Below are 133,078 nucleotides of genomic sequence, written 5' to 3'. Positions count from 1 at the left end.
TAACATCTTCGAGAACGCCACTTGCATTACTTAATGTGGATGCAGAGCAAAAGAGTGTTGCTCAAGTTGCTGATGTGGCGGATGAAGAAGAAGAGGAGCAACTTTTTGTAGCATCTTGCTTTGCAACTAGTCATTCAAGTGCGAAGTGGTTGATTGACAGCGGTTGTACTAATCATATAACGTTTGATCGTGAGCTTTTTAAGGATTTGGACACTTCAGTGGCTTCCAAAGTGAGGATTGGGAATGGAGAATATATTACAGTCAAGGGAAAAGGCAGAGTGGCAATTGAAAGTATTTCAGATGCAAATGGCAGCAACCTGAGGATTATGTTGTGAAAGAAATAGAAGATCATGCATATTTACTTAAGAAAGCCTTATTTGGCCTCAAACAGGCCTCTAGAACATGGAATGGCATAATTGAGGAGTATTTGATGCAGCCTGTGTAAAAAAAGAAGCCTAAATGAAACATTGTGGTTAAGGAACGTGTTACTAGATTCGAACATGAAAGAAGAAGGATGCACAAAAGAATCAGCCGACAATCAAGAAGAAATTAGTATCTCTCACAATCATATTCTTCATGTTGATATATTTAAGAAGGCTCAGATAAGAAGCAAGTTTGAGTTTCTTAGCGAGAAACTTGGAGTTTACAGCAACCAAAGCAAGGAGGAGTGTTGAAATTTGCTTTAGCTGCTGCAAGAATGTGATGCTGGAATTTCAGATATTTATTTTATCTCTTAGTTATATAAATGTGTTAATAAATAAGTAATTTCATGTACCACCAAAATACTTTACTAGACCCGATGAATGTAAATATAAAGCATCATATCTACGATCAAGTAATTTCATGTACTCGCCTAGTCCATTGTAAATGACATGACGTGCTTGTCCTTTGAACAAATGGATGTGATCTGTACGGTGTTTACCTGAGTCAAAAACGACCAACAACTTCTGCTCCTTTGCTTTATTCATGGCAAGATCACGGACAAGATCGTGGACCCTGCAACTCAAAACTTGACTGTTCCATTGCAAATCAATAACCTGCATCAAATTACGATTAATTAGCTCATTCAAACAATCTTCAGCCAAATCCTCCATGATTACTCCGTCACCTTCCCCAGCTTCTTATATGAATTCCTCTGCAATCCATAGAAGCTTTAAGTCGTCTGGATCAATCAAATGGTCTTCGGGGTACCTTGCAAGGTACAGAAAACAGTCTCTCATTTGGGGAGACAAGTCATTATAACTCAAGCTCAGTATTTCTTCAATCTGGAGAGAGCCATCTTCCTTCAATTGTTTCCATATATGCTCTTTCACCTTTGACCAATAATCGTAACTCCTGTTGTGCAATGATAGGCCGCTCAGTATCACAATTGCAAGTGGTAAACCTCGACATTTACCTTCCTAATTTCTTCAAATTCGGGGTTGTTGGTTCTGCTCTCTTACAGAACAATTCCCAGCTCTCATCTTCCATTAGAAAACGGAGTTGATAGACAAAACATTTGTCATCTGCCATCTCTGCAATTTTTTTGTTTCTTGTAGTTATGATAATTCTACTACCATTCTTCTGATTCGGAAATGCAATTTTTAACTGGTCCCATGCCTAGATGTCCCATATATCATCAATCAACGCCAAATAGCGGCCTTGATCTTGAAGTAACTTTGGCAGGTACTGCAGCAAATCATGCTCATCCATGGTTGACAAATATTTTTCATGCTCAGGTCCCATAAAAGACTTTACTATCCTCTTCAGAACATCTTTCATGTCAAATTCGTTGGAGACACAAACCTTAGCATGAGTGTCAAAATTTCTCAACTCGCTAGAATTGTACAACTTTGTGGCAAGCGAAGTCTTGCCCAAGCCCCCCATTCCGTGAATTGAAATGACTTTGAGGGACATATCCTCGCTATTAAGTTCAGCCTTCAAAGTCTTAAAATCATCCTCAAAACCAACCACTTCAACCTGGTTATCAATGGCGGTTGTTCTTAATAATGTTCTTTGTTTCTTCTGCAAATTTGAAGTGGCTAAGATGTTGTCAATACCGTACTCAATTCGCCTGTTCTTGATCACAACAATCCTTTCCTTGAGTGACTCAATATCCTTTCCAATATCAGAAAGAATAACTTCTTTTTTGAACATGCAAAGACAGCCCCAACAACGATCCCAGATACTTTGTTTTGGAGCTGCGGTTACTTGTTGGAGTGTGTTGAAATTGCTTAAGATAGTTACCGCGTCATTAGCAACATCTCTGCCGTTGTTCACCCAGTTGCGGATTAGCTCCTCTTCTCTTGAACATTATAACTAGGAATATCTCGTGTGACAAGAGCCTTATCGTCCTTGATATCAACAATAGGACTACTCTCTCGTATGCTCACTTTGAGTTTATGATCATCAAAATTGTTCTCTTGAACAAGATAACTAGCAATCTCTTGCGTAACAAGAGTTGTGCTGTTCTTGATATCAACACTAGGAACACTTTCTCGGATGCTAACTTCAAGTTTATGATCATCAACAGAACTAGCATTAATGAGTGGAAGAGGGATATCAAAATTAGGTTGTGCACCAGAAGAAAGGCAATACAGACTGTTGAGCTTTCTCGACGATACGCATACATGGACAATGTGACCAGAGATAATGGTGGTGGTAGAAGACCAGAGGAAGATAAGAATCAAAAGAAGAGTGTTAATGGAACTCCAGAGAGTAACTTGGAAAGGATGAATTGACTGAAACCAAGCTCTTTTGCAGCTCTTTTCGAAGATTTAGATCTTTTCTTACACAGTAAAAGGGCAATTTTTGTTGGCTAAACAAAACTCAAGTTCCATCAAGCTAATTTGCTCGGTTTTTTGGGAAGATATTCAAGACAAGAAGAGTGTCTTCAACATGAAGGTACGTCTTAGGAGGACTAAAAGTGTCCTAAAAGTAGGCTGCACATTGGCATGTTAATGAACTAACCCAAAATGCCTTTCACGGTACTTCGCGGTCTTCAATACAAATTTAAAAGTAACATTAAGAATCCAATGCGAGTATCAGCTAGCCAATTCTCCACTGTTAATTTGAGTATTCGTCGCTAACAGTAAACCAATTAAACATCAGCAATTATCGGAATTGAGGTTTATGTAATTACTGGAATTTCAGGTTTTGCCGAAAGAGTACAAGTGAAAAACCTCTACAATGGGAGGGTGAATGTGGAATGTGACTCTACCTTCGTGGGAGTGTCAACGTCGATGTGACACCACGCCACGACAGGACAAGACTCGACTCGGGTCGGGTCGGTTCGAAGGGCGATTTAGGCGAATGTCTCGGCGTCTCGCGTACGCGAGGTGATCTGGGCGAGGAATTTTACCGCTTGTTTAATTAAAATATTTACTGACTTATTATATTATTTTAATTTGAATATTGAATCTGTATAACATGGAAATCAGTATTTGCTGATCAGGAATTTCTAACTCTGATTTGCTGAAATAAATACTGATCAGGATTTGCTTAAGCTGACAGATCCTTATTTGCTGAGACTGATAAATCCTGACGCACCTGGATCAGGATTTGCTGAGTGTAAATACTAATGGGTTGTCCTGACCATTACATTTCTGATTCTGATAATATTCAATTAAATATTGTTTAAGTCAGGATATTTATTTTATGATATGCGATCTTTTATGTGATATACGAGAAAGTTTTCCTGGTATCAAACAAAATTCATTATAAAATCAGATTTTTGATTTTGAAATAAAAAAAATCTGCCTTAACGAAGAGCGCCACTTACATTACCTAATGCAGTCTTTGCAGCAACCCTGAAAGTGATTTTGGTCTTATTAAAGAATTTTTACCCTTACCATGCTAAGAGTGAAATTTAAGGCTTATTACAAATTTATCCATTTGGAATCTGAAACTGTTGCTGCAAGTGAAAAAGTTATGTCTAAATTTCTTGCAAAGTTCGAAACTTTTTGGCACATGGGATGGTAAGCTTTTGCTTAAAAACTGCCAACTAACCATTGCAGAACTAACCTTAGTGTGTGAAACTTATGCAACTAGAGGTAAATCCAGTTTTTATCCTTATTTATACTAGTACCTTGACCGTGCTAGGCACCAGAAAATAAATTCATTCATTTTTATTAATAAAATTATAAAATTTTAAGCAAATCATTAAATAAATGTAATTTGAAGAGATACGTGAGTGTACATCTACAATAAAATGGATTGTACAGATATTAAAAAGTTATAGAATATAATAAACTTTTATGAACTTGATAATTTTTATTATCCAATAAATGTAAGCGTTAATTCTTTGCCTTCTTGAGTATGGCTAGGAACATTTTTCCGCCTGAAAAAAAATTATATGACAAGACAATTGAGTTATTTAAATTTAACACAAATATTATATATATATTATCGTATTATATGTATATTAATTCAATTACATTTTTCACATATTTAGATGTCAATTTTCTAATCTCACTATCAAAAAATATAATTTCAATGACGGTGGTAGAGTCTGCAACATAAGTTGAAGCCTTAAATCTGTTCAAAAAATGATTGTAATGAGTTTTTTTATTTAATAAATAGCTGAAGAGTTTTAAATTAATTTTTCTTGATAAAGTAATAATACATATTACCTTCTGTGAGGATTGATACAATTGGCATGTAATTTCAAGTGTAACCGAGATATTCTTAAGTTGTATAACATTACAAATATATTTTTTATTTTTTTCAAAATTAGTAGAAGAATTTTAAGATTAATAATTAAAATTACATGCGGTAATCTTTAAAATGAGTAATAAAGAACCATCATGTCGTAAAATTGTTGTACTAAGCAAATTTGGACATAATGAGTAATTTTATTAAGAAACTACAACATAGTGCAAAAATACTAAAGAAATAATCATAAAACCGAATCTAAGAAAAAAAGAAGAAAAATTGAAAGATATTGTTGGTGAACAATAGTGACATAATAATTTAAAATTCATGCAAGTTACAAAAGAACTTGACCAAATATTTGGTGCTACAATTCTATCCGTTCCTCTTCATGGGTAATTTTGTGATGATAAAGTAACATTTTGAAATAAAGCTGATCATGTATGAAAGTTGGTTATGATTTCTTTTGCTTAATATCTTCAAATGATTTTTTTTAGGATAATCTTCCGATGATGATGGAGTGAGGCTTGGACCATTCATTGATGGAGGTACATTTGTGAAAGCCGATTCTGTGGTGCTCTTCCCAAGTGCCGTTTCAAAGCAGTTTAAAATTTGCACATGTGTATTTATATAAAAATCAGGAACTTTTAGTTTGAAATTTGAATTTTGAAATTTGAAATAATGTTAAGAGATATTCATGTCTCTATCCTAAAATATTAGTAATAATATTATAAATGTATATTATAGTTACAAATTTTAAATGTTAACTTCAAAATATGATGTTGCAAAATTTTGTAATTTTTTAATTTGTCATAATATATAGTTACACATTTTAGATGTTAAGTTCAAAATATGAAATTGCAAAAATTTGTTTAGTATAAAAATCATTGAATATTAATAAAATATTTCAAATTGATTTTGTCGTAGACTCAAAGTTATTCAAAATTATTATATAATAAAAGTAATGGTTTTTGAATATTAAAATGTAAATATTATATATTAGTTGTAAATTTTATATTATCTGAAATAAAATTTGATTGCTTATCTTTAATTTTTTAATTTATGAGATTATATAATATAAGCAATGATTTTTGTATATTAAAATTTAAATATTATATATTAGCTCTAAATTTTTTATGTTATGAAATAAAACTTGATTACTTACCTTAATTTTTTAATTTAAACTGATAATTTAATAGCATAAACTCAACCTTTATATGAGAGAATTTTTTAAATATTAACTTCAAAATATGAAGTTGCAAAATATTTTTTGGTATAAAAATAGTTGAAAATAATAATAGTTTAGACTGCTTTAGTAGTATATCAGTGCTCCACATTTACTAGACTTCTTATTGGTTGGAATTCTTTGCCTTTTGATTAGTTTAAGAAACTCAAACTTGATTTTTTAAATGTTAATTTCAAAATATGAAGTTGCAAATTATTTTTTGGTATAAAAATCATTGAAAATAATAAAATAGTTTAGACCGGTTTAGTAGTAGATTATCTAATTAGATTACCTGATTACTTAAAGTTAAACGTGCTCCACATTTACTGCATTTTGATTGGCTGGAATTTTCTGTCTTCTGGTTAAAAAACTTAACTTTTATATGGAAGGATTACTTTGAAAAAGAAGTACAACTTGCATTTTAGTAACATTTTTAGTCCACATAAGAAAATTTTGCAATGGAATGATAAAAGAAGAATTTTACCAATTTATAAACAAGAAAATAATTATACGACATCCGTGGAAATTATTCCTTAATCGAAATTATAAATAGCCAAAAAGTATTTCTTAAAAAACACTAATTTATCTGGATTGTTCAGCCACTCTGAAATAATGTAAAACAGAATTATTATTCTATACATGCATAATGCATATGTATACTAGCCAGCCAAAGTTGACTGTTATAATTGATTGTGTAGAGTAAGCTAACAAATCTGGGAAAGTTAGATATAAAAAAAGTAATCCCATTTGTCTAAGAAGACAATTGTGAAGAAGATGAAGCTGCAAATCTATAGCAATCGCCTTTCTCAACCTTGTCGTGCTATTATAATCTTCTGCAAGTATGTATAAACACACTCTTAGATAGCTTTTTATGTATGTTTGTGTGTGTGCTATTATGTTTTTAATCTTTGTTTCTTGAATTTTCTTGATTAGGCTTCATGGGATTGAATTTGAGGAGATTAATGTTTCTGTTGCCCAGGGTCAGCAGTTTACTCCTGAATATAAAGGTTCTTCTTTTTAGAATTGTTATATTTTGTTTAAAATGATTGTCTTGTGTTGAAATGAATTTTGAAGAGTTTCGTCTAATTATCATGTACTATAGTAGTCTAGTACTATGTATTGAGGAGCTAATAGTTTTGAGATTGGGGAAGAAGAGTCACTTTTAGTATGTTAGCTTGAACATGGAAGAATTTTTGTTCTTGAGGAATTGTAATTAAAGAAGATTCGTTGCCCACTAAGCTACAATATCATGGACCAAGACGATTGATTAAATTTTCATTGTTTCTGGTTCCTAGTATTTGACAGAATGTGGGATTGTTTGGCAAGAGATTTTGCACGACCATTGGCCCAATAATATAAACAAGATACATGTTTTAAGGCTTAGCATCAGGTGATTGTCATTGTGCATTATTCGGTGTTGGGGTAAAAATACCCGACCTGCGGGTTGTGTTGAGAGCCAATGACAGACCCATTAATATCAACATGTCTTGATTCTTGTGTTTGTATCTTGAGAATTTGATATCCCTCAAAATTCTAATTTGGACATATTTGGACACTTAAGCTAACTATTGCCCCGACTCCTAGATATCCTCAAGTCCTAAATGAGCCCTTTGGATGAGGAAAGTTGCTAAAATCTGAGCAGGATATACATGTTAATCTCTTATCCTAAAATTATAAGGTTTTGGGAGAGTTAGCAACTTAACATGTATAATATTACATACCTGGTGTATTTAAGTGTTCACATGACTTGATATTCATTTTTTAGGTAGATCACTAGATCAGAGAACCCCTAGTATTTGGAGTGTTAGCATTATCTTACAACACAAATACTAATATAATTCACAGTCTTCAGTCTGTTTATGTTTAAAGTAATTTCTTGCAGACTCGTAGAGTGTGTTTTGGTACCTGTGTGTGCACGCGCTATATTACTCTTAAACACATAGTGTAATTAGAAAGTTGACGTTATCATCTTTCAAAATGCTGCTTTCAGTAATATATCCTATGGGAAAATTGTTGGACAAACTTAGTATTTTAGACTAAGTTGTGAATCATTTTGAGACTCTATATGAGTGAGACACATTATGTGTTAGTGGTGTGTATTTATTGGAACGTATTCTCCTCTTCGAGGGGATTCCAACGCATATTTATACGCTCAAAATGAGTAAAAGGTGAATGAGAACTGATGTTCCAAAGTTTTACCTTTTAATATGAAAAGTGGTTTTGTACCACATCGAGAGTAGCACAAACCTATTCCTTAGTTTTTCTTATAAATACCATGTACCACATCGAAAAGAAAAACAAGTCCTTTTATGCCTCTCTTTATAAATAGAGTCTTAGGGCATCAGTTTTATTAAGTCAAGGAAATAAGAGTCCTCTCTTTCATTCTTGGTCACTTTAGTCTTAAATTTTCCAATACTCCGGTGATAGTTCTCGTGCTTAGTTCAAGTTCGCTGAGAGTAGAGGTGGCCACTTGTGCGGGTTCGAACCGCCCGTCCGGGACCGGCTCGGTCTAAAACCCGAATTTATTCGGCCCGGTTTGGTCCGGTTCAAAACCGCACAAGTCGGTCGAAGTAACGAGCCGATTACGAATCGATTAACAAAAAACCAGGACCGAGCCCGCACGGACCGCATAGGAACCGCAACCCGCGAATAACCGCACGGCCCGCGAATTTCTTGCTTTGTGCAAAAATCTCATCCATAAATTCTTGGCTGATTCCATGATTGACAACATAAAAAAACCCACAATCCATGCAAGCCTAATAACCAATAACCAATCAAAAACTTATATACTCACTTTTAATTACTTTAAAGTTCACTAATTTACTAATCAATAATCAACCAGAGGGTATACATAAATCACATCAAAACCAAAAAAAGAACAAATTAGATTAATCTTGTTCTGCAAAACCATAATTTCAAGAATTACAAGATCACACTAAATCCATAAATGTATTTTTTTTTTACTTTCGTCTTACAAGTAGATATTTATTCTTGTGTGTTCTAGTAAATAAAAATGAATAGTAATAAATTAATAAAAGCAGCTCTAATACCAAGAAAGATAATAAAAGCAAAACACCTGTGAAGTTGTAATGTTTTTATATTTTATTCATTCATAACAACACTACCAAACTACCTAATTCATTTATTTATAAAGGCGCCTCTGTTTTTTAAGAATGGAGTGGACTAGGTTAGGCCCCCACTTGCGCACTAACAAATAACAATATTATAAAATATTTATAATATTTGCAGATTAGTAGTTCAATAGTAGTTCAGCCTGCAAAATGAGGGGAAACGGCGAGTAACCCGCACAGAAGCCCGCGAGTAACCCGCACAGAAACCCGCGAATAACACGCATAACCGAGTACGAGTTTAATTTCCTCGGTTCAAGCCCGGCCCGAGCCCGGTTCGTTCATTAACAGGCCGGTTCAGGGTTGATGTTTCGAGTGTTCAACCCGTGTGCGGCCCGGCCCGGCACGCACGGACCGCACAAGTGGTCAGGTCTAGCTGAGAGTATATTCGATCTATCGATTATACTGATATCTCATTTTATCCTGGGAGGCTATCGACTCGCACATACGGTGAGAGGCGAAATAGCTTTATGGAGACAGTTTCAACTGGACTCGAGGATTTCCATTTGGTTATATTCTTCCTTTCTCTGTTTGATTTCGTTTACTCACGCACACACTTATTTGATTTATATGTATTAATCGCAGATTGTATTCACAATCTTAAAGCTATTTCTTTTTATATACATCTGTGACTGATACATCTGTATCTGCTTGTTTTGTTGAGTAACAGATCGATGGAGAACCAAACTGTGAACGATCCGAGAACGATCCGATGAACATGACGGCCGATCCCAACACACAGATCACTGGATCTGATGGGGTTTACCAGCAGCCGATTAACCCTAATGCACGGATCGTACGATCTGATGGGGGTCAAACGCCTGTTGGACATGTGCCTTCGGGACATGTGCCTGTGGGACACACTGTTATTGGACAGTTTAGTGTTCCTCTTGGACAGATATCGGCAGGATTCACTCCTCCGATCATACCTGCGGTGCCTACTGGTGTGCATACACCTGTAGTACAGACGCACATACCATTTGTTCCACCTGTGGTGCCTGCTGCACCTGTTATGCCAACTGTGCCTGTTGCACATGCTGAAAAACCTGAGAAGTTCAACGGAACGAACTTCAAACGTTGGCAAAAAAAGATGCACTTTTATCTGACCACGTTGTATATGGATCGCTTCCTTAAGGAAGAACCACCGTTGCTCACTGCTGAGAGTAACATGCAGACTGTGTATGCTGCTGATGCTTGGAAGCACTCCGACTACATCTGTCGGAACTATGTGTTAAATTGTTTGTCTGACTCGTTGTATAACGTATACAGCGCGAAGCCAACAGCTAAGGTCTTATGGGAGTCACTTGACCATAAGTATAAAATCGAGGACGCTGGGGCAAAGAAGTGGATTGTTGGCCGCTTTCTTGATTATAAGATGGCAGACTCTAAGACTGTGGTCAGTCAGGTGCAGGAACTGCAGGTGATCATTCATGACATTCATGCTGAGGGAATGGTCATAAGTGAGTCTTTCCAAGTTGCTGCTGTTATTGAAAAGCTTCTACCTGGATGGAAAGATTTCAAGAACTACCTTAAGCACAAGCGAAAGGAGATGTCTATGGAGGATCTTATTGTTAGACTTCGTATTGAAGAAGACAACAGAGGGTCTGAGAAGAAAGTTAATGTTGCCACTGAGAAGGCAAACATGGTGGAGCATGCTCAAAGCTCCAACCCCAAGAAGACTAATTCTAGTAAAGGGGCAAAGCTGGCACCCAAAGGAGGGATTTCGAAGTCGAAATTTCAGGGGAAGTGCTACAACTGTGATAAAGTTGGTCATAGGTCTTCTGACTGCAAGAAGCCCAACAATAAGAAAGAAGCAAACATGGTAGAGAATATCTCCAAGGAGATAAGTGATATAGACCTCTGTGCTATGGTCTCTGAAGTAAACCTGGTCGGTTTTAATCCACGTGAATGGTGGATTGATACTGGTGCTACTAGGCATGTTTGCTCAAACAAGGCGATTTTCTCTAGCCTCAAAGCTTCCGATGCTGGTGAGAAGCTCTACATGGGGAATTCAGCAACTTCTACCATTGAGGGTGAAGGCACGGTGATCCTGAAGATGACCTCTGGGAAGAATCTGACTTTGAAGAATGTACTTTATGTGCCTGATATTCGCAAGAACCTTGTGTCTGGTTCTCTGTTGAGTAAGCATGGCTTTTGCATTGTAATAGAGTCAGATAAAGTAATTTTGTCTAAGAGTGGTATGTTTGTAGGCAAGGGTTATTTAACTGATGGGCTTTTTAAGCTCAATATAATGTCCGTTAAGGACGATAATGAAATGAAGAATTCTTCTGCTTACTTGCTTGAGTCTCCTAATTTATGGCATGCTAGATTAGGACATGTAAATTATGACACTTTACGACGTTTAAGTGCAAAAGAATACATACCTAAACGAACTATCGATTCAAAACATAAGTGTGAGACTTGTGTTGAGGCAAAATTAATGAGATCATCATTTAAACGTGTGGAAAGGAACACCAAAGTGCTAGACCTAATACATAGCGACATATGTGATTTAAAATTCGCTCCAACAAGAAGAGGAAACAAGTATTTTATTACATTCATTGATGATTGTACAAAATACTGCTATGTATATTTGTTGAAAAGCAAAGACGAAGCTATAGATAAATTTAAAATCTATAAGGAAGAAGTTGAGACACAACAGACTGAGAAAATCAAAACGATACGAAGTGATCGTGGAGGTGAATATGTTGAACCACTTGGAGAATTCTGTTCACAACATGGTATAATCCATGAGGTCACTGCACCATACTCCCCTCAGTCAAATGGTGTGGCTGAAAGGAAGAATCGCACTCTGAAAGAAATGATGAATGCGATGTTGTTAAGCTCTGGGCTTCCACAATCGATGTGGGGAGAAGCCATCTTAAGTGCAAATAATATTTTAAATATTACGATGCGCAAGAATAAGGATGTAAGTCCTTATGAAATGTGGAAGGAAAAGAAACCAAGTTACCAACACCTGAAAGTGTGGGGGTGCCTTGCAAAGGTACTGATCCCTACACCGAAGAAGGTGAAGATAGGTCCTAAGACTGTGGATTGTATTTTCATCGGATATCCTCCACATAGTACTGCATATTGGTTTCTTGTTCATGAATCCAAGATTCCTGATATTCAAAAGAATACCATTATGGAATCAAGGAATGCCTCATTCTTTGAGACGATGTTTTCCTGTAATCCAGGAAACCAACAACCTACGACGTCTAAATAATCTCATGAGTCTGTAGATGACGATAATGAGAGTGACGAAAGTGAAGACGAAAATGTGGGGGTAGTGAGAAGGAGCAAAAGACAACGAACAGAGAAATCCTATGGGTCTGATTTTATGACCTATTTGCTCGAAGAAGGTGACCTAAAAACCTATAAGGAGGCGGTTACCTCACCTGATGGACCTATGTGGAAAGAGGCCATCAAGAATGAAGTTGATTCAATTATGCAGAATCATACTTGGGAACTAGTGGACTTGCCAACTGGTTGCAAACCATTAGGTAGCAAGTGGGTTTTCAAGAAGAAGTTGAAAACTGATGGCACTATTGATAAGTATAAGGCCAGACTTGTGATTAAAGGATACAAGCAACAAAAAGGCCTTGATTATTTTGATACATATTCTCCTGTAACGAGAATAACGTCCATAAGGATGATGTTTGCTATTGCTGCAATGCGTAATCTAACTGTACATCAAATGGATGTGAAAACAGCCTTCCTAAATGGGGACATAGATGAGAAAATCTATATGAAACAACCCGAAGGGTTTGTTGTCCCAGGACAAAAAAGAAAAGTTTGTAGATTGGTGAAATCATTGTATGGTTTGAAGCAAGCGCCTATGAAATGGCATGAAAAATTTGACGAGGTCGTGCTGGCTAATGGCTTCAAAATCAATGAATGTGATAGCTGTGCATATTACAAGGATAACTAGAGTGGCTATGTCATGATGACGCTATATGTAGATGATCTACTTATTGCCGGAAGCAATGATAAAGTGATCAAATCTACCAAGGACATGTTGAAATCAAGATTCGACATGAAAGACATGGGACTAGCAAATGTAATTCTGGGAATTCAAATTTCTAGAACATCAGAGGGTCTCGCATTAAGTCAACCACATTATATTGATAAGATCCTTAAGAAGTTTCTTAAGGATGACTTTGAGAAAGCTAGGACACTTGTGGATATGACTTTGCACCTATCCAAGAACAAAGGTGTCGCTGTTTCCCAATTGGAATACTCGAGGATAATTGGTAGTCTGATGTACCTCATGAGTTGTACAAGACCAGACATTGCATACTCAATTAGCAAGTTGAGTAGGTTTACGAGTAATCCGGGAGCTGATCACTGGAAAGCGATCATAAGGGTACAAAGGTACTTGAGGGGAACTCGAGACTATAGACTGCACTATGGCAGATACCCAGCAGTATTAGAAGGATATACTGACGCCAATTGGATATCTAGCAAGAAAGCAATTAAGTCTACGAGCGGCTATGTGTTTACATTAGCTGGAGTGGCAATATCATGGAAATCCTCAAAACAAACGGTGATAAGTCATTCAACGATGGAAGCTGAGTTTGTGGCACTAGATAAATGCGCCGAAGAGGCTGAATATCTACGTCAGTTTCTGGAGGATATTCCAAGATGGCCAAAGCCTGTAACTGCAATAGGGATTCATTGTGATAGTCAATCCGCTATTGGCAGAGCGAAGGGCACGATGTATAATGGAAAGTCTCGTCATATACGATGACGACACAGTTCCATTAGATAATTGATCTCAACCGGAATTATCACTATTGACTATATACCGTCAAAAGACAATATCGCGGATCCACTAACCAAAGGGTTATCAAAAGAAGTGGTTGAGAAATCATCGAGAGGGATGGGCCTTAAGCCTATTGCTTAACGGCATCATGGTGGACACCCAACCATTGTTGACTGGAGATCCCAAGAACTTGGTTCAATGGGACAACTAAATCATGATGACCAAATCACTGTGGGAGTAACCCCTGGCCTGTTCCTATGATGAGGAAACAGTGAGACCCGTAAGGTACGAGGTTAAGCTTTGAGCTTTTAATGATCTTTGATGAATACATGGAGTTCAGGAGTGAACGCATGGAATTCAGTTGAGTAAACGTGGGTTACTCTATAAGATAAAGATCACCTATGTGGGAGAGAAGTGGGGCCGCTTCAAAGGAGAATTGCGAGGCACAATTCTTTAAAAACTCCTGCAGAATCAGGACGATGTTCCATGGCCAAAATGGACATAATCATGAGAACTGAATGAGTCAGGAAAGATATAGTGATGAGTATGTCATCGTTTACACAAACGGTCGAACAGTTCAAGGACATCGCGTCATACTGTCTACCAGTAAAGTCGATATACTTATTCGAGCGAAGGTTCAAGGAGCATTCTCTACCTATCGTATGCTATATCTGACCGCCGGAACTATAACCAAGTCAAGCTCCGCGTCTGTCTGTCTATGTGGTGCGTGCTACTGGACCATCAATCTCATTTTGGGGGATTGTTGGACAAACTTAGTATTTTAGACTAAGTTGTGAATCATTTTGAGACTCTATATGAGTGAGACACATTATGTGTTAGTGGTGTGTATTTATTGGAACGTATTCTCCTCTTCGAGGGGATTCCAACGCATATTTACACGCTCAAAATGAGTAAAAGGTGAATGAGAACTGATGTTCCAAAGTTTTACCTTTTAATATGAAAAGTGGTTTTGTACCACATGGAGAGTAGCACAAACCTATTCCTTAGTTTTTCTTATAAATACCATGTACCACATCGAAAAGAAAAACAAGTCATTTCAAGCCTCTCTTTATAAATAGAGTCTTAGGGCATCAGTTTTATTAAGTCAAGGGAATAAGAGTCCTCTCTTTCATTCTCGGTCTCTTTAGTCTTAAATTTTCCAATACTCCGGTGATAGTTCTCGGGCTTAGTTCAAGTTCGCTGAGAGTATATTCGATCTATCGATTATACTGATATCTCGTTTTATCCTGGGAGGCTATCGACTCGTACATACGGTGAGAGGCGAAATAGCTTTAAGGAGACAGTTTCAACTAGACTCGAGGATTTCCATTTGGTTATATTCTTCCTTTCTCTGTTTGATTTCGTTTACTCACGCACACACTTATTTGATTTATATGTATTAATCGTAGATTGTATTCACAAAAATTGCCAGCAATTGTTCATGGAAGTTACAAGCTCTTTGAGAGGTACTCCAAGTAACTTGCCGTTGCTAATTGACTTCTACCTTGTTTTCATATGTTTTTCATTAACTCAACTTTTCACATCTAATGTGTTTGATTGTTTAGTAGATAAGAGATTTCTAATTTCCTTGTATCAAAATTCATCTACCTAATGTGAAAAAAGCTGTTACTTTTTGGTCCTCCAACTAGTAGACAATCTTATTTTTCAGCCTGCACATGTTAAGATTTTTATTTGACCAGGTTCTAGTTAGTTGTATCTAGCAGTCATTAAACTTGCATAAAAAAATCCCGAATTTTTATGATGTGCAGCCATGCAATTCTTATCTATCTCGCTTGTTCATTTCCTGGAGTTGCAGATCACTGGTGAGTAGTGAGATTGCATCTATCTAATTGTCTGCAATTTCAGTAAGGTTGATGCACATCAGGGGCGAATGTAGTTTTTTTATTAATTGGGGGAAAATCCATGGAGATGACCTACATAATATGTTGATAAAATCCTAGGCCCTAGAAACATTTACATACATTAAGATTGCTAATACATAATTGGGGTAAGTTTCTGCTGGGAAACTTCCAACCATCAATTGCGGATCTCAGCTTAGTATGTGAAATTATGCAATTACAGGTAAATCTCATTTTAACCTTTGCTAATATTGCTTTCTCGAGAGAAGCCCGACTAAAATTTTAGGAGCATTATTAAAAATTCAGTATGCTAAAAAACTGAAGAGCAGTGTCTAACATATTGTTGTTGAATTTAGCTTGTACCTGAAAGTGATCGTAACCGAAGATTAAGTCCATACAAGATACTTCTGCAATGGATTGAGGATACCAGGAATGCAACTAATCCATATTTCGACGAATTACATTCATTTATCTTGGAACTCAAAGCGATGCTGACAGTAGACAGCTCACTAGTTGTAAACGAAGTGACTAAGCAGAGTCATGCAGTGCTATCCAAGTTGTAGGGACAAAACACCTGTAATGTGGTCTGTGAATCTCTTTGTTTAGAGCTCAGTTTTACCAATTGTTGCAAAGGAATGAAATAAACAGTCAAGTGTAGTAGTATGCAAGAACAGATGCTCCTGTTCCTAATAAAACTTGGGGTTTGATGTTTACAAATTCATTAGAATTATGGCCCTTATTCTCACAATTTGGGTAGAAAAGGCCCAAAATCTCACTGATGTTATAAAATGGCCTTCTATAACACTCACAAACGTGATATTTAGTTACGTTTATAATATATAAAGAATGTTAGAGCTCAGTGGTTAGGTGGTACATTTTGGAGCTCGTGTCCTGAGTGACAGAGGTTCGAATCCCCAATAGGAAACGCAAAAAAATATTGCGTTTTTTGAGTGATATAAAGGGCCATTTTATATAGAGCGGGCAATCGGGTCGTGTCGTGTACTTTCGTGTCGTGTAATTTCATATTTCGTGTACGTAAACATGAAACCCATATCCGACCCGAAATGATTTCGTGTACCCATATGTGAAACCCATATCCGATTTGAATCGTGTCGTGTACTTTCCGTGTACTTTTCGTGTATATTAAATAAAAAATTAATATGATATATATATACATATAATATATAAAAAATCTATTTTAATGTATAATTTAATGAAATATGGAGAGTGTATATATAAATATATATTTTTACATAGTATTCTATAAAAACTTGTAAATATTTATATTAATTTATATTATATACATAAATATGTGCATGTGTTATATATATATTAATTTATAAATATATTTATCTCTTGTAATTTCGTGTACTTTCGTGTACCTAAATTGAAACCCATATCCGACACTAAATCTATCGTGTAATTTCGTGTTCGTGTACATTCGTGTTTCGTGTATAAAAAATTAAAACCCATATCCGTATTTTTCGTGTTGTTTCGTATCGTGTTCACGTGTCCTGTATCAAATTGCCCGCTCTAATTTTATAGTGACAGAGGTTCGAATCCCCTGGATAGCAAATCAGTTTTTTGAACTAATACTAACGCAAAGTAACAATGCGTTGGCTTTGCACAAACGCATCAAAAGAATGCGTTTCATAATTAACGCAATATTAAAGTGCAATTTTTGATTTAATTCAAAAAATAATAAAGTTAATTATCACCATTGAACGCAAGAAATAGTTGCGTTTTTGTGCTGGATAGGAAACGCAAAAAAATATTCCGTTTTTGAGTGATATAAAGGGTCATTTTATAGTGACGGAAGTTTGAATCCCCTTGATAGCAAATCAGTTTTTTGAACTAATACTAACGCAAAGTAACAATGCGTTGGCTTTGCACAAACGCATCAAAAGAATGCGTTTCATAATTAACGCAATATTAAAGTGCATTTTTTGATTTAATTCAAAAAATAATAAAGTTACTTATCACCATTGAACGCAAGAAATAGTTGCGTTTTTGTGCTGGATAGGAAACGCAAAAAAATATTGCATTTTTTAGTGATATCAAGGGCCATTTAATAGCGCATGTGAGATTTTGGGCATTTTCTTCTCAAATTGTGATACTAAGGATCATTACCCAACAGAGCAATCATATATACTCTTTTATGACACCAGGTCTAGCATATTTTTTGTTCTGATCTTCTATGTTAATAAACTTCAGCATCATGAAAACCCATATTTGCAATTTGTTAAAAATTCTTAAAACATGAACCTCTCGGAAAAGCCCACATTTTCGTTTTCTTGATTCATTGGGACATTTTCGCAAACATGTTGAAGGCTGCTCCGTTTCTTGGTATAATATTTTTCATGGGTTGTTGGGTTTTGATTATTACTTGGTCAATTTATAAATTATCAATATCAATATTAGGATTCAAAGCATTGTGTGTATGTGTGTGTGAGATCAGTCTCAGGAGGTGCAAGGACTATGATTGAATGTAACGATGGTCTCTTGATATTTTGCTATAAATGTTCGATTTATTAGCAGAGAGATGTGAGGGATTGCGGGATAAAAAAAACAAAGGAGCTGAAAAAAAGAAAAAAATAGGTAGAAGTTGACGGGAACTGCCACGTTAGACAACTGAAATTTTCCTTTATATAGATATAAGATACAGATCTTTTTGATGTTTTATGCATATTTTAACGTGAATAAAAAGGATAACTCCACAAATTATTTTTAAAATTCTTTTTTCTTAATAAAAGTATATATATTAAATTTTAATTCAAGAAAAGAAAAATTAGAAAAAAAAAATGCGGAATTATGATTTTTTATACATCTTAAAATAAGCTTAGAAAGTCAAAAGAACTTGTATTTTGGAACAAAGGGAGTATTTAATTCTCGTTGCATAATTTCTATTTACTTAAATTTGATTCCTTCATTAAGTCTGGTTTATTTTGAGAAATTATCAAAAATGCTAACAAAAAATTTAGTTTCTTTATAATTTTACTTTTTGTTTAAAAATATTGATAAAAATGCAGTTGGCAGTCAAAATTAATTAATTTACTTTTACGTTTTTGTGAAAATAATTGAGGTTGTATTTGTATTTGGTTATAAGCATTACAATTAGTTGCAAACTCGTATTTTTTTTAAAAAAAAAGTAGAAATTTTTATTTTTTCCACATAAATAAAATTCATATTTTTTCATAAAAAATTCACCCAGTTTTTTATCTTTATTTGAATCAACCAACAAAATCGATAATAATAAACGGGAAATCAAACTAACGGGCAATAAGATAAGTCAAGTGGACAAATACGATTATTAAAAAAAGCAAGTGACATTAAAATTTAAGTCGAATGGGAACAACTTTTTCGTAAGAGAAATGCTCGGGATCCCAATTTTTTTTTTCAAATAATGATGTGTCATGCATAAATGGTAAATTTCTTTAATAATAATATGAGATCAAGTGTGTGTAAATATAAATCTCAAATCAAAATTTGATATATGTCATGTCATATCATTTTTTAAAAAAAAATTGGAAAAAATATTAGAGAAACCTAGCATTACTCTTTTGGTAAAGCATTTTGTTGGACTTCAAGGAACCATGCAAGTTAAGCTCGTAAGCAAAAAATATAGGAAACATTCTTACAACGCAATTTTCGTTAGGAATGTAAATGCAACGGATGAAAATCATTTGCCATGTATATATAGAAGAAATTTTATTATATCACTGTTTCTTATATCATCTACCAAATTTTGTCTCTCTCCAGATTATTGTCCAATAAATGTCATTGGACATTAACCTGCTCCATTTACATTCCTTTTCTTGATCAGGTGCTTTAATTATTCCTCATCTTAATCAGGCCTTAATTATTCTGCATTAACTGATTTGTGGTTTTGTTTGTTTGGGTTGTGATCAGATTATACGATGGCCAGTTGCCAAACCTATTCTGCTCATGATTTCGTTGTCAAGGTTCTTTCTTTTACCATGCGAGTGCATGCGCGCGTGTTTTATCTGGCTATGGATTAAATTTTCGTGTTTGTGTTTACGTACATTTCGAATTAATGTAATCTTGTGTTATTATTGTTAATATGATGTTCTTTGTTCATTTGTTGCCTATTAGCCTCTGGAGTTTAATAATTTTTCTTTAGGCTTTTTTACGAGTTTCTCTATTTTTCGTTTTTTGATTTTTCATTTATTCATTGTTTTAGTTATCAATGGGAGTTTGCAAAAAAGTTTAAATTTTATAATTCCAGTTTAGGATTTACGAACATAGGCTGATAATGTACAACGAAATGATCTCGTTTAGTTGGTCTGCAAATTTAAACAATGGATATACGATAAATTACCATCCGAAAATGTAGATATGGTGTACTGAAGGTCTCTGCATATGAACATTGTTTCAGGATGCAAAAGGAAATGATGTGGACCTTAGCCAGTACAAGGGCAAAGTTCTGCTGATCGTCAATGTTGCATCACAATGGTGAGGTTATATTTTTTATGGATAATTATTCTAGTAAGAGTTCACAATGCCACGATTAGGATATCTCGTAAGTAGTCAGTTAGTCTGCTTATGCCAAGGCCTTTTGCACAGCAAAGGAGGCTGTTAGGTTCCAGATTCTTGTCATCTGTGATTGTATGAACGTAGACGATACTTTAAGAACAGTAGATTGTATATTTGAGCAATCCATTATCGACATTGTTAACGTATGCCTTACCTTGCTTCAGTGGCCTGACAAATAAAAACTACAAGGAGTTATCAATGCTATACGAGCAGTATAGAGGACAAGGTTCATCCTAAATTTACTCCATTTAGGTTTTTGAAAATATTCATTTGCTGCAAGCGTGTATAGTTGGAGGCATCTCTGGTTCTTGATCCAGCTTATTAATGTTTAGGGTTGTGATTTTACAGGTTTGGAGATTCTGGCTTTTCCGTGTAATCAATTTGCAGGCCAGGAGCCTGGGACTACTGAACAAATTGCAAATTTTGTCTGCACTAAATTCAAAGCTGAATATCCTGTATTTGACAAGGTAAGTACTGACACGAGGTTCTTAAATCTTACTTCCTTGATTAACAAGCGATTTCCAGTTGCTTGCGTTTGTTTGAACAGGAGCTTATACCTCTGTTTCTAATCCAGATTCAAGTTAATGGTTCAAATGCATCTCCACTGTACAAGTTCTTGAAGTCTAGCAAACAAGGAACTTTCGGGGACAATATCAAGTGGAATTTTACCAAGTTCTTGGTGGATCAGGAAGGGAATGTGGTGAATCGCTTTTCTCCAACAACCGCTCCAAATAAAATTGAGGTAAATCTGATAGTGCTATACCAGTACATGCTAAGTTGAATGAAGTTTATCATTATCAGGTTATTAATAATTTTTTCTTTCTCATTGCAGAAGGACATAAAGAATCTGTTGAATCAAGCTTAAGTTCTGAAGTTTGATGCTGCTTCATCAAGTTAGCAAGTACTATTAGTCTATAATAGAGACTTCAATTATATAATAACTGATGTTTTGTAGCATTAATGTGTTTAAGTTTTTGATATTTCAGCTGCAAGTATTGTAAACTTGCGATATATGTTATCAAGAGTTTAAACAAGATTCTTGTAACAGTTCGAGATATTTATACAAAATCTGCTTTGTTCATAATATACTTATGGTTGTAGTAGAGAAGGTGTTAAGAAACACATTTGCTGTGATAACTTGATAGTTCTGACATCAGTTTACGTTCGCTTCAGAACATCAAAAGTTAACAATTTCACTGCTCGCTTGAAAGAAATGTACTCTGGGAAACCTTAATTCTGGTACATCAGATCCTGATCTCGTGGCAATGGTAACGTGTACGTGGACGTACTCGTTAGCGTGCTGCATAATTGAAATATTGGAAAAATAAGACGATATGCAAGAAAGTTTCCAGAAAATGTGATGATTATATGCAGAGATAAAGTTAGGACTTAGGGCGAGCCATCCTAGAGAAAGGAAACAACAAGTCTGACTTCATTTTTCTTGTTTCGAGTTGCTTGATTTAAATTTCCTAACCCACGGAGCATATTGTTGCAACTAGTTTTGGATTATAGGCATCTGAATCAAGTGCATCAATGAAATGACAGAAAGAAAAAACGAAAATCAGGCATCGTCAGACCAGGAGATGTTCATCCATCCCCAGTCATTAACCGGCACACCTAAAGCTCTCCAAACAGCTTCAGAAGCATCAACGATATTATCGTCACAAGGAGGCTGATAAGCATGTTCATCATCACAACCCATAGTCGAGTCACATTCATCAACCACCATTGCTTGCACACTCACTCCATTACCATGAATCGTAATGTTCTTATGACACCTACTCGTACCATTAAACCATCCAGTCGACAGAGCCACCACTGATGTCTTATTAGAATGGTAGGCCTGATCACACTCAGATGGCCCCCCACCATCCCCATTTTTCTCAAAGTTGTTTAAGGTTAAAATCGCTTTAGTAGCTCTCGAAACAGGTGGGGAGCAGTTGTAGATGTCGTAAAGCTTTCCTTCTACGCAGCATTCGGCTCCATCAGCTGTGTTGCATTCATCTTTTGGTGGTTTTGTTCCCTTGAGTTTCCCACTTGGCTTGCACTGTTGAGCTCCAACACTACTAATTGACACAAGAAAGAGTATTAAGAGGTGTGCAGCAGACAAGTAGACTTGTTTCTTCATTTTTTGATGTGTAAATTGTAATGATCAGTTGAGCAATGTTATAGATCAACTACAGGTTACAGGTTCGATTTCTCGCTCCTCTTGTTACATCCTATCATAATCTTTGTACCAAGATAGTGATATTCAGATTTGTCCTATTAACTTGTACTATTAAGATGTCTCCTGGATTGTATCAAGTGTGATTCTTAATTTCTTAGTAGATTCAAACAAAAAACAAGAATATAATGATTTTTTTTATAATGACATAGATAATGAATCATAAGGGCACAAGCATAGGCCAGCTCAATACCAGTAGAATAACATACAATGTCAGGGGAATGGAACCCAATGAAAATGAATATTGATTTAGTGTGCTAACTCAAGTATCTATGTACTAATATATCTGGCACATTAACCATCAACCAAACACCCCATTAATTTGCTACAGAGGTGGAAATGTGGAATGTCCTTGTATTATGTGAGCTTTTAAAGAGGTGGTGTACTGTGTTTATTCTTCTTTTTAGTTATTTGCTACTATTAGGATTCTCTCAGGCATTATTCAACTGAAGCAATGAAAGATATGGAAACTGTCGTGTCGACTGCATGCCCAGCTTAAAAACTATTGGCAACTCGTATATGCAGATTACTCTATTTCTATTTAGTGCAGCTACATGATGTCGCCAAAATAAGGTACATGCATGCTCAATGGCAATTCCCGGAGAATTACCACCTTTCAAGCACAGAGCATGCATCCCTGCAGGCTACAGGAGATCACAACACATGTCGGAGCTCACAATAGACTATAATTTAATTTCACAATCATGTACACAATTCTCAAACATTTGAGACTAGAACAAGACTGGCCCTCAAACAGGCTCTGTATAAAGCTAGTTATGGTTCAATGGAAGACCAAATAAAAGATTAAAGAGCACTTACGCTGATAATGTAAAAACAAGCACTAATTGAAGTCGAGTAACGTCATTGTCAAATCATAAACTTCATCCAACTACAAAATTTTCCTGAATATGCTACTATGAAAATCCCAGAATGCTGATCCTGTTACTCAGTCGAAACTTAAAGAACGCATGAATTTTTTTTGGGAAACACCAGACGCATGTATATAGATGGATAAGGGAAGAACAATACTGGGATTCAAGGTAAAGCTTGAAAGAAGCTTGCTGCAACATGGCTTACCTCAAATGCACATCCTAAAGCGTGTCCATCAGGTCTGCAGATAGATTTTATGCTTAAACCACCAGTCTAATTGTGAAGGCCACCTTCTTCTGAGAACAAGTACAAACCTGACAAACACTATGCACATGAGTAACGATCTAAGGAAGAAAACAAAAGAAAACAGCACATTAATTTGGTTCACACGTGCAAGTGAGAGGAGTGTTAGAAGTATAATATCTATTTTAGTAGCGTTTTCTGATTAGTATGAATTGATGGTTATCTTAATACTTATCCTATAATGTTACATTTGTGATATGTGGTTGTTGTTCAGGTGAATTTGCGGCTTTCTTCACTGGTGCAAATCTGATAATAGATTATGTTTTGTCAAACGCCGTGGCTGGAAGTTTAACCACAGTCCACATATAAGGCCAGCTACTGGTATGTCCTCATCAGAAACTAAATGGAGATCGACCATTTATGCTCTACCACAAGGATTCAATCAAATCAACTTCATTTCCGTTGTCATCGTCTTAATTCTATCCTTAATTATCTGTTCCAGGTCACTAAACAACCTCAATGTACTTTGAATTTTATTGATATTAATATGTGATTCATGTTATTGCAGTACGAGAGAAAGTTCATTAGTGAACAGTTGTTCACAGCCCTCCACATTGCGATTATCGGGTTTATTATAGTTATTGGATTCTTTAGGGGAGATGTCAAGAATTTTACGGTTCCGGACTTCCAACTGAGCCTCCACAGAATGGTGGCTTCTTTCCTTATTAGGTGTACCTGAGCTATATTAGGTAGTGTCACTATGTATACAAGTTTGATTAAGCCACATTAAGAAAATATCAACATTGGCAAAATTGCTTCGGCCCAATAGAAGTACATAATAACATAATATATTTCAAAGTTCCGATCACCGTAGCATAGCATAGCATAGAATTGTAAACATCTCAATAGAGCAATTAACAGGATTCAGAGGACAAATAACAAGGTTTACCTCGTACACTGGGTTCTTAAACAAGACAGATTATATAATTAATTAATAGAGAATTATCTAAAGGAAAGATTCTACATATCAGGTTCCTTCAATAACATCTAATGCCTTCATTCCCACCGCATCCATAAAGTATTAGGCTTCAACAAGACACAAGTTCATATCTGGAAGATAAAAGCAACAGAAAGATTAGATATTTACATCTTCCTGTGCTACGCTGCTGGTATTAAACAATTTAAATACTAAAACTATATGTAAGTCTGTACTTATCATATTGAGAGAAGCAGAGAATGCAATACATCAAGCAAAACAAGAACATATGTAATCACTAATATGACATGCTGCATTCTTGAATTACATGATTTGGCAAGGAAGCAATCACAAAAACTCGGTCAATAGTAGCAGTATAAGTGTACAAAAAAATGATTTATTGAAAAGCATGTTAGGACATAAAACACAGAAACCATGTAGAAAAAAATCATAAAAAGAACCTCAAAACACAAAACAGACATTTATTTATTACAGTCTTGCTGCCCTTGTGATTGCAATTAAATTATCATGATACTAAAGTATGGGAACCAAGTCTGTTACTACCAGAAAAGTGTACAAATTATAATTGACTAAAACGGTCCTATCTTTATTAAGGTACAACATTGCCATAATATTTCATTTTGTAAAATACATTACATCTAAATGACTCTAAGGCTAAAAGAACTAAATATTTTTAAATTCCTCAATTTGTCTACTCCACAATAGATTGTAAGTGTGGTGACAATGGTGGTATGCCCCCAGGGATAGGGGTCTCTAGGTCAAATTGCTTTCAAGACTTCAAGGGTGAAACTAATAAGAAGTCTATCAAGGCCCTGGTCAAAGGCAGCCGAAAAGAGTAATTGCAAAGGGGTTTAGCTGCTGGGATGTACTCAGGTCTTACTTATGGGCTAAAAGAGGCCCGTGGAGTGACATCAGATGATTCATCCCATGAGCAGATTGTGCAGTGTGCTATAACCGGTGCAGCCATCTCCACAGCTGCAAATCTTCTTACAGGAATATTCTAAGTGTTAGCTAATACTATCAGGAATGCTAGCCATCGGAGTTGGACTCTGATTAGCCATGTTATGATGTCTAGGGTAGCTGTGGCTAAAATCTTTAAAGATTTCAAGTGACATTGATGATTGAACTATGTGACCGTGTATTCCTATATTTAAGCAATTTGAATCTTATCTTTTGTTCAAAAAAAAAAACTTAACACAGTCCAGAACTTCAAAATTCTAAGAATCAAATAGATATAGTATATCAATAATCTAAAGCTAAGAGAATGACCTCTAGAGAAAAGCACATTAAACTATCAAGCACACACAAACCACAAAGTAGGTGATAAGCTTCCAGCTTATCGTATACAGTAAACCTGACTTTCAATCATAACTTATACACCAATCAACCAAATGATCTTCTAACAGAAAACAACGTGTTAGCCTGCTTTGCGATTTAGTTAGTATTAGTATGTCCGCAGAAAAAATTATGCAATTTTCTATCTCCTTGCGTTCCTGACTCAACCAACGTAGGTAACCTTGTTGGATTTAGGAAAAGAAGGTTCAGAAAAAACGACTTACATTTTAATTTATTTAGAGTAGGAAAAATATTTATTTATTAAAAAAAAGGCTTTAAAGGAGTAGCCTACCCGGGTGTGCTTTGTGAATTAATTACACAAGCAGAGTGTAAACAAGATTTTCTATCAGTTATTTACTGTTGCAGAATGCAAGATGTTATGCGGGAGCAAAGCCGAACACAACTATCTACCATAATTGTTGCTCCAGTACAGGGCATTACAGGCACTTAATCCTACACTCCTTGTATATAATCTAATATTACACTTCAGATTTCTTAATATGGCGCCACGGGGAATGTTCCACAATATGGAAATCACAAGGACAATACTGACATAGGCTAAGTACATGTACAAAAGAGGCTAAATATTAAGGTGAATTAGAGAATCAATATTTCAGTTTTCAAATTTCAAGTGCTCCAGTAATCTTTAAAGTTAAACATCCAAACTTCTTTTATATGGAGACAAGGAAAGTACCTACAAATTGAAAGCTTAAATTTAACGATATCGAGATTCAAACAATAAATATGTAACTTCTGTATAACCTTATTTGTTACTAAGCATACCACATAAAAAAGGATTCTACTAGTCACATACCTTCCAAACGACCTCGCAGTTGCTTCACTTCTTCAACTCGTGCACAATTCACTCCTACATGCATGATTCAAGTCATATAAAAGCCATAAAACATACATCTATAACAGAAAGTTGTCCAGAACTATAGTACGGCAATGTAAGGCATGCATAGAGAATACGAAATTTGTGGTGACATGTTATATCTCCAACTTTCTCTCTGTGTTACCAGATGTACAAGCCATGAAAAATGATTCAGTTTCCCCAAACTTGCAACGGAGGATCAGTAAAACCATTAACTACAAAGTGCAAACCTAATTTGCTTATATATAATTCTTTAGTAGCATTAGTAATTAAAAGTAAAAGTCTTATGTGAAGATGTACAGTGGAGATGTACAACAATAGTAAATTACTTATTATGATACCTTTCGCTTTCCTTTGCCCTTGCCCTTGCCCTTGCGACCGGCCGTCCATCCACCAACTTCATCAAGTACTTCTGGTTGATATATCTCAGCAACAGCTCTTGGTTGGTTTTTTTGTGCCTCGGTCAAATTCTCATAAAAACCATAAGAAGGATTTTGCGAAATTGCACTTTGGAGATCAATACGATCTTGTTCCGAAAGGTAACTAAAAACGTGATCGTTCCCCTCATGTCTACAAAAATCCAATCTATAGCCTATAGAAGGATCAGACCTAACCAAATATACATTGTTTTTTTCCTTTTCCCACTTAAATGAATACCTAACTTCAGTTAAAATACATATATCATGAGACTTGTTACACTGGGAAATAACTTGGTTTGGGATATGTTGATTGGGAGGGGGTACTGAAATTAGCCTTGTGTACAATGTTTCCTTGGTAAATGTATTATCCAGACTAAGTTTAGCAAACGAGTGTTCTGGTTTAATAAATGCATAGTTCTTTTTTTGGTTTATGTCACCAAAATTAGGATTACACTGATTATATAAAGTTGAAGTAAAATCTAGATATTCTTCAACCGTTAAACCTAGACTAGGTGCATGTTTTATGTACTCACTAATTAAAAACTTACATTCATCTATTAATTGCCCAGCCAAATACTCGGTACCACGATGCGGCAAACCATTGCTCCTGTGCTCCAGCCATTGACTTCTTATTCTTGCTCTTAAATCTGGAGACTTATTAAACAAAATTGCCAACTCTTTTGCTACTTTGACTTGTTGAATAAAACTATTGTCACCCTTCGGTTGGTCTCGATCAATCGTTACAAACACCCCGTGTTGAACTTTGCTAAATCCACGAGCATAAAGCTCTGCAACGAGTTTATCGGCGTTGAAATTGCGAGGAGACAAGTTCATCGACCCAAGCAGAAACACAGAATACACAATCTCAGCAGCTGCAAAGAACCCCTTTTTCTTGCCATTCCTAATCCTTGCCTCTATATCACAACCAACAGGTTCTTTATTTTTCACCCAATCACCATCATATCTATGGTTTGCTTCTGATTGTGTGTAACAATTTTGAATGAGAGGAGTGAGTGTAACTCGTCTTCCGCCACTAGTAGAGCTAGAGCTTGAATCAGAATGCCGAGGAACATTTACTACCGGAGCAGCAGACGACATAGAAGTATCCTCCCTCAACCACCTACCACTACCACTACCACTATCACCGCCTGCAAACGAATCCCTACTACCACTCCGGTGAGACGAACCACGAGCTCGATCTCTCATCCAGGGAGGAATGTACTTACCTAAGTTATCTTTACTCATTATTTAGATTTTCAAAGAAATGAGAGCTCAGAGAGAAAAGCAGCGGCGGCGAGAAGAGAAGAAGACAAGAGTGTTTTTTACAGACTATTGTTTCTAAAAGGGCTTTTCTATATCTAGGGCCCCACACCTTGTCTCATGCTCCCCAACATTACATCTTCGTGTACCCCTTGAAATTAAGAAATTTTTCTCTTCATTAAATGTTAATTAAAAATTTGTAAAAAGTGTTAAAACAAATATTAGAAAAAAATTCCAATATAGTATCCTTATTTGTCTTATAATTTTAAAAATACAATTACGTTTAAAGTAAAAAGATTTTTTGAAAATAAAATAATTGTGGCAGTTTCTCTAAAATAAAATCAATTTTAAGAAATTGAACCCAAGACTTTCTTAAATGTAATAACTTTAATTACTACACTAATCTCATCTTGATAAACTTATAAAATTCAATAATGATATATGCATGTGCAAGCAACTATAAATTTGTTCGGTACATTAATTATTGATCTCTTTTTTTAAGTATACATGCATAAGGAAAATCTCCTCTGCGAGGCACAAATTCGAATTAAATAAAGGGCCAGTAATGGAACCTTTTTATGCTAATTAAGAATGATCTCTTTTTTTAAGTATACATGCATAAAAAAAATCTCTTCAAATAATTTTTAGACTTAATTGCATGAAAATGGCATGAGTTATAATTGTTTTGCATAAAAATGGCGGACCTATAATAATAGGCACCCGTATGACTTAAATATAATTTTTTTACCACCCGATTGCATTCCGTTAATTACTTTTAACAGACGTTAGGATTTTTTTTTAATTAAAGATATAATTACATGAAAATGTTCTGAATTATAATTTTTTTGCACAAAAATGATTTATCAAAGAATTAAAAATTAAAGAGTATCTACAAATTAAATCAATTACGAAATTAAAAACTAAAGAGCAGTTATAATTCTTTCTATAGTTCTATCCCAGGCCCTGTTGAAAAGAACGGTTTTGCTGATTTCTTGTGTGAAGTCGAGTGCATGACTTTGTGTGTATTTCTTGGCTTTTTCAGTATAACCTGAAGGTCTCTCTTTAGTTTATTCTATCTGTATTGCCTTTATACTGAAATATTTTGGTGTTTCTATACATCATGCTCATTATCTTACAGTGCTTATTGAATATGTACTAATTTTGTATAAGTTGTCTCGTCCCTAAGATGTAAAACTTTGATACTCTATAATTATCATTTCTAGATGTTGTCTCGCATAAAATTTTGAATCCTATAATTCGATATGGAGTTTGGATTCATCATGATATGTTCGTACATTAGTATTCTTCATTAATATCCTTAATTATTTTTTCCATGTTATCAGACTGTACATGAAAATAAGAAATTACATAATTCTACATGTTTTTAACACTTATTTTATATGGATACTATAGTTTTGGAAGGCAGGTGATGAATGTTCCCTCGTTCCTGAAGAAAGTGTATTAGCATAAGCATATTGACTTCTCACTTACGAGTCCTTTTGCTGTTGGTTGACCTGGTAGAGTTAAGCGAAGGAACCATAAGACTGCTTCAAAAAAAACTAGCGGCGAAGATGGAGACGAGAAAGATGAAGATTAAGGCGTTAAATTTAATATACTTCTGAACTACTTTCCGTTTTGGCTCTGTCCCAGTAATATAGATTAAGGTATTGTTTTTCGTCTTGGCTATGTCTTGGAAATTTAGATTAAGGTGTGATTCTGTAGTTATATAAAAGGAAAGTCGTTTACCTTTATAAAAAAATAAGTTTTTTTTTCTGCTAATTTGTAGCTGTTATTTAATTTTTAATTCCGTGATTGATTTATTTTATAAATGCTCTTTGATTTTTAATTTCTTGATTGATCATTTTTGTGCAAAAAATATTATAATTAGGCCATCTTCGTGCAATTACATCTTTAATTTATGAAAACCCTAACGTCCGTTAAAGATACCTAACGGAATGTAATCGGGTGCTAAAAAAATTATACATGAGTCATACGGGTGCCTATTATTATATGTTAGCCATTTTTGTGCAAAAAAATTATAACTCATACCATTTTCATGCAATTAAGTCTAATTTTTATGCTAATCAAGGGTGTGGGCTTTCCATACTTAGGGCCCAATCTGGTCGGATGGTCCCCAATATTCCATCAAAAACAAATCTCGCCTGAAATTAAGAAACTTTTCTCTTTGGTAGGGCCGAGCAAAACCGAACCGAAACCGAAAAACCGAACCGTGCTAATTCGGTTCGGTTCGGTCCTAAATTTTTCAGAAATTCAGTCTATTCAGTCCGGACCGAATAGACCGAAATAAAATCCGGTTCGGTTCGGTTGTTTTCACAAATATTTCGGTTCGGACCGAATAGACCAAATCATAAATACTATAATTTTGTATTATATATATTTTACATATATCTTAAAAATAATAATCAAAATTTTTAATTTGTAATTATATTTATAGAGTATTAGAACTCTACATATCACATTACTTTACTTATATTTTAAAATTTATAATTTGTGATTTAATTTTTAATGCAATTTTATTTTTTTTAAAAAAATCGGTCTATTCGGTCCAAAACCGGACCGAACCGAATTATTTCGGTTCGGTTCGGTCCGGTCCATAATATAACTTCGGTCCGGTTCGGTCCAAGAAAAAATGACTATTAATTCGGTTCGGTCCGGTCCATAATATAACTTCGGTCCGGTTCGGTCCAAGAAAAAATGACTATTCGGTTTTTTCGGTCTATTCGGTTCGGTCCGGTTTTGGACCGAACCGACCGAATGCTCAGTCCTACTCTTTGGTATAAAATTTGTTAGTCCTAGTGTTTTTTATTATATGACATTATATGAAATTTTATTTTTGTACACGCACTTTTAAATTTCTAAGTGCTTTGACCGCATAGTTATAATAATTATTTTTAATTTTTTTCTTTTTATGAATAAAATATATAACTAAATCTTTAATTTACAAAAAAAAAAAATATTATTTTATCTATACGGTTAAATTACTTAGAATTGTGTAAAAAAAAGTCAAACAAATATAAAAAAACAGACATATTAAAATACACAGAGAAAGCACTATATAATTAATGTTAACAAAATAGTAAAATGTGTTTTAAAAAATTAGGGAAATTTCCAATATACCCTCATTTGTCCCATAATTTTAAAAATACCATTATAATTATTCATGCCCACAATATCATTCAATCAGATGTCCTCCAACAAAACTAATACTAAGCTACTGGACTCGATACATGTGCCCTGAAGGACTTAAAGCAGAAATGTGCCTCTACAGATGCATGCTTAGTATGTACAACAATTCCATTATCTTAAAATTGATGCACACATTGAAGACATGAAAGCCAGTTTACAAGAAACCAACTGAGGTTCATTTGAAGACTTGGTAAGGAATCTGCAACTAATTTCAAAAGGGGTCTGACATGTCACCCAGTGGTATCCAATACATTTCGGATAAAAGATGCATGAGACTCGATACAATTCATCTAATCCTCGTACATATTTTAAAATCAGATACTGGTGACTTGTAAACTGTGTTCACAATGTACATAGCCCCATTCACACCTTTTTCTACAGTCATTGTGAAAAGGCCATTAAATTTCTTTCAGGTACTTAAATAACCTTGGTAGCTGACAGGGTGGCACAGTGGCACTTTGAGATTAAAAAAAAAAAGCATTAATGAAGTGTACTATGCAGTACCTACCTTAACAAGGAAATATGGACTAACTGTTTTATATATAACCACATCATATGTTATACCAACTGTTTTTAACATGTTATTCTCCAGGCCATACATCAATGTCTCTGTGCATAATAGAGTATTAGAGTTGGTCTTGGAAAACATAAATTACCATGCTTAATATAGTACAAGAGACTGGAATAAGCTATAATTCTAACACTTTAACAAAACATACCAACTTAAAAGGAATATATGTTCCGCCGACCCAGTTTAACAACTTCAATCAATCTTGGAACACTTTTGGATGAAAAATGATATCCATATGATTTAGATATTTCCTAACTATCAGATAAGTCCAGTACCAAGTCGCAAATTAAAAAAGCTCTTAAGAATGTAAACAACGAAAAAAACAGCTGCTGGAAAAAACTTAAATGAAACACCTGGTGAGCTACACATGAATAGCCGGTACCAACTGAATTATCCACAACACAACCTTTACCTACTCGAATTAATATATCCCGTTAGCTTTCTTGTCATTTACTACATCTTCTATTCATAAATAATAAGATAATTCATATATTATTTTGAGCATGAATTCGACTGAGGCTCAAGCTCAATTTTGTCACTGTTTTGAAAAAGGAACTATAAGGGAAACTGAAAGAATTTGCGACGGTGAGTCTGCATCAGTATCAATATTGTTATATTCTTCAAATTTTGTTACAAACTCTTACGGGTGTTGTCAGTTTAAAAGTATTCTGTACCCCCAAAAAAAAATTTGTCTCAATTTTGAATACCCGTCTATAAGTGCATCATATGTGACTTTATCAGGACAGTGGCCTCTTTGAATCATTATTTCTAGCATATCTTTGAGTACAGTTTCATTTAACAAGAGCAGCAAATAGTTGTAGTCTTAGTACGACAGAACGCAACATACTACCTAGTCAAAATATCTACAGACAATATGTACAAATACAACACACAACCAGCAATTCGAGATTAGGTATTCAGAAAAATTATGTTAAATCAACTTCGACTGTGCTTAGGAATAATACGAAACGTATGAAAGATACTCTTCTTAAGTAGGAGTAAGTAGGAGAAGAACAAACTAATTCACAACAATGACAGTTGATAGGATACTAGTACTTGGAATCAACCAAGGAATGTCTAGAGCAAGTGTGGATATTAGAGCAATTTTAAAGTATTTTGTATCTTAACAAACTCCTTTCTTTCATGTAACTGGAGCAGGAATTTTTTATGAAAAGAGAGGAGGGGCCATCCCGCTCTTTTAACAAAAAAAAGTAGCTGTATTGTTAACTGATCGATCAACAAAATGGGAAAAAATCATTCTCTAAACTTGTAAACAGGGGAACACAATTCCTATCAATAAGGAAAGTTAAATATAAATCTTTACTATGGTGCCTCAAGGTTTGTTAAGATATATGGATAACATGTACAAGTCGGATAACAAACACAGTACTGCCAATATATAGATACCCTGTCCCTAATGAGCATTAGGACACAGTGACATTAGACGATGCACGGACAAAACAAGACCACCATTTCAAAATATGATATTCAGCAAATTAAGAATTTATAAACTCCAATCATTTGTAATTTAGTAATTTTAGTACATAACAAGAGATATACTACTCTGAGTGCAAAAACAACAGACAGAATTATAACATCAGTGACAGTTTAAAAGATACTAGTACTACGGACAGTTAATAGTACGTACAATATAACAATGCTATAATTGCCTTTGAATTTTATGGCGAACTTGTACAAAGAGTTGGAAATTTAAAACTATAATGTACCTCAAGAAACTACCTGCTTTGAGCAAGGAGAGCAGGGCCCTGCCCTTTTAATTTGAGCAAGTCCAATACCATGGAGGTGGTAGAGGCATCCGCTGCGAAACCATGAGCAACCATCTCAGCTATAAGCACACATCCTTTGTCATATTTCTTATTCCCAAAGCAGCCACAGATAAGTGTGTTGTAAGGGACATCATCTGGCATGCAGCTACTAGCTTTCATTTCCATAAATATTTTATCTGCTTCTTCCAGTAACCCTTCTTTACAAAATCCTCTGATCATAACTAGGTAGAACTTCACACTAGGACTTAAACATCAGTGCCAGTTGTAAAGATACTAGTTGCGCTACCACTCGGACCAATAACGAATACCTGTTTAGTATTTGGCTCCAAACTGTTCAAATTTAGAATTCGAAAATCTTGAATGGTTGAATTGTTCTGATTAGTTAGTCTTGCTTTTACGTTTCTGATTAGTCTCAACCACTTTCTCCTATCCACAAATTTTGGGGAACTTTTATCTTTTCTAATTCTGGCTTCCTAGTCCCCGTCATCATCTTCTCTCAGCCACTTCTTCCCTTGTTCAGCCAGTCTACGCGGCAGTGCACGCAATCAATTACCCATTCTTTAGTAGATTCATCACTTCAACTATGCAGAAGTCTCCTGCGGAACCTATCAATATGGGACATGAAATTTTCAGGCTGCAGCCCAAGTATTTTGCTTGCCGCAAATTGTCCTAGATCAATGTGTGTCCATGAAGACTGCATGCTGATAAAAGAATTTTCCATATACGGGCAACAGGGAGAATAGACATTTGACAAATTTCTGCCTCTTCAAAGAGACCGACTCGACCTAGCACGTCAACTGCACAGGCGTAGTGTTCTAAACATGGAACAACTTCATGAAGATTAAACATAGAATCAAGTGATATTTTGCTTCATTTACCAGTCCTGCATGACAACAGGAACTAGCTGAGTTAAGTTATCTCATCAGGTTGCAGCCCACGTTCAGGCATTTTGCGCTTGATAAGTTGTACACTTGACACTGCGCATATCCCATCATCATAGCAATCCAAACTGCTACATTGTGTTGATCTTTATTTCTAAAAGCCGTCTCTGCACCACCTATACTTCCACACTTGCAATAAGCATCTATAACAACACTCCTAATGAATATACTTTTTATCCATACCCGATTTCAGAACCAAAAGATGAGAAGTTTTCCCATGATGATCTATAATTGTCGAAGATGCCGAAAGCTTTGAAAAGCATAGTACAATACAAGTCACATGATCAACTGCCAAGCACAGATTCCCTCTTGCTTCAAGAATATTTAGACCATCAACATGGCATCCAGCATGGATACATGTACTTACGTAGATGTACAATATTCACAAAATCAATCTCAAAAACAGTCTTCAGTAATCCCATTGAATTTCCATATGATGACATTTAACAGGTCTGCATAGATTCATCTGAACTGAAGCCAAGTTTGATGGAATGGATTTGCATTGCCTGCTCCGCCAACAGACATTAATTTCCAAGCCTCTGACAACACACATTTCAGACAAACTAAAAGCCTCTACACCATCATCAGCAACATAAACCCTCCCGGACAACGAAACCACATCACATCGGGTCTCGGATTTTCATCAAAACACCTTAAGCACACACCTTATAACCAAACTTACTATACATATTCATAAGTGCATTATTGAACACCCACATAAAAATCCCATCTTTACCAAAAACCAGTGAATTGACTCCCCTTCAACAACATCAAACAACACACCAAGCATACCACTAAAAAAACTCATTAATGTCCAACCCTAAAAAACTCATTTTCAATAACATAACTCTAGCCTCATTAAAACACCTATTCAAAACAAACCCATTAATTATCGTAGTCCAAACAACACAATCGACCACCAAACTCTCCTCAAAACACTTCTCACCTTCTTTCACAAACACACTAGAAAAAAAACATCTTGAAACCTAAATACCTGTATGAAATTGTTCTCATAATTATATAACATAGATAGATAGCATAGGTATATATAGAAAAAAAGATAATTATAGATTTATTTTAATTAACTGAACTTAGTTGAAAGTGCTCATGAAAGGTGTAGTATGCCATTAAATTTGACAACTTTTGACAATGCTAACAGTAAGTATGTCATTAAAAATAGAAGTTGTACTAAGCCACACTAAGTAATAGTAACCAGATCACTTCTGCAATTCAGCCCAACAAAAGTACATAATATAGTTTCAAGTATCAATCACTGAAGCATAAAATTGTAAACACCATAAAATACTATCAGGATTCAGAGGCAATTAACAAGGTTTACCAGCTACATTGAGCTTTGAAACAAGACGTTAAAAAACACTAGATTAATAGAGAAGTTTCAAAAAAATAACAATCTGCATGTCATGTACTTTCTGTAACAGTTAAGTCTTCACCTCCGCAGAATCCGTCCATTTTTAGGCTTCATCAGGACACAAATTCATACCTGAAGTTGAAAAGCAACAATTAGATATTTAGATATTCACAATACAAGAAAATACCTAATTGTATAGCAATTGTAGAAAGAGATAATACCAACTTCAAATTTAAAACATCAATTAAATTACCAATACCACATATATAGCCAATTAGAGAGCGTCGAAGACATAACACTGACAGTAGAACTGATGACAACTTATATCAATATATCCCTGTGCTTTCCATCAAGTAAAACAACACATTTAGTTACTAACATGCCAATTTTTTTATTACCACAATAACTTGGTAACTCAGCAATAAAAAAACTCAGTAATTACAGTATGAACTTTTTTGACAATGTATAAAAATATTATCAATAGTCAACGGCGACTAAGAGTAAAGATAGCCCAGCAGAAGTGGCATAACTACTGTAATTGGTTCATTAAAAGAAAAACACAAGAAGAAATTGGAATCAAAGAGCTCAATATCGATTGCTTTATAAAATCTCAATCTGATTATGACTTCTATGCACAAAACAGACAATCGATTGCTAGCCATGTTAATGCCTGTATAGTTGCAAATTCATTTACTACAATATTAATTTATAGGATTCAGGTCTGTTGAACAATTTACAAATTATTAACTTACACACACTTCAAACAGTAAGTATTGGTATGGTTCTTTCTAGGGTAAAAGATTTCTATGTAATTCTCATTGTGCAGAATATAACAGATCAAGTAATTACACTAAAATACCTTGGAAATAAAAAACATACAATGCAAGAACTGCGTTCTTGATGTGTAGCATCAAGATAAGAACAAAATGACCGACGACTCTAGGTCTGAAGAAGCTAAAACAGCTACATCTACTCCATAATAAATTATAGGAAGTAAGTTTTACATCTACTTTTTTATGCAAATATACAAAAACAAAAGTTGTGCTACGCAGGTCAATCATTCTTCAAACAATAAAATCATGATAGCAAATTACCTAAACGACCCCTTTCAAATTTATCCGTTGCGAATTGTGAATTTATAAAATTCTTTGTCTACATCATCCACAAAGGGGAAGGTATCCACAAATAGCTGAGACGCGTCTTCAGAACTCGTGGTAGAGATGATTCCCTGCTTAAAATAGTGCCCAAACGGCCCAAAAGTAACTAGCGCCAAAGTAAACTTCTCTTTTGCATCTTGAGTCATTTTATCTTTAAAATAGTAAGTGAAGAGAGGAATAAAGTTCTTCTCATTAGAAACAGGAGAAAGACTACCAAGCATATACGGATGGACACTAGGTGAAGATTCATTCATTGGAACATACACTACCTCAAACTTATAAAGAGTCTCGCATTTTGTGTAAAAATAATATTTTAGTTCCGATAGAAATTCACTAAACCATGGTCCTGCTATAAAAAGTAAGACAACTGAGGCCCCCAAGAGTTTAGAGACTGTATATTTTTCCTGCAAGGGTAAGAAGACTATTAATATGAAAACAATATACAGAAAGGAAAATTATGATATTTAAGATGGTGTAAAGAACTAACCTGCCCTATTCCACACTGTTGCCTACAACCATGAATTAATTCATCACGAATTAGTTCAACATCTTGTCCCAGAATTGAGGACAATTGCTTCTCTCTTACTTCAAGTGTACATTGTCCCACCACCTTCCCCATGAAAGGATAACTTTTGAATCTAGTCTTCTCCAGGATTTGAAAGCCATCTTCCCTAAAGTATTTTCCTTGAGAGTAGATTATGATCAGCTTGGATGGACAAGAATCATTGGATGCACAAGAATCATTGTAGACTTTGGTGCGATTAAAGATGCGCCACAGCTGCCTACATTTTGGGTCATCGAACGGGAGTGCCAACCATGGCATGTTGCAGAAGACTTTCCAGAATTTCAATTCTGATCTGAATTTCCCATTAGCTCCCACCAAGTGACTAGTGTCATGCCCAAAAGTAAGGGAGAACACAACCACCACCTCGAAATCTTTGTGTGCTTCATAGACCTGCTTAAGTTCTTCTGTCCGCTTTTTGCACTCCAGATTATCTTCGTAAAATAAGAGGCAAAGAGTCTTTTGTTGTAGATCAGAAATAGGTACCTGATTCAATTCCATTAATAAAATGATGTGAGTAGAGCAGATTCAATAATGCATTCCATATAGTGAGACGGCATAAGAAGTATCATCAATATAACTCAACTAAATACATAATTGTCTACTTAAGTTTTAAAATGTGCCGAATTTAAATGGGCTGATTAAAGTACCTTAGTGCAATCATTTGAGATAACATAGTCACGATGAGGTGTCGACAAAAGGGTACTCAAGTCGTGTTTGCCACTTAGCAATGCTTTATCTTGGAGTGCTAGTTGTTTGAGCTTTTGTGGGGTAAAGGGATAAGCTTCAGCTCCATGCCAATGAAGAAAATCATTGTCAAATACACTGACAACTCTTCTGACCTTCAAAGGAGCAATGATAAGATAAGTTGTTTCCTCAGGGAGACCGATTGTCCTCGCTATTCGCTCCAAGCATATATCATCCCTCGTATCCATATGAGGAAATGGTGTGCACGACTCTATTCGGAAATTGTGATGAAGCGGATTGTAGTAATCACCATTGTGGATATTTCGCTCAGCTTTAGCATGTGTAGGCACACAAATTACCTCGAATTTACCACCGGAAGACTCAATGTCTTGGTAAACTTCCCTGAGTACCATAGCATCAAGAAAAGATGATTCTGTATGGCGAGCAGACATAGGGAGCATGAAAATACACACGTATTTATCTCCACATAGTTCTTGAAAAGCCTATAGACCACGCAGATATTAATATACATGGTACAAGCTGGCAAAAGTTCATTCTTAAAGAAAGTAATTAAAGAGGACAAACTGAATGATAAGTTAATACTACCTTGGCCACAGAAGGTCTAGGGTCATTTAAAAAAATGGATTCTAGAGAAAGCTTATCCCCGGGGGATACATTGAGATCAACTGGCTTAATAGACCAGATTCCCCGTGCTAGTATCTTGAAATCTTCTTCTTCCTTTCTTGCCACGTCTTCCACACTAGGCATCGGCATTATATTTTTTGCACTGCAAGTGTGCACCAGAAACATATAATTCATACAAAAAACTATGCAGAAACATTCTACACACAGCCAACTCGAGAATTTGACACTGAAGTAACTGCTACAAACTAATATCAATAACTGTCAACACTTAATTCACAAGGTAATAATATGAAAATGATATTATCCTACCTATCAATAACTAATAAGATAGAAATACGCATGGATTCGTCTAGGTCGTATCCAATCGGAAAATAGCATATATAAATTTCTAGGGGTAACAAATGCATCAAATCCTACCTTGTCTAACAGAATTATGGGTAAAGGCATGTATGTATGTCTTAATTAACTGATATTTTTCAACAAACAAAACTAAATTGAGATTACGAAACTTTAAAACTGAGGCAATTCAATACATAAATAAATGGAGACAACGAATCGAAATCAAATTAAAGCCAACGTACCGTACCAAAAGGATTGTATCGATGAGGGGTTTACGAAGCCCTAACTGAATTTGAATGGAATACTATTGGGATAAATAGTTCAGTACTGAGTAGCACACGTTTCTCTTGCTAGTCATACTAATTACTACTCCACCTTTTAATTTTTCATTTATCCTTTATTAAATATTTTTATTAATATAATAATTTTAAAATTGTATTCTCGTTAGTGTTCTCAAATTTCCCGATTTTTTAAAAAATCCCGGATTAATCCACGAGTAATCCTTAAAATTATTTGACTGATTTATTTTTTTTAATCCAATTAATATTTATATATTATTTTTTAATTATATATATCATACTACCTCCGTCTCTCTCATTTTTTTACAGTTTTTTTCACATGCTTGACACGCATTTTAACACAACTATAAAGTATCCTTCCATAATTTATTTAAAGAATATATTGAATATTAATAAATATTTAAATATTAAATATCTCCATTTTTTGTTCGGATTAATCCCCGATTTACCGATTAATCCATAATCGATATCTAAACCCATTACTACTTATTACCGATTTTTATAACCATGATTGTCGTGCAATGGACGGGTTTATATTAAATTATTAATAAATTATATATTTTTATTTATAGTACATATATAATTCTAATGGAAACATTCAAAAACATATTCTTTGCCTGCAAGGGTTAACTCAGCTTGGTCTCAGTTCGAATCTCACGGCAGAAGAATATGCCTCCTAAATCAGAGGCTTTAAGTTCGCTCTGTGAGACCTGACATAAAATATGCCACCTGAGTCAATATATGGCAACATACGCGCATATCTATGAACAAATAACACTAACACTTCATCAAAGTGTTTAAAAATATCTCTACAATCTTCAACTAGCAAATGAAAATAGGTAGCACCTCCCTCCCCATTTACAGCATCAACTAGTAACTTTGCATCACATTTGAAAATACACATGTGTTGCCTCCAGCTTTTCGTCCAAACTATAGCTTCTTTTAGTTCAATGGCATCAGCTTCTTTATTAGGTTGAAAACACCCTTGAATGATATTACTCATGGCTTTAACAAAACTTTCAGTCTCATCTCGAATAACACATCTCATCCCTATCTTGTTTGATCCCAGATGATAAACTGCGTCTGTGTTTATATTTACCCATCCTAAAGGTGGCTTACACCACCGTCGCCTAGTATGAATTTATTCAGACTTACTTGTCACTTGTTTCTGCTGAGCTTGTTGCCAATCAACTAGTATATTATTCACTTTAGACTTCACCCCAAACATTGACATATTCACACGCTGCCACACCTAAGAGTTTCTTCTCTTCAAAATGCTACAACATAGGAGAATCATCATCAGTATTTGATGTTTGTACCTACTTGAAAAAACTTCTGAAGGATCATTAACACCGTATCATTTGGCATTACTCTAACTAAGTCACTAAATCTAATATTTTCCCTTATTTCTTTAGCAAAGCAACACTAAAATAGCACATGTATATCAGTCTCCACATACAATTGGCACCAGGAACAACAACCATTAATATTAACTCTTTTACCTACTAAAACATCGGTCGTAGGTAAACAGCTCATACACGCACGCCACACCAAATTCAGGACTTTTCCAGGTAACTTTAAACTTCAAATTTTTTTCCAGAACACTCTATTCACACATTCATTCTCTCCTCGTAAACACCTATAACAACTCCGTACAGTGAATTTGACATATTCATCAAACAACCAGAACCATGAGTCCCTTCTCTCCGTTCTTGAAGAGAACTAAACAACCTCAATGTACTTTGAATTTTATTGATATTAATATGTGATTAATGTTATTGCAGTACGAGAGAAAGTTCATTAGTGAACAGTTGTTCACTGCTGGTGTGTATAATATGCAGGCTTGATCTTGAGTGCAAAATGGATGTCTCCAAAACAAGGTACATGCATGCACTCGGAATTTCTAACAGTCAAGGTATTGTGAAGTTGTGAAGATTTTTCAATCTCAGTGACAATATAACCGCTCCAAGAGGCACTGTAAAGGAAAGCTTAATTTGCTACAGAGGTGGAAATGTGGAATGTCCTTGTATTATGTGAGCTTTTAAAGAGGTGGTGTACTGTGTTTATACTTCTTTTTAGTTATTTGTAACTATACTATTAGGATTCTCTCAGGCATTATTCAACTGAAGCAATGAAAGATATGGAAACTGTCGTGTGACTGCATGCCCAGCTTAAAAACTATTGGCAACTCGTATATGCAGATTGCTCTATTTCTATGTAGTGCAGCTACATGATGTCGCCAAAAAAAGGTACATGCATGCTCAATGGCAATTCCCGGAGAATTACCAGCTTTCAAGCACAGAGCGTCATCCCTGCAGGCTACAGGAGATCACAACACATGTCGGAGCTCACAATAGTCTAATTTCACAATCATGTACACAATTCTCTAACGTTTGAGACTAGAACATGCATGTGCCTCGCACAGGCTCTATATAAAGCTAGTTAGAGTTCAATGGAAGACCAAATAAAAGATTAAAGAGCCCTTAAGCTGAACAAAATGTAAAAACAGGCACTAATTGAAGTCCAGTAACGTCATTGTCAAATCATAAACTTGATCCAACTAAAAGAGTTTCCTGAATATGCTACTACGAAAATCCCAGAATGCTGCTGATCCTGTTACTGTGTCGAGACTTAAAGAACGCATGAATCTTTTTGGGAAACACCACACGCATGTCTATAGATGGATAAGGGAGAACAATACTGGGATTCAAGGTAAAGCTTGAAAGAAGCTTGCTGCAACAAGGCTTACCTCAAATGCACATCCTAATCAGGACTGCAGATAGATAATATACTTAAAGCACCAGTCTGATTGTGAAGGCCACCTTCTTCTGAGAGCAAGTACGAATCTGACAAACACTATATTTGTAAACGGCCCTGTTCACATGAGTAACGATCTAAGGAAGAAAACAGGACATTAATTTGGTTCACACGTGCAAGTGAGAGGAGTGTTAGAAGTATAATATCTATTTTAGTAGCGTTTTCTGATTAGTATGAATTGATGGTTATCTTAATACTTATCCTATAATGTTACATTTGTGATATGTGGTTGTTGTTCAGGTGAATTTGCGGCTTTCTTCACTGGTGCAAATCTGATAATAGATTATGTTTTGTCAAACGCCGTGGCTGGAAGTTTAACCACAGTCCACATATAAGGCCAGCTACTGGTATGTCCTCATCAGAAACTAAATGGAGATCGACCATTTATGCTCTACCACAAGGATTCAATCAAATCAACTTCATTTCCGTTGTCATCGTCTTAATTCTATCCTTAATTATCTGTTCCAGGTCACTAAACAACCTCAATGTACTTTGAATTTTATTGATATTAATATGTGATTCATGTTATTGCAGTACGAGAGAAAGTTCATTAGTGAACAGTTGTTCACAGCCCTCCACATTGCGATTATCGGGTTTATTATAGTTATTGGATTCTTTAGGGGAGATGTCAAGAATTTTACGGTTCCGGACTTCCAACTGAGCCTCCACAGAATGGTGGCTTCTTTCCTTATTAGGTGTACCTGAGCTATATTAGGTAGTGTCACTATGTATACAAGTTTGATTAAGCCACATTAAGAAAATATCAACATTGGCAAAATTGCTTCGGCCCAATAGAAGTACATAATAACATAATATATTTCAAAGTTCCGATCACCGTAGCATAGCATAGCATAGAATTGTAAACATCTCAATAGAGCAATTAACAGGATTCAGAGGACAAATAACAAGGTTTACCTCGTACACTGGGTTCTTAAACAAGACAGATTATATAATTAATTAATAGAGAATTATCTAAAGGAAAGATTCTACATATCAGGTTCCTTCAATAACATCTAATGCCTTCATTCCCACCGCATCCATAAAGTATTAGGCTTCAACAAGACACAAGTTCATATCTGGAAGATAAAAGCAACAGAAAGATTAGATATTTACATCTTCCTGTGCTACGCTGCTGGTATTAAACAATTTAAATACTAAAACTATATGTAAGTCTGTACTTATCATATTGAGAGAAGCAGAGAATGCAATACATCAAGCAAAACAAGAACATATGTAATCACTAATATGACATGCTGCATTCTTGAATTACATGATTTGGCAAGGAAGCAATCACAAAAACTCGGTCAATAGTAGCAGTATAAGTGTACAAAAAAATGATTTATTGAAAAGCATGTTAGGACATAAAACACAGAAACCATGTAGAAAAAAATCATAAAAAGAACCTCAAAACACAAAACAGACATTTATTTATTACAGTCTTGCTGCCCTTGTGATTGCAATTAAATTATCATGATACTAAAGTATGGGAACCAAGTCTGTTACTACCAGAAAAGTGTACAAATTATAATTGACTAAAACGGTCCTATCTTTATTAAGGTACAACATTGCCATAATATTTCATTTTGTAAAATACATTACATCTAAATGACTCTAAGGCTAAAAGAACTAAATATTTTTAAATTCCTCAATTTGTCTACTCCACAATAGATTGTAAGTGTGGTGACAATGGTGGTATGCCCCCAGGGATAGGGGTCTCTAGGTCAAATTGCTTTCAAGACTTCAAGGGTGAAACTAATAAGAAGTCTATCAAGGCCCTGGTCAAAGGCAGCCGAAAAGAGTAATTGCAAAGGGGTTTAGCTGCTGGGATGTACTCAGGTCTTACTTATGGGCTAAAAGAGGCCCGTGGAGTGACATCAGATGATTCATCCCATGAGCAGATTGTGCAGTGTGCTATAACCGGTGCAGCCATCTCCACAGCTGCAAATCTTCTTACAGGAATATTCTAAGTGTTAGCTAATACTATCAGGAATGCTAGCCATCGGAGTTGGACTCTGATTAGCCATGTTATGATGTCTAGGGTAGCTGTGGCTAAAATCTTTAAAGATTTCAAGTGACATTGATGATTGAACTATGTGACCGTGTATTCCTATATTTAAGCAATTTGAATCTTATCTTTTGTTCAAAAAAAAAAACTTAACACAGTCCAGAACTTCAAAATTCTAAGAATCAAATAGATATAGTATATCAATAATCTAAAGCTAAGAGAATGACCTCTAGAGAAAAGCACATTAAACTATCAAGCACACACAAACCACAAAGTAGGTGATAAGCTTCCAGCTTATCGTATACAGTAAACCTGACTTTCAATCATAACTTATACACCAATCAACCAAATGATCTTCTAACAGAAAACAACGTGTTAGCCTGCTTTGCGATTTAGTTAGTATTAGTATGTCCGCAGAAAAAATTATGCAATTTTCTATCTCCTTGCGTTCCTGACTCAACCAACGTAGGTAACCTTGTTGGATTTAGGAAAAGAAGGTTCAGAAAAAACGACTTACATTTTAATTTATTTAGAGTAGGAAAAATATTTATTTATTAAAAAAAGGCTTTAAAGGAGTAGCCTACCCGGGTGTGCTTTGTGAATTAATTACACAAGCAGAGTGTAAACAAGATTTTCTATCAGTTATTTACTGTTGCAGAATGCAAGATGTTATGCGGGAGCAAAGCCGAACACAACTATCTACCATAATTGTTGCTCCAGTACAGGGCATTACAGGCACTTAATCCTACACTCCTTGTATATAATCTAATATTACACTTCAGATTTCTTAATATGGCGCCACGGGGAATGTTCCACAATATGGAAATCACAAGGACAATACTGACATAGGCTAAGTACATGTACAAAAGAGGCTAAATATTAAGGTGAATTAGAGAATCAATATTTCAGTTTTCAAATTTCAAGTGCTCCAGTAATCTTTAAAGTTAAACATCCAAACTTCTTTTATATGGAGACAAGGAAAGTACCTACAAATTGAAAGCTTAAATTTAACGATATCGAGATTCAAACAATAAATATGTAACTTCTGTATAACCTTATTTGTTACTAAGCATACCACATAAAAAAGGATTCTACTAGTCACATACCTTCCAAACGACCTCGCAGTTGCTTCACTTCTTCAACTCGTGCACAATTCACTCCTACATGCATGATTCAAGTCATATAAAAGCCATAAAACATACATCTATAACAGAAAGTTGTCCAGAACTATAGTACGGCAATGTAAGGCATGCATAGAGAATACGAAATTTGTGGTGACATGTTATATCTCCAACTTTCTCTCTGTGTTACCAGATGTACAAGCCATGAAAAATGATTCAGTTTCCCCAAACTTGCAACGGAGGATCAGTAAAACCATTAACTACAAAGTGCAAACCTAATTTGCTTATATATAATTCTTTAGTAGCATTAGTAATTAAAAGTAAAAGTCTTATGTGAAGATGTACAGTGGAGATGTACAACAATAGTAAATTACTTATTATGATACCTTTCGCTTTCCTTTGCCCTTGCCCTTGCCCTTGCGACCGGCCGTCCATCCACCAACTTCATCAAGTACTTCTGGTTGATATATCTCAGCAACAGCTCTTGGTTGGTTTTTTTGTGCCTCGGTCAAATTCTCATAAAAACCATAAGAAGGATTTTGCGAAATTGCACTTTGGAGATCAATACGATCTTGTTCCGAAAGGTAACTAAAAACGTGATCGTTCCCCTCATGTCTACAAAAATCCAATCTATAGCCTATAGAAGGATCAGACCTAACCAAATATACATTGTTTTTTTCCTTTTCCCACTTAAATGAATACCTAACTTCAGTTAAAATACATATATCATGAGACTTGTTACACTGGGAAATAACTTGGTTTGGGATATGTTGATTGGGAGGGGGTACTGAAATTAGCCTTGTGTACAATGTTTCCTTGGTAAATGTATTATCCAGACTAAGTTTAGCAAACGAGTGTTCTGGTTTAATAAATGCATAGTTCTTTTTTTGGTTTATGTCACCAAAATTAGGATTACACTGATTATATAAAGTTGAAGTAAAATCTAGATATTCTTCAACCGTTAAACCTAGACTAGGTGCATGTTTTATGTACTCACTAATTAAAAACTTACATTCATCTATTAATTGCCCAGCCAAATACTCGGTACCACGATGCGGCAAACCATTGCTCCTGTGCTCCAGCCATTGACTTCTTATTCTTGCTCTTAAATCTGGAGACTTATTAAACAAAATTGCCAACTCTTTTGCTACTTTGACTTGTTGAATAAAACTATTGTCACCCTTCGGTTGGTCTCGATCAATCGTTACAAACACCCCGTGTTGAACTTTGCTAAATCCACGAGCATAAAGCTCTGCAACGAGTTTATCGGCGTTGAAATTGCGAGGAGACAAGTTCATCGACCCAAGCAGAAACACAGAATACACAATCTCAGCAGCTGCAAAGAACCCCTTTTTCTTGCCATTCCTAATCCTTGCCTCTATATCACAACCAACAGGTTCTTTATTTTTCACCCAATCACCATCATATCTATGGTTTGCTTCTGATTGTGTGTAACAATTTTGAATGAGAGGAGTGAGTGTAACTCGTCTTCCGCCACTAGTAGAGCTAGAGCTTGAATCAGAATGCCGAGGAACATTTACTACCGGAGCAGCAGACGACATAGAAGTATCCTCCCTCAACCACCTACCACTACCACTACCACTATCACCGCCTGCAAACGAATCCCTACTACCACTCCGGTGAGACGAACCACGAGCTCGATCTCTCATCCAGGGAGGAATGTACTTACCTAAGTTATCTTTACTCATTATTTAGATTTTCAAAGAAATGAGAGCTCAGAGAGAAAAGCAGCGGCGGCGAGAAGAGAAGAAGACAAGAGTGTTTTTTACAGACTATTGTTTCTAAAAGGGCTTTTCTATATCTAGGGCCCCACACCTTGTCTCATGCTCCCCAACATTACATCTTCGTGTACCCCTTGAAATTAAGAAATTTTTCTCTTCATTAAATGTTAATTAAAAATTTGTAAAAAGTGTTAAAACAAATATTAGAAAAAAATTCCAATATAGTATCCTTATTTGTCTTATAATTTTAAAAATACAATTACGTTTAAAGTAAAAAGATTTTTTGAAAATAAAATAATTGTGGCAGTTTCTCTAAAATAAAATCAATTTTAAGAAATTGAACCCAAGACTTTCTTAAATGTAATAACTTTAATTACTACACTAATCTCATCTTGATAAACTTATAAAATTCAATAATGATATATGCATGTGCAAGCAACTATAAATTTGTTCGGTACATTAATTATTGATCTCTTTTTTTAAGTATACATGCATAAGGAAAATCTCCTCTGCGAGGCACAAATTCGAATTAAATAAAGGGCCAGTAATGGAACCTTTTTATGCTAATTAAGAATGATCTCTTTTTTTAAGTATACATGCATAAAAAAAATCTCTTCAAATAATTTTTAGACTTAATTGCATGAAAATGGCATGAGTTATAATTGTTTTGCATAAAAATGGCGGACCTATAATAATAGGCACCCGTATGACTTAAATATAATTTTTTTACCACCCGATTGCATTCCGTTAATTACTTTTAACAGACGTTAGGATTTTTTTTTAATTAAAGATATAATTACATGAAAATGTTCTGAATTATAATTTTTTTGCACAAAAATGATTTATCAAAGAATTAAAAATTAAAGAGTATCTACAAATTAAATCAATTACGAAATTAAAAACTAAAGAGCAGTTATAATTCTTTCTATAGTTCTATCCCAGGCCCTGTTGAAAAGAACGGTTTTGCTGATTTCTTGTGTGAAGTCGAGTGCATGACTTTGTGTGTATTTCTTGGCTTTTTCAGTATAACCTGAAGGTCTCTCTTTAGTTTATTCTATCTGTATTGCCTTTATACTGAAATATTTTGGTGTTTCTATACATCATGCTCATTATCTTACAGTGCTTATTGAATATGTACTAATTTTGTATAAGTTGTCTCGTCCCTAAGATGTAAAACTTTGATACTCTATAATTATCATTTCTAGATGTTGTCTCGCATAAAATTTTGAATCCTATAATTCGATATGGAGTTTGGATTCATCATGATATGTTCGTACATTAGTATTCTTCATTAATATCCTTAATTATTTTTTCCATGTTATCAGACTGTACATGAAAATAAGAAATTACATAATTCTACATGTTTTTAACACTTATTTTATATGGATACTATAGTTTTGGAAGGCAGGTGATGAATGTTCCCTCGTTCCTGAAGAAAGTGTATTAGCATAAGCATATTGACTTCTCACTTACGAGTCCTTTTGCTGTTGGTTGACCTGGTAGAGTTAAGCGAAGGAACCATAAGACTGCTTCAAAAAAAACTAGCGGCGAAGATGGAGACGAGAAAGATGAAGATTAAGGCGTTAAATTTAATATACTTCTGAACTACTTTCCGTTTTGGCTCTGTCCCAGTAATATAGATTAAGGTATTGTTTTTCGTCTTGGCTATGTCTTGGAAATTTAGATTAAGGTGTGATTCTGTAGTTATATAAAAGGAAAGTCGTTTACCTTTATAAAAAAATAAGTTTTTTTTTTCTGCTAATTTGTAGCTGCTATTTAATTTTTAATTCCGTGATTGATTTATTTTATAAATGCTCTTTGATTTTTAATTTCTTGATTGATCATTTTTGTGCAAAAAATATTATAATTAGGCCATCTTCGTGCAATTACATCTTTAATTTATGAAAACCCTAACGTCCGTTAAAGATACCTAACGGAATGTAATCGGGTGCTAAAAAAATTATACATGAGTCATACAGGTGCCTATTATTATATGTTAGCCATTTTTGTGCAAAAAAATTATAACTCATACCATTTTCATGCAATTAAGTCTAATTTTTATGCTAATCAAGGGTGTGGGCTTTCCATACTTAGGGCCCAATCTGGTCGGATGGTCCCCAATATTCCATCAAAAACAAATCTCGCCTGAAATTAAGAAACTTTTCTCTTTGGTAGGGCCGAGCAAAACCGAACCGAAACCGAAAAACCGAACCGTGCTAATTCGGTTCGGTTCGGTCCTAAATTTTTCAGAAATTCAGTCTATTCAGTCCGGACCGAATAGACCGAAATAAAATCCGGTTCGGTTCGGTTGTTTTCACAAATATTTCGGTTCGGACCGAATAGACCAAATCATAAATACTATAATTTTGTATTATATATATTTTACATATATCTTAAAAATAATAATCAAAATTTTTAATTTGTAATTATATTTATAGAGTATTAGAACTCTACATATCACATTACTTTACTTATATTTTAAAATTTATAATTTGTGATTTAATTTTTAATGCAATTTTATTTTTTTAAAAAAAATCGGTCTATTCGGTCCAAAACCGGACCGAACCGAATTATTTCGGTTCGGTTCGGTCCGGTCCATAATATAACTTCGGTCCGGTTCGGTCCAAGAAAAAATGACTATTAATTCGGTTCGGTCCGGTCCATAATATAACTTCGGTCCGGTTCGGTCCAAGAAAAAATGACTATTCGGTTTTTCGGTCTATTCGGTTCGGTCCGGTTTTGGACCGAACCGACCGAATGCTCAGTCCTACTCTTTGGTATAAAATTTGTTAGTCCTAGTGTTTTTTATTATATGACATTATATGAAATTTTATTTTGTACACGCACTTTTAAATTTCTAAGTGCTTTGACCGCATAGTTATAATAATTATTTTTAATTTTTTTCTTTTTATGAATAAAAATATATAACTAAATCTTTAATTTACAAAAAAAAAAAATATTATTTAATCTATACGGTTAAATTACTTAGAATTGTGTAAAAAAAAGTCAAACAAAATATAAAAAAACAGACATATTAAAATACACAGAGAAAGCACTATATAATTAATGTTAACAAAATAGTAAAATGTGTTTTAAAAAATTAGGGAAATTTCCAATATACCCTCATTTGTCCCATAATTTTAAAAATACCATTATAATTATTCATGCCCACAATATCATTCAATCAGATGTCCTCCAACAAAACTAATACTAAGCTACTGGACTCGATACATGTGCCCTGAAGGACTTAAAGCAGAAATGTGCCTCTACAGATGCATGCTTAGTATGTACAACAATTCCATTATCTTAAAATTGATGCACACATTGAAGACATGAAAGCCAGTTTACAAGAAACCAACTGAGGTTCATTTGAAGACTTGGTAAGGAATCTGCAACTAATTTCAAAAGGGGTCTGACATGTCACCCAGTGGTATCCAATACATTTCGGATAAAAGATGCATGAGACTCGATACAATTCATCTAATCCTCGTACATATTTTAAAATCAGATACTGGTGACTTGTAAACTGTGTTCACAATGTACATAGCCCCATTCACACCTTTTTCTACAGTCATTGTGAAAAGGCCATTAAATTTCTTTCAGGTACTTAAATAACCTTGGTAGCTGACAGGGTGGCACAGTGGCACTTTGAGATTAAAAAAAAAAAGCATTAATGAAGTGTACTATGCAGTACCTACCTTAACAAGGAAATATGGACTAACTGTTTTATATATAACCACATCATATGTTATACCAACTGTTTTTAACATGTTATTCTCCAGGCCATACATCAATGTCTCTGTGCATAATAGAGTATTAGAGTTGGTCTTGGAAAACATAAATTACCATGCTTAATATAGTACAAGAGACTGGAATAAGCTATAATTCTAACACTTTAACAAAACATACCAACTTAAAAGGAATATATGTTCCGCCGACCCAGTTTAACAACTTCAATCAATCTTGGAACACTTTTGGATGAAAAATGATATCCATATGATTTAGATATTTCCTAACTATCAGATAAGTCCAGTACCAAGTCGCAAATTAAAAAGCTCTTAAGAATGTAAACAACGAAAAAACAGCTGCTGGAAAAAACTTAAATGAAACACCTGGTGAGCTACACATGAATAGCCGGTACCAACTGAATTATCCACAACACAACCTTTACCTACTCGAATTAATATATCCCGTTAGCTTTCTTGTCATTTACTACATCTTCTATTCATAAATAATAAGATAATTCATATATTATTTTGAGCATGAATTCGACTGAGGCTCAAGCTCAATTTTGTCACTGTTTTGAAAAAGGAACTATAAGGGAAACTGAAAGAATTTGCGACGGTGAGTCTGCATCAGTATCAATATTGTTATATTCTTCAAATTTTGTTACAAACTCTTACGGGTGTTGTCAGTTTAAAAGTATTCTGTACCCCCAAAAAAAAATTTGTCTCAATTTTGAATACCCGTCTATAAGTGCATCATATGTGACTTTATCAGGACAGTGGCCTCTTTGAATCATTATTTCTAGCATATCTTTGAGTACAGTTTCATTTAACAAGAGCAGCAAATAGTTGTAGTCTTAGTACGACAGAACGCAACATACTACCTAGTCAAAATATCTACAGACAATATGTACAAATACAACACACAACCAGCAATTCGAGATTAGGTATTCAGAAAAATTATGTTAAATCAACTTCGACTGTGCTTAGGAATAATACGAAACGTATGAAAGATACTCTTCTTAAGTAGGAGTAAGTAGGAGAAGAACAAACTAATTCACAACAATGACAGTTGATAGGATACTAGTACTTGGAATCAACCAAGGAATGTCTAGAGCAAGTGTGGATATTAGAGCAATTTTAAAGTATTTTGTATCTTAACAAACTCCTTTCTTTCATGTAACTGGAGCAGGAATTTTTTATGAAAAGAGAGGAGGGGCCATCCCGCTCTTTTAACAAAAAAATGTAGCTGTATTGTTAACTGATCGATCAACAAAATGGGAAAAAATCATTCTCTAAACTTGTAAACAGGGGAACACAATTCCTATCAATAAGGAAAGTTAAATATAAATCTTTACTATGGTGCCTCAAGGTTTGTTAAGATATATGGATAACATGTACAAGTCGGATAACAAACACAGTACTGCCAATATATAGATACCCTGTCCCTAATGAGCATTAGGACACAGTGACATTAGACGATGCACGGACAAAACAAGACCACCATTTCAAAATATGATATTCAGCAAATTAAGAATTTATAAACTCCAATCATTTGTAATTTAGTAATTTTAGTACATAACAAGAGATATACTACTCTGAGTGCAAAAACAACAGACAGAATTATAACATCAGTGACAGTTTAAAAGATACTAGTACTACGGACAGTTAATAGTACGTACAATATAACAATGCTATAATTGCCTTTGAATTTTATGGCGAACTTGTACAAAGAGTTGGAAATTTAAAACTATAATGTACCTCAAGAAACTACCTGCTTTGAGCAAGGAGAGCAGGGCCCTGCCCTTTTAATTTGAGCAAGTCCAATACCATGGAGGTGGTAGAGGCATCCGCTGCGAAACCATGAGCAACCATCTCAGCTATAAGCACACATCCTTTGTCATATTTCTTATTCCCAAAGCAGCCACAGATAAGTGTGTTGTAAGGGACATCATCTGGCATGCAGCTACTAGCTTTCATTTCCATAAATATTTTATCTGCTTCTTCCAGTAACCCTTCTTTACAAAATCCTCTGATCATAACTAGGTAGAACTTCACACTAGGACTTAAACATCAGTGCCAGTTGTAAAGATACTAGTTGCGCTACCACTCGGACCAATAACGAATACCTGTTTAGTATTTGGCTCCAAACTGTTCAAATTTAGAATTCGAAAATCTTGAATGGTTGAATTGTTCTGATTAGTTAGTCTTGCTTTTACGTTTCTGATTAGTCTCAACCACTTTCTCCTATCCACAAATTTTGGGGAACTTTTATCTTTTCTAATTCTGGCTTCCTAGTCCCCGTCATCATCTTCTCTCAGCCACTTCTTCCCTTGTTCAGCCAGTCTACGCGGCAGTGCACGCAATCAATTACCCATTCTTTAGTAGATTCATCACTTCAACTATGCAGAAGTCTCCTGCGGAACCTATCAATATGGGACATGAAATTTTCAGGCTGCAGCCCAAGTATTTTGCTTGCCGCAAATTGTCCTAGATCAATGTGTGTCCATGAAGACTGCATGCTGATAAAAGAATTTTCCATATACGGGCAACAGGGAGAATAGACATTTGACAAATTTCTGCCTCTTCAAAGAGACCGACTCGACCTAGCACGTCAACTGCACAGGCGTAGTGTTCTAAACATGGAACAACTTCATGAAGATTAAACATAGAATCAAGTGATATTTTGCTTCATTTACCAGTCCTGCATGACAACAGGAACTAGCTGAGTTAAGTTATCTCATCAGGTTGCAGCCCACGTTCAGGCATTTTGCGCTTGATAAGTTGTACACTTGACACTGCGCATATCCCATCATCATAGCAATCCAAACTGCTACATTGTGTTGATCTTTATTTCTAAAAGCCGTCTCTGCACCACCTATACTTCCACACTTGCAATAAGCATCTATAACAACACTCCTAATGAATATACTTTTTATCCATACCCGATTTCAGAACCAAAAGATGAGAAGTTTTCCCATGATGATCTATAATTGTCGAAGATGCCGAAAGCTTTGAAAAGCATAGTACAATACAAGTCACATGATCAACTGCCAAGCACAGATTCCCTCTTGCTTCAAGAATATTTAGACCATCAACATGGCATCCAGCATGGATACATGTACTTACGTAGATGTACAATATTCACAAAATCAATCTCAAAAACAGTCTTCAGTAATCCCATTGAATTTCCATATGATGACATTTAACAGGTCTGCATAGATTCATCTGAACTGAAGCCAAGTTTGATGGAATGGATTTGCATTGCCTGCTCCGCCAACAGACATTAATTTCCAAGCCTCTGACAACACACATTTCAGACAAACTAAAAGCCTCTACACCATCATCAGCAACATAAACCCTCCCGGACAACGAAACCACATCACATCGGGTCTCGGATTTTCATCAAAACACCTTAAGCACACACCTTATAACCAAACTTACTATACATATTCATAAGTGCATTATTGAACACCCACATAAAAATCCCATCTTTACCAAAAACCAGTGAATTGACTCCCCTTCAACAACATCAAACAACACACCAAGCATACCACTAAAAAAACTCATTAATGTCCAACCCTAAAAAACTCATTTTCAATAACATAACTCTAGCCTCATTAAAACACCTATTCAAAACAAACCCATTAATTATCGTAGTCCAAACAACACAATCGACCACCAAACTCTCCTCAAAACACTTCTCACCTTCTTTCACAAACACACTAGAAAAAAAAACATCTTGAAACCTAAATACCTGTATGAAATTGTTCTCATAATTATATAACATAGATAGATAGCATAGGTATATATAGAAAAAAAGATAATTATAGATTTATTTTAATTAACTGAACTTAGTTGAAAGTGCTCATGAAAGGTGTAGTATGCCATTAAATTTGACAACTTTTGACAATGCTAACAGTAAGTATGTCATTAAAAATAGAAGTTGTACTAAGCCACACTAAGTAATAGTAACCAGATCACTTCTGCAATTCAGCCCAACAAAAGTACATAATATAGTTTCAAGTATCAATCACTGAAGCATAAAATTGTAAACACCATAAAATACTATCAGGATTCAGAGGCAATTAACAAGGTTTACCAGCTACATTGAGCTTTGAAACAAGACGTTAAAAAACACTAGATTAATAGAGAAGTTTCAAAAAAATAACAATCTGCATGTCATGTACTTTCTGTAACAGTTAAGTCTTCACCTCCGCAGAATCCGTCCATTTTTAGGCTTCATCAGGACACAAATTCATACCTGAAGTTGAAAAGCAACAATTAGATATTTAGATATTCACAATACAAGAAAATACCTAATTGTATAGCAATTGTAGAAAGAGATAATACCAACTTCAAATTTAAAACATCAATTAAATTACCAATACCACATATATAGCCAATTAGAGAGCGTCGAAGACATAACACTGACAGTAGAACTGATGACAACTTATATCAATATATCCCTGTGCTTTCCATCAAGTAAAACAACACATTTAGTTACTAACATGCCAATTTTTTTATTACCACAATAACTTGGTAACTCAGCAATAAAAAAACTCAGTAATTACAGTATGAACTTTTTTGACAATGTATAAAAATATTATCAATAGTCAACGGCGACTAAGAGTAAAGATAGCCCAGCAGAAGTGGCATAACTACTGTAATTGGTTCATTAAAAGAAAAACACAAGAAGAAATTGGAATCAAAGAGCTCAATATCGATTGCTTTATAAAAATCTCAATCTGATTATGACTTCTATGCACAAAACAGACAATCGATTGCTAGCCATGTTAATGCCTGTATAGTTGCAAATTCATTTACTACAATATTAATTTATAGGATTCAGGTCTGTTGAACAATTTACAAATTATTAACTTACACACACTTCAAACAGTAAGTATTGGTATGGTTCTTTCTAGGGTAAAAGATTTCTATGTAATTCTCATTGTGCAGAATATAACAGATCAAGTAATTACACTAAAATACCTTGGAAATAAAAAACATACAATGCAAGAACTGCGTTCTTGATGTGTAGCATCAAGATAAGAACAAAATGACCGACGACTCTAGGTCTGAAGAAGCTAAAACAGCTACATCTACTCCATAATAAATTATAGGAAGTAAGTTTTACATCTACTTTTTTATGCAAATATACAAAAACAAAAGTTGTGCTACGCAGGTCAATCATTCTTCAAACAATAAAATCATGATAGCAAATTACCTAAACGACCCCTTTCAAATTTATCCGTTGCGAATTGTGAATTTATAAAATTCTTTGTCTACATCATCCACAAAGGGGAAGGTATCCACAAATAGCTGAGACGCGTCTTCAGAACTCGTGGTAGAGATGATTCCCTGCTTAAAATAGTGCCCAAACGGCCCAAAAGTAACTAGCGCCAAAGTAAACTTCTCTTTTGCATCTTGAGTCATTTTATCTTTAAAATAGTAAGTGAAGAGAGGAATAAAGTTCTTCTCATTAGAAACAGGAGAAAGACTACCAAGCATATACGGATGGACACTAGGTGAAGATTCATTCATTGGAACATACACTACCTCAAACTTATAAAGAGTCTCGCATTTTGTGTAAAAATAATATTTTAGTTCCGATAGAAATTCACTAAACCATGGTCCTGCTATAAAAAGTAAGACAACTGAGGCCCCCAAGAGTTTAGAGACTGTATATTTTTCCTGCAAGGGTAAGAAGACTATTAATATGAAAACAATATACAGAAAGGAAAATTATGATATTTAAGATGGTGTAAAGAACTAACCTGCCCTATTCCACACTGTTGCCTACAACCATGAATTAATTCATCACGAATTAGTTCAACATCTTGTCCCAGAATTGAGGACAATTGCTTCTCTCTTACTTCAAGTGTACATTGTCCCACCACCTTCCCCATGAAAGGATAACTTTTGAATCTAGTCTTCTCCAGGATTTGAAAGCCATCTTCCCTAAAGTATTTTCCTTGAGAGTAGATTATGATCAGCTTGGATGGACAAGAATCATTGGATGCACAAGAATCATTGTAGACTTTGGTGCGATTAAAGATGCGCCACAGCTGCCTACATTTTGGGTCATCGAACGGGAGTGCCAACCATGGCATGTTGCAGAAGACTTTCCAGAATTTCAATTCTGATCTGAATTTCCCATTAGCTCCCACCAAGTGACTAGTGTCATGCCCAAAAGTAAGGGAGAACACAACCACCACCTCGAAATCTTTGTGTGCTTCATAGACCTGCTTAAGTTCTTCTGTCCGCTTTTTGCACTCCAGATTATCTTCGTAAAATAAGAGGCAAAGAGTCTTTTGTTGTAGATCAGAAATAGGTACCTGATTCAATTCCATTAATAAAATGATGTGAGTAGAGCAGATTCAATAATGCATTCCATATAGTGAGACGGCATAAGAAGTATCATCAATATAACTCAACTAAATACATAATTGTCTACTTAAGTTTTAAAATGTGCCGAATTTAAATGGGCTGATTAAAGTACCTTAGTGCAATCATTTGAGATAACATAGTCACGATGAGGTGTCGACAAAAGGGTACTCAAGTCGTGTTTGCCACTTAGCAATGCTTTATCTTGGAGTGCTAGTTGTTTGAGCTTTTGTGGGGTAAAGGGATAAGCTTCAGCTCCATGCCAATGAAGAAAATCATTGTCAAATACACTGACAACTCTTCTGACCTTCAAAGGAGCAATGATAAGATAAGTTGTTTCCTCAGGGAGACCGATTGTCCTCGCTATTCGCTCCAAGCATATATCATCCCTCGTATCCATATGAGGAAATGGTGTGCACGACTCTATTCGGAAATTGTGATGAAGCGGATTGTAGTAATCACCATTGTGGATATTTCGCTCAGCTTTAGCATGTGTAGGCACACAAATTACCTCGAATTTACCACCGGAAGACTCAATGTCTTGGTAAACTTCCCTGAGTACCATAGCATCAAGAAAAGATGATTCTGTATGGCGAGCAGACATAGGGAGCATGAAAATACACACGTATTTATCTCCACATAGTTCTTGAAAAGCCTATAGACCACGCAGATATTAATATACATGGTACAAGCTGGCAAAAGTTCATTCTTAAAGAAAGTAATTAAAGAGGACAAACTGAATGATAAGTTAATACTACCTTGGCCACAGAAGGTCTAGGGTCATTTAAAAAAATGGATTCTAGAGAAAGCTTATCCCCGGGGGATACATTGAGATCAACTGGCTTAATAGACCAGATTCCCCGTGCTAGTATCTTGAAATCTTCTTCTTCCTTTCTTGCCACGTCTTCCACACTAGGCATCGGCATTATATTTTTTGCACTGCAAGTGTGCACCAGAAACATATAATTCATACAAAAAACTATGCAGAAACATTCTACACACAGCCAACTCGAGAATTTGACACTGAAGTAACTGCTACAAACTAATATCAATAACTGTCAACACTTAATTCACAAGGTAATAATATGAAAATGATATTATCCTACCTATCAATAACTAATAAGATAGAAATACGCATGGATTCGTCTAGGTCGTATCCAATCGGAAAATAGCATATATAAATTTCTAGGGGTAACAAATGCATCAAATCCTACCTTGTCTAACAGAATTATGGGTAAAGGCATGTATGTATGTCTTAATTAACTGATATTTTTCAACAAACAAAACTAAATTGAGATTACGAAACTTTAAAACTGAGGCAATTCAATACATAAATAAATGGAGACAACGAATCGAAATCAAATTAAAGCCAACGTACCGTACCAAAAGGATTGTATCGATGAGGGGTTTACGAAGCCCTAACTGAATTTGAATGGAATACTATTGGGATAAATAGATTAGTACTGAGTAGCACACGTTTCTCTTGCTGGTCATACTAATTACTACTCCACCTTTTAATTTTTCATTTATCCTTTATTAAATATTTTTATTAATATAATAATTTTAAAATTGTATTCTCGTTAGTGTTCTCAAATTTCCCGATTTTTTAAAAAATCCCGGATTAATCCACGAGTAATCCTTAAAATTATTTGACTGATTTATTTTTTTTAATCCAATTAATATTTATATATTATTTTTTAATTATATATATCATACTACCTCCGTCTCTCTCATTTTTTTACAGTTTTTTTCACATGCTTGACACGCATTTTAACACAACTATAAAGTATCCTTCCATAATTTATTTAAAGAATATATTGAATATTAATAAATATTTAAATATTAAATATCTCCATTTTTTGTTCGGATTAATCCCCGATTTACCGATTAATCCATAATCGATATCTAAACCCATTACTACTTATTACCGATTTTTATAACCATGATTGTCGTGCAATGGACGGGTTTATATTAAATTATTAATAAATTATATATTTTTATTTATAGTACATATATAATTCTAATGGAAACATTCAAAAACATATTCTTTGCCTGCAAGGGTTAACTCAGCTTGGTCTCAGTTCGAATCTCACGGCAGAAGAATATGCCTCCTAAATCAGAGGCTTTAAGTTCGCTCTGTGAGACCTGACATAAAATATGCCACCTGAGCCAATATATGGCAACATACGCGCATATCTATGAACAAATAACACTAACACTTCATCAAAGTGTTTAAAAATATCTCTACAATCTTCAACTAGCAAATGAAAATAGGTAGCACCTCCCTCCCCATTTACAGCATCAACTAGTAACTTTGCATCACATTTGAAAATACACATGTGTTGCCTCCAGCTTTTCGTCCAAACTATAGCTTCTTTTAGTTCAATGGCATCAGCTTCTTTATTAGGTTGAAAACACCCTTGAATGATATTACTCATGGCTTTAACAAAACTTTCAGTCTCATCTCGAATAACACATCTCATCCCTATCTTGTTTGATCCCAGATGATAAACTGCGTCTGTGTTTATATTTACCCATCCTAAAGGTGGCTTACACCACCGTCGCCTAGTATGAATTTATTCAGACTTACTTGTCACTTGTTTCTGCTGAGCTTGTTGCCAATCAACTAGCATATTATTCACTTTAGACTTCACCCCAAACATTGACATATTCACACGCTGCCACACCTAAGAGTTTCTTCTCTTCAAAATGCTACAACATAGGAGAATCATCATCAGTATTTGATGTTTGTACCTACTTGAAAAAACTTCTGAAGGATCATTAACACCGTATCATTTGGCATTACTCTAACTAAGTCACTAAATCTAATATTTTCCCTTATTTCTTTAGCAAAGCAACACTAAAATAGCACATGTATATCAGTCTCCACATACAATTGGCACCAGGAACAACAACCATTAATATTAACTCTTTTACCTACTAAAACATCGGTCGTAGGTAAACAGCTCATACACGCACGCCACACCAAATTCAGGACTTTTCCAGGTAACTTTAAACTTCAAATTTTTTTCCAGAACACTCTATTCACACATTCATTCTCTCCTCGTAAACACCTATAACAACTCCGTACAGTGAATTTGACATATTCATCAAACAACCAGAACCATGAGTCCCTTCTCTCCGTTCTTGAAGAGAACTAAACAACCTCAATGTACTTTGAATTTTATTGATATTAATATGTGATTAATGTTATTGCAGTACGAGAGAAAGTTCATTAGTGAACAGTTGTTCACTGCTGGTGTGTATAATATGCAGGCTTGATCTTGAGTGCAAAATGGATGTCTCCAAAACAAGGTACATGCATGCACTCGGAATTTCTAACAGTCAAGGTATTGTGAAGTTGTGAAGATTTTTCAATCTCAGTGACAATATAACCGCTCCAAGAGGCACTGTAAAGGAAAGCTTAATTTGCTACAGAGGTGGAAATGTGGAATGTCCTTGTATTATGTGAGCTTTTAAAGAGGTGGTGTACTGTGTTTATACTTCTTTTTAGTTATTTGTAACTATACTATTAGGATTCTCTCAGGCATTATTCAACTGAAGCAATGAAAGATATGGAAACTGTCGTGTGACTGCATGCCCAGCTTAAAAACTATTGGCAACTCGTATATGCAGATTGCTCTATTTCTATGTAGTGCAGCTACATGATGTCGCCAAAAAAAGGTACATGCATGCTCAATGGCAATTCCCGGAGAATTACCAGCTTTCAAGCACAGAGCGTCATCCCTGCAGGCTACAGGAGATCACAACACATGTCGGAGCTCACAATAGTCTAATTTCACAATCATGTACACAATTCTCTAACGTTTGAGACTAGAACATGCATGTGCCTCGCACAGGCTCTATATAAAGCTAGTTAGAGTTCAATGGAAGACCAAATAAAAGATTAAAGAGCCCTTAAGCTGAACAAAATGTAAAAACAGGCACTAATTGAAGTCCAGTAACGTCATTGTCAAATCATAAACTTGATCCAACTAAAAGAGTTTCCTGAATATGCTACTACGAAAATCCCAGAATGCTGCTGATCCTGTTACTGTGTCGAGACTTAAAGAACGCATGAATCTTTTTGGGAAACACCACACGCATGTCTATAGATGGATAAGGGAGAACAATACTGGGATTCAAGGTAAAGCTTGAAAGAAGCTTGCTGCAACAAGGCTTACCTCAAATGCACATCCTAATCAGGACTGCAGATAGATAATATACTTAAAGCACCAGTCTGATTGTGAAGGCCACCTTCTTCTGAGAGCAAGTACGAATCTGACAAACACTATATTTGTAAACGGCCCTGTTCACATGAGTAACGATCTAAGGAAGAAAACAGGACATTAATTTGGTTCACACGTGCAAGTGAGAGGAGTGTTAGAAGTATAATATCTATTTTAGTAGCGTTTTCTGATTAGTATGAATTGATGGTTATCTTAATACTTATCCTATAATGTTACATTTGTGATATGTGGTTGTTGTTCAGGTGAATTTGCGGCTTTCTTCACTGGTGCAAATCTGATAATAGATTATGTTTTGTCAAACGCCGTGGCTGGAAGTTTAACCACAGTCCACATATAAGGCCAGCTACTGGTATGTCCTCATCAGAAACTAAATGGAGATCGACCATTTATGCTCTACCACAAGGATTCAATCAAATCAACTTCATTTCCGTTGTCATCGTCTTAATTCTATCCTTAATTATCTGTTCCAGGTCACTAAACAACCTCAATGTACTTTGAATTTTATTGATATTAATATGTGATTCATGTTATTGCAGTACGAGAGAAAGTTCATTAGTGAACAGTTGTTCACAGCCCTCCACATTGCGATTATCGGGTTTATTATAGTTATTGGATTCTTTAGGGGAGATGTCAAGAATTTTACGGTTCCGGACTTCCAACTGAGCCTCCACAGAATGGTGGCTTCTTTCCTTATTAGGTGTACCTGAGCTATATTAGGTAGTGTCACTATGTATACAAGTTTGATTAAGCCACATTAAGAAAATATCAACATTGGCAAAATTGCTTCGGCCCAATAGAAGTACATAATAACATAATATATTTCAAAGTTCCGATCACCGTAGCATAGCATAGCATAGAATTGTAAACATCTCAATAGAGCAATTAACAGGATTCAGAGGACAAATAACAAGGTTTACCTCGTACACTGGGTTCTTAAACAAGACAGATTATATAATTAATTAATAGAGAATTATCTAAAGGAAAGATTCTACATATCAGGTTCCTTCAATAACATCTAATGCCTTCATTCCCACCGCATCCATAAAGTATTAGGCTTCAACAAGACACAAGTTCATATCTGGAAGATAAAAGCAACAGAAAGATTAGATATTTACATCTTCCTGTGCTACGCTGCTGGTATTAAACAATTTAAATACTAAAACTATATGTAAGTCTGTACTTATCATATTGAGAGAAGCAGAGAATGCAATACATCAAGCAAAACAAGAACATATGTAATCACTAATATGACATGCTGCATTCTTGAATTACATGATTTGGCAAGGAAGCAATCACAAAAACTCGGTCAATAGTAGCAGTATAAGTGTACAAAAAAATGATTTATTGAAAAGCATGTTAGGACATAAAACACAGAAACCATGTAGAAAAAAATCATAAAAAGAACCTCAAAACACAAAACAGACATTTATTTATTACAGTCTTGCTGCCCTTGTGATTGCAATTAAATTATCATGATACTAAAGTATGGGAACCAAGTCTGTTACTACCAGAAAAGTGTACAAATTATAATTGACTAAAACGGTCCTATCTTTATTAAGGTACAACATTGCCATAATATTTCATTTTGTAAAATACATTACATCTAAATGACTCTAAGGCTAAAAGAACTAAATATTTTTAAATTCCTCAATTTGTCTACTCCACAATAGATTGTAAGTGTGGTGACAATGGTGGTATGCCCCCAGGGATAGGGGTCTCTAGGTCAAATTGCTTTCAAGACTTCAAGGGTGAAACTAATAAGAAGTCTATCAAGGCCCTGGTCAAAGGCAGCCGAAAAGAGTAATTGCAAAGGGGTTTAGCTGCTGGGATGTACTCAGGTCTTACTTATGGGCTAAAAGAGGCCCGTGGAGTGACATCAGATGATTCATCCCATGAGCAGATTGTGCAGTGTGCTATAACCGGTGCAGCCATCTCCACAGCTGCAAATCTTCTTACAGGAATATTCTAAGTGTTAGCTAATACTATCAGGAATGCTAGCCATCGGAGTTGGACTCTGATTAGCCATGTTATGATGTCTAGGGTAGCTGTGGCTAAAATCTTTAAAGATTTCAAGTGACATTGATGATTGAACTATGTGACCGTGTATTCCTATATTTAAGCAATTTGAATCTTATCTTTTGTTCAAAAAAAAAAACTTAACACAGTCCAGAACTTCAAAATTCTAAGAATCAAATAGATATAGTATATCAATAATCTAAAGCTAAGAGAATGACCTCTAGAGAAAAGCACATTAAACTATCAAGCACACACAAACCACAAAGTAGGTGATAAGCTTCCAGCTTATCGTATACAGTAAACCTGACTTTCAATCATAACTTATACACCAATCAACCAAATGATCTTCTAACAGAAAACAACGTGTTAGCCTGCTTTGCGATTTAGTTAGTATTAGTATGTCCGCAGAAAAAATTATGCAATTTTCTATCTCCTTGCGTTCCTGACTCAACCAACGTAGGTAACCTTGTTGGATTTAGGAAAAGAAGGTTCAGAAAAAACGACTTACATTTTAATTTATTTAGAGTAGGAAAAATATTTATTTATTAAAAAAAAGGCTTTAAAGGAGTAGCCTACCCGGGTGTGCTTTGTGAATTAATTACACAAGCAGAGTGTAAACAAGATTTTCTATCAGTTATTTACTGTTGCAGAATGCAAGATGTTATGCGGGAGCAAAGCCGAACACAACTATCTACCATAATTGTTGCTCCAGTACAGGGCATTACAGGCACTTAATCCTACACTCCTTGTATATAATCTAATATTACACTTCAGATTTCTTAATATGGCGCCACGGGGAATGTTCCACAATATGGAAATCACAAGGACAATACTGACATAGGCTAAGTACATGTACAAAAGAGGCTAAATATTAAGGTGAATTAGAGAATCAATATTTCAGTTTTCAAATTTCAAGTGCTCCAGTAATCTTTAAAGTTAAACATCCAAACTTCTTTTATATGGAGACAAGGAAAGTACCTACAAATTGAAAGCTTAAATTTAACGATATCGAGATTCAAACAATAAATATGTAACTTCTGTATAACCTTATTTGTTACTAAGCATACCACATAAAAAAGGATTCTACTAGTCACATACCTTCCAAACGACCTCGCAGTTGCTTCACTTCTTCAACTCGTGCACAATTCACTCCTACATGCATGATTCAAGTCATATAAAAGCCATAAAACATACATCTATAACAGAAAGTTGTCCAGAACTATAGTACGGCAATGTAAGGCATGCATAGAGAATACGAAATTTGTGGTGACATGTTATATCTCCAACTTTCTCTCTGTGTTACCAGATGTACAAGCCATGAAAAATGATTCAGTTTCCCCAAACTTGCAACGGAGGATCAGTAAAACCATTAACTACAAAGTGCAAACCTAATTTGCTTATATATAATTCTTTAGTAGCATTAGTAATTAAAAGTAAAAGTCTTATGTGAAGATGTACAGTGGAGATGTACAACAATAGTAAATTACTTATTATGATACCTTTCGCTTTCCTTTGCCCTTGCCCTTGCCCTTGCGACCGGCCGTCCATCCACCAACTTCATCAAGTACTTCTGGTTGATATATCTCAGCAACAGCTCTTGGTTGGTTTTTTTGTGCCTCGGTCAAATTCTCATAAAAACCATAAGAAGGATTTTGCGAAATTGCACTTTGGAGATCAATACGATCTTGTTCCGAAAGGTAACTAAAAACGTGATCGTTCCCCTCATGTCTACAAAAATCCAATCTATAGCCTATAGAAGGATCAGACCTAACCAAATATACATTGTTTTTTTCCTTTTCCCACTTAAATGAATACCTAACTTCAGTTAAAATACATATATCATGAGACTTGTTACACTGGGAAATAACTTGGTTTGGGATATGTTGATTGGGAGGGGGTACTGAAATTAGCCTTGTGTACAATGTTTCCTTGGTAAATGTATTATCCAGACTAAGTTTAGCAAACGAGTGTTCTGGTTTAATAAATGCATAGTTCTTTTTTTGGTTTATGTCACCAAAATTAGGATTACACTGATTATATAAAGTTGAAGTAAAATCTAGATATTCTTCAACCGTTAAACCTAGACTAGGTGCATGTTTTATGTACTCACTAATTAAAAACTTACATTCATCTATTAATTGCCCAGCCAAATACTCGGTACCACGATGCGGCAAACCATTGCTCCTGTGCTCCAGCCATTGACTTCTTATTCTTGCTCTTAAATCTGGAGACTTATTAAACAAAATTGCCAACTCTTTTGCTACTTTGACTTGTTGAATAAAACTATTGTCACCCTTCGGTTGGTCTCGATCAATCGTTACAAACACCCCGTGTTGAACTTTGCTAAATCCACGAGCATAAAGCTCTGCAACGAGTTTATCGGCGTTGAAATTGCGAGGAGACAAGTTCATCGACCCAAGCAGAAACACAGAATACACAATCTCAGCAGCTGCAAAGAACCCCTTTTTCTTGCCATTCCTAATCCTTGCCTCTATATCACAACCAACAGGTTCTTTATTTTTCACCCAATCACCATCATATCTATGGTTTGCTTCTGATTGTGTGTAACAATTTTGAATGAGAGGAGTGAGTGTAACTCGTCTTCCGCCACTAGTAGAGCTAGAGCTTGAATCAGAATGCCGAGGAACATTTACTACCGGAGCAGCAGACGACATAGAAGTATCCTCCCTCAACCACCTACCACTACCACTACCACTATCACCGCCTGCAAACGAATCCCTACTACCACTCCGGTGAGACGAACCACGAGCTCGATCTCTCATCCAGGGAGGAATGTACTTACCTAAGTTATCTTTACTCATTATTTAGATTTTCAAAGAAATGAGAGCTCAGAGAGAAAAGCAGCGGCGGCGAGAAGAGAAGAAGACAAGAGTGTTTTTTACAGACTATTGTTTCTAAAAGGGCTTTTCTATATCTAGGGCCCCACACCTTGTCTCATGCTCCCCAACATTACATCTTCGTGTACCCCTTGAAATTAAGAAATTTTTCTCTTCATTAAATGTTAATTAAAAATACAATATATCCTTATTTGTCTTATAATTTTCAAAATACAATTACGATTAAGGTAAAGAGATTTTTTGAAAAGTGTGATTTTTTTTATTTTTTGCAAAAATACATTTTTTATAGTTTTATTTGCAAAAATAAATTTTTTTTAAAAGTTTTTATTTGCAGAAACATGATTTTCAAGTAATTTTGCAAAAATACGATTTTGCCACTCAATTTAACTTTAACTACAACCTGATGCAAATTCGGATGCAATTAAAAAAAAGTTATAATCTTTTTTCAAAAAAACTTAAAAAAATGTTACATGTTATTTTTGGTTGCATAATGTATTGTTACAAATAATGAAACGCAAGCAAATTTAAAAATAGTAGTAAAAAAGTTTCATACTGTATTTTGGCAGTTTCTGTAAAATAAAATCGATTTTAAGAAATTGAACCCAAGACTTTCTTAAATGTAATAGCTTTAATTACTACACTAATATCATCTTGATAAACTTATAAAATTCAATAATGATATATGCATGTGCAAGCAACTACAAATTTATTCGGTACATTAATTATTGATCTCTTTTTTTAAGCACATTAATTATTGATCTCTTTTTTTAAGTATACATGCTTAAGGAAAATCTCCTCTGCGAGGCACAAATTCGAATTAAATAAAGGGCCAGTAATGGAACCTTTTTATGCTAATTAATGCTAATTAAGAATGATCTCTTTTTTTAAGTATACATGCATAAAAAAAAATCTCTTCAAATTCGAATTGAATAATTTTTATGCTAATCAAGGGTGTGGGCTTTCCATACTTAGGGCCCAATCTGGTCGGATGGTCCCCAATATTCCATCAAAAACAAATCTCACCTGAAATTAAGAAACTTCTCTCTTTGGTAGGGCCGAGCAAAACCGAACCGAAACCGAAAAACCGCACCGTGCTAATTCGGTTCGGTTCGGTCCTAAATTTTTCAGAAATTCAGTCTATTCAGTCCAGACCGAATAGACCGAAATAAAATCCGGTCCGGTTCGGTTGTTTTCACAAATATTTCGGTCCGGACCAAATAGACCGAATAGACCAAATCATAAATACTATAATTTTGTATTATATATATTTTACAAATATCTTAAAAATTATAATCAAAATTTTTAATTTGTAATTATATTTATAGAGTATTAGAACTCTACATATCACATTACTTTACTTATATTTTAAAATTTATAATTTGTGATTTAATTTTTAATGCAATTTTATTTTTTTTAAAAAAATCGGTCTATTCGGTCCAAAACCGGACTGAACCGAATTATTTCGGTTCGGTTCGGTCCGGTCCATAATATAACTTCGGTCCGGTTCGGTCCAAGAAAAAATGACTATTAATTCGGTTCGGTCCGGTCCATAATATAACTTCGGTCCGGTTCGGTCCAAGAAAAAATGACTATTCGGTTTTTCGGTCTATTCGGTTCGGTCCGGTTTTGGACCGAACCGACCGAATGCTCAGTCCTACTCTTTGGTATAAAATTTGTTAGTCCTAGTGTTTTTTATTATATGACATTATATGAAATTTTATTTTTGTACACGCACTTTTAAATTTCTAAGTGCTTTGACCGCATAGTTATAATAATTATTTTTAATTTTTTTCTTTTTATGAATAAAAATATATAACTAAATCTTTAATTTACAAAAAAAAAAAATATTATTTAATCTATACGGTTAAATTACTTAGAATTGTGTAAAAAAAAGTCAAACAAAATATAAAAAAACAGACATATTAAAATACACAGAGAAAGCACTATATAATTAATGTTAACAAAATAGTAAAATGTGTTTTAAAAAATTAGGGAAATTTCCAATATACCCTCATTTGTCCCATAATTTTAAAAATACCATTATAATTATTCATGCCCACAATATCATTCAATCAGATGTCCTCCAACAAAACTAATACTAAGCTACTGGACTCGATACATGTGCCCTGAAGGACTTAAAGCAGAAATGTGCCTCTACAGATGCATGCTTAGTATGTACAACAATTCCATTATCTTAAAATTGATGCACACATTGAAGACATGAAAGCCAGTTTACAAGAAACCAACTGAGGTTCATTTGAAGACTTGGTAAGGAATCTGCAACTAATTTCAAAAGGGGTCTGACATGTCACCCAGTGGTATCCAATACATTTCGGATAAAAGATGCATGAGACTCGATACAATTCATCTAATCCTCGTACATATTTTAAAATCAGATACTGGTGACTTGTAAACTGTGTTCACAATGTACATAGCCCCATTCACACCTTTTTCTACAGTCATTGTGAAAAGGCCATTAAATTTCTTTCAGGTACTTAAATAACCTTGGTAGCTGACAGGGTGGCACAGTGGCACTTTGAGATTAAAAAAAAAAAGCATTAATGAAGTGTACTATGCAGTACCTACCTTAACAAGGAAATATGGACTAACTGTTTTATATATAACCACATCATATGTTATACCAACTGTTTTTAACATGTTATTCTCCAGGCCATACATCAATGTCTCTGTGCATAATAGAGTATTAGAGTTGGTCTTGGAAAACATAAATTACCATGCTTAATATAGTACAAGAGACTGGAATAAGCTATAATTCTAACACTTTAACAAAACATACCAACTTAAAAGGAATATATGTTCCGCCGACCCAGTTTAACAACTTCAATCAATCTTGGAACACTTTTGGATGAAAAATGATATCCATATGATTTAGATATTTCCTAACTATCAGATAAGTCCAGTACCAAGTCGCAAATTAAAAAAGCTCTTAAGAATGTAAACAACGAAAAAACAGCTGCTGGAAAAAACTTAAATGAAACACCTGGTGAGCTACACATGAATAGCCGGTACCAACTGAATTATCCACAACACAACCTTTACCTACTCGAATTAATATATCCCGTTAGCTTTCTTGTCATTTACTACATCTTCTATTCATAAATAATAAGATAATTCATATATTATTTTGAGCATGAATTCGACTGAGGCTCAAGCTCAATTTTGTCACTGTTTTGAAAAAGGAACTATAAGGGAAACTGAAAGAATTTGCGACGGTGAGTCTGCATCAGTATCAATATTGTTATATTCTTCAAATTTTGTTACAAACTCTTACGGGTGTTGTCAGTTTAAAAGTATTCTGTACCCCCAAAAAAAAATTTGTCTCAATTTTGAATACCCGTCTATAAGTGCATCATATGTGACTTTATCAGGACAGTGGCCTCTTTGAATCATTATTTCTAGCATATCTTTGAGTACAGTTTCATTTAACAAGAGCAGCAAATAGTTGTAGTCTTAGTACGACAGAACGCAACATACTACCTAGTCAAAATATCTACAGACAATATGTACAAATACAACACACAACCAGCAATTCGAGATTAGGTATTCAGAAAAATTATGTTAAATCAACTTCGACTGTGCTTAGGAATAATACGAAACGTATGAAAGATACTCTTCTTAAGTAGGAGTAAGTAGGAGAAGAACAAACTAATTCACAACAATGACAGTTGATAGGATACTAGTACTTGGAATCAACCAAGGAATGTCTAGAGCAAGTGTGGATATTAGAGCAATTTTAAAGTATTTTGTATCTTAACAAACTCCTTTCTTTCATGTAACTGGAGCAGGAATTTTTTATGAAAAGAGAGGAGGGGCCATCCCGCTCTTTTAACAAAAAAAAGTAGCTGTATTGTTAACTGATCGATCAACAAAATGGGAAAAAATCATTCTCTAAACTTGTAAACAGGGGAACACAATTCCTATCAATAAGGAAAGTTAAATATAAATCTTTACTATGGTGCCTCAAGGTTTGTTAAGATATATGGATAACATGTACAAGTCGGATAACAAACACAGTACTGCCAATATATAGATACCCTGTCCCTAATGAGCATTAGGACACAGTGACATTAGACGATGCACGGACAAAACAAGACCACCATTTCAAAATATGATATTCAGCAAATTAAGAATTTATAAACTCCAATCATTTGTAATTTAGTAATTTTAGTACATAACAAGAGATATACTACTCTGAGTGCAAAAACAACAGACAGAATTATAACATCAGTGACAGTTTAAAAGATACTAGTACTACGGACAGTTAATAGTACGTACAATATAACAATGCTATAATTGCCTTTGAATTTTATGGCGAACTTGTACAAAGAGTTGGAAATTTAAAACTATAATGTACCTCAAGAAACTACCTGCTTTGAGCAAGGAGAGCAGGGCCCTGCCCTTTTAATTTGAGCAAGTCCAATACCATGGAGGTGGTAGAGGCATCCGCTGCGAAACCATGAGCAACCATCTCAGCTATAAGCACACATCCTTTGTCATATTTCTTATTCCCAAAGCAGCCACAGATAAGTGTGTTGTAAGGGACATCATCTGGCATGCAGCTACTAGCTTTCATTTCCATAAATATTTTATCTGCTTCTTCCAGTAACCCTTCTTTACAAAATCCTCTGATCATAACTAGGTAGAACTTCACACTAGGACTTAAACATCAGTGCCAGTTGTAAAGATACTAGTTGCGCTACCACTCGGACCAATAACGAATACCTGTTTAGTATTTGGCTCCAAACTGTTCAAATTTAGAATTCGAAAATCTTGAATGGTTGAATTGTTCTGATTAGTTAGTCTTGCTTTTACGTTTCTGATTAGTCTCAACCACTTTCTCCTATCCACAAATTTTGGGGAACTTTTATCTTTTCTAATTCTGGCTTCCTAGTCCCCGTCATCATCTTCTCTCAGCCACTTCTTCCCTTGTTCAGCCAGTCTACGCGGCAGTGCACGCAATCAATTACCCATTCTTTAGTAGATTCATCACTTCAACTATGCAGAAGTCTCCTGCGGAACCTATCAATATGGGACATGAAATTTTCAGGCTGCAGCCCAAGTATTTTGCTTGCCGCAAATTGTCCTAGATCAATGTGTGTCCATGAAGACTGCATGCTGATAAAAGAATTTTCCATATACGGGCAACAGGGAGAATAGACATTTGACAAATTTCTGCCTCTTCAAAGAGACCGACTCGACCTAGCACGTCAACTGCACAGGCGTAGTGTTCTAAACATGGAACAACTTCATGAAGATTAAACATAGAATCAAGTGATATTTTGCTTCATTTACCAGTCCTGCATGACAACAGGAACTAGCTGAGTTAAGTTATCTCATCAGGTTGCAGCCCACGTTCAGGCATTTTGCGCTTGATAAGTTGTACACTTGACACTGCGCATATCCCATCATCATAGCAATCCAAACTGCTACATTGTGTTGATCTTTATTTCTAAAAGCCGTCTCTGCACCACCTATACTTCCACACTTGCAATAAGCATCTATAACAACACTCCTAATGAATATACTTTTTATCCATACCCGATTTCAGAACCAAAAGATGAGAAGTTTTCCCATGATGATCTATAATTGTCGAAGATGCCGAAAGCTTTGAAAAGCATAGTACAATACAAGTCACATGATCAACTGCCAAGCACAGATTCCCTCTTGCTTCAAGAATATTTAGACCATCAACATGGCATCCAGCATGGATACATGTACTTACGTAGATGTACAATATTCACAAAATCAATCTCAAAAACAGTCTTCAGTAATCCCATTGAATTTCCATATGATGACATTTAACAGGTCTGCATAGATTCATCTGAACTGAAGCCAAGTTTGATGGAATGGATTTGCATTGCCTGCTCCGCCAACAGACATTAATTTCCAAGCCTCTGACAACACACATTTCAGACAAACTAAAAGCCTCTACACCATCATCAGCAACATAAACCCTCCCGGACAACGAAACCACATCACATCGGGTCTCGGATTTTCATCAAAACACCTTAAGCACACACCTTATAACCAAACTTACTATACATATTCATAAGTGCATTATTGAACACCCACATAAAAATCCCATCTTTACCAAAAACCAGTGAATTGACTCCCCTTCAACAACATCAAACAACACACCAAGCATACCACTAAAAAAACTCATTAATGTCCAACCCTAAAAAACTCATTTTCAATAACATAACTCTAGCCTCATTAAAACACCTATTCAAAACAAACCCATTAATTATCGTAGTCCAAACAACACAATCGACCACCAAACTCTCCTCAAAACACTTCTCACCTTCTTTCACAAACACACTAGAAAAAAAAACATCTTGAAACCTAAATACCTGTATGAAATTGTTCTCATAATTATATAACATAGATAGATAGCATAGGTATATATAGAAAAAAAGATAATTATAGATTTATTTTAATTAACTGAACTTAGTTGAAAGTGCTCATGAAAGGTGTAGTATGCCATTAAATTTGACAACTTTTGACAATGCTAACAGTAAGTATGTCATTAAATATAGAAGTTGTACTAAGCCACACTAAGTAATAGTAACCAGATCACTTCTGCAATTCAGCCCAACAAAAGTACATAATATAGTTTCAAGTATCAATCACTGAAGCATAAAATTGTAAACACCATAAAATACTATCAGGATTCAGAGGCAATTAACAAGGTTTACCAGCTACATTGAGCTTTGAAACAAGACGTTAAAAAACACTAGATTAATAGAGAAGTTTCAAAAAAATAACAATCTGCATGTCATGTACTTTCTGTAACAGTTAAGTCTTCACCTCCGCAGAATCCGTCCATTTTTAGGCTTCATCAGGACACAAATTCATACCTGAAGTTGAAAAGCAACAATTAGATATTTAGATATTCACAATACAAGAAAATACCTAATTGTATAGCAATTGTAGAAAGAGATAATACCAACTTCAAATTTAAAACATCAATTAAATTACCAATACCACATATATAGCCAATTAGAGAGCGTCGAAGACATAACACTGACAGTAGAACTGATGACAACTTATATCAATATATCCCTGTGCTTTCCATCAAGTAAAACAACACATTTAGTTACTAACATGCCAATTTTTTTATTACCACAATAACTTGGTAACTCAGCAATAAAAAAACTCAGTAATTACAGTATGAACTTTTTTGACAATGTATAAAAATATTATCAATAGTCAACGGCGACTAAGAGTAAAGATAGCCCAGCAGAAGTGGCATAACTACTGTAATTGGTTCATTAAAAGAAAAACACAAGAAGAAATTGGAATCAAAGAGCTCAATATCGATTGCTTTATAAAAATCTCAATCTGATTATGACTTCTATGCACAAAACAGACAATCGATTGCTAGCCATGTTAATGCCTGTATAGTTGCAAATTCATTTACTACAATATTAATTTATAGGATTCAGGTCTGTTGAACAATTTACAAATTATTAACTTACACACACTTCAAACAGTAAGTATTGGTATGGTTCTTTCTAGGGTAAAAGATTTCTATGTAATTCTCATTGTGCAGAATATAACAGATCAAGTAATTACACTAAAATACCTTGGAAATAAAAAACATACAATGCAAGAACTGCGTTCTTGATGTGTAGCATCAAGATAAGAACAAAATGACCGACGACTCTAGGTCTGAAGAAGCTAAAACAGCTACATCTACTCCATAATAAATTATAGGAAGTAAGTTTTACATCTACTTTTTTATGCAAATATACAAAAACAAAAGTTGTGCTACGCAGGTCAATCATTCTTCAAACAATAAAATCATGATAGCAAATTACCTAAACGACCCCTTTCAAATTTATCCGTTGCGAATTGTGAATTTATAAAATTCTTTGTCTACATCATCCACAAAGGGGAAGGTATCCACAAATAGCTGAGACGCGTCTTCAGAACTCGTGGTAGAGATGATTCCCTGCTTAAAATAGTGCCCAAACGGCCCAAAAGTAACTAGCGCCAAAGTAAACTTCTCTTTTGCATCTTGAGTCATTTTATCTTTAAAATAGTAAGTGAAGAGAGGAATAAAGTTCTTCTCATTAGAAACAGGAGAAAGACTACCAAGCATATACGGATGGACACTAGGTGAAGATTCATTCATTGGAACATACACTACCTCAAACTTATAAAGAGTCTCGCATTTTGTGTAAAAATAATATTTTAGTTCCGATAGAAATTCACTAAACCATGGTCCTGCTATAAAAAGTAAGACAACTGAGGCCCCCAAGAGTTTAGAGACTGTATATTTTTCCTGCAAGGGTAAGAAGACTATTAATATGAAAACAATATACAGAAAGGAAAATTATGATATTTAAGATGGTGTAAAGAACTAACCTGCCCTATTCCACACTGTTGCCTACAACCATGAATTAATTCATCACGAATTAGTTCAACATCTTGTCCCAGAATTGAGGACAATTGCTTCTCTCTTACTTCAAGTGTACATTGTCCCACCACCTTCCCCATGAAAGGATAACTTTTGAATCTAGTCTTCTCCAGGATTTGAAAGCCATCTTCCCTAAAGTATTTTCCTTGAGAGTAGATTATGATCAGCTTGGATGGACAAGAATCATTGGATGCACAAGAATCATTGTAGACTTTGGTGCGATTAAAGATGCGCCACAGCTGCCTACATTTTGGGTCATCGAACGGGAGTGCCAACCATGGCATGTTGCAGAAGACTTTCCAGAATTTCAATTCTGATCTGAATTTCCCATTAGCTCCCACCAAGTGACTAGTGTCATGCCCAAAAGTAAGGGAGAACACAACCACCACCTCGAAATCTTTGTGTGCTTCATAGACCTGCTTAAGTTCTTCTGTCCGCTTTTTGCACTCCAGATTATCTTCGTAAAATAAGAGGCAAAGAGTCTTTTGTTGTAGATCAGAAATAGGTACCTGATTCAATTCCATTAATAAAATGATGTGAGTAGAGCAGATTCAATAATGCATTCCATATAGTGAGACGGCATAAGAAGTATCATCAATATAACTCAACTAAATACATAATTGTCTACTTAAGTTTTAAAATGTGCCGAATTTAAATGGGCTGATTAAAGTACCTTAGTGCAATCATTTGAGATAACATAGTCACGATGAGGTGTCGACAAAAGGGTACTCAAGTCGTGTTTGCCACTTAGCAATGCTTTATCTTGGAGTGCTAGTTGTTTGAGCTTTTGTGGGGTAAAGGGATAAGCTTCAGCTCCATGCCAATGAAGAAAATCATTGTCAAATACACTGACAACTCTTCTGACCTTCAAAGGAGCAATGATAAGATAAGTTGTTTCCTCAGGGAGACCGATTGTCCTCGCTATTCGCTCCAAGCATATATCATCCCTCGTATCCATATGAGGAAATGGTGTGCACGACTCTATTCGGAAATTGTGATGAAGCGGATTGTAGTAATCACCATTGTGGATATTTCGCTCAGCTTTAGCATGTGTAGGCACACAAATTACCTCGAATTTACCACCGGAAGACTCAATGTCTTGGTAAACTTCCCTGAGTACCATAGCATCAAGAAAAGATGATTCTGTATGGCGAGCAGACATAGGGAGCATGAAAATACACACGTATTTATCTCCACATAGTTCTTGAAAAGCCTATAGACCACGCAGATATTAATATACATGGTACAAGCTGGCAAAAGTTCATTCTTAAAGAAAGTAATTAAAGAGGACAAACTGAATGATAAGTTAATACTACCTTGGCCACAGAAGGTCTAGGGTCATTTAAAAAAATGGATTCTAGAGAAAGCTTATCCCCGGGGGATACATTGAGATCAACTGGCTTAATAGACCAGATTCCCCGTGCTAGTATCTTGAAATCTTCTTCTTCCTTTCTTGCCACGTCTTCCACACTAGGCATCGGCATTATATTTTTTGCACTGCAAGTGTGCACCAGAAACATATAATTCATACAAAAAACTATGCAGAAACATTCTACACACAGCCAACTCGAGAATTTGACACTGAAGTAACTGCTACAAACTAATATCAATAACTGTCAACACTTAATTTACAAGGTAATAATATGAAAATGATATTATCCTACCTATCAATAACTAATAAGATAGAAATACGCATGGATTCGTCTAGGTCGTATCCAATCGGAAAATAGCATATATAAATTTCTAGGGGTAACAAATGCATCAAATCCTACCTTGTCTAACAGAATTATGGGTAAAGGCATGTATGTATGTCTTAATTAACTGATATTTTTCAACAAACAAAACTAAATTGAGATTACGAAACTTTAAAACTGAGGCAATTCAATACATAAATAAATGGAGACAACGAATCGAAATCAAATTAAAGCCAACGTACCGTACCAAAAGGATTGTATCGATGAGGGGTTTACGAAGCCCTAACTGAATTTGAATGGAATACTATTGGGATAAATAGTTCAGTACTGAGTAGCACACGTTTCTCTTGCTAGTCATACTAATTACTACTCCACCTTTTAATTTTTCATTTATCCTTTATTAAATATTTTTATTAATATAATAATTTTAAAATTGTATTCTCGTTAGTGTTCTCAAATTTCCCGATTTTTTAAAAAATCCCGGATTAATCCACGAGTAATCCTTAAAATTATTTGACTGATTTATTTTTTTTAATCCAATTAATATTTATATATTATTTTTTAATTATATATATCATACTACCTCCGTCTCTCTCATTTTTTTACAGTTTTTTTCACATGCTTGACACGCATTTTAACACAACTATAAAGTATCCTTCCATAATTTATTTAAAGAATATATTGAATATTAATAAATATTTAAATATTAAATATCTCCATTTTTTGTTCGGATTAATCCCCGATTTACCGATTAATCCATAATCGATATCTAAACCCATTACTACTTATTACCGATTTTTATAACCATGATTGTCGTGCAATGGACGGGTTTATATTAAATTATTAATAAATTATATATTTTTATTTATAGTACATATATAATTCTAATGGAAACATTCAAAAACATATTCTTTGCCTGCAAGGGTTAACTCAGCTTGGTCTCAGTTCGAATCTCACGGCAGAAGAATATGCCTCCTAAATCAGAGGCTTTAAGTTCGCTCTGTGAGACCTGACATAAAATATGCCACCTGAGCCAATATATGGCAACATACGCGCATATCTATGAACAAATAACACTAACACTTCATCAAAGTGTTTAAAAATATCTCTACAATCTTCAACTAGCAAATGAAAATAGGTAGCACCTCCCTCCCCATTTACAGCATCAACTAGTAACTTTGCATCACATTTGAAAATACACATGTGTTGCCTCCAGCTTTTCGTCCAAACTATAGCTTCTTTTAGTTCAATGGCATCAGCTTCTTTATTAGGTTGAAAACACCCTTGAATGATATTACTCATGGCTTTAACAAAACTTTCAGTCTCATCTCGAATAACACATCTCATCCCTATCTTGTTTGATCCCAGATGATAAACTGCGTCTGTGTTTATATTTACCCATCCTAAAGGTGGCTTACACCACCGTCGCCTAGTATGAATTTATTCAGACTTACTTGTCACTTGTTTCTGCTGAGCTTGTTGCCAATCAACTAGCATATTATTCACTTTAGACTTCACCCCAAACATTGACATATTCACACGCTGCCACACCTAAGAGTTTCTTCTCTTCAAAATGCTACAACATAGGAGAATCATCATCAGTATTTGATGTTTGTACCTACTTGAAAAAACTTCTGAAGGATCATTAACACCGTATCATTTGGCATTACTCTAACTAAGTCACTAAATCTAATATTTTCCCTTATTTCTTTAGCAAAGCAACACTAAAATAGCACATGTATATCAGTCTCCACATACAATTGGCACCAGGAACAACAACCATTAATATTAACTCTTTTACCTACTAAAACATCGGTCGTAGGTAAACAGCTCATACACGCACGCCACACCAAATTCAGGACTTTTCCAGGTAACTTTAAACTTCAAATTTTTTTCCAGAACACTCTATTCACACATTCATTCTCTCCTCGTAAACACCTATAACAACTCCGTACAGTGAATTTGACATATTCATCAAACAACCAGAACCATGAGTCCCTTCTCTCCGTTCTTGAAGAGAACTAAACAACCTCAATGTACTTTGAATTTTATTGATATTAATATGTGATTAATGTTATTGCAGTACGAGAGAAAGTTCATTAGTGAACAGTTGTTCACTGCTGGTGTGTATAATATGCAGGCTTGATCTTGAGTGCAAAATGGATGTCTCCAAAACAAGGTACATGCATGCACTCGGAATTTCTAACAGTCAAGGTATTGTGAAGTTGTGAAGATTTTTCAATCTCAGTGACAATATAACCGCTCCAAGAGGCACTGTAAAGGAAAGCTTAATTTGCTACAGAGGTGGAAATGTGGAATGTCCTTGTATTATGTGAGCTTTTAAAGAGGTGGTGTACTGTGTTTATACTTCTTTTTAGTTATTTGTAACTATACTATTAGGATTCTCTCAGGCATTATTCAACTGAAGCAATGAAAGATATGGAAACTGTCGTGTGACTGCATGCCCAGCTTAAAAACTATTGGCAACTCGTATATGCAGATTGCTCTATTTCTATGTAGTGCAGCTACATGATGTCGCCAAAAAAGGTACATGCATGCTCAATGGCAATTCCCGGAGAATTACCAGCTTTCAAGCACAGAGCGTCATCCCTGCAGGCTACAGGAGATCACAACACATGTCGGAGCTCACAATAGTCTAATTTCACAATCATGTACACAATTCTCTAACGTTTGAGACTAGAACATGCATGTGCCTCGCACAGGCTCTATATAAAGCTAGTTAGAGTTCAATGGAAGACCAAATAAAAGATTAAAGAGCCCTTAAGCTGAACAAAATGTAAAAACAGGCACTAATTGAAGTCCAGTAACGTCATTGTCAAATCATAAACTTGATCCAACTAAAAGAGTTTCCTGAATATGCTACTACGAAAATCCCAGAATGCTGCTGATCCTGTTACTGTGTCGAGACTTAAAGAACGCATGAATCTTTTTGGGAAACACCACACGCATGTCTATAGATGGATAAGGGAGAACAATACTGGGATTCAAGGTAAAGCTTGAAAGAAGCTTGCTGCAACAAGGCTTACCTCAAATGCACATCCTAATCAGGACTGCAGATAGATAATATACTTAAAGCACCAGTCTGATTGTGAAGGCCACCTTCTTCTGAGAGCAAGTACGAATCTGACAAACACTATATTTGTAAACGGCCCTGTTCACATGAGTAACGATCTAAGGAAGAAAACAGGACATTAATTTGGTTCACACGTGCAAGTGAGAGGAGTGTTAGAAGTATAATATCTATTTTAGTAGCGTTTTCTGATTAGTATGAATTGATGGTTATCTTAATACTTATCCTATAATGTTACATTTGTGATATGTGGTTGTTGTTCAGGTGAATTTGCGGCTTTCTTCACTGGTGCAAATCTGATAATAGATTATGTTTTGTCAAACGCCGTGGCTGGAAGTTTAACCACAGTCCACATATAAGGCCAGCTACTGGTATGTCCTCATCAGAAACTAAATGGAGATCGACCATTTATGCTCTACCACAAGGATTCAATCAAATCAACTTCATTTCCGTTGTCATCGTCTTAATTCTATCCTTAATTATCTGTTCCAGGTCACTAAACAACCTCAATGTACTTTGAATTTTATTGATATTAATATGTGATTCATGTTATTGCAGTACGAGAGAAAGTTCATTAGTGAACAGTTGTTCACAGCCCTCCACATTGCGATTATCGGGTTTATTATAGTTATTGGATTCTTTAGGGGAGATGTCAAGAATTTTACGGTTCCGGACTTCCAACTGAGCCTCCACAGAATGGTGGCTTCTTTCCTTATTAGGTGTACCTGAGCTATATTAGGTAGTGTCACTATGTATACAAGTTTGATTAAGCCACATTAAGAAAATATCAACATTGGCAAAATTGCTTCGGCCCAATAGAAGTACATAATAACATAATATATTTCAAAGTTCCGATCACCGTAGCATAGCATAGCATAGAATTGTAAACATCTCAATAGAGCAATTAACAGGATTCAGAGGACAAATAACAAGGTTTACCTCGTACACTGGGTTCTTAAACAAGACAGATTATATAATTAATTAATAGAGAATTATCTAAAGGAAAGATTCTACATATCAGGTTCCTTCAATAACATCTAATGCCTTCATTCCCACCGCATCCATAAAGTATTAGGCTTCAACAAGACACAAGTTCATATCTGGAAGATAAAAGCAACAGAAAGATTAGATATTTACATCTTCCTGTGCTACGCTGCTGGTATTAACAATTTAAATACTAAAACTATATGTAAGTCTGTACTTATCATATTGAGAGAAGCAGAGAATGCAATACATCAAGCAAAACAAGAACATATGTAATCACTAATATGACATGCTGCATTCTTGAATTACATGATTTGGCAAGGAAGCAATCACAAAAACTCGGTCAATAGTAGCAGTATAAGTGTACAAAAAAATGATTTATTGAAAAGCATGTTAGGACATAAAACACAGAAACCATGTAGAAAAAAAATCATAAAAAGAACCTCAAAACACAAAACAGACATTTATTTATTACAGTCTTGCTGCCCTTGTGATTGCAATTAAATTATCATGATACTAAAGTATGGGAACCAAGTCTGTTACTACCAGAAAAGTGTACAAATTATAATTGACTAAAACGGTCCTATCTTTATTAAGGTACAACATTGCCATAATATTTCATTTTGTAAAATACATTACATCTAAATGACTCTAAGGCTAAAAGAACTAAATATTTTTAAATTCCTCAATTTGTCTACTCCACAATAGATTGTAAGTGTGGTGACAATGGTGGTATGCCCCCAGGGATAGGGGTCTCTAGGTCAAATTGCTTTCAAGACTTCAAGGGTGAAACTAATAAGAAGTCTATCAAGGCCCTGGTCAAAGGCAGCCGAAAAGAGTAATTGCAAAGGGGTTTAGCTGCTGGGATGTACTCAGGTCTTACTTATGGGCTAAAAGAGGCCCGTGGAGTGACATCAGATGATTCATCCCATGAGCAGATTGTGCAGTGTGCTATAACCGGTGCAGCCATCTCCACAGCTGCAAATCTTCTTACAGGAATATTCTAAGTGTTAGCTAATACTATCAGGAATGCTAGCCATCGGAGTTGGACTCTGATTAGCCATGTTATGATGTCTAGGGTAGCTGTGGCTAAAATCTTTAAAGATTTCAAGTGGACATTGATGATTGAACTATGTGACCGTGTATTCCTATATTTAAGCAATTTGAATCTTATCTTTTGTTCAAAAAAAAAACTTAACACAGTCCAGAACTTCAAAATTCTAAGAATCAAATAGATATAGTATATCAATAATCTAAAGCTAAGAGAATGACCTCTAGAGAAAAGCACATTAAACTATCAAGCACACACAAACCACAAAGTAGGTGATAAGCTTCCAGCTTATCGTATACAGTAAACCTGACTTTCAATCATAACTTATACACCAATCAACCAAATGATCTTCTAACAGAAAACAACGTGTTAGCCTGCTTTGCGATTTAGTTAGTATTAGTATGTCCGCAGAAAAAATTATGCAATTTTCTATCTCCTTGCGTTCCTGACTCAACCAACGTAGGTAACCTTGTTGGATTTAGGAAAAGAAGGTTCAGAAAAACGACTTACATTTTAATTTATTTAGAGTAGGAAAAATATTTATTTATTAAAAAAAAGGCTTTAAAGGAGTAGCCTACCCGGGTGTGCTTTGTGAATTAATTACACAAGCAGAGTGTAAACAAGATTTTCTATCAGTTATTTACTGTTGCAGAATGCAAGATGTTATGCGGGAGCAAAGCCGAACACAACTATCTACCATAATTGTTGCTCCAGTACAGGGCATTACAGGCACTTAATCCTACACTCCTTGTATATAATCTAATATTACACTTCAGATTTCTTAATATGGCGCCACGGGGAATGTTCCACAATATGGAAATCACAAGGACAATACTGACATAGGCTAAGTACATGTACAAAAGAGGCTAAATATTAAGGTGAATTAGAGAATCAATATTTTCAGTTTCAAATTTCAAGTGCTCCAGTAATCTTTAAAGTTAAACATCCAAACTTCTTTTATATGGAGACAAGGAAAGTACCTACAAATTGAAAGCTTAAATTTAACGATATCGAGATTCAAACAATAAATATGTAACTTCTGTATAACCTTATTGTTACTAAGCATACCACATAAAAAAGGATTCTACTAGTCACATACCTTCCAAACGACCCTCGCAGTTGCTTCACTTCTTCAACTCGTGCACAATTCACTCCTACATGCATGATTCAAGTCATATAAAAGCCATAAAACATACATCTATAACAGAAAGTTGTCCAGAACTATAGTACGGCAATGTAAGGCATGCATAGAGAATACGAAATTTGTGGTGACATGTTATATCTCCAACTTTCTCTCTGTGTTACCAGATGTACAAGCCATGAAAATGATTCAGTTTCCCCAAACTTGCAACGGAGGATCAGTAAAACCATTAACTACAAAGTGCAAACCTAATTTGCTTATATATAATTCTTTAGTAGCATTAGTAATTAAAAGTAAAAGTCTTATGTGAAGATGTACAGTGGAGATGTACAACAATAGTAAATTACTTATTATGATACCTTCGCTTCCTTTGCCCTTGCCCTTGCCCTTGCGACCGGCCGTCCATCCACCAACTTCATCAAGTACTTCTGGTTGATATATCTCAGCAACAGCTCTTGGTTGGTTTTTTTGTGCCTCGGTCAAATTCTCATAAAAACCATAAGAAGGATTTTGCGAAATTGCACTTTGGAGATCAATACGATCTTGTTCCGAAAGGTAACTAAAAACGTGATCGTTCCCCTCATGTCTACAAAAATCCAATCTATAGCCTATAGAAGGATCAGACCTAACCAAATATACATTGTTTTTTTCCTTTTCCCACTTAAATGAATACCTAACTTCAGTTAAAATACATATATCATGAGACTTGTTACACTGGGAAATAACTTGGTTTGGGATATGTTGATTGGGAGGGGGTACTGAAATTAGCCTTGTGTACAATGTTTCCTTGGTAAATGTATTATCCAGACTAAGTTTAGCAAACGAGTGTTCTGGTTTAATAAATGCATAGTTCTTTTTTTGGTTTATGTCACCAAAATTAGGATTACACTGATTATATAAAGTTGAAGTAAAATCTAGATATTCTTCAACCGTTAAACCTAGACTAGGTGCATGTTTTATGTACTCACTAATTAAAACTTACATTCATCTATTAATTGCCCAGCCAAATACTCGGTACCCACGATGCGGCAAACCATTGCTCCTGTGCTCCAGCATTGACTTCTTATTCTTGCTCTTAAATCTGGAGACTTATTAAACAAATTGCCAACTCTTTTGCTACTTTGACTTGTTGAATAAAACTATTGTCACCCTTCGGTTGGTCTCGATCAATCGTTACAAACACCCCGTGTGAACTTTGCTAAATCCACGAGCATAAAGCTCTGCAACGAGTTTATCGGCGTTGAAATTGCGAGGAGACAAGTTCATCGACCCAAGCAGAAACACAGAATACACAATCTCAGCAGCTGCAAAGAACCCCTTTTTCTTGCCATTCCTAATCCTTGCCTCTATATCACAACCAACAGGTTCTTTATTTTTCACCCAATCACCATCATATCTATGGTTTGCTTCTGATTGTGTGTAACAATTTTGAATGAGAGGAGTGAGTGTAACTCGTCTTCCGCCACTAGTAGAGCTAGAGCTTGAATCAGAATGCCGAGGAACATTTACTACCGGAGCAGCAGACGACATAGAAGTATCCTCCCTCAACCACCTACCCTACCACTACCACTACATTCACCGCCTGCAAACGAATCCCCTACTACCACTCCGGTGAGACGAACCACGAGCTCGATCTCTCATCCAGGGAGGAATGTACTTACCTAAGTTATCTTTACTCATTATTTAGATTTTCAAAGAAATGAGAGCTCAGAGAGAAAAGCAGCGGCGGCGAGACGAGAAGAAGACAAGAGGTGTTTTTTACAGACTATTGTTTCTAAAGGGCTTTTCTATATCTAGGGCCCCACACCTTGTCTCATGCTCCCCAACATTACATCTTCGTGTACCCCTTGAAATTAAGAAATTTTTCTCTTCATTAAATGTTAATTAAAATACAATATATCCTTATTTGTCTTATAATTTTCAAAATACAATTACGATTAAGGTAAAGAGATTTTTTGAAAAGTGTGATTTTTTTTATTTTTTTGCAAAATACATTTTTTTATAGTTTTATTTGCAAAAATAAATTTTTTTTTTAAAGTTTTTATTTGCAGAAACATGATTTTCAAGTAATTTTACAAAATACGATTTTGCCACTCAATTTAACTTTAACTACAACCTGATGCAAATTCGGATGCAATTAAAAAAAGTTATAATCTTTTTTCAAAAAAACTTAAAAAATGTTACATGTTATTTTTGGTTGCATAATGTATTGTTACAAATAATGAAACGCAAGCAAATTTAAAAATAGTAGTAAAAAAGTTTCATACTGTATTTGGCAGTTTCTGTAAATAAAATCGATTTTAAGAAATTGAACCCAAGACTTTCTTAATGTAATAGCTTTAATTACTACACTAATATCATCTTGATAAACTTATAAAATTCAATAATGATTATGCATGTGCAGCAACTACAAATTTATTCGGTACATTAATTATTGATCTCTTTTTTTTAAGCACATTAATTATTGATCTCTTTTTTTAAGTATACATGTTTAAGGAAAATCTCCTCTGCGAGGCACAAATTCGAAATTAAATAAAGGGCCAGTAATGGAACCTTTTTTATGCTAATTAATGCTAATAAAAATGATCTCTTTTTTTAAGTATAATGCATAAAAAAAAATCTCTTCAAATTCGAATTGAATAATTTTTATGCTAATCAAGGGTGTGGGCTTTCCATACTTAGGGCCCAATCTGGTCGGATGGTCCCCAATATTCCATCAAAACAAATCTCACCTGAAATCTAAGAAACTTCTCTCTTTGTAGGGCCGAGCAAACCGACCGAAACCGAAAAACCGCACCGTGGCTAATTCGGTTCGGTTCGGTCCTAAATTTTCAGAAATTCAGTCTATTCAGTCACAGACGAATAGACCGAAATAAAATCCGGTCCGGTTGAGTTGTTTTTCACAAATATTCGGTCCGGACCAAATAGACCGAATAGACCAAATCATAAATACATAATTTTGTATTATATATATTTTACAATATCTAAAAAATATAATCAAAATTTTTAATTTGTAATTAATTTATAGAGTATTAGAACTCTACTATCACAATTACTTTACTTATATTTTAAAATTTATAATTTGTGATTTAATTTTTAATGCAATTTATTTTTTTAAAAAAATCGGTCTATTCGGTCCAAAACCGGATCCGAACCGAATTATTTCGTGTTCGGTTCGGTCCCGGTCCATAATATAACTCGGTCCGGTTCGGTCCAGAAAAAATGACTATTAATTCGGTTCGGTCCGGTCCATAATATAACTTCGGTCCGGTTCGGTCCAAGAAAAAATGACTATTCGGTTTTTCGGTCTATTCGGTTCGGTCCGGTTTTGGACCGAACCGACCGAATGCTCATCCTACTCTTTGGTATAAAATTTGTTAGTCCTAGTGTTTTTTTATTATATGAATTATATGAAATTTTATTTTTGTACACGCACTTTTAAATTTTCTAAGTGCTTTGACCGCATAGTTATAATAATTATTTTTAATTTTTTCTTTTTATGAATAAAAATATATATACTGAAATCTTTAATTTACAAAAAAAAACAATTATTTATCTATACGGTTAAATTACTTAGAATTGTGTAAAAAAAGTCAAACAAAATATAAAAAAACAGACATATTAAAATACACAGAGAAAGCACTATATAATTAATGTTAACCAAAATAGTAAATGTGTTTTTAAAAATTAGGGAAATTTCCAATATACCCTCATTTGTCCCATAATTTAAAAATTACCATTATAATTATTCATGCCCACCATATCATTCAATCAGATGTCCTCCAACAAACTAATACTAAGCTACTGGACTCGATACATGTGCCCTGAAGGACCTTAAAGCAGAAATGTGCCTCTAACAGATGCATGCTTAGTATGTACAACAATTCCATTATCTTAAAATTGATGCCACACATGAAGACATGAAAGCCAGTTTACAAGAAACCAACTGAGGTTCATTTGAAGACTTGGTAAGGAATCTGCAACTAATTTCAAAGGGGTCTGACATGTCACCCAGTGGTATCCAATACATTTCGGATAAAAGATGCATGAGACTCGATACAATTCATCTAATCCTCGTACATATTTAAAATCAGATACTGGTGACTTGTAAACTGTGTTCACAATGTACATAGCCCCATTCACACCTTTTTCTACAGTCATTGTGAAAAGGCCATTAAATTTCTTTCAGGTACTTAAATAACCTTGGTAGCTGACAGGGTGGCACAGTGGCACTTTGAGATTAAAAAAAAAGCATTAATGAAGTGTACTATGCAGTACCTACCTTAACAGGAATATGGACTAACTTTATATAACACTACTATCCACACATATGTTATACCAACTGTTTTTAACATGTTATTCTCAGGCCATACATCAATGTCTCTGTGCATAATAGAGTATTAGAGTTGGTCTTGGAAAACATAAATTACCATGCTTAATATAGTACAAGAGACTGGAATAAGCTATAATTCTAACACTTTAACAAAACATACCAACTTAAAAGGAATGTATGTTCCGCCGACCCAGTTTAACAACTTCAATCAATCTTGGAACACTTTTGGATGAAAAATGATATCCATATGATTTAGATATTTCCTAACTATCAGATAAGTCCAGTACCAAGTCGCAAATTAAAAAAGCTCTTAAGAATGTAAACAACGAAAAAACAGCTGCTGGAAAAAACTTAAATGAAACACCTGGTGAGCTACACATGAATAGCCGGTACCAACTGAATTATCCACAACACAACCTTTACCTACTCGAATTAATATATCCCGTTAGCTTTCTTGTCATTTACTACATCTTCTATTCATAAATAATAAGATAATTCATATATTTTGAGCATGAATTCGACTGAGGCTCAAGCTCATTTTGTCACTGTTTTGAAAAGGAACTATAAGGGAAACTGAAAGAATTTGCGACGGTGAGTCTGCATCAGTATCAATATTGTTATATCTTCAAATTTTGTTACAAACTCTTACGGGTGTTGTCAGTTTAAAAGTATTCTGTACCCCCAAAAAAAAATCGTCTCAATTTTGAATACCCGTCTAAGTGCATCATATGTGACTTTATCAGGACAGTGGCCTCTTTGAATCATTATTTCTAGCATATCTTTGTACAGTTTCATTTAACAAGAGCAGCAAATAGTTGTAGTCTTAGTACGACAGAACGCAACATACTACCTAGTCAAAATATCTACAGACAATATGTACAAATACAACACACAACCAGCAATTCGAGATTAGGTATTCAGAAAAATTATGTTAAATCACTTCGACTGTGCTTAGGAATAATACGAAACGTATGAAAGATACTCTTCTTAAGTAGGAGTAAGTAGGAGAGAAGAACAAACTAATTCACAACAATGACAGTTGATAGGATACTAGTACTTGGAATCAACCAAGGAATGTCTAGAGCAAGTGTGGATATTAGAGCAATTTTAAAGTATTTTGTATCTTAACAAACTCCTTTCTTTCATGTAACTGGAGCAGGAATTTTTTATGAAAAGAGAGGAGGGGCCATCCCGCTTTTAACAAAAAAAAGTAGCTGTATTGTTAACTGATCGATCAACAAAATGGGAAAAAATCATTCTCTAAACTTGTAAACAGGGGAACAATTCCTATCAATAAGGAAAGTTAAATATAAATCTTTACTATGGTGCCTCAAGGTTTGTTAAGATATATGGATAACATGTACAAGTCGGATAACAACACAGTACTGCCAATATATAGATACCCTGTCCCTAATGAGCATTAGGACACAGTGACATTAGACGATGCACGGACAAAACAAGACCACCATTTCAAAATATGATATTCAGCAAATTAAGAATTTATAAACTCCAATCATTTGTAATTTAGTAATTTTAGTACATAACAAGAGATATACTACTCTGAGTGCAAAACAACAGACAGAATTATAACATCAGTGACAGTTTAAAAGATACTAGTACTACGGACAGTTAATAGTACGTACAATATAACAATGCTATAATTGCCTTTGAATTTTATGGCGAACTTGTACAAAGAGTTGGAAATTTAAAACTATAATGTACCTCAAGAAACTACCTGCTTTGAGCAAGGAGAGCAGGGCCCTGCCCTTTTAATTTGAGCAAGTCCAATACCATGGAGGTGGTAGAGGCATCCGCTGCGAAACCATGAGCAACCATCTCAGCTATAAGCACACATCCTTTGTCATATTTCTTATTCCCAAAGCAGCCACAGATAAGTGTGTTGTAAGGGACATCATCTGGCATGCAGCTACTAGCTTTCATTTCCATAAATATTTTATCTGCTTCTTCCAGTAACCCTTCTTTACAAAATCCTCTGATCATAACTAGGTAGAACTTCACACTAGGACTTAAACATCAGTGCCAGTTGTAAAGATACTAGTTGCGCTACCACTCGGACCAATAACGAATACCTGTTTAGTATTTGGCTCCAAACTGTTCAAATTTAGAATTCGAAAATCTTGAATGGTTGAATTGTTCTGATTAGTTAGTCTTGCTTTTACGTTTCTGATTAGTCTCAACCACTTTCTCCTATCCACAAATTTTGGGGAACTTTTATCTTTTCTAATTCTGGCTTCCTAGTCCCCGTCATCATCTTCTCTCAGCCACTTCTTCCCTTGTTCAGCCAGTCTACGCGGCAGTGCACGCAATCAATTACCCATTCTTTAGTAGATTCATCACTTCAACTATGCAGAAGTCTCCTGCGGAACCTATCAATATGGGACATGAAATTTTCAGGCTGCAGCCCAAGTATTTTGCTTGCCGCAAATTGTCCTAGATCAATGTGTGTCCATGAAGACTGCATGCTGATAAAAGAATTTTCCATATACGGGCAACAGGGAGAATAGACATTTGACAAATTTGCCTCTTCAAAGAGACCGACTCGACCTAGCACGTCAACTGCACAGGCGTAGTGTTCTAAACATGGAACAACTTCATGAAGATTAAACATAGAATCAAGTGATATTTTGCTTCATTTACCAGTCCTGCATGACAACAGGAACTAGCTGAGTTAAGTTATCTCATCAGGTTGCAGCCCACGTTCAGGCATTTTGCGCTTGATAAGTTGTACACTTGACACTGCGCATATCCCATCATAGCAATCCAAACTGCTACATTGTGTTGATCTTTATTTCTAAAAGCCGTCTCTGCACCACCTATACTTCCACACTTGCAATAAGCATCTATAACAACACTCCTAATGAATATACTTTTATCCATACCCGATTTCAGAACCAAAAGATGAGAAGTTTTCCCATGATGATCTATAATTGTCGAAGATGCCGAAAGCTTTGAAAAGCATAGTACAATACAAGTCACATGATCAACTGCCAAGCACAGATTCCCTCTTGCTTCAAGAATATTTAGACCATCAACATGGCATCCAGCATGGATACATGTACTTACGTAGATGTACAATATTCACAAAATCAATCTCAAAAACAGTCTTCAGTAATCCCATTGAATTTCCATATGATGACATTTAACAGGTCTGCATAGATTCATCTGAACTGAAGCCAAGTTTGATGGAATGGATTTGCATTGCCTGCTCCGCCAACAGACATTAATTTCCAAGCCTCTGACAACACACATTTCAGACAAACTAAAACTCTACACCATCATCAGCAACATAAACCCTCCCGGACAACGAAACCACATCACATCGGGTCTCGGATTTTCATCAAAACACCTTAAGCACACACCTTATAACCAAACTTACTATACATATTCATAAGTGCATTATTGAACACCCACATAAAAATCCCATCTTTACCAAAAACCAGTGAATTGACTCCCCTTCAACAACATCAAACAACACACCAAGCATACCACTAAAAAAACTCATTAATGTCCAACCCTAAAAAACTCATTTTCAATAACATAACTCTAGCCTCATTAAAACACCTATTCAAAACAAACCCAATTATCGTAGTCCAAACAACACAATCGACCACCAAACTCTCCTCAAAACACTTCTCACCTTCTTTCACAAACACACTAGAAAAAAAACATCTTGAAACCTAAATACCTGTATGAAATTGTTCTCATAATTATATAACATAGATAGATAGCATAGGTATATATAGAAAAAAAGATAATTATAGATTTATTTTAATTAACTGAACTTAGTTGAAAGTGCTCATGAAAGGTGTAGTATGCCATTAAATTTGACAACTTTTGACAATGCTAACAGTAAGTATGTCATTAAAATAGAAGTTGTACTAAGCCACACTAAGTAATAGTAACCAGATCACTTCTGCAATTCAGCCCAACAAAAGTACATAATATAGTTTCAAGTATCAATCACTGAAGCATAAAATTGTAAACACCATAAAATACTATCAGGATTCAGAGGCAATTAACAAGGTTACCAGCTACATTGAGCTTTGAAACAAGACGTTAAAAAACACTAGATTAATAGAGAAGTTTCAAAAAATAACAATCTGCATGTCATGTACTTTCTGTAACAGTTAAGTCTTCACCTCCGCAGAATCCGTCCATTTTTAGGCTTCATCAGGACACAAATTCATACCTGAAGTTGAAAAGCAACAATTAGATATTTAGATATTCACAATACAAGAAAATACCTAATTGTATAGCAATTGTAGAAAGAGATAATACCAACTTCAAATTTAAAACATCAATTAAATTACCAATACCACATATATAGCCAATTAGAGAGCGTCGAAGACATAACACTGACAGTAGAACTGATGACAACTTATATCAATATATCCCTGTGCTTTCCATCAAGTAAAACAACACATTTAGTTACTAACATGCCAATTTTTTTATTACCACAATAACTTGGTAACTCAGCAATAAAAAACTCAGTAATTACAGTATGAACTTTTTGACAATGTATAAAAATATTATCAATAGTCAACGGCGACTAAGAGTAAAGATAGCCCAGCAGAAGTGGCATAACTACTGTAATTGGTTCATTAAAAGAAAAACACAAGAAGAAATTGGAATCAAAGAGCTCAATATCGATTGCTTTATAAAAATCTCAATCTGATTATGACTTCTATGCACAAAACAGACAATCGATTGCTAGCCATGTTAATGCCTGTATAGTTGCAAATTCATTTACTACAATATTAATTTATAGGATTCAGGTCTGTTGAACAATTTACAAATTATTAACTTACACACACTTCAACAGTAAGTATTGGTATGGTTCTTTCTAGGGTAAAAGATTTCTATGTAATTCTCATTGTGCAGAATATAACAGATCAAGTAATTACACTAAAATACCTTGGAAAAAAAACATACAATGCAAGAACTGCGTTCTTGATGTGTAGCATCAAGATAAGAACAAAATGACCGACGACTCTAGGTCTGAAGAAGCTAAACAGCTACATCTACTCCATAATAAATTATAGGAAGTAAGTTTTACATCTACTTTTTTATGCAAATATACAAAAACAAAAGTTGTGCTACGCAGGTCAATCATTCTTCAAACAATAAATCATGATAGCAAATACCTAAACGACCCCTTTCAAATTTATCCGTTGCGAATTGTGAATTTATAAAATTCTTGTCTACATCATCCACAAAGGGGGAAGGTATCCACAAATAGCTGAGACGCGTCTTCAGAACTCGTGGTAGAGATGATTCCCTGCTTAAAATAGTGCCCAAACGGCCCAAAAGTAACTAGCGCCAAAGTAAACTTCTCTTTTGCATTCTTGAGTCATTTTATCTTTAAAATAGTAAGTGAAGAGAGGAATAAAGTTCTTCTCATTAGAAACAGGAGAAAGACTACCAAGCATATACGGATGGACACTAGGTGAAGATTCATTCATTGGACATACACTACCTCAAACTTATAAAGAGTCTCGCATTTTGTGTAAAAATAATATTTTAGTTCCGATAGAAATTCACTAAACCATGGTCCTGCTATAAAAAGTAAGGACAACTGAGGCCCCCAAGAGTTTAGAGACTGTATATTTTCCTGCAAGGGTAAGAAGACTATTAATATGAAAACAATATACAGAAAGGAAAATTATGATATTTAAGATGGTGTAAAGAACTAACCTGCCCTATTCCACACTGTTGCCTACAACCATGAATTAATTCATCACGAATTAGTTCAACATCTTGTCCCAGAATTGAGGACAATTGCTTCTCTCTTACTTCAAGTGTACATTGTCCCACCACCTTCCCCATGAAAGGATAACTTTTGAATCTAGTCTTCTCCAGGATTTGAAAGCCATCTTCCCTAAAGTATTTTCCTTGAGAGTAGATTATGATCAGCTTGGATGGACAAGAATCATGGATGCACAAGAATCATTGTAGACTTTGGTGCGATTAAAGATGCGCCACAGCTGCCTACATTTTGGGTCATCGAACGGGAGTGCCAACCATGGCATGTTGCAGAAGACTTTCCAGAATTTCAATTCTGATCTGAATTTCCCATTAGCTCCCACCAAGTGACTAGTGTCATGCCCAAAAGTAAGGGAGAACACAACCACCACCTCGAAATCTTTGTGTGCTTCATAGACCTGCATTAAGTTCTTCTGTCCGCTTTTGCACTCCAGATTATCTTCGTAAAATAAGAGGCAAAGAGTCTTTTGTTGTAGATCAGAAATAGGTACCTGATTCAATTCCATTAATAAAATGATGTGAGTAGAGCAGATTCAATAATGCATTCCATATAGTGAGACGGCATAAGAAGTATCATCAATATAACTCAACTAAATACATAATTGTCTACTTAAGTTTTAAAATGTGCCGAATTTAAATGGGCTGATTTAAAGTACCCTTAGTGCAATCATTTGAGATAACATAGTCACGATTGAGGTGTCGACAAAAGGGTACTCAAGTCGTGTTTGCCACTTAGCAATGCTTTATCTTGGAGTGCTAGTTGTTTGAGCTTTTGTGGGGTAAAGGGATAAGCTTCAGCTCCATGCCAATGAAGAAATCATTGTCAAATACACTGACAACTCTTCTGACCTTCAAAGGAGCAATGATAGATAGTTGTTTCCTCAGGAGACCGATTGTCCTCGCTATTCGCTCCAAGCATATATCTATCCCTCGTATCCATATGAGGAAATGTGTGCACGACTCTATTCGGAAATTGTGATGAAGCGGATTGTAGTAATCACCATTGTGGATATTTCGCTCAGCTTTAGCATGTGTAGGCACACAAATTACCTCGAATTTACCACCGGAAGACTCAATGTCTTGGTAAACTTCCCTGAGTACCATAGCATTCAAGAAAAGATGATTCTGGTATGGCGAGCAGACATAGGGAGCATGAAAATACACACGTATTTATCTCCACATAGTTCTTGAAAAGCCTATAGACCACGCAGATATTAATATACATGGTACAAGCTGGCAAAAGTTCATTCTTAAAGAAAGTAATAAAGAGGACAAACTGAATGATAAGTTAATACTACCTTGGCCACAGAAGGTCTAGGGTCATTAAAAAAATGGATTCTAGAGAAAGCTTATCCCCGGGGGATACATTGAGATCAACTGGCTTAATAGACCAGATTCCCGTGCTAGTATCTTGAAATCTTCTTCTTCCTTTCTTGCCACGTCTTCCACACTAGGCATCGGCATTATATTTTTTGCACTGCAAGTGTGCACCAGAAACATATAATTCATACAAAAAAACTATGCAGAAACATTCTACACACAGCCAACTCGAGGAATTTGACACTGAAGTAACTGCTACAAACTTAATATCAATAACTGTCAACACTTAATTCACAAGGTAATAATATGAAATGATATTATCCTACCTATCAATAACTAATAAGATAGAAATACGCATGGATTCGTCTAGGTCGTACCAATCGGAAAATAGCATATATAAATTTCTAGGGGTAACAAATGCATCAATCCTACCTTGTCTAACAGAATTATGGGTAAAGGCATGTATGTATGTCTTAATTAACTGATATTTTTCAACAAAACAAAAACTAAATTGAGATTACGAAACTTTAAAACTGAGGCAATTCAATACATAAATAAATGGAGACAACGAATCGAAATCAATTAAAGCCAACGTACCGTACCAAAGGATGTATCGATGAGGGGTTTACGAAGCCCTAACTGAATTGAATGGAATACTATTGGGATAAAATAGTTCAGTACTGAGTAGCACACGTTTCTCTCTCTTGCTAGTCATACTAATTACTACTCCACCTTTTAATTTTTTCATTATCCTTTATTAAATATTTTTATTAAGATAATAATTTTAAAATTGGTTATTCTCGTTAGTGTTCTCAAATTTCCCGATTTTTTAAAAAATCCCGGATTAATCCACGAGTAATCCTTAAAATTAATTTGACCTGATTTATTTTTTTTTAATCCAATTATATTTATATATTATTTTTTAATTATATATATCATACTACCCTCCGTCTCTCTCATTTTTTTACGTTTTTTTCACCATGCTTGACACGCATTTTAACACAACTATAAGTATCCTTCCATAATTTATTTAAAGAATATATTGAATATTAATAAATATTTAAATATTAAATATCTCCATTTTTTGTTCGGATTAATCCCCGATTTACCGATTAATCCATAATCGATATCTAAAAACCCATTACTACTTATTACCGATTTTTATAACCATGATTGTCGTGCAATGGACGGGTTTATATTAAATTATTAATAAATTATATATTTTTATTTATAGTACATATATAATTCTAATGGAAACATTCAAAAACATATTCTTTGCCTGCAAGGGTTAACTCAGCTTGGTCTCAGTTCGAATCTCACGGCAGAAGAATATGCCTCCTAAATCAGAGGCTTTAAGTTCGCTCTGTGAGACCTGACATAAAATCTGCCACCTGAGTCAATATATGGCAACATACGCGCATATCTATGAACAAATAACACTAACACTTCATCAAAGTGTTTAAAAATATCTCTACAATCTTCAACTAGCAAATGAAAATAGGTAGCACCTCCCTCCCCATTTACAGCATCAACTAGTAACTTTGCATCACATTTGAAAATACACATGTGTTGCCTCCAGCTTTTCGTCCAAACTATAGCTTCTTTTAGTTCAATGGCATCAGCTTCTTATTAGGTTGAAAACACCCTTGAATGATATTACCTCATGGCTTTAACAAACTTTTCAGTCTCATCTCGAATAACACATCTCATCCCTATCTTGTTTGATCCCAGATGATAAACTGCGTCTGTGTTTATATTTACCCATCCTAAAGGTGGCTTACACCACCGTCGCCTAGTATGAATTTATTCAGACTTACTTGTCACTTGTTTCTGCTGAGCTTGTTGCCAATCAACTAGTATATTATTCACTTTAGACTTCACCCCAAACATTGACATATTCACACGCTGCCACACCTAAGAGTTTCTTCTCTTCAAAATGCTACAACATAGGAGAATCATCATCAGTATTTGATGTTTGTACCTACTTGAAAAAAACTTCTGAAGGATCATTAACACCGTATCATTGGCATTACTCTAACTAAGTCACTAAATCTAATATTTTCCTTATTTCTTTAGCAAAGCAACACTAAATAGCACATGTATATCAGTCTCCACATACAATTGGCACCAGGAACAACAACCATTAATATTAACTCTTTTACCTACTAAACATCGGTCGTAGGTAAACAGCTCATACACGCACGCCACACCAAATTCAGGACTTTTCCAGGTAACTTTAAACTTCAAATTTTTTTCCAGAACACTCTATTCACACATTCATTCTCTCCTCGTAAACACCTATAACAACTCCGTACAGTGAATTTGACATATTCATCAAACAACCAGAACCATGAGTCCCTTCTCTCCGTTCTTGAAGAGAACTAAACAACCTCAATGTACTTTGAATTTTATTGATATTAATATGTGATTATGTTATTGCAGTACGAGAGAAAGTTCATTAGTGAACAGTTGTTCACTGCTGGTGTGTATAATATGCAGGCTTGATCTTGAGTGCAAAATGGATGTCTCCAAAACAAGGTACATGCATGCACTCGGAATTTCTAACAGTCAAGGTATTGTGAAGTTGTGAAGATTTTTCAATCTCAGTGACAATATAACCGCTCCAAGAGGCACTGTAAAGGAAAGCTTAATTTGCTACAGAGGTGGAAATGTGGAATGTCCTTGTATTATGTGAGCTTTTAAAGAGGTGGTGTACTGTGTTTATACTTCTTTTTAGTTATTTGTAACTATACTATTAGGATTCTCTCAGGCATTATTCAACTGAAGCAATGAAAGATATGGAAACTGTCGTGTGACTGCATGCCCAGCTTAAAAACTATTGGCAACTCGTATATGCAGATTGCTCTATTTCTATGTAGTGCAGCTACATGATGTCGCCAAAAAAAGGTACATGCATGCTCAATGGCAATTCCCGGAGAATTACCAGCTTTCAAGCACAGAGCGTCATCCCTGCAGGCTACAGGAGATCACAACACATGTCGGAGCTCACAATAGTCTAATTTCACAATCATGTACACAATTCTCTAACGTTTGAGACTAGAACATGCATGTGCCTCGCACAGGCTCTATATAAAGCTAGTTAGAGTTCAATGGAAGACCAAATAAAAGATTAAAGAGCCCTTAAGCTGAACAAAATGTAAAAAACAGGCACTAATTGAAGTCCAGTAACGTCATTGTCAAATCATAAACTTGATCCAACTAAAAGAGTTTCCTGAATATGCTACTACGAAAATCCCAGAATGCTGCTGATCCTGTTACTGTGTCGAGACTTAAAGAACGCATGAATCTTTTTGGGAAACACCACACGCATGTCTATAGATGGATAAGGGAGAACAATACTGGGATTCAAGGTAAAGCTTGAAAGAAGCTTGCTGCAACAAGGCTTACCTCAAATGCACATCCTAATCAGGACTGCAGATAGATAATATACTTAAAGCACCAGTCTGATTGTGAAGGCCACCTTCTTCTGAGAGCAAGTACGAATCTGACAAACACTATATTTGTAAACGGCCCTGTTCACATGAGTAACGATCTAAGGAAGAAAACAGGACATTAATTTGGTTCACACGTGCAAGTGAGAGGAGTGTTAGAAGTATAATATCTATTTTAGTAGCGTTTTCTGATTAGTATGAATTGATGGTTATCTTAATACTTATCCTATAATGTTACATTTGTGATATGTGGTTGTTGTTCAGGTGAATTTGCGGCTTCTTCACTGGTGCAAATCTGATAATAGATTATGTTTTGTCAAACGCCGTGGCTGGAAGTTTAACCACAGTCCACATATAAGGCCAGCTACTGGTATGTCCTCATCAGAAACTAAATGGAGATCGACCATTTATGCTCTACCACAAGGATTCAATCAAATCAACTTCATTTCCGTTGTCATCGTCTTAATTCTATCCTTAATTATCTGTTCCAGGTCACTAAACAACCTCAATGTACTTTGAATTTTATTGATATTAATATGTGATTCATGTTATTGCAGTACGAGAGAAAGTTCATTAGTGAACAGTTGTTCACAGCCCTCCACATTGCGATTATCGGGTTTATTATAGTTATTGGATTCTTTAGGGGAGATGTCAAGAATTTTACGGTTCCGGACTTCCAACTGAGCCTCCACAGAATGGTGGCTTCTTTCCTTATTAGGTGTACCTGAGCTATATTAGGTAGTGTCACTATGTATACAAGTTTGATTAAGCCACATTAAGAAAATATCAACATTGGCAAAATTGCTTCGGCCCAATAGAAGTACATAATAACATAATATATTTCAAAGTTCCGATCACCGTAGCATAGCATAGCATAGAATTGTAAACATCTCAATAGAGCAATTAACAGGATTCAGAGGACAAATAACAAGGTTTACCTCGTACACTGGGTTCTTAAACAAGACAGATTATATAATTAATTAATAGAGAATTATCTAAAGGAAAGATTCTACATATCAGGTTCCTTCAATAACATCTAATGCCTTCATTCCCACCGCATCCATAAAGTATTAGGCTTCAACAAGACACAAGTTCATATCTGGAAGATAAAAGCAACAGAAAGATTAGATATTTACATCTTCCTGTGCTACGCTGCTGGTATTAAACAATTTAAATACTAAAACTATATGTAAGTCTGTACTTATCATATTGAGAGAAGCAGAGAATGCAATACATCAAGCAAAACAAGAACATATGTAATCACTAATATGACATGCTGCATTCTTGAATTACATGATTTGGCAAGGAAGCAATCACAAAAAACTCGGTCAATAGTAGCAGTATAAGTGTACAAAAAATGATTTATTGAAAAGCATGTTAGGACATAAAACACAGAAACCATGTAGAAAAAAATCATAAAAAGAACCTCAAAACACAAAACAGACATTTATTTATTACAGTCTTGCTGCCCTTGTGATTGCAATTAAATTATCATGATACTAAAGTATGGGAACCAAGTCTGTTACTACCAGAAAAGTGTACAAATTATAATTGACTAAAACGGTCCTATCTTTATTAAGGTACAACATTGCCATAATATTTCATTTTGTAAAATACATTACATCTAATGACTCTAAGGCTAAAAGAACTAAATATTTTTAAATTCCTCAATTTGTCTACTCCACAATAGATTGTAAGTGTGGTGACAATGGTGGTATGCCCCCAGGGATAGGGGTCTCTAGGTCAAATTGCTTTCAAGACTTCAAGGGTGAAACTAATAAGAAGTCTATCAAGGCCCTGGTCAAAGGCAGCCGAAAAGAGTAATTGCAAAGGGGTTTAGCTGCTGGGATGTACTCAGGTCTTACTTATGGGCTAAAAGAGGCCCGTGGAGTGACATCAGATGATTCATCCCATGAGCAGATTGTGCAGTGTGCTATAACCGGTGCAGCCATCTCCACAGCTGCAAATCTTCTTACAGGAATATTCTAAGTGTTAGCTAATACTATCAGGAATGCTAGCCATCGGAGTTGGACTCTGATTAGCCATGTTATGATGTCTAGGGTAGCTGTGGCTAAAATCTTTAAAGATTTCAAGTGACATTGATGATTGAACTATGTGACCGTGTATTCCTATATTTAAGCAATTTGAATCTTATCTTTTGTTCAAAAAAAAAAACTTAACACAGTCCAGAACTTCAAAATTCTAAGAATCAAATAGATATAGTATATCAATAATCTAAAGCTAAGAGAATGACCTCTAGAGAAAAGCACATTAAACTATCAAGCACACACAAACCACAAAGTAGGTGATAAGCTTCCAGCTTATCGTATACAGTAAACCTGACTTTCAATCATAACTTATACACCAATCAACCAAATGATCTTCTAACAGAAAACAACGTGTTAGCCTGCTTTGCGATTTAGTTAGTATTAGTATGTCCGCAGAAAAAATTATGCAATTTTCTATCTCCTTGCGTTCCTGACTCAACCAACGTAGGTAACCTTGTTGGATTTAGGAAAAGAAGGTTCAGAAAAAACGACTTACATTTAATTTATTTAGAGTAGGAAAAATATTTATTTATTAAAAAAAAGGCTTTAAAGGAGTAGCCTACCCGGGTGTGCTTTGTGAATTAATTACACAAGCAGAGTGTAAACAAGATTTTCTATCAGTTATTTACTGTTGCAGAATGCAAGATGTTATGCGGGAGCAAAGCCGAACACAACTATCTACCATAATTGTTGCTCCAGTACAGGGCATTACAGGCACTTAATCCTACACTCCTTGTATATAATCTAATATTACACTTCAGATTTCTTAATATGGCGCCACGGGGAATGTTCCACAATATGGAAATCACAAGGACAATACTGACATAGGCTAAGTACATGTACAAAAGAGGCTAAATATTAAGGTGAATTAGAGAATCAATATTTCAGTTTTCAAATTTCAAGTGCTCCAGTAATCTTTAAAGTTAAACATCCAAACTTCTTTTATATGGAGACAAGGAAAGTACCTACAAATTGAAAGCTTAAATTTAACGATATCGAGATTCAAACAATAAATATGTAACTTCTGTATAACCTTATTTGTTACTAAGCATACCACATAAAAAAGGATTCTACTAGTCACATACCTTCCAAACGACCTCGCAGTTGCTTCACTTCTTCAACTCGTGCACAATTCACTCCTACATGCATGATTCAAGTCATATAAAAGCCATAAAACATACATCTATAACAGAAAGTTGTCCAGAACTATAGTACGGCAATGTAAGGCATGCATAGAGAATACGAAATTTGTGGTGACATGTTATATCTCCAACTTTCTCTCTGTGTTACCAGATGTACAAGCCATGAAAAATGATTCAGTTTCCCCAAACTTGCAACGGAGGATCAGTAAAACCATTAACTACAAAGTGCAAACCTAATTTGCTTATATATAATTCTTTAGTAGCATTAGTAATTAAAAGTAAAAGTCTTATGTGAAGATGTACAGTGGAGATGTACAACAATAGTAAATTACTTATTATGATACCTTTCGCTTTCCTTTGCCCTTGCCCTTGCCCTTGCGACCGGCCGTCCATCCACCAACTTCATCAAGTACTTCTGGTTGATATATCTCAGCAACAGCTCTTGGTTGGTTTTTTTGTGCCTCGGTCAAATTCTCATAAAAACCATAAGAAGGATTTTGCGAAATTGCACTTTGGAGATCAATACGATCTTGTTCCGAAAGGTAACTAAAAACGTGATCGTTCCCCTCATGTCTACAAAAATCCAATCTATAGCCTATAGAAGGATCAGACCTAACCAAATATACATTGTTTTTTTCCTTTTCCCACTTAAATGAATACCTAACTTCAGTTAAAATACATATATCATGAGACTTGTTACACTGGGAAATAACTTGGTTTGGGATATGTTGATTGGGAGGGGGTACTGAAATTAGCCTTGTGTACAATGTTTCCTTGGTAAATGTATTATCCAGACTAAGTTTAGCAAACGAGTGTTCTGGTTTAATAAATGCATAGTTCTTTTTTTGGTTTATGTCACCAAAATTAGGATTACACTGATTATATAAAGTTGAAGTAAAATCTAGATATTCTTCAACCGTTAAACCTAGACTAGGTGCATGTTTTATGTACTCACTAATTAAAAACTTACATTCATCTATTAATTGCCCAGCCAAATACTCGGTACCACGATGCGGCAAACCATTGCTCCTGTGCTCCAGCCATTGACTTCTTATTCTTGCTCTTAAATCTGGAGACTTATTAAACAAAATTGCCAACTCTTTTGCTACTTTGACTTGTTGAATAAAACTATTGTCACCCTTCGGTTGGTCTCGATCAATCGTTACAAACACCCCGTGTTGAACTTTGCTAAATCCACGAGCATAAAGCTCTGCAACGAGTTTATCGGCGTTGAAATTGCGAGGAGACAAGTTCATCGACCCAAGCAGAAACACAGAATACACAATCTCAGCAGCTGCAAAGAACCCCTTTTTCTTGCCATTCCTAATCCTTGCCTCTATATCACAACCAACAGGTTCTTTATTTTTCACCCAATCACCATCATATCTATGGTTTGCTTCTGATTGTGTGTAACAATTTTGAATGAGAGGAGTGAGTGTAACTCGTCTTCCGCCACTAGTAGAGCTAGAGCTTGAATCAGAATGCCGAGGAACATTTACTACCGGAGCAGCAGACGACATAGAAGTATCCTCCCTCAACCACCTACCACTACCACTACCACTATCACCGCCTGCAAACGAATCCCTACTACCACTCCGGTGAGACGAACCACGAGCTCGATCTCTCATCCAGGGAGGAATGTACTTACCTAAGTTATCTTTACTCATTATTTAGATTTTCAAAGAAATGAGAGCTCAGAGAGAAAAGCAGCGGCGGCGAGAAGAGAAGAAGACAAGAGTGTTTTTTACAGACTATTGTTTCTAAAAGGGCTTTTCTATATCTAGGGCCCCACACCTTGTCTCATGCTCCCCAACATTACATCTTCGTGTACCCCTTGAAATTAAGAAATTTTTCTCTTCATTAAATGTTAATTAAAAATTTGTAAAAAGTGTTAAAACAAATATTAGAAAAAAATTCCAATATAGTATCCTTATTTGTCTTATAATTTTAAAAATACAATTACGTTTAAAGTAAAAAGATTTTTTGAAAATAAAATAATTGTGGCAGTTTCTCTAAAATAAAATCAATTTTAAGAAATTGAACCCAAGACTTTCTTAAATGTAATAACTTTAATTACTACACTAATCTCATCTTGATAAACTTATAAAATTCAATAATGATATATGCATGTGCAAGCAACTATAAATTTGTTCGGTACATTAATTATTGATCTCTTTTTTTAAGTATACATGCATAAGGAAAATCTCCTCTGCGAGGCACAAATTCGAATTAAATAAAGGGCCAGTAATGGAACCTTTTTATGCTAATTAAGAATGATCTCTTTTTTTAAGTATACATGCATAAAAAAAATCTCTTCAAATAATTTTTAGACTTAATTGCATGAAAATGGCATGAGTTATAATTGTTTTGCATAAAAATGGCGGACCTATAATAATAGGCACCCGTATGACTTAAATATAATTTTTTTACCACCCGATTGCATTCCGTTAATTACTTTTAACAGACGTTAGGATTTTTTTTTAATTAAAGATATAATTACATGAAAATGTTCTGAATTATAATTTTTTTGCACAAAAATGATTTATCAAAGAATTAAAAATTAAAGAGTATCTACAAATTAAATCAATTACGAAATTAAAAACTAAAGAGCAGTTATAATTCTTTCTATAGTTCTATCCCAGGCCCTGTTGAAAAGAACGGTTTTGCTGATTTCTTGTGTGAAGTCGAGTGCATGACTTTGTGTGTATTTCTTGGCTTTTTCAGTATAACCTGAAGGTCTCTCTTTAGTTTATTCTATCTGTATTGCCTTTATACTGAAATATTTTGGTGTTTCTATACATCATGCTCATTATCTTACAGTGCTTATTGAATATGTACTAATTTTGTATAAGTTGTCTCGTCCCTAAGATGTAAAACTTTGATACTCTATAATTATCATTTCTAGATGTTGTCTCGCATAAAATTTTGAATCCTATAATTCGATATGGAGTTTGGATTCATCATGATATGTTCGTACATTAGTATTCTTCATTAATATCCTTAATTATTTTTTCCATGTTATCAGACTGTACATGAAAATAAGAAATTACATAATTCTACATGTTTTTAACACTTATTTTATATGGATACTATAGTTTTGGAAGGCAGGTGATGAATGTTCCCTCGTTCCTGAAGAAAGTGTATTAGCATAAGCATATTGACTTCTCACTTACGAGTCCTTTTGCTGTTGGTTGACCTGGTAGAGTTAAGCGAAGGAACCATAAGACTGCTTCAAAAAAAACTAGCGGCGAAGATGGAGACGAGAAAGATGAAGATTAAGGCGTTAAATTTAATATACTTCTGAACTACTTTCCGTTTTGGCTCTGTCCCAGTAATATAGATTAAGGTATTGTTTTTCGTCTTGGCTATGTCTTGGAAATTTAGATTAAGGTGTGATTCTGTAGTTATATAAAAGGAAAGTCGTTTACCTTTATAAAAAAATAAGTTTTTTTTTCTGCTAATTTGTAGCTGCTATTTAATTTTTAATTCCGTGATTGATTTATTTTATAAATGCTCTTTGATTTTTAATTTCTTGATTGATCATTTTTGTGCAAAAAATATTATAATTAGGCCATCTTCGTGCAATTACATCTTTAATTTATGAAAACCCTAACGTCCGTTAAAGATACCTAACGGAATGTAATCGGGTGCTAAAAAAATTATACATGAGTCATACAGGTGCCTATTATTATATGTTAGCCATTTTTGTGCAAAAAAATTATAACTCATACCATTTTCATGCAATTAAGTCTAATTTTTATGCTAATCAAGGGTGTGGGCTTTCCATACTTAGGGCCCAATCTGGTCGGATGGTCCCCAATATTCCATCAAAAACAAATCTCGCCTGAAATTAAGAAACTTTTCTCTTTGGTAGGGCCGAGCAAAACCGAACCGAAACCGAAAAACCGAACCGTGCTAATTCGGTTCGGTTCGGTCCTAAATTTTTCAGAAATTCAGTCTATTCAGTCCGGACCGAATAGACCGAAATAAAATCCGGTTCGGTTCGGTTGTTTTCACAAATATTTCGGTTCGGACCGAATAGACCAAATCATAAATACTATAATTTTGTATTATATATATTTTACATATATCTTAAAAATAATAATCAAAATTTTTAATTTGTAATTATATTTATAGAGTATTAGAACTCTACATATCACATTACTTTACTTATATTTTAAAATTTATAATTTGTGATTTAATTTTTAATGCAATTTTATTTTTTTAAAAAAAATCGGTCTATTCGGTCCAAAACCGGACCGAACCGAATTATTTCGGTTCGGTTCGGTCCGGTCCATAATATAACTTCGGTCCGGTTCGGTCCAAGAAAAAATGACTATTAATTCGGTTCGGTCCGGTCCATAATATAACTTCGGTCCGGTTCGGTCCAAGAAAAAATGACTATTCGGTTTTTCGGTCTATTCGGTTCGGTCCGGTTTTGGACCGAACCGACCGAATGCTCAGTCCTACTCTTTGGTATAAAATTTGTTAGTCCTAGTGTTTTTTATTATATGACATTATATGAAATTTTATTTTTGTACACGCACTTTTAAATTTCTAAGTGCTTTGACCGCATAGTTATAATAATTATTTTTAATTTTTTTCTTTTTATGAATAAAAATATATAACTAAATCTTTAATTTACAAAAAAAAAAAATATTATTTAATCTATACGGTTAAATTACTTAGAATTGTGTAAAAAAAAGTCAAACAAAATATAAAAAAACAGACATATTAAAATACACAGAGAAAGCACTATATAATTAATGTTAACAAAATAGTAAAATGTGTTTTAAAAAATTAGGGAAATTTCCAATATACCCTCATTTGTCCCATAATTTTAAAAATACCATTATAATTATTCATGCCCACAATATCATTCAATCAGATGTCCTCCAACAAAACTAATACTAAGCTACTGGACTCGATACATGTGCCCTGAAGGACTTAAAGCAGAAATGTGCCTCTACAGATGCATGCTTAGTATGTACAACAATTCCATTATCTTAAAATTGATGCACACATTGAAGACATGAAAGCCAGTTTACAAGAAACCAACTGAGGTTCATTTGAAGACTTGGTAAGGAATCTGCAACTAATTTCAAAAGGGGTCTGACATGTCACCCAGTGGTATCCAATACATTTCGGATAAAAGATGCATGAGACTCGATACAATTCATCTAATCCTCGTACATATTTTAAAATCAGATACTGGTGACTTGTAAACTGTGTTCACAATGTACATAGCCCCATTCACACCTTTTTCTACAGTCATTGTGAAAAGGCCATTAAATTTCTTTCAGGTACTTAAATAACCTTGGTAGCTGACAGGGTGGCACAGTGGCACTTTGAGATTAAAAAAAAAAAGCATTAATGAAGTGTACTATGCAGTACCTACCTTAACAAGGAAATATGGACTAACTGTTTTATATATAACCACATCATATGTTATACCAACTGTTTTTAACATGTTATTCTCCAGGCCATACATCAATGTCTCTGTGCATAATAGAGTATTAGAGTTGGTCTTGGAAAACATAAATTACCATGCTTAATATAGTACAAGAGACTGGAATAAGCTATAATTCTAACACTTTAACAAAACATACCAACTTAAAAGGAATATATGTTCCGCCGACCCAGTTTAACAACTTCAATCAATCTTGGAACACTTTTGGATGAAAAATGATATCCATATGATTTAGATATTTCCTAACTATCAGATAAGTCCAGTACCAAGTCGCAAATTAAAAAAGCTCTTAAGAATGTAAACAACGAAAAAACAGCTGCTGGAAAAAACTTAAATGAAACACCTGGTGAGCTACACATGAATAGCCGGTACCAACTGAATTATCCACAACACAACCTTTACCTACTCGAATTAATATATCCCGTTAGCTTTCTTGTCATTTACTACATCTTCTATTCATAAATAATAAGATAATTCATATATTATTTTGAGCATGAATTCGACTGAGGCTCAAGCTCAATTTTGTCACTGTTTTGAAAAAGGAACTATAAGGGAAACTGAAAGAATTTGCGACGGTGAGTCTGCATCAGTATCAATATTGTTATATTCTTCAAATTTTGTTACAAACTCTTACGGGTGTTGTCAGTTTAAAAGTATTCTGTACCCCCAAAAAAAAATTTGTCTCAATTTTGAATACCCGTCTATAAGTGCATCATATGTGACTTTATCAGGACAGTGGCCTCTTTGAATCATTATTTCTAGCATATCTTTGAGTACAGTTTCATTTAACAAGAGCAGCAAATAGTTGTAGTCTTAGTACGACAGAACGCAACATACTACCTAGTCAAAATATCTACAGACAATATGTACAAATACAACACACAACCAGCAATTCGAGATTAGGTATTCAGAAAAATTATGTTAAATCAACTTCGACTGTGCTTAGGAATAATACGAAACGTATGAAAGATACTCTTCTTAAGTAGGAGTAAGTAGGAGAAGAACAAACTAATTCACAACAATGACAGTTGATAGGATACTAGTACTTGGAATCAACCAAGGAATGTCTAGAGCAAGTGTGGATATTAGAGCAATTTTAAAGTATTTTGTATCTTAACAAACTCCTTTCTTTCATGTAACTGGAGCAGGAATTTTTTATGAAAAGAGAGGAGGGGCCATCCCGCTCTTTTAACAAAAAAATGTAGCTGTATTGTTAACTGATCGATCAACAAAATGGGAAAAAATCATTCTCTAAACTTGTAAACAGGGGAACACAATTCCTATCAATAAGGAAAGTTAAATATAAATCTTTACTATGGTGCCTCAAGGTTTGTTAAGATATATGGATAACATGTACAAGTCGGATAACAAACACAGTACTGCCAATATATAGATACCCTGTCCCTAATGAGCATTAGGACACAGTGACATTAGACGATGCACGGACAAAACAAGACCACCATTTCAAAATATGATATTCAGCAAATTAAGAATTTATAAACTCCAATCATTTGTAATTTAGTAATTTTAGTACATAACAAGAGATATACTACTCTGAGTGCAAAAACAACAGACAGAATTATAACATCAGTGACAGTTTAAAAGATACTAGTACTACGGACAGTTAATAGTACGTACAATATAACAATGCTATAATTGCCTTTGAATTTTATGGCGAACTTGTACAAAGAGTTGGAAATTTAAAACTATAATGTACCTCAAGAAACTACCTGCTTTGAGCAAGGAGAGCAGGGCCCTGCCCTTTTAATTTGAGCAAGTCCAATACCATGGAGGTGGTAGAGGCATCCGCTGCGAAACCATGAGCAACCATCTCAGCTATAAGCACACATCCTTTGTCATATTTCTTATTCCCAAAGCAGCCACAGATAAGTGTGTTGTAAGGGACATCATCTGGCATGCAGCTACTAGCTTTCATTTCCATAAATATTTTATCTGCTTCTTCCAGTAACCCTTCTTTACAAAATCCTCTGATCATAACTAGGTAGAACTTCACACTAGGACTTAAACATCAGTGCCAGTTGTAAAGATACTAGTTGCGCTACCACTCGGACCAATAACGAATACCTGTTTAGTATTTGGCTCCAAACTGTTCAAATTTAGAATTCGAAAATCTTGAATGGTTGAATTGTTCTGATTAGTTAGTCTTGCTTTTACGTTTCTGATTAGTCTCAACCACTTTCTCCTATCCACAAATTTTGGGGAACTTTTATCTTTTCTAATTCTGGCTTCCTAGTCCCCGTCATCATCTTCTCTCAGCCACTTCTTCCCTTGTTCAGCCAGTCTACGCGGCAGTGCACGCAATCAATTACCCATTCTTTAGTAGATTCATCACTTCAACTATGCAGAAGTCTCCTGCGGAACCTATCAATATGGGACATGAAATTTTCAGGCTGCAGCCCAAGTATTTTGCTTGCCGCAAATTGTCCTAGATCAATGTGTGTCCATGAAGACTGCATGCTGATAAAAGAATTTTCCATATACGGGCAACAGGGAGAATAGACATTTGACAAATTTCTGCCTCTTCAAAGAGACCGACTCGACCTAGCACGTCAACTGCACAGGCGTAGTGTTCTAAACATGGAACAACTTCATGAAGATTAAACATAGAATCAAGTGATATTTTGCTTCATTTACCAGTCCTGCATGACAACAGGAACTAGCTGAGTTAAGTTATCTCATCAGGTTGCAGCCCACGTTCAGGCATTTTGCGCTTGATAAGTTGTACACTTGACACTGCGCATATCCCATCATCATAGCAATCCAAACTGCTACATTGTGTTGATCTTTATTTCTAAAAGCCGTCTCTGCACCACCTATACTTCCACACTTGCAATAAGCATCTATAACAACACTCCTAATGAATATACTTTTTATCCATACCCGATTTCAGAACCAAAAGATGAGAAGTTTTCCCATGATGATCTATAATTGTCGAAGATGCCGAAAGCTTTGAAAAGCATAGTACAATACAAGTCACATGATCAACTGCCAAGCACAGATTCCCTCTTGCTTCAAGAATATTTAGACCATCAACATGGCATCCAGCATGGATACATGTACTTACGTAGATGTACAATATTCACAAAATCAATCTCAAAAACAGTCTTCAGTAATCCCATTGAATTTCCATATGATGACATTTAACAGGTCTGCATAGATTCATCTGAACTGAAGCCAAGTTTGATGGAATGGATTTGCATTGCCTGCTCCGCCAACAGACATTAATTTCCAAGCCTCTGACAACACACATTTCAGACAAACTAAAAGCCTCTACACCATCATCAGCAACATAAACCCTCCCGGACAACGAAACCACATCACATCGGGTCTCGGATTTTCATCAAAACACCTTAAGCACACACCTTATAACCAAACTTACTATACATATTCATAAGTGCATTATTGAACACCCACATAAAAATCCCATCTTTACCAAAAACCAGTGAATTGACTCCCCTTCAACAACATCAAACAACACACCAAGCATACCACTAAAAAAACTCATTAATGTCCAACCCTAAAAAACTCATTTTCAATAACATAACTCTAGCCTCATTAAAACACCTATTCAAAACAAACCCATTAATTATCGTAGTCCAAACAACACAATCGACCACCAAACTCTCCTCAAAACACTTCTCACCTTCTTTCACAAACACACTAGAAAAAAAAACATCTTGAAACCTAAATACCTGTATGAAATTGTTCTCATAATTATATAACATAGATAGATAGCATAGGTATATATAGAAAAAAAGATAATTATAGATTTATTTTAATTAACTGAACTTAGTTGAAAGTGCTCATGAAAGGTGTAGTATGCCATTAAATTTGACAACTTTTGACAATGCTAACAGTAAGTATGTCATTAAAAATAGAAGTTGTACTAAGCCACACTAAGTAATAGTAACCAGATCACTTCTGCAATTCAGCCCAACAAAAGTACATAATATAGTTTCAAGTATCAATCACTGAAGCATAAAATTGTAAACACCATAAAATACTATCAGGATTCAGAGGCAATTAACAAGGTTTACCAGCTACATTGAGCTTTGAAACAAGACGTTAAAAAACACTAGATTAATAGAGAAGTTTCAAAAAAATAACAATCTGCATGTCATGTACTTTCTGTAACAGTTAAGTCTTCACCTCCGCAGAATCCGTCCATTTTTAGGCTTCATCAGGACACAAATTCATACCTGAAGTTGAAAAGCAACAATTAGATATTTAGATATTCACAATACAAGAAAATACCTAATTGTATAGCAATTGTAGAAAGAGATAATACCAACTTCAAATTTAAAACATCAATTAAATTACCAATACCACATATATAGCCAATTAGAGAGCGTCGAAGACATAACACTGACAGTAGAACTGATGACAACTTATATCAATATATCCCTGTGCTTTCCATCAAGTAAAACAACACATTTAGTTACTAACATGCCAATTTTTTTATTACCACAATAACTTGGTAACTCAGCAATAAAAAAACTCAGTAATTACAGTATGAACTTTTTTGACAATGTATAAAAATATTATCAATAGTCAACGGCGACTAAGAGTAAAGATAGCCCAGCAGAAGTGGCATAACTACTGTAATTGGTTCATTAAAAGAAAAACACAAGAAGAAATTGGAATCAAAGAGCTCAATATCGATTGCTTTATAAAAATCTCAATCTGATTATGACTTCTATGCACAAAACAGACAATCGATTGCTAGCCATGTTAATGCCTGTATAGTTGCAAATTCATTTACTACAATATTAATTTATAGGATTCAGGTCTGTTGAACAATTTACAAATTATTAACTTACACACACTTCAAACAGTAAGTATTGGTATGGTTCTTTCTAGGGTAAAAGATTTCTATGTAATTCTCATTGTGCAGAATATAACAGATCAAGTAATTACACTAAAATACCTTGGAAATAAAAAACATACAATGCAAGAACTGCGTTCTTGATGTGTAGCATCAAGATAAGAACAAAATGACCGACGACTCTAGGTCTGAAGAAGCTAAAACAGCTACATCTACTCCATAATAAATTATAGGAAGTAAGTTTTACATCTACTTTTTTATGCAAATATACAAAAACAAAAGTTGTGCTACGCAGGTCAATCATTCTTCAAACAATAAAATCATGATAGCAAATTACCTAAACGACCCCTTTCAAATTTATCCGTTGCGAATTGTGAATTTATAAAATTCTTTGTCTACATCATCCACAAAGGGGAAGGTATCCACAAATAGCTGAGACGCGTCTTCAGAACTCGTGGTAGAGATGATTCCCTGCTTAAAATAGTGCCCAAACGGCCCAAAAGTAACTAGCGCCAAAGTAAACTTCTCTTTTGCATCTTGAGTCATTTTATCTTTAAAATAGTAAGTGAAGAGAGGAATAAAGTTCTTCTCATTAGAAACAGGAGAAAGACTACCAAGCATATACGGATGGACACTAGGTGAAGATTCATTCATTGGAACATACACTACCTCAAACTTATAAAGAGTCTCGCATTTTGTGTAAAAATAATATTTTAGTTCCGATAGAAATTCACTAAACCATGGTCCTGCTATAAAAAGTAAGACAACTGAGGCCCCCAAGAGTTTAGAGACTGTATATTTTTCCTGCAAGGGTAAGAAGACTATTAATATGAAAACAATATACAGAAAGGAAAATTATGATATTTAAGATGGTGTAAAGAACTAACCTGCCCTATTCCACACTGTTGCCTACAACCATGAATTAATTCATCACGAATTAGTTCAACATCTTGTCCCAGAATTGAGGACAATTGCTTCTCTCTTACTTCAAGTGTACATTGTCCCACCACCTTCCCCATGAAAGGATAACTTTTGAATCTAGTCTTCTCCAGGATTTGAAAGCCATCTTCCCTAAAGTATTTTCCTTGAGAGTAGATTATGATCAGCTTGGATGGACAAGAATCATTGGATGCACAAGAATCATTGTAGACTTTGGTGCGATTAAAGATGCGCCACAGCTGCCTACATTTTGGGTCATCGAACGGGAGTGCCAACCATGGCATGTTGCAGAAGACTTTCCAGAATTTCAATTCTGATCTGAATTTCCCATTAGCTCCCACCAAGTGACTAGTGTCATGCCCAAAAGTAAGGGAGAACACAACCACCACCTCGAAATCTTTGTGTGCTTCATAGACCTGCTTAAGTTCTTCTGTCCGCTTTTTGCACTCCAGATTATCTTCGTAAAATAAGAGGCAAAGAGTCTTTTGTTGTAGATCAGAAATAGGTACCTGATTCAATTCCATTAATAAAATGATGTGAGTAGAGCAGATTCAATAATGCATTCCATATAGTGAGACGGCATAAGAAGTATCATCAATATAACTCAACTAAATACATAATTGTCTACTTAAGTTTTAAAATGTGCCGAATTTAAATGGGCTGATTAAAGTACCTTAGTGCAATCATTTGAGATAACATAGTCACGATGAGGTGTCGACAAAAGGGTACTCAAGTCGTGTTTGCCACTTAGCAATGCTTTATCTTGGAGTGCTAGTTGTTTGAGCTTTTGTGGGGTAAAGGGATAAGCTTCAGCTCCATGCCAATGAAGAAAATCATTGTCAAATACACTGACAACTCTTCTGACCTTCAAAGGAGCAATGATAAGATAAGTTGTTTCCTCAGGGAGACCGATTGTCCTCGCTATTCGCTCCAAGCATATATCATCCCTCGTATCCATATGAGGAAATGGTGTGCACGACTCTATTCGGAAATTGTGATGAAGCGGATTGTAGTAATCACCATTGTGGATATTTCGCTCAGCTTTAGCATGTGTAGGCACACAAATTACCTCGAATTTACCACCGGAAGACTCAATGTCTTGGTAAACTTCCCTGAGTACCATAGCATCAAGAAAAGATGATTCTGTATGGCGAGCAGACATAGGGAGCATGAAAATACACACGTATTTATCTCCACATAGTTCTTGAAAAGCCTATAGACCACGCAGATATTAATATACATGGTACAAGCTGGCAAAAGTTCATTCTTAAAGAAAGTAATTAAAGAGGACAAACTGAATGATAAGTTAATACTACCTTGGCCACAGAAGGTCTAGGGTCATTTAAAAAAATGGATTCTAGAGAAAGCTTATCCCCGGGGGATACATTGAGATCAACTGGCTTAATAGACCAGATTCCCCGTGCTAGTATCTTGAAATCTTCTTCTTCCTTTCTTGCCACGTCTTCCACACTAGGCATCGGCATTATATTTTTTGCACTGCAAGTGTGCACCAGAAACATATAATTCATACAAAAAACTATGCAGAAACATTCTACACACAGCCAACTCGAGAATTTGACACTGAAGTAACTGCTACAAACTAATATCAATAACTGTCAACACTTAATTCACAAGGTAATAATATGAAAATGATATTATCCTACCTATCAATAACTAATAAGATAGAAATACGCATGGATTCGTCTAGGTCGTATCCAATCGGAAAATAGCATATATAAATTTCTAGGGGTAACAAATGCATCAAATCCTACCTTGTCTAACAGAATTATGGGTAAAGGCATGTATGTATGTCTTAATTAACTGATATTTTTCAACAAACAAAACTAAATTGAGATTACGAAACTTTAAAACTGAGGCAATTCAATACATAAATAAATGGAGACAACGAATCGAAATCAAATTAAAGCCAACGTACCGTACCAAAAGGATTGTATCGATGAGGGGTTTACGAAGCCCTAACTGAATTTGAATGGAATACTATTGGGATAAATAGTTCAGTACTGAGTAGCACACGTTTCTCTTGCTAGTCATACTAATTACTACTCCACCTTTTAATTTTTCATTTATCCTTTATTAAATATTTTTATTAATATAATAATTTTAAAATTGTATTCTCGTTAGTGTTCTCAAATTTCCCGATTTTTTAAAAAATCCCGGATTAATCCACGAGTAATCCTTAAAATTATTTGACTGATTTATTTTTTTTAATCCAATTAATATTTATATATTATTTTTTAATTATATATATCATACTACCTCCGTCTCTCTCATTTTTTTACAGTTTTTTTCACATGCTTGACACGCATTTTAACACAACTATAAAGTATCCTTCCATAATTTATTTAAAGAATATATTGAATATTAATAAATATTTAAATATTAAATATCTCCATTTTTTGTTCGGATTAATCCCCGATTTACCGATTAATCCATAATCGATATCTAAACCCATTACTACTTATTACCGATTTTTATAACCATGATTGTCGTGCAATGGACGGGTTTATATTAAATTATTAATAAATTATATATTTTTATTTATAGTACATATATAATTCTAATGGAAACATTCAAAAACATATTCTTTGCCTGCAAGGGTTAACTCAGCTTGGTCTCAGTTCGAATCTCACGGCAGAAGAATATGCCTCCTAAATCAGAGGCTTTAAGTTCGCTCTGTGAGACCTGACATAAAATATGCCACCTGAGCCAATATATGGCAACATACGCGCATATCTATGAACAAATAACACTAACACTTCATCAAAGTGTTTAAAAATATCTCTACAATCTTCAACTAGCAAATGAAAATAGGTAGCACCTCCCTCCCCATTTACAGCATCAACTAGTAACTTTGCATCACATTTGAAAATACACATGTGTTGCCTCCAGCTTTTCGTCCAAACTATAGCTTCTTTTAGTTCAATGGCATCAGCTTCTTTATTAGGTTGAAAACACCCTTGAATGATATTACTCATGGCTTTAACAAAACTTTCAGTCTCATCTCGAATAACACATCTCATCCCTATCTTGTTTGATCCCAGATGATAAACTGCGTCTGTGTTTATATTTACCCATCCTAAAGGTGGCTTACACCACCGTCGCCTAGTATGAATTTATTCAGACTTACTTGTCACTTGTTTCTGCTGAGCTTGTTGCCAATCAACTAGCATATTATTCACTTTAGACTTCACCCCAAACATTGACATATTCACACGCTGCCACACCTAAGAGTTTCTTCTCTTCAAAATGCTACAACATAGGAGAATCATCATCAGTATTTGATGTTTGTACCTACTTGAAAAAACTTCTGAAGGATCATTAACACCGTATCATTTGGCATTACTCTAACTAAGTCACTAAATCTAATATTTTCCCTTATTTCTTTAGCAAAGCAACACTAAAATAGCACATGTATATCAGTCTCCACATACAATTGGCACCAGGAACAACAACCATTAATATTAACTCTTTTACCTACTAAAACATCGGTCGTAGGTAAACAGCTCATACACGCACGCCACACCAAATTCAGGACTTTTCCAGGTAACTTTAAACTTCAAATTTTTTTCCAGAACACTCTATTCACACATTCATTCTCTCCTCGTAAACACCTATAACAACTCCGTACAGTGAATTTGACATATTCATCAAACAACCAGAACCATGAGTCCCTTCTCTCCGTTCTTGAAGAGAACTAAACAACCTCAATGTACTTTGAATTTTATTGATATTAATATGTGATTAATGTTATTGCAGTACGAGAGAAAGTTCATTAGTGAACAGTTGTTCACTGCTGGTGTGTATAATATGCAGGCTTGATCTTGAGTGCAAAATGGATGTCTCCAAAACAAGGTACATGCATGCACTCGGAATTTCTAACAGTCAAGGTATTGTGAAGTTGTGAAGATTTTTCAATCTCAGTGACAATATAACCGCTCCAAGAGGCACTGTAAAGGAAAGCTTAATTTGCTACAGAGGTGGAAATGTGGAATGTCCTTGTATTATGTGAGCTTTTAAAGAGGTGGTGTACTGTGTTTATACTTCTTTTTAGTTATTTGTAACTATACTATTAGGATTCTCTCAGGCATTATTCAACTGAAGCAATGAAAGATATGGAAACTGTCGTGTGACTGCATGCCCAGCTTAAAAACTATTGGCAACTCGTATATGCAGATTGCTCTATTTCTATGTAGTGCAGCTACATGATGTCGCCAAAAAAAGGTACATGCATGCTCAATGGCAATTCCCGGAGAATTACCAGCTTTCAAGCACAGAGCGTCATCCCTGCAGGCTACAGGAGATCACAACACATGTCGGAGCTCACAATAGTCTAATTTCACAATCATGTACACAATTCTCTAACGTTTGAGACTAGAACATGCATGTGCCTCGCACAGGCTCTATATAAAGCTAGTTAGAGTTCAATGGAAGACCAAATAAAAGATTAAAGAGCCCTTAAGCTGAACAAAATGTAAAAACAGGCACTAATTGAAGTCCAGTAACGTCATTGTCAAATCATAAACTTGATCCAACTAAAAGAGTTTCCTGAATATGCTACTACGAAAATCCCAGAATGCTGCTGATCCTGTTACTGTGTCGAGACTTAAAGAACGCATGAATCTTTTTGGGAAACACCACACGCATGTCTATAGATGGATAAGGGAGAACAATACTGGGATTCAAGGTAAAGCTTGAAAGAAGCTTGCTGCAACAAGGCTTACCTCAAATGCACATCCTAATCAGGACTGCAGATAGATAATATACTTAAAGCACCAGTCTGATTGTGAAGGCCACCTTCTTCTGAGAGCAAGTACGAATCTGACAAACACTATATTTGTAAACGGCCCTGTTCACATGAGTAACGATCTAAGGAAGAAAACAGGACATTAATTTGGTTCACACGTGCAAGTGAGAGGAGTGTTAGAAGTATAATATCTATTTTAGTAGCGTTTTCTGATTAGTATGAATTGATGGTTATCTTAATACTTATCCTATAATGTTACATTTGTGATATGTGGTTGTTGTTCAGGTGAATTTGCGGCTTTCTTCACTGGTGCAAATCTGATAATAGATTATGTTTTGTCAAACGCCGTGGCTGGAAGTTTAACCACAGTCCACATATAAGGCCAGCTACTGGTATGTCCTCATCAGAAACTAAATGGAGATCGACCATTTATGCTCTACCACAAGGATTCAATCAAATCAACTTCATTTCCGTTGTCATCGTCTTAATTCTATCCTTAATTATCTGTTCCAGGTCACTAAACAACCTCAATGTACTTTGAATTTTATTGATATTAATATGTGATTCATGTTATTGCAGTACGAGAGAAAGTTCATTAGTGAACAGTTGTTCACAGCCCTCCACATTGCGATTATCGGGTTTATTATAGTTATTGGATTCTTTAGGGGAGATGTCAAGAATTTTACGGTTCCGGACTTCCAACTGAGCCTCCACAGAATGGTGGCTTCTTTCCTTATTAGGTGTACCTGAGCTATATTAGGTAGTGTCACTATGTATACAAGTTTGATTAAGCCACATTAAGAAAATATCAACATTGGCAAAATTGCTTCGGCCCAATAGAAGTACATAATAACATAATATATTTCAAAGTTCCGATCACCGTAGCATAGCATAGCATAGAATTGTAAACATCTCAATAGAGCAATTAACAGGATTCAGAGGACAAATAACAAGGTTTACCTCGTACACTGGGTTCTTAAACAAGACAGATTATATAATTAATTAATAGAGAATTATCTAAAGGAAAGATTCTACATATCAGGTTCCTTCAATAACATCTAATGCCTTCATTCCCACCGCATCCATAAAGTATTAGGCTTCAACAAGACACAAGTTCATATCTGGAAGATAAAAGCAACAGAAAGATTAGATATTTACATCTTCCTGTGCTACGCTGCTGGTATTAAACAATTTAAATACTAAAACTATATGTAAGTCTGTACTTATCATATTGAGAGAAGCAGAGAATGCAATACATCAAGCAAAACAAGAACATATGTAATCACTAATATGACATGCTGCATTCTTGAATTACATGATTTGGCAAGGAAGCAATCACAAAAACTCGGTCAATAGTAGCAGTATAAGTGTACAAAAAAATGATTTATTGAAAAGCATGTTAGGACATAAAACACAGAAACCATGTAGAAAAAAATCATAAAAAGAACCTCAAAACACAAAACAGACATTTATTTATTACAGTCTTGCTGCCCTTGTGATTGCAATTAAATTATCATGATACTAAAGTATGGGAACCAAGTCTGTTACTACCAGAAAAGTGTACAAATTATAATTGACTAAAACGGTCCTATCTTTATTAAGGTACAACATTGCCATAATATTTCATTTTGTAAAATACATTACATCTAAATGACTCTAAGGCTAAAAGAACTAAATATTTTTAAATTCCTCAATTTGTCTACTCCACAATAGATTGTAAGTGTGGTGACAATGGTGGTATGCCCCCAGGGATAGGGGTCTCTAGGTCAAATTGCTTTCAAGACTTCAAGGGTGAAACTAATAAGAAGTCTATCAAGGCCCTGGTCAAAGGCAGCCGAAAAGAGTAATTGCAAAGGGGTTTAGCTGCTGGGATGTACTCAGGTCTTACTTATGGGCTAAAAGAGGCCCGTGGAGTGACATCAGATGATTCATCCCATGAGCAGATTGTGCAGTGTGCTATAACCGGTGCAGCCATCTCCACAGCTGCAAATCTTCTTACAGGAATATTCTAAGTGTTAGCTAATACTATCAGGAATGCTAGCCATCGGAGTTGGACTCTGATTAGCCATGTTATGATGTCTAGGGTAGCTGTGGCTAAAATCTTTAAAGATTTCAAGTGACATTGATGATTGAACTATGTGACCGTGTATTCCTATATTTAAGCAATTTGAATCTTATCTTTTGTTCAAAAAAAAAAACTTAACACAGTCCAGAACTTCAAAATTCTAAGAATCAAATAGATATAGTATATCAATAATCTAAAGCTAAGAGAATGACCTCTAGAGAAAAGCACATTAAACTATCAAGCACACACAAACCACAAAGTAGGTGATAAGCTTCCAGCTTATCGTATACAGTAAACCTGACTTTCAATCATAACTTATACACCAATCAACCAAATGATCTTCTAACAGAAAACAACGTGTTAGCCTGCTTTGCGATTTAGTTAGTATTAGTATGTCCGCAGAAAAAATTATGCAATTTTCTATCTCCTTGCGTTCCTGACTCAACCAACGTAGGTAACCTTGTTGGATTTAGGAAAAGAAGGTTCAGAAAAAACGACTTACATTTTAATTTATTTAGAGTAGGAAAAATATTTATTTATTAAAAAAAAGGCTTTAAAGGAGTAGCCTACCCGGGTGTGCTTTGTGAATTAATTACACAAGCAGAGTGTAAACAAGATTTTCTATCAGTTATTTACTGTTGCAGAATGCAAGATGTTATGCGGGAGCAAAGCCGAACACAACTATCTACCATAATTGTTGCTCCAGTACAGGGCATTACAGGCACTTAATCCTACACTCCTTGTATATAATCTAATATTACACTTCAGATTTCTTAATATGGCGCCACGGGGAATGTTCCACAATATGGAAATCACAAGGACAATACTGACATAGGCTAAGTACATGTACAAAAGAGGCTAAATATTAAGGTGAATTAGAGAATCAATATTTCAGTTTTCAAATTTCAAGTGCTCCAGTAATCTTTAAAGTTAAACATCCAAACTTCTTTTATATGGAGACAAGGAAAGTACCTACAAATTGAAAGCTTAAATTTAACGATATCGAGATTCAAACAATAAATATGTAACTTCTGTATAACCTTATTTGTTACTAAGCATACCACATAAAAAAGGATTCTACTAGTCACATACCTTCCAAACGACCTCGCAGTTGCTTCACTTCTTCAACTCGTGCACAATTCACTCCTACATGCATGATTCAAGTCATATAAAAGCCATAAAACATACATCTATAACAGAAAGTTGTCCAGAACTATAGTACGGCAATGTAAGGCATGCATAGAGAATACGAAATTTGTGGTGACATGTTATATCTCCAACTTTCTCTCTGTGTTACCAGATGTACAAGCCATGAAAAATGATTCAGTTTCCCCAAACTTGCAACGGAGGATCAGTAAAACCATTAACTACAAAGTGCAAACCTAATTTGCTTATATATAATTCTTTAGTAGCATTAGTAATTAAAAGTAAAAGTCTTATGTGAAGATGTACAGTGGAGATGTACAACAATAGTAAATTACTTATTATGATACCTTTCGCTTTCCTTTGCCCTTGCCCTTGCCCTTGCGACCGGCCGTCCATCCACCAACTTCATCAAGTACTTCTGGTTGATATATCTCAGCAACAGCTCTTGGTTGGTTTTTTTGTGCCTCGGTCAAATTCTCATAAAAACCATAAGAAGGATTTTGCGAAATTGCACTTTGGAGATCAATACGATCTTGTTCCGAAAGGTAACTAAAAACGTGATCGTTCCCCTCATGTCTACAAAAATCCAATCTATAGCCTATAGAAGGATCAGACCTAACCAAATATACATTGTTTTTTTCCTTTTCCCACTTAAATGAATACCTAACTTCAGTTAAAATACATATATCATGAGACTTGTTACACTGGGAAATAACTTGGTTTGGGATATGTTGATTGGGAGGGGGTACTGAAATTAGCCTTGTGTACAATGTTTCCTTGGTAAATGTATTATCCAGACTAAGTTTAGCAAACGAGTGTTCTGGTTTAATAAATGCATAGTTCTTTTTTTGGTTTATGTCACCAAAATTAGGATTACACTGATTATATAAAGTTGAAGTAAAATCTAGATATTCTTCAACCGTTAAACCTAGACTAGGTGCATGTTTTATGTACTCACTAATTAAAAACTTACATTCATCTATTAATTGCCCAGCCAAATACTCGGTACCACGATGCGGCAAACCATTGCTCCTGTGCTCCAGCCATTGACTTCTTATTCTTGCTCTTAAATCTGGAGACTTATTAAACAAAATTGCCAACTCTTTTGCTACTTTGACTTGTTGAATAAAACTATTGTCACCCTTCGGTTGGTCTCGATCAATCGTTACAAACACCCCGTGTTGAACTTTGCTAAATCCACGAGCATAAAGCTCTGCAACGAGTTTATCGGCGTTGAAATTGCGAGGAGACAAGTTCATCGACCCAAGCAGAAACACAGAATACACAATCTCAGCAGCTGCAAAGAACCCCTTTTTCTTGCCATTCCTAATCCTTGCCTCTATATCACAACCAACAGGTTCTTTATTTTTCACCCAATCACCATCATATCTATGGTTTGCTTCTGATTGTGTGTAACAATTTTGAATGAGAGGAGTGAGTGTAACTCGTCTTCCGCCACTAGTAGAGCTAGAGCTTGAATCAGAATGCCGAGGAACATTTACTACCGGAGCAGCAGACGACATAGAAGTATCCTCCCTCAACCACGAGTGAGATTCCGACCCCCTACCACTACCACTACCACTATCACCGCCTGCAAACGAATCCCTACTACCACTCCGGTGAGACGAACCACGAGCTCGATCTCTCATCCAGGGAGGAATGTACTTACCTAAGTTATCTTTACTCATTATTTAGATTTTCAAAGAAATGAGAGCTCAGAGAGAAAAGCAGCGGCGGCGAGAAGAGAAGAAGACAAGAGTGTTTTTTACAGACTATTGTTTCTAAAAGGGCTTTTCTATATCTAGGGCCCCACACCTTGTCTCATGCTCCCCAACATTACATCTTCGTGTACCCCTTGAAATTAAGAAATTTTTCTCTTCATTAAATGTTAATTAAAAATACAATATATCCTTATTTGTCTTATAATTTTCAAAATACAATTACGATTAAGGTAAAGAGATTTTTTGAAAAGTGTGATTTTTTTTATTTTTTGCAAAAATACATTTTTTATAGTTTTATTTGCAAAAATAAATTTTTTTTTAAAGTTTTTATTTGCAGAAACATGATTTTCAAGTAATTTTACAAAAATACGATTTTGCCACTCAATTTAACTTTAACTACAACCTGATGCAAATTCGGATGCAATTAAAAAAAAGTTATAATCTTTTTTCAAAAAAACTTAAAAAAATGTTACATGTTATTTTTGGTTGCATAATGTATTGTTACAAATAATGAAACGCAAGCAAATTTAAAAATAGTAGTAAAAAAGTTTCATACTGTATTTTGGCAGTTTCTGTAAAATAAAATCGATTTTAAGAAATTGAACCCAAGACTTTCTTAAATGTAATAGCTTTAATTACTACACTAATATCATCTTGATAAACTTATAAAATTCAATAATGATTTATGCATGTGCAAGCAACTACAAATTTATTCGGTACATTAATTATTGATCTCTTTTTTTAAGCACATTAATTATTGATCTCTTTTTTTAAGTATACATGTTTAAGGAAAATCTCCTCTGCGAGGCACAAATTCGAATTAAATAAAGGGCCAGTAATGGAACCTTTTTATGCTAATTAATGCTAATTAAAAATGATCTCTTTTTTTAAGTATACATGCATAAAAAAAAATCTCTTCAAATTCGAATTGAATAATTTTTATGCTAATCAAGGGTGTGGGCTTTCCATACTTAGGGCCCAATCTGGTCGGATGGTCCCCAATATTCCATCAAAAACAAATCTCACCTGAAATTAAGAAACTTCTCTCTTTGGTAGGGCCGAGCAAAACCGAACCGAAACCGAAAAACCGCACCGTGCTAATTCGGTTCGGTTCGGTCCTAAATTTTTCAGAAATTCAGTCTATTCAGTCCAGACCGAATAGACCGAAATAAAATCCGGTCCGGTTCAGTTGTTTTCACAAATATTTCGGTCCGGACCAAATAGACCGAATAGACCAAATCATAAATACTATAATTTTGTATTATATATATTTTACAAATATCTAAAAAATTATAATCAAAATTTTTAATTTGTAATTATATTTATAGAGTATTAGAACTCTACATATCACATTACTTTACTTATATTTTAAAATTTATAATTTGTGATTTAATTTTTAATGCAATTTTATTTTTTTTAAAAAAATCGGTCTATTCGGTCCAAAACCGGACCGAACCGAATTATTTCGGTTCGGTTCGGTCCGGTCCATAATATAACTTCGGTCCGGTTCGGTCCAAGAAAAAATGACTATTAATTCGGTTCGGTCCGGTCCATAATATAACTTCGGTCCGGTTCGGTCCAAGAAAAAATGACTATTCGGTTTTTCGGTCTATTCGGTTCGGTCCGGTTTTGGACCGAACCGACCGAATGCTCATCCTACTCTTTGGTATAAAATTTGTTAGTCCTAGTGTTTTTTATTATATGACATTATATGAAATTTTATTTTTGTACACGCACTTTTAAATTTCTAAGTGCTTTGACCGCATAGTTATAATAATTATTTTTAATTTTTTTCTTTTTATGAATAAAAATATATAACTAAATCTTTAATTTACAAAAAAAAAAAATTATTTTATCTATACGGTTAAATTACTTAGAATTGTGTAAAAAAAAGTCAAACAAAATATAAAAAAACAGACATATTAAAATACACAGAGAAAGCACTATATAATTAATGTTAACAAAATAGTAAAATGTGTTTTAAAAAATTAGGGAAATTTCCAATATACCCTCATTTGTCCCATAATTTTAAAAATACCATTATAATTATTCATGCCCACAATATCATTCAATCAGATGTCCTCCAACAAAACTAATACTAAGCTACTGGACTCGATACATGTGCCCTGAAGGACTTAAAGCAGAAATGTGCCTCTACAGATGCATGCTTAGTATGTACAACAATTCCATTATCTTAAAATTGATGCACACATTGAAGACATGAAAGCCAGTTTACAAGAAACCAACTGAGGTTCATTTGAAGACTTGGTAAGGAATCTGCAACTAATTTCAAAAGGGGTCTGACATGTCACCCAGTGGTATCCAATACATTTCGGATAAAAGATGCATGAGACTCGATACAATTCATCTAATCCTCGTACATATTTTAAAATCAGATACTGGTGACTTGTAAACTGTGTTCACAATGTACATAGCCCCATTCACACCTTTTTCTACAGTCATTGTGAAAAGGCCATTAAATTTCTTTCAGGTACTTAAATAACCTTGGTAGCTGACAGGGTGGCACAGTGGCACTTTGAGATTAAAAAAAAAAAGCATTAATGAAGTGTACTATGCAGTACCTACCTTAACAAGGAAATATGGACTAACTGTTTTATATATAACCACATCATATGTTATACCAACTGTTTTTAACATGTTATTCTCCAGGCCATACATCAATGTCTCTGTGCATAATAGAGTATTAGAGTTGGTCTTGGAAAACATAAATTACCATGCTTAATATAGTACAAGAGACTGGAATAAGCTATAATTCTAACACTTTAACAAAACATACCAACTTAAAAGGGATGTATGTTCCGCCGACCCAGTTTAACAACTTCAATCAATCTTGGAACACTTTTGGATGAAAAATGATATCCATATGATTTAGATATTTCCTAACTATCAGATAAGTCCAGTACCAAGTCGCAAATTAAAAAAGCTCTTAAGAATGTAAACAACGAAAAAACAGCTGCTGGAAAAAACTTAAATGAAGCACCTGGTGAGCTACACATGAATAGCCGGTACCAACTGAATTATCCACAACACAACCTTTACCTACTCGAATTAATATATCCCGTTAGCTTTCTTGTCATTTACTACATCTTCTATTCATAAATAATAAGATAATTCATATATTATTTTGAGCATGAATTCGACTGAGGCTCAAGCTCAATTTTGTCACTGTTTTGAAAAAGCAACTATAAGGGAAACTGAAAGAATTTGCGACGGTGAGTCTGCATCAGTATCAATATTGTTATAATCTTCAAATTTTGTTACAAACTCTTACGGGTGTTGTCAGTTTAAAAGTATTCTGTACCCCCAAAAAAAAAATCTGTCTCAATTTTGAATACCCATCTATAAGTGCATCATATGTGACTTTATCAGGACAGTGGCCTCTTTGAATCATTATTTCTAGCATATCTTTGAGTACAGTTTCATTTAACAAGAGCAGCAAATAGTTGTAGTCTTAGTACGACAGAACGCAACATACTACCTAGTCAAAATATCTACAGACAATATGTACAAATACAACACACAACCAGCAATTCGAGATTAGGTATTCAGAAAAATTATGTTAAATCAACTTCGACTGTGCTTAGGAATAATACGAAACGTATGAAAGATACTCTTCTTAAGTAGGAGTAAGTAGGAGAAGAACAAACTAATTCACAACAATGACAGTTGATAGGATACTAGTACTTGGAATCAACCAAGGAATGTCTAGAGCAAGTGTGGATATTAGAGCAATTTTAAAGTATTTTGTATCTTAACAAACTCCTTTCTTTCATGTAACTGGAGCAGGAATTTTTTATGAAAAGAGAGGAGGGGCCATCCCGCTCTTTTAACAAAAAAAAGTAGCTGTATTGTTAACTGATCGATCAACAAAATGGGAAAAAATCATTCTCTAAACTTGTAAACAGGGGAACACAATTCCTATCAATAAGGAAAGTTAAATATAAATCTTTACTATGGTGCCTCAAGGTTTGTTAAGATATATGGATAACATGTACAAGTCGGATAACAAACACAGTACTGCCAATATATAGATACCCTGTCCCTAATGAGCATTAGGACACAGTGACATTAGACGATGCACGGACAAAACAAGACCACCATTTCAAAATATGATATTCAGCAAATTAAGAATTTATAAACTCCAATCATTTGTAATTTAGTAATTTTAGTACATAACAAGAGATATACTACTCTGAGTGCAAAAACAACAGACAGAATTATAACATCAGTGACAGTTTAAAAGATACTAGTACTACGGACAGTTAATAGTACGTACAATATAACAATGCTATAATTGCCTTTGAATTTTATGGCGAACTTGTACAAAGAGTTGGAAATTTAAAACTATAATGTACCTCAAGAAACTACCTGCTTTGAGCAAGGAGAGCAGGGCCCTGCCCTTTTAATTTGAGCAAGTCCAATACCATGGAGGTGGTAGAGGCATCCGCTGCGAAACCATGAGCAACCATCTCAGCTATAAGCACACATCCTTTGTCATATTTCTTATTCCCAAAGCAGCCACAGATAAGTGTGTTGTAAGGGACATCATCTGGCATGCAGCTACTAGCTTTCATTTCCATAAATATTTTATCTGCTTCTTCCAGTAACCCTTCTTTACAAAATCCTCTGATCATAACTAGGTAGAACTTCACACTAGGACTTAAACATCAGTGCCAGTTGTAAAGATACTAGTTGCGCTACCACTCGGACCAATAACGAATACCTGTTTAGTATTTGGCTCCAAACTGTTCAAATTTAGAATTCGAAAATCTTGAATGGTTGAATTGTTCTGATTAGTTAGTCTTGCTTTTACGTTTCTGATTAGTCTCAACCACTTTCTCCTATCCACAAATTTTGGGGAACTTTTATCTTTTCTAATTCTGGCTTCCTAGTCCCCGTCATCATCTTCTCTCAGCCACTTCTTCCCTTGTTCAGCCAGTCTACGCGGCAGTGCACGCAATCAATTACCCATTCTTTAGTAGATTCATCACTTCAACTATGCAGAAGTCTCCTGCGGAACCTATCAATATGGGACATGAAATTTTCAGGCTGCAGCCCAAGTATTTTGCTTGCCGCAAATTGTCCTAGATCAATGTGTGTCCATGAAGACTGCATGCTGATAAAAGAATTTTCCATATACGGGCAACAGGGAGAATAGACATTTGACAAATTTCTGCCTCTTCAAAGAGACCGACTCGACCTAGCACGTCAACTGCACAGGCGTAGTGTTCTAAACATGGAACAACTTCATGAAGATTAAACATAGAATCAAGTGATATTTTGCTTCATTTACCAGTCCTGCATGACAACAGGAACTAGCTGAGTTAAGTTATCTCATCAGGTTGCAGCCCACGTTCAGGCATTTTGCGCTTGATAAGTTGTACACTTGACACTGCGCATATCCCATCATCATAGCAATCCAAACTGCTACATTGTGTTGATCTTTATTTCTAAAAGCCGTCTCTGCACCACCTATACTTCCACACTTGCAATAAGCATCTATAACAACACTCCTAATGAATATACTTTTATCCATACCCGATTTCAGAACCAAAAGATGAGAAGTTTTCCCATGATGATCTATAATTGTCGAAGATGCCGAAAGCTTTGAAAAGCATAGTACAATACAAGTCACATGATCAACTGCCAAGCACAGATTCCCTCTTGCTTCAAGAATATTCAGACCATCAACATGGCATCCAGCATGGATACATGTACTTTACGTAGATGTACAATATTCACAAAATCAATCTCAAAAACAGTCTTCAGTAATCCCATTGAATTTCCATATGATGACATTTAACAGGTCTGCATAGATTCATCTGAACTGAAGCCAAGTTTGATGGAATGGATTTGCATTGCCTGCTCCGCCAACAGACATTAATTTCCAAGCCTCTGACAACACACATTTCAGACAAACTAAAAGCCTCTACACCATCATCAGCAACATAAACCCTCCCGGACAACGAAACCACATCACATCGGGTCTCGGATTTTCATCAAAACACCTTAAGCACACACCTTATAACCAAACTTACTATACATATTCATAAGTGCATTATTGAACACCCACATAAAAATCCCATCTTTACCAAAAACCAGTGAATTGACTCCCCTTCAACAACATCAAACAACACACCAAGCATACCACTAAAAAAACTCATTAATGTCCAACCCTAAAAAACTCATTTTCAATAACATAACTCTAGCCTCATTAAAACACCTATTCAAAACAAACCCATTAATTATCGTAGTCCAAACAACACAATCGACCACCAAACTCTCCTCAAAACACTTCTCACCTTCTTTCACAAACACACTAGAAAAAAAAACATCTTGAAACCTAAATACCTGTATGAAATTGTTCTCATAATTATATAACATAGATAGATAGCATAGGTATATATAGAAAAAAAGATAATTATAGATTTATTTTAATTAACTGAACTTGGTTGAAAGTGCTCATGAAAGGTGTAGTATGCCATTAAATTTGACAACTTTTGACAATGCTAACAGTAAGTATGTCATTAAAAATAGAAGTTGTACTAAGCCACACTAAGTAATAGTAACCAGATCACTTCTGCAATTCAGCCCAACAAAAGTACATAATATAGTTTCAAGTATCAATCACTGAAGCATAAAATTGTAAACACCATAAAATACTATCAGGATTCAGAGGCAATTAACAAGGTTTACCAGCTACATTGAGCTTTGAAACAAGACGTTAAAAAACACTAGATTAATAGAGAAGTTTCAAAAAAATAACAATCTGCATGTCATGTACTTTCTGTAACAGTTAAGTCTTCACCTCCGCAGAATCCGTCCATTTTTAGGCTTCATCAGGACACAAATTCATACCTGAAGTTGAAAAGCAACAATTAGATATTTAGATATTCACAATACAAGAAAATACCTAATTGTATAGCAATTGTAGAAAGAGATAATACCAACTTCAAATTTAAAACATCAATTAAATTACCAATACCACATATATAGCCAATTAGAGAGCGTCGAAGACATAACACTGACAGTAGAACTGATGACAACTTATATCAATATATCCCTGTGCTTTCCATCAAGTAAAACAACACATTTAGTTACTAACATGCCAATTTTTTTATTACCACAATAACTTGGTAACTCAGCAATAAAAAAACTCAGTAATTACAGTATGAACTTTTTTGACAATGTATAAAAATATTATCAATAGTCAACGGCGACTAAGAGTAAAGATAGCCCAGCAGAAGTGGCATAACTACTGTAATTGGTTCATTAAAAGAAAAACACAAGAAGAAATTGGAATCAAAGAGCTCAATATCGATTGCTTTATAAAAATCTCAATCTGATTATGACTTCTATGCACAAAACAGACAATCGATTGCTAGCCATGTTAATGCCTGTATAGTTGCAAATTCATTTACTACAATATTAATTTATAGGATTCAGGTCTGTTGAACAATTTACAAATTATTAACTTACACACACTTCGAACAGTAAGTATTGGTATGGTTCTTTCTAGGGTAAAAGATTTCTATGTAATTCTCATTGTGCAGAATATAACAGATCAGGTAATTACACTAAAATACCTTGGAAATAAAAAACATACAATGCAAGAACTGCGTTCTTGATGTGTAGCATCAAGATAAGAACAAAATGACCGACGACTCTAGGTCTGAAGAAGCTAAAACAGCTACATCTACTCCATAATAAATTATAGGAAGTAAGTTTTACATCTACTTTTTTATGCAAATATACAAAAACAAAAGTTGTGCTACGCAGGTCAATCATTCTTCAAACAATAAAATCATGATAGCAAATTACCTAAACGACCCCTTTCAAATTTATCCGTTGCGAATTGTGAATTTATAAAATTCTTTGTCTACATCATCCACAAAGGGGAAGGTATCCACAAATAGCTGAGACGCGTCTTCAGAACTCGTGGTAGAGATGATTCCCTGCTTAAAATAGTGCCCAAACGGCCCAAAAGTAACTAGCGCCAAAGTAAACTTCTCTTTTGCATCTTGAGTCATATTATCTTTAAAATAGTAAGTGAAGAGAGGAATAAAGTTCTTCTCATTAGAAACAGGAGAAAGACTACCAAGCATATACGGATGGACACTAGGTGAAGATTCATTCATTGGAACATACACTACCTCAAACTTATAAAGAGTCTCGCATTTTGTGTAAAAATAATATTTTAGTTCCGATAGAAATTCACTAAACCATGGTCCTGCTATAAAAAGTAAGACAACTGAGGCCCCCAAGAGTTTAGAGACTGTATATTTTTCCTGCAAGGGTAAGAAGACTATTAATATGAAAACAATATACAGAAAGGAAAATTATGATATTTAAGATGGTGTAAAGAACTAACCTGCCCTATTCCACACTGTTGCCTACAACCATGAATTAATTCATCACGAATTAGTTCAACATCTTGTCCCAGAATTGAGGACAATTGCTTCTCTCTTACTTCAAGTGTACGTTGTCCCACCACCTTCCCCATGAAAGGATAACTTTTGAATCTAGTCTTCTCCAGGATTTGAAAGCCATCTTCCCTAAAATATTTTCCTTGAGAGTAGATTATGATCAGCTTGGATGGACAAAAATCATTGGATGCACAAGAATCATTGTAGACTTTGGTGCGATTAAAGATGCGCCACAGCTGCCTACATTTTGGGTCATCGAACGGGAGTGCCAACCATGGCATGTTGCAGAAGACCTTCCAGAATTTCAATTCTGATCTGAATTTCCCATTAGCTCCCACCAAGTGACTAGTGTCATGCCCAAAAGTAAGGGAGAACACAACCACCACCTCGAAATCTTTGTGTGCTTCATAGACCTGCTTAAGTTCTTCTGTCCGCTTTTTGCACTCCAGATTATCTTCGTAAAATAAGAGGCAAAGAGTCTTTTGTTGTAGATCAGAAATAGGTACCTGATTCAATTCCATTAATAAAATGATGTGAGTTGAGCAGATTCAATAATGCATTCCATATAGTGAGACGGCATAAGAAGTATCATCAATATAACTCAACTAAATACATAATTGTCTACTTAAGTTTTAAAATGTGCCGAATTTAAATGGGCTGATTAAAGTACCTTAGTGCAATCATTTGAGATAACATAGTCACGATGAGGTGTCGACAAAAGGGTACTCAAGTCGTGTTTGCCACTTAGCAATGCTTTATCTTGGAGTGCTAGTTGTTTGAGCTTTTGTGGGGTAAAGGGATAAGCTTCAGCTCCATGCCAATGAAGAAAATCATTGTCAAATACACTGACAACTCTTCTGACCTTCAAAGGAGCAATGATAAGATAAGTTGTTTCCTCAGGGAGACCGATTGTCCTCGCTATTCGCTCCAAGCATATATCATCCCTCGTATCCATATGAGGAAATGGTGTGCACGACTCTATTCGGAAATTGTGATGAAGCGGATTGTAGTAATCACCATTGTGGATATTTCGCTCAGCTTTAGCATGTGTAGGCACACAAATTACCTCGAATTTACCACCGGAAGACTCAATGTCTTGGTAAACTTCCCTGAGTACCATAGCATCAAGAAAAGATGATTCTGTATGGCGAGCAGACATAGGGAGCATGAAAATACACACGTATTTATCTCCACATAGTTCTTGAAAAGCCTATAGACCACGCAGATATTAATATACATGGTACAAGCTGGCAAAAGTTTATTCTTAAAGAAAGTAATTAAAGAGGACAAACTGAATGATAAGTTAATACTACCTTGGCCACAGAAGGTCTAGGGTCATTTAAAAAAATGGATTCTAGAGAAAGCTTATCCCCGGGGGATACATTGAGATCAACTGGCTTAATAGACCAGATTCCCCGTGCTAGTATCTTGAAATCTTCTTCTTCCTTTCTTGCCACGTCTTCCACACTAGGCATCGGCATTATATTTTTTGCACTGCAAGTGTGCACCAGAAACATATAATTCATACAAAAAACTATGCAGAAACATTCTACACACAGCCAACTCGAGAATTTGACACTGAAGTAAGTAACTGCTACAAACTAATATCAATAACTGTCAACACTTAATTCACAAGGTAATAATATGAAAATGATATTATCCTACCTATCAATAACTCATAAGATAGAAATACGCATGGATTCGTCTAGGTCGTATCCAATCGGAAAATAGCATATATAAATTTCTAGGGGTAACAAATGCATCAAATCCTACCTTGTCTAACAGAATTATGGGTAAAGGCATGTATGTATGTCTTAATTAACTGATATTTTTCAACAAACAAAACTAAATTGAGATTACGAAACTTTAAAACTGAGGCAATTCAATACATAAATAAATGGAGACAACGAATCGAAATCAAATTAAAGCCAACGTACCGTACCAAAAGGATTGTATCGATGAGGGGTTTACGAAGCCCTAACTGAATTTGAATGGAATACTATTGGGATAAATAGATTAGTACTGAGTAGCACACGTTTCTCTTGCTGGTCATACTAATTACTACTCCACCTTTTAATTTTTCATTTATCCTTTATTAAATATTTTTATTAATATAATAATTTTAAAATTGTATTGTCGTTAGTGTTCTAAAATTTCCCGATTTTTTAAAAAATCCCGGATTAATCCACGAGTAATCCTTAAAATTATTTGACTGATTTATTTTTTTTAATCCAATTAATATTTATATATTATTTTTTAATTATATATATCATAATAAATAAGGTAAATATATTAAATATTAATAAATATTTAAATATTAAATATCTCC

General features: G+C 34.9%; 8 protein-coding genes and 6 long non-coding RNA genes across 20 annotated transcripts; 1 reads left to right on the top strand and 13 right to left on the bottom strand.

Moving 5' to 3' along the window:
• The first annotated feature begins 19,329 nt into the window (after window positions 1-19,329).
• On the top strand, window positions 19,330-21,248 carry LOC141672343 (putative phospholipid hydroperoxide glutathione peroxidase). Its single transcript, XM_074478917.1, has 7 exons — window positions 19,330-19,429; window positions 19,516-19,568; window positions 20,003-20,079; window positions 20,325-20,386; window positions 20,509-20,627; window positions 20,735-20,902; window positions 20,993-21,248. The coding sequence occupies exons 2-7, from the start codon at window positions 19,524-19,526 to the stop codon at window positions 21,023-21,025; spliced, it is 504 nt and encodes a 167-aa protein (XP_074335018.1). The 5' UTR covers window positions 19,330-19,429; window positions 19,516-19,523; the 3' UTR covers window positions 21,026-21,248.
• Window positions 21,249-21,627: 379 nt separating this feature from the next.
• On the bottom strand, window positions 21,628-22,288 carry LOC141671538 (putative ripening-related protein 1). The gene has a single exon (XM_074477810.1). The coding sequence runs from the start codon at window positions 22,286-22,288 to the stop codon at window positions 21,722-21,724; it is 567 nt and encodes a 188-aa protein (XP_074333911.1). The 3' UTR covers window positions 21,628-21,721.
• A 2,125-nt stretch (window positions 22,289-24,413) lies between these two features.
• Window positions 24,414-27,248, bottom strand: LOC141671208 (uncharacterized). The gene is made up of 3 exons (XR_012555004.1): window positions 27,045-27,248; window positions 26,644-26,697; window positions 24,414-24,607 (listed from the first exon to the last, which is right to left on the bottom strand). It is a non-coding gene; the product is annotated as an uncharacterized LOC141671208 (long non-coding RNA).
• Window positions 27,249-36,091: 8,843 nt separating this feature from the next.
• On the bottom strand, window positions 36,092-40,020 carry LOC141671124 (putative nucleoredoxin 1-2). Of its 2 annotated transcripts, none has more exons than XM_074477257.1 (6): window positions 39,890-40,020; window positions 39,270-39,450; window positions 38,627-39,166; window positions 37,902-38,462; window positions 37,352-37,818; window positions 36,092-36,389 (listed from the first exon to the last, which is right to left on the bottom strand). In XM_074477257.1, the coding sequence occupies exons 2-5, from the start codon at window positions 39,435-39,437 to the stop codon at window positions 37,372-37,374; spliced, it is 1,716 nt and encodes a 571-aa protein (XP_074333358.1). In that variant the 5' UTR covers window positions 39,438-39,450; window positions 39,890-40,020; the 3' UTR covers window positions 36,092-36,389; window positions 37,352-37,371. The 2 variants fall into 2 exon arrangements, with proteins under 2 accessions (XP_074333358.1, XP_074333359.1); XM_074477258.1 differs by having other exon boundaries at window positions 39,895-40,014.
• Window positions 40,021-43,645: 3,625 nt separating this feature from the next.
• LOC141671209 (uncharacterized) lies at window positions 43,646-46,479 on the bottom strand. The gene is made up of 3 exons (XR_012555005.1): window positions 46,276-46,479; window positions 45,875-45,928; window positions 43,646-43,839 (listed from the first exon to the last, which is right to left on the bottom strand). It is a non-coding gene; the product is annotated as an uncharacterized LOC141671209 (long non-coding RNA).
• Window positions 46,480-55,322: 8,843 nt separating this feature from the next.
• On the bottom strand, window positions 55,323-59,244 carry LOC141671096 (putative nucleoredoxin 1-2). 2 transcript variants are annotated; one of them, XM_074477210.1, is made up of 6 exons: window positions 59,127-59,244; window positions 58,502-58,682; window positions 57,859-58,398; window positions 57,134-57,694; window positions 56,584-57,050; window positions 55,323-55,620 (listed from the first exon to the last, which is right to left on the bottom strand). In XM_074477210.1, the coding sequence occupies exons 2-5, from the start codon at window positions 58,667-58,669 to the stop codon at window positions 56,604-56,606; spliced, it is 1,716 nt and encodes a 571-aa protein (XP_074333311.1). In that variant the 5' UTR covers window positions 58,670-58,682; window positions 59,127-59,244; the 3' UTR covers window positions 55,323-55,620; window positions 56,584-56,603. The 2 variants fall into 2 exon arrangements, with proteins under 2 accessions (XP_074333311.1, XP_074333310.1); XM_074477209.1 differs by having other exon boundaries at window positions 59,122-59,232.
• A 3,633-nt stretch (window positions 59,245-62,877) lies between these two features.
• Window positions 62,878-65,712, bottom strand: LOC141671210 (uncharacterized). Its single transcript, XR_012555006.1, has 3 exons — window positions 65,509-65,712; window positions 65,108-65,161; window positions 62,878-63,071 (listed from the first exon to the last, which is right to left on the bottom strand). It is a non-coding gene; the product is annotated as an uncharacterized LOC141671210 (long non-coding RNA).
• A 7,735-nt stretch (window positions 65,713-73,447) lies between these two features.
• LOC141671101 (putative nucleoredoxin 1-2) lies at window positions 73,448-77,377 on the bottom strand. Of its 2 annotated transcripts, none has more exons than XM_074477221.1 (6): window positions 77,247-77,377; window positions 76,627-76,807; window positions 75,984-76,523; window positions 75,259-75,819; window positions 74,709-75,175; window positions 73,448-73,745 (listed from the first exon to the last, which is right to left on the bottom strand). In XM_074477221.1, exons 2-5 carry the CDS (start codon window positions 76,792-76,794, stop codon window positions 74,729-74,731), a joined length of 1,716 nt encoding a protein of 571 aa, XP_074333322.1. In that variant the 5' UTR covers window positions 76,795-76,807; window positions 77,247-77,377; the 3' UTR covers window positions 73,448-73,745; window positions 74,709-74,728. The 2 variants fall into 2 exon arrangements, with proteins under 2 accessions (XP_074333322.1, XP_074333324.1); XM_074477223.1 differs by having other exon boundaries at window positions 77,252-77,371.
• A 12,586-nt stretch (window positions 77,378-89,963) lies between these two features.
• On the bottom strand, window positions 89,964-90,764 carry LOC141671534 (putative pentatricopeptide repeat-containing protein At5g52630). Its single transcript, XM_074477806.1, has 4 exons — window positions 90,689-90,764; window positions 90,354-90,546; window positions 90,263-90,267; window positions 89,964-90,199 (listed from the first exon to the last, which is right to left on the bottom strand). The coding sequence occupies exons 1-4, from the start codon at window positions 90,762-90,764 to the stop codon at window positions 89,964-89,966; spliced, it is 510 nt and encodes a 169-aa protein (XP_074333907.1).
• A 754-nt stretch (window positions 90,765-91,518) lies between these two features.
• On the bottom strand, window positions 91,519-92,825 carry LOC141673094 (uncharacterized). Of its 2 annotated transcripts, none has more exons than XR_012555806.1 (2): window positions 92,770-92,822; window positions 91,519-92,019 (listed from the first exon to the last, which is right to left on the bottom strand). It is a non-coding gene; the product is annotated as an uncharacterized LOC141673094 (long non-coding RNA). The 2 variants fall into 2 exon arrangements; XR_012555807.1 differs by having other exon boundaries at window positions 91,743-91,814; window positions 92,770-92,825.
• A 6,240-nt stretch (window positions 92,826-99,065) lies between these two features.
• LOC141671211 (uncharacterized) lies at window positions 99,066-101,898 on the bottom strand. The gene is made up of 3 exons (XR_012555007.1): window positions 101,695-101,898; window positions 101,294-101,347; window positions 99,066-99,259 (listed from the first exon to the last, which is right to left on the bottom strand). It is a non-coding gene; the product is annotated as an uncharacterized LOC141671211 (long non-coding RNA).
• Window positions 101,899-110,742: 8,844 nt separating this feature from the next.
• LOC141671100 (putative nucleoredoxin 1-2) lies at window positions 110,743-114,672 on the bottom strand. 2 transcript variants are annotated; one of them, XM_074477219.1, is made up of 6 exons: window positions 114,542-114,672; window positions 113,922-114,102; window positions 113,279-113,818; window positions 112,554-113,114; window positions 112,004-112,470; window positions 110,743-111,040 (listed from the first exon to the last, which is right to left on the bottom strand). In XM_074477219.1, the coding sequence occupies exons 2-5, from the start codon at window positions 114,087-114,089 to the stop codon at window positions 112,024-112,026; spliced, it is 1,716 nt and encodes a 571-aa protein (XP_074333320.1). In that variant the 5' UTR covers window positions 114,090-114,102; window positions 114,542-114,672; the 3' UTR covers window positions 110,743-111,040; window positions 112,004-112,023. The 2 variants fall into 2 exon arrangements, with proteins under 2 accessions (XP_074333320.1, XP_074333321.1); XM_074477220.1 differs by having other exon boundaries at window positions 114,547-114,666.
• Window positions 114,673-118,297: 3,625 nt separating this feature from the next.
• LOC141671213 (uncharacterized) lies at window positions 118,298-121,132 on the bottom strand. Its single transcript, XR_012555009.1, has 3 exons — window positions 120,929-121,132; window positions 120,528-120,581; window positions 118,298-118,491 (listed from the first exon to the last, which is right to left on the bottom strand). It is a non-coding gene; the product is annotated as an uncharacterized LOC141671213 (long non-coding RNA).
• A 7,751-nt stretch (window positions 121,133-128,883) lies between these two features.
• Window positions 128,884-132,809, bottom strand: LOC141671232 (putative nucleoredoxin 1-2). Of its 2 annotated transcripts, none has more exons than XM_074477396.1 (6): window positions 132,692-132,809; window positions 132,063-132,243; window positions 131,420-131,959; window positions 130,695-131,255; window positions 130,145-130,611; window positions 128,884-129,181 (listed from the first exon to the last, which is right to left on the bottom strand). In XM_074477396.1, exons 2-5 carry the CDS (start codon window positions 132,228-132,230, stop codon window positions 130,165-130,167), a joined length of 1,716 nt encoding a protein of 571 aa, XP_074333497.1. In that variant the 5' UTR covers window positions 132,231-132,243; window positions 132,692-132,809; the 3' UTR covers window positions 128,884-129,181; window positions 130,145-130,164. The 2 variants fall into 2 exon arrangements, with proteins under 2 accessions (XP_074333497.1, XP_074333496.1); XM_074477395.1 differs by having other exon boundaries at window positions 132,687-132,797.
• Window positions 132,810-133,078: the final 269 nt, after the last annotated feature.

This window comes from Apium graveolens, chromosome 7 (assembly GCF_009905375.1).
Source record: "Apium graveolens cultivar Ventura chromosome 7, ASM990537v1, whole genome shotgun sequence".
In the NCBI taxonomy this organism is placed as follows: Eukaryota; Viridiplantae; Streptophyta; class Magnoliopsida; order Apiales; family Apiaceae; genus Apium; species Apium graveolens.
The sequence above is the reverse complement of the archived record's forward strand: the minus strand, read 5'-3'. Positions and strand labels throughout refer to the sequence as shown.

Coding starts and splice junctions, on each gene's coding strand:
- LOC141671101 (XM_074477221.1), bottom strand. CDS start 76,794: ATGCCGATGCCTAGTGTGGAAGACGTGGCAAGAAAGGAAGAAGAAGAT. Junction 76,524..76,626: donor CTAGACCTTCTGTGGCCAAG/GTAGTATTAACT, acceptor CGTGGTCTATAG/GCTTTTCAAGAACTATGTGG. Junction 75,176..75,258: donor AACAGTGTGGAATAGGGCAG/GTTAGTTCTTTA, acceptor TTACCCTTGCAG/GAAAAATATACAGTCTCTAA.
- LOC141671538 (XM_074477810.1), bottom strand. CDS start 22,288: ATGAAGAAACAAGTCTACTTGTCTGCTGCACACCTCTTAATACTCTTT.
- LOC141671096 (XM_074477210.1), bottom strand. CDS start 58,669: ATGCCGATGCCTAGTGTGGAAGACGTGGCAAGAAAGGAAGAAGAAGAT. Junction 57,695..57,858: donor TCTCAAATGATTGCACTAAG/GTACTTTAATCA, acceptor GAATTGAATCAG/GTACCTATTTCTGATCTACA. Junction 57,051..57,133: donor AACAGTGTGGAATAGGGCAG/GTTAGTTCTTTA, acceptor TTACCCTTGCAG/GAAAAATATACAGTCTCTAA.
- LOC141672343 (XM_074478917.1), top strand. CDS start 19,524: ATGGCCAGTTGCCAAACCTATTCTGCTCATGATTTCGTTGTCAAG. Junction 19,569..20,002: donor CTCATGATTTCGTTGTCAAG/GTTCTTTCTTTT, acceptor ACATTGTTTCAG/GATGCAAAAGGAAATGATGT. Junction 20,387..20,508: donor CGAGCAGTATAGAGGACAAG/GTTCATCCTAAA, acceptor GTGATTTTACAG/GTTTGGAGATTCTGGCTTTT.
- LOC141671124 (XM_074477257.1), bottom strand. CDS start 39,437: ATGCCGATGCCTAGTGTGGAAGACGTGGCAAGAAAGGAAGAAGAAGAT. Junction 38,463..38,626: donor TCTCAAATGATTGCACTAAG/GTACTTTAATCA, acceptor GAATTGAATCAG/GTACCTATTTCTGATCTACA. Junction 37,819..37,901: donor AACAGTGTGGAATAGGGCAG/GTTAGTTCTTTA, acceptor TTACCCTTGCAG/GAAAAATATACAGTCTCTAA.
- LOC141671100 (XM_074477219.1), bottom strand. CDS start 114,089: ATGCCGATGCCTAGTGTGGAAGACGTGGCAAGAAAGGAAGAAGAAGAT. Junction 113,819..113,921: donor CTAGACCTTCTGTGGCCAAG/GTAGTATTAACT, acceptor CGTGGTCTATAG/GCTTTTCAAGAACTATGTGG. Junction 112,471..112,553: donor AACAGTGTGGAATAGGGCAG/GTTAGTTCTTTA, acceptor TTACCCTTGCAG/GAAAAATATACAGTCTCTAA.
- LOC141671534 (XM_074477806.1), bottom strand. CDS start 90,764: ATGTCATCATATGGAAATTCAATGGGATTACTGAAGACTGTTTTTGAG. Junction 90,547..90,688: donor TGTGAATATTGTACATCTAC/GTAAGTACATGT, acceptor CGACAATTATAG/ATCATCATGGGAAAACTTCT.
- LOC141671232 (XM_074477396.1), bottom strand. CDS start 132,230: ATGCCGATGCCTAGTGTGGAAGACGTGGCAAGAAAGGAAGAAGAAGAT. Junction 131,960..132,062: donor CTAGACCTTCTGTGGCCAAG/GTAGTATTAACT, acceptor CGTGGTCTATAG/GCTTTTCAAGAACTATGTGG. Junction 130,612..130,694: donor AACAGTGTGGAATAGGGCAG/GTTAGTTCTTTA, acceptor TTACCCTTGCAG/GAAAAATATACAGTCTCTAA.